The sequence below is a fragment of the Glandiceps talaboti genome, chromosome 7 (genome assembly GCF_964340395.1).
Source record: "Glandiceps talaboti chromosome 7, keGlaTala1.1, whole genome shotgun sequence".
In the NCBI taxonomy this organism is placed as follows: domain Eukaryota; kingdom Metazoa; phylum Hemichordata; class Enteropneusta; family Spengelidae; genus Glandiceps; species Glandiceps talaboti.
Genome location: NC_135555.1, coordinates 17,398,087 through 17,542,265, shown reverse-complemented (window position 1 = coordinate 17,542,265; position 144,179 = coordinate 17,398,087). Strand labels below are relative to the sequence as shown.

General features: G+C 35.8%; 8 protein-coding genes and 1 long non-coding RNA gene across 10 annotated transcripts in view; 6 read left to right on the top strand and 3 right to left on the bottom strand.

Moving 5' to 3' along the window:
- The window catches only part of LOC144437550 (aquaporin-4-like), a 22,400-nt gene extending 19,581 nt beyond the window's left edge, over nucleotides 1-2,819 (top strand). The window contains exon 3 of the mRNA XM_078126507.1: nucleotides 1-2,819. This exon is cut by the window's left edge and continues 191 nt beyond it. Coding sequence (XP_077982633.1) covers nucleotides 1-13 — 13 coding nt within the window. The 3' untranslated portion in view covers nucleotides 14-2,819.
- Nucleotides 2,820-14,607: 11,788 nt separating this feature from the next.
- Nucleotides 14,608-27,324, bottom strand: LOC144438297 (copine-8-like). Of its 2 annotated transcripts, none has more exons than XM_078127351.1 (17): nucleotides 26,948-27,324; nucleotides 25,646-25,686; nucleotides 25,399-25,445; nucleotides 24,773-24,876; nucleotides 24,182-24,221; nucleotides 22,739-22,809; nucleotides 21,916-21,976; nucleotides 20,892-20,995; nucleotides 20,136-20,282; nucleotides 19,819-19,894; nucleotides 19,212-19,377; nucleotides 17,797-17,978; nucleotides 16,737-16,864; nucleotides 16,226-16,328; nucleotides 15,750-15,807; nucleotides 15,336-15,412; nucleotides 14,608-15,135 (listed from the first exon to the last, which is right to left on the bottom strand). In XM_078127351.1, exons 1-17 carry the CDS (start codon nucleotides 27,022-27,024, stop codon nucleotides 14,959-14,961), a joined length of 1,659 nt encoding a protein of 552 aa, XP_077983477.1. In that variant the 5' UTR covers nucleotides 27,025-27,324; the 3' UTR covers nucleotides 14,608-14,958. The 2 variants fall into 2 exon arrangements, with proteins under 2 accessions (XP_077983477.1, XP_077983479.1); XM_078127353.1 differs by having other exon boundaries at nucleotides 21,916-21,970.
- A 4,893-nt stretch (nucleotides 27,325-32,217) lies between these two features.
- On the bottom strand, nucleotides 32,218-54,925 carry LOC144438239 (copine-8-like). Its single transcript, XM_078127285.1, has 17 exons — nucleotides 54,819-54,925; nucleotides 52,461-52,501; nucleotides 49,872-49,918; nucleotides 49,350-49,453; nucleotides 46,438-46,477; nucleotides 43,979-44,055; nucleotides 42,334-42,394; nucleotides 41,414-41,517; nucleotides 40,690-40,836; nucleotides 40,175-40,250; nucleotides 38,668-38,830; nucleotides 37,636-37,817; nucleotides 36,701-36,828; nucleotides 34,841-34,943; nucleotides 34,338-34,395; nucleotides 33,880-33,953; nucleotides 32,218-32,641 (listed from the first exon to the last, which is right to left on the bottom strand). Exons 1-17 carry the CDS (start codon nucleotides 54,893-54,895, stop codon nucleotides 32,441-32,443), a joined length of 1,683 nt encoding a protein of 560 aa, XP_077983411.1. The 5' UTR covers nucleotides 54,896-54,925; the 3' UTR covers nucleotides 32,218-32,440.
- Nucleotides 54,926-69,965: 15,040 nt separating this feature from the next.
- LOC144437144 (uncharacterized) lies at nucleotides 69,966-71,684 on the top strand. The gene is made up of 4 exons (XR_013480996.1): nucleotides 69,966-70,045; nucleotides 70,405-70,515; nucleotides 70,905-71,015; nucleotides 71,577-71,684. It is a non-coding gene; the product is annotated as an uncharacterized LOC144437144 (long non-coding RNA).
- A 10,176-nt stretch (nucleotides 71,685-81,860) lies between these two features.
- Nucleotides 81,861-91,473, top strand: LOC144438028 (transmembrane protease serine 9-like). Its single transcript, XM_078127060.1, has 13 exons — nucleotides 81,861-81,907; nucleotides 82,080-82,178; nucleotides 82,612-82,908; nucleotides 83,290-83,439; nucleotides 84,349-84,461; nucleotides 84,728-84,874; nucleotides 85,253-85,391; nucleotides 85,699-85,806; nucleotides 86,050-86,361; nucleotides 88,415-88,540; nucleotides 89,102-89,220; nucleotides 90,267-90,413; nucleotides 91,060-91,473. The coding sequence occupies exons 2-13, from the start codon at nucleotides 82,091-82,093 to the stop codon at nucleotides 91,183-91,185; spliced, it is 1,872 nt and encodes a 623-aa protein (XP_077983186.1). The 5' UTR covers nucleotides 81,861-81,907; nucleotides 82,080-82,090; the 3' UTR covers nucleotides 91,186-91,473.
- Nucleotides 91,474-93,501: 2,028 nt separating this feature from the next.
- LOC144437531 (putative D-lactate dehydrogenase, mitochondrial) lies at nucleotides 93,502-128,101 on the bottom strand. The gene is made up of 12 exons (XM_078126475.1): nucleotides 127,957-128,101; nucleotides 125,773-125,891; nucleotides 124,427-124,568; nucleotides 123,455-123,596; nucleotides 101,407-101,566; nucleotides 100,840-100,945; nucleotides 99,496-99,589; nucleotides 98,396-98,524; nucleotides 97,967-98,094; nucleotides 97,269-97,359; nucleotides 95,710-95,821; nucleotides 93,502-95,232 (listed from the first exon to the last, which is right to left on the bottom strand). Exons 1-12 carry the CDS (start codon nucleotides 128,071-128,073, stop codon nucleotides 95,064-95,066), a joined length of 1,509 nt encoding a protein of 502 aa, XP_077982601.1. The 5' UTR covers nucleotides 128,074-128,101; the 3' UTR covers nucleotides 93,502-95,063.
- On the top strand, nucleotides 106,364-110,092 carry LOC144437301 (ryncolin-2-like). Its single transcript, XM_078126224.1, has 4 exons — nucleotides 106,364-106,418; nucleotides 107,523-107,662; nucleotides 108,170-108,434; nucleotides 109,839-110,092. Exons 1-4 carry the CDS (start codon nucleotides 106,364-106,366, stop codon nucleotides 110,090-110,092), a joined length of 714 nt encoding a protein of 237 aa, XP_077982350.1.
- Nucleotides 112,556-119,091, top strand: LOC144437300 (microfibril-associated glycoprotein 4-like). Its single transcript, XM_078126223.1, has 4 exons — nucleotides 112,556-112,862; nucleotides 113,474-113,607; nucleotides 116,578-116,842; nucleotides 118,838-119,091. Exons 1-4 carry the CDS (start codon nucleotides 112,556-112,558, stop codon nucleotides 119,089-119,091), a joined length of 960 nt encoding a protein of 319 aa, XP_077982349.1.
- Nucleotides 128,102-128,210: 109 nt separating the features above from the next.
- LOC144437729 (large ribosomal subunit protein eL14-like) lies at nucleotides 128,211-134,433 on the top strand. Its single transcript, XM_078126739.1, has 5 exons — nucleotides 128,211-128,232; nucleotides 130,085-130,186; nucleotides 132,507-132,701; nucleotides 133,399-133,452; nucleotides 134,287-134,433. The coding sequence occupies exons 1-5, from the start codon at nucleotides 128,230-128,232 to the stop codon at nucleotides 134,344-134,346; spliced, it is 414 nt and encodes a 137-aa protein (XP_077982865.1). The 5' UTR covers nucleotides 128,211-128,229; the 3' UTR covers nucleotides 134,347-134,433.
- The last annotated feature ends 9,746 nt before the right edge of the window (nucleotides 134,434-144,179 follow it).

Sequence of the window (144,179 nt, the reverse complement as noted above, 5' to 3'; positions counted from 1 at the left end):
AAACGGGAAATAGTGTGTAGACGATCTTCGTTGCTGATGTCATTGTAGAGATAGCCATCTCTACCAATCAAAATAGTCAATGTATACGTTGCATGGAGCTGTAACCACTTGTATCAGAAAAATCCACGTGCCGTGTAAATCGATTCAGAGATCTTCTTGAAACGGAGAGCCAGATTTCACTGCATCATATGAATATGTAAAAAGTAACAATGTGTATTGTTGTTATTGAAAGTTTGAATGTCGTAAATGTTAGGAAACATTACTTCCCGAATTTTCGACTTACACAAATGTTAAACCATACAGAAAGCATCTGCATGAGAACACACACTATAAAAAACTATATACGTTTATTACACGCACGATACAGATAACATTATACAGCAGACGAAAGTAACATGTGCAGGAACGAAAGTCAGTACGTATACAATTGTGTTTGTCTCTTGTGGCCTACTAATCCATATACATTGTAACAGAATCGTTGCACGTGTCCCTCTCTTGCAGAGAGTAATTTACTAAATAAGGACTACTTGAAAGACAGTACTCGTCCCTGTCATTATTTTGACAGACAAAACAAAAGTATGCATCCTGTCATTATTGTACACTTCGAATAGACAATACCATGCAGACACATGCAACAATTGTATGACAATGTATATGAATCGCCCTCTGCAAGATGAAGACACATGCAACAATTGTATTACAGTGTATATGAATTCCCCTTTGCAAGGAATAGACACAAGCAACAATTGCATACTTTCCGACTTGTTCTTGCACAGCTTACATTCTTCTGCTGTAGATGTGTCATGAAATTCAATTTATAATCACTTTGAATTTTTAATTTGATTCATTTTCAACACTTTTATATCGTAATGTACTACATTATAAAAAATCAAAACATATAGATTCGACATGATACACAGAAAAACATTTATATTCTTACATTTATACGAATAAATAATCACCAATTTCCGGATATCCGGTTATTTTCTATTTTTTTCCTTAAATATAAATTAACTTTCGAATAGTTTAAACAATCACACGGATAAAATTGTGCCTATAAGCCTTAATCCACTTAACCCACAATTATATTTGATAGAAATGCGGATAACTTTTTTTTCTGAATTGTTAACTTTAACTTTAACTTTTTTTTCGATAAATATATATGGAGCATATTTTGATTCCATTCGAAGACTAACACAATATAAAATGTGCCAAAAAAACTAAGCAGTGAAATAAGAATTTCAAATTAAAAGATTTCAAACAAGAAAGGGTTTGCTCATAAAGAGCCTATTTAAAATAAGATTAAAATTCTTCATATCTTGAAGCCCAAGTTTTCAACGAATTCGTGAGAATGATATCAATGGATTGTTAGGCCAAGCAACAATAAAATATGTAAATGATGCCAATTATTTCATTGTGTCTAGTGTTTTGCCGAGTGTACGCTTATTTATGTAGTTCAGGAAAATGGTGTGAAAATCAGAAATGTTGATGATTAGCGCACAAAATATAGTTGTCATTAGCTCAAAACCTTGAAATATTACAAGAAAAATTAAATTCAGTCCATACCTATTTTGAAAGAATGTAATCAGAAGTACGCAATTTATTTTGCTTGGTCTTACAGAGAGCAGAGCACCCTTCGTTATTTCTTCACTTTTGTCTTTACTTTTATTTGTTTTACATTGTTGGAGGGGTTACTGACCTATCACGTGTTCTTTATACGTCGACTGGCTTCTTGGATGTAGATTGTACTTATATAAACCTAATTATAATATGAAATATCCATCGAATAATATTTTTTTTCCGTCGAAATTTTGAAAGTTAGATCATGTCTCACGATAAGTGTCTTCCAGGGACAATCATTTGCATGTCTCACTCTCACCATATCATATGGTATATCATATCACGTGACACAATCTATTGATCCTCGTGATTTAGAGGTAGGGTTCTTACGTCAGTTATGTAGAATGCACTTTTTACATCTAAACATGTTACAACGGGAGCAAGTTATTCCTAAATAATCCTCGTCTGGCTCGATGAGAACATTACTAACATTGTTACAGGGTACTTTTTGGCTCAATAAAAATGTTGCCAATATTGCTACATCTTGTCTTCTGGCTTGACAATTTAAATACAATTGTTACATTGTAATCCATTGACACGTCTGGAAAAGTATACATAGTTACAATGTATAACATTTGGCGACGATCTGCCAAAATAACATTAGCACATGCAACAATCTATTTTAGCTCTGCCATGCAAACAGTATAAAAGTATATTTAACATTCTGATTTTAACCATGCCAGATGAAATGGAGCTGACCTTAATCAGCCTTTTGTTGTTCAAAGCCAGACGATAATATGTTACAATGTCAGTATGATTTTTGCCAAGTCAGATATAAGATGTAGCCGTGTTATTTTTTAGTAAGAGATGTGTTGAGCCAGACGACGTTTTTGCTCCAAGTCACTTGTTTTCATTATATTTAAATATTGTCAAAATGTCATTAAACTTTAAGAATTTTTTTCAGCGATTTTGAACTTGAAACGCACTATAAAGAGACATTGACCATGCCGAAGTAACTTGTGATAGTAATTGAATTTTGTTAGGGCGTAGTCTAGGAGCCTCTATGTTTTTTTTGTAACCAGAAGACGTATGTTAAGGATGGGTACTGCACATTGCACACACAAAAAAAATGTGATTTGTTAATATTTGTCTAATTTTGTCGTTAAATTATTAGGTAGAGGTAGTTTCAAGTTATACTTATTGTTGTCGTAAGCTTAACTTTGCTGGAATCTGTAGTTTAAATATCAATAAACATGAATATGAAGTTTAACTTAATGTGTCATGTATTGGGTTTCATGCTATGAGTTGATGAGTGGAACGTTTGCTGTTTTTTAGTTTAAGGTAGAATCAGGAACATATTTCCCTGAAAATCAAAGCTCTTCAATTCTCTCCAAACTTTGCAGTAACAAGCTTGTCCTTTTCAAATAATAAGGAAATTGGGAGGAGGGTGGGGGTCATCGCCTTGTTTTAAAGGATATCAGCAATCCTTTATTTTTGGCAAGTTAACACAGTATATACGGCGGCCATAATGGATTTTAAAATGGCCATATTTTAATATCGTTTTTGACCTCTATTTCAATTTGTTTGACCGCAGGGTTTTTCAATTGATTTTATCTAAAAATATGTTGAAGTTTACTTGACCAAAGTAAAAGCGCAAATTTAAATATTTTTAAATTTATTTCTAAGGTTCGTTCTACGTTAAAGTGACAGTCTGTGCATATTTTCGGCTTATTATGTGTCGGTGCACAAAATGCAAATACGCAACACAAAATTAATATATCCAGCTGATAATCCATGCCCATGCAAATAAGAGAATTTGGAACCGAAAGTTGGAATTATATAGAGCTACCAAACGATTTTTTATTTCAAAAATCATTTACTTTATGAATTAGAAAAAGGTTTTTCATGTATCAGTGTGAAACAAAAATAAACACAAATGCTTAAAGTTACAGATTTTGCTACGTTAAAACCTGTACTAGCTGCAACTGGGACATTTATTCATCAAATAACCAAATATCAATTCACTAAAAATTAGTTAATTTAGATGATTTCGTGAAATCATCAAAATATCAAAGTTGGAAGAAACTTCTGAGTAGTAACCATCGGTGGTTTATAATCTGATCGACAATTAATTATGCAAAGTTAGGCACATAATTATTGATCGACAGATCAGTTCTAGCCATTAATCTGTGTACTGAATTTAATTTCATTTGTGCCACCCGTCCTTAAGGTAATGACGACATCGATAGACGAATGTTCGGACGGACGGGTGGGTTGGCGGGCAGACAGACAGACAGACATACATACATACAGACAGACAAGGATGTCTGTGTTTTTATGAACCCCTCTTCCGCAAGGTGTAATAAAAGCAAGTGTTATTCATAATGCATCAGCTATGTAGTGGTAAACTTAAGTGTGTGCCATTGCCGGAAATTTGATCCTATCCTGATGGTGGGGATACAAACAGTAAAACTATTGTCAAACTTTTATCTCTCTACGCTAGAAACATTATTTTGTCAACGGATACTTTTATCAATATTACAAACTGGTATATATATTTCCATTTAATCGGATTCATCTGAAAACGCTTCCTCAAGTTACATTAAGACCCACTGCTGGCATTACATCGACCTACACATTGCTTAAATGCATAGACATTAATGTCATCGTTGAGGTGATAAATTAATTTGAATTTAGATCTGCGTTTGAACATTTTTTTTCTGTCTATAGAATTCTCCAGATTATGTTTGTACTATCATTAACGTGTTTATGGGAAACACTTGTATGTTGCCATACATCATCGCACGCAAGGTGAAACTAATATCAATGTGTTATTTTGCGGTACATATATAGCATGCCTTGTGTTCTCTCAGTGTACTAGAATAGAATTAGGTCGGGTGAGTGAGTGAGTCATGATGGGGCCTCGGAGTCCGTCGAGGATTTGTAGCATGTAAGGGTCTATGGTCGGACACTAATACAGTATCAGGCTTAGGAGATTTGATTATCTACGTCGTAATTCTTACCCTTTTTCACTGGACTGAAATTGAACGAATTTGTCCATGATTCCCTACACCCAATCACGATATATCTAATACACGATAAATGTATGTGTCTGTGTATATGTCTTTCTATATTATAGCATTTAAATATTGTGTATCTACACATAAGTTTAATTATCGATCTAGCCAATCACTAGACAGGAAATTACATTGTCATTTTTAGACCCTGGGCAAAAATCATCATTTTAATTCCCGATTCGTTACCTTTGAGAACAGGAATAACATTAATGGCAGCAAGATAACAACGTGTCCCTGGGGTCTGGGATGCTCCTCGGATGCTTACATAGCACAAACACATTAAATGTTTATGGATGTTCTCAATCATCCAGGTATGGAGTTAATAATGGCGTAATTATCCTACTGGATTTGCTGTGATAGCTAGTCAAGTAGGATAGCTTGGAATCATGCCAATGTTACATTTAATAGCTGTAACACATGTACATACTTGACATTATCGTATTGTTGTTATTAATCATAGGTTATCTAGCTACAACGTAGATGTATGACTATTTGCCATATTTCATGACAAAAAAATAATTTATAGGACATCATAGCAAAAATTGGTAATAAAATATATGCATGTCGTCTTTTGATAATTTAAAGACAGAAGGAAAGATTGAAGAAAAGCACAGATACTGAGATAGTAGTGAATGAAACAGGGTATAATATACTTTGAAATAGATACCTTTGATAAGGTTATACAGTTGCTACACATTACTACATGGGGAGGGGTGATCATGTCTGACACCACCGTCTTTAACCTTTATCCTCTTCACGTTTAACCTAGTGTACGAGGATGTACTTTCTAAATGACATGTCTTTAAACATAGACGTCTACGCTTTAAACAGCTCGTTTGACAGACAACACGAATTGCAAATCGCTATAGACACTAAGGCAGCAAGCAGACAATGAAAAGTCGATCTATCTATTAGGCGTGAATGTGTGTATATTTGTATGTGTAATAAGTGTGTTTGCACTAATATATATATATATATATATATATATATATATATATATATATATATTACGGTATATATATATATACAAACATATATATGTATATATATAACAGGTAGTTTATCTGTGTTGAAATATCACCTTTGATTGAGGTTTGTTGTTGTTGTTGTTGTTGTTGTTGTTGTTGTTGTTGTTGTTGTTGTTGTTTGGTCCAACACTGAATATTAACATAATATTCGCCACCCTTGCAGGAAGACTTACTTCTCTCGTGGTCGGTTTTAGTCCCTAGATTAGATTCCACGGAAAAGCTAGACTGAGACAATGCAACATTTTTGACGATGTTACTATGGAAATCCACCATTTAAGCTTATTAGTATTCAAAGAGTCTGATCCAGGGACGTGCAAGTGTAGTCAGTCAGTTTTCACCTTTTCCTATTTTTAGCCTTTTTTTGCAATGTATTGATAATTTTCATATTTTATGAAACTTACCAAGTTGCAACGTGTATTCTCCAAAATTACAATAATTTCAAGTCAAAAAATGAAGACAGTTTGAAGATAAAAATAGTGCGAAGCAATGATTGATAATTTTCATATTTTTTTTGCTAAAAATATGATGAAACTTATTAACGTGTATTCTCCGTAATTACAATAATTCCAAGTCAAAAAATGAAGAAAACAATTTGAAGAAAAATATAGTGCGAAAGCACTGATGCGATATGCTAGCTCTATAGTCTATAGCAAGTACAACGCCTTCGAATTTTCAAACACGTGTTGTGAATGCATGTCAAGGTTCACCACTTCAAGAAGACATTCCTCTGTTCACGCTTTTAGTGCATTTTTATAACATACAAATTATACCAGTCATTTCCTAATTGCAACGTCAAATACGCTATCTGTTTGAGTCGTTCATTTTGACATCCATCATCAATTTTATCGAAGGACATTGATAAGATGAAGTACCCCACTTCAAAGTGACCATGGTGGTCAATTTGTAAAAGTCACTATCGTTTTATATGGAGTCTGGTATTGAAGCTTTAAGTCAAGTGTAAACCATAAAAAAGATTGCGTTTTTCCTAAGTGAACAATTATATACCAATTTGGAACTCATAACGTTATCATTATCACCCTAAGGTTCCGATTAAGAGAATGATCACAGGGTTGAGGAGATGCACCATTTCGATACGATATCGTTATGAGAGAACTGTTTTGCTATAGTAAAGTAGAAGACGCCTTTTTAACTCCTGTGAATTCTGATTTGACATGTCGTGTGCTTATCCAGGCATATGTAATTCAAAGGTCAGTAAAGGATTTCAACTGTTTTGCTTGCTTAGGGAAACGTTTAGTTAAAACTGAAGGTAATATATATTCATTGTATTTATTCAGACAAATGACTTTCCATCGTTATTCATCAAATGTCTTTACCAATGACATCACATTTTATTAATAACTCCAAATTTAAACAATCATTGCAATGTCGGGATTATATAGTTGAACAGTTTAGCAATATTCACAGACATCCAAATATACAGTATTCTTTTCTACTCACAAAATACACCGTTTTGTGCGTTTTGTTATGATTAAAGTGGCCATATGGATGAGGATTGGGTATTTATTTTGGATTTTTAATTTATAAAACAATTTTATTATGGCTTCCTACTTGAAAAATCAATGTGAAACAACATATGCCAAGTCCTTGTTTGTTACTCAATAAATCGTAAAAGAGTAAAGAAACGTTCTCTCTCTCTCTCTCTCTCTCTCTCTCTCTCTCTCTCTCTCTCTCTCTCTCTCTCTCTCTCTCTCTCTCTCTCTCTCTCTCTCTCTCTCTCTCTCTCTCTCTCTCTCTCTCTCTCTCTCTCTCTCTCTCTCTCTCTCTCTCTCTCTCTCTCTCTCTCGAATCTCTCTCTCTCTCTCTCTCTCTCTCTCTCTCTCGAATCTCTCTCTCGAATCCAGGGCGTGGAATATATACCTTAGTACTATTCTATATCAGCCCAGGGCTATACTAGCCTGATTCGTCCCTCCAACAAAACAAAAACACGGACATGCATTACACGTTCTTGAATATTTAGGCCTACAACTTGAAAAAAAATATGACGGAATGAACTAAAATGTTAAAATCAATACGATGGGAATTGATAAAGTACACACATCAAGCCCTATGGTAAATGTCTATTTTACATTTGCATAGGTAATCGAACAAATAGCATTTAGTTATTTTGGCTCCAACATGAAACATGGACACTGTTATCTTTAACAAACATGCTCGTCCAGTCTTGGATGACTCAGTGTTGTATTTATATACTAGAGTATACTGCCATCAAGGAAGTCACGAAAACAAAAGCAAAACTACAACAAAGGGGGAAAGAGTATTTAAACACATACCATTAAGGGTAACAAAATATGAAATACACTTCCATTGGGAATATTTGAATAACTTCTTAAATGACTCAGATATGGTGATTTTTTACTAGTATCTCCTAATATTCACTATACTCGAAGATTACGAGTGACATGACGTATCTCCATATTTGCATTTTATACAAACTGTAAGTGACTCACTCGGGTGGAAGGTCAAGCAGATGTGACTGTCATTGTAAAACTGCATATTTTACTACACGTACATCTTATGGGGGAGATCAATAGTTCAATGTAGGATAAAAAAAACTAAATTCTTACACTGACTTAGGCTGGAGATGTCCCACCCCATCCCCCTTCCCACTAAATTGGCCTAATTGAAAATTGCTTGAAACCGCACAATCAATTTCAAAATCAGTATGTAGTGCTTTGAATATAAAGTCAGTATGTATTTAGTAAAGAATAGTTCATTTGTTGACACTTTACTTTATTTTAGTGCCATGCGTTTACTATGGCAAAAAATCTTCCATTTCCCAATTTGACATACTTTAAAGACATATTTGTATTTACGGGTACAAAACACCCATTAAAAGTAAAATCGAGTAAAAGTATTTATTTATATCCTACATTGAATTGTCGATCTCGCCTCTTACAGAACACGTTTCCTGTATATCTATAAATAATATAACGCATTGGACCTGGGGTTAAATGACCTTTTTCATATATTACTAAGCAGATGTTTCCTATTGGTCCAAAGGTGTAGGTGGAATTAATTGCTGACGTTCCAACTACCTCTTTACCCAACTCTGGCTCGTGCAGCGAGTATACAATTTAGTTATAACATATTGCAAAGCTTAGTTTCAACAGAAACCTGTTATTTAAGCGCCTTCTACGGTTTTCAACGCACAATAAAAACCATTGTCATAATTTATTTTTAAGCTAATGTTATACTGCGGATAACGATCAGCCGATGTTACGTTACCATGGCTACACTGGCGACATCTAGAACTACATCCCCGTTCAGTTCAGTACGTGGAAATCTACAAATCAGAAACCCTCTACCCCTACACAAAGAAATCTCGCCGAAATGCATCTATCTAGGCAACAATCGTAAGCACTGTCATAGTCACTTTTAGTAATAATGTATTTGCGTTGACACGATTTCAATGAGCCATGACTTAAAGTTGATATTTGTCATCTATCCCTACTTACTATGCAACATACTTTGTAGAGCAATTATGGTTATGGTTGAAGTGATGACGTAATCAAACTCATGGTTATGTTTTAAATATTTATGTAAGATACCTACTCCGATGTTGATCATAGATATCGGCGGTAACAAAATACACAAATATGTAAAAGGTTTGAATATCTTTGAATTTTTTGGAAGAATTTAAAAATTGCAATGTTCCTTGCGTCCCTCTCAACGCAACAATGAAATAATCATCCAAAACAAATATGACCGTCAATATTAATTGCGTCAAGGAAATGCAAATTATCACAATAACAAATAGGCCATAACACATCAATTTGAAGACAATGAAATATTAATGAACAGGTCAATCAATCAATATCTTAATCATAATTGACATTGGGTCTATCTATCTAAATAATCTGTCCATTTAATGAAGAGTCGGTTAGTTTGTATGTATGTATGTATGTATGTATGTATGTATGTATGTATGTATGTACGGTATGTACGGTATGTATGTATGTATGTATGTATGTATGTAATTATTATGTATGTATGTATGTATGTATGTATGTATGTATGTATGTATGTATGTATGCATGCATGCATGTGTGTGTGTGTGTGTGTGTGTGTGTGTGTGTGTGCATACATGGATTGTACATGCATGGAATGCAAAAGTAACGAGTACAACAATCCTTATCGATAACTACAATCCTTGACGTTTCGAATTAATATTCTTTTACCGAAGGCTTAGGCAAGATATGTATATGTACATGCATGTATGTAGGTAGGTACGCAGGTAGGTGGGTGGGTACAGGTCGGTTGATTGGTATGCAGGTAGGTAATTGGTACAGGTAGGTTGATTGGTAGGTAGGTTTGTATAGAAGAGAGCAAAAATGACAAGTGTAAAAGTCCCTAACATTAAGTAAAATCACCAAACTTCCATCAATTAAAATTCTTTAACAATTTAGGTGAAGGCAACACAATGATGGCCACACATCCCAACGAAAAGATGTTACTCCTCAATATTTTCCTTCGTTAGTGGTCTGAGGCTCTGCCAAGGAAAATACGAGTGACGTAAGGGGCCTTTTGTCACTACGGGTTCCTGGACAACCCTTAGGTCACGAGTATTTTCTGGCTGAATGAAGAAAAATATTGAAGAATAACATAATTATACCAGCGCCAGTAATATCATAGCCCCTACACGAAAGGGTCTATGGTAATATCAAAGAAAAATCGTGGAGGGTAATGGTAATTTTAACGTTTTGACTCATATTTCGAAAACAGCAGAACCGGTGACGTAGTACACACATTGTCATGACATAGACGTGCATTCAACGGGCGTTACTTAGAACGACCAGAGTATATATTCCATATTTTTGGTTCAACTGAATTGGCTCGTTCATGGTATAATGAACTTTATACACAGACTATTGACTAATAATATTTGTGAATGGTAGTTTTAGATAACCTGAATTAAAAACATGGTAGTTTTTACAACTCTATGTATCTGTACTGTACTGTATACGCGTTCAATGAAGTCAGAAATGAGAAATTGCTTCACAGTACGGAACATCGTGGCATATATTTGTTCAAATTATGTGTAATATAATACCCATGTCTTTTGGGCGTTCTTTTCACTGTAATCTTTTAATGCAACATGTTTAACCATGTCCTCATTAGATTTCGAGGGCACAAAAATGGTTAATGTTGTTTTGAGCTAAAAGGTGCTTGAATGGGATAAGACCAAATGGTATTACCACGAGGTTTAGTAACTCAAAACTGAAGTTTTAAATGAAAAAAGAGATAATCACTGCAATTACGTATTCATACAATTTAGGAACGTTGAACAGGAAAATCGACTGGTGATATCAGCTTTCACTCACTCAGTACAGAGTGAAGTGTTTCTGTACAATGCCGTCGACGGTCATATGACTGAGGCGTGAAACACAGTAAGTTGCTCAGTAGTGTGATCTAAATATAGGAATGTACACTCAAGTTATCGGTTAATTGTTCTCAAGTATGTACTTACGTCAGTTATTACGTCTAGCCATGTCACTTTACTTTCACCTGTGTTAATGAAAAGCATGGAGAATTGATCTGTTTTGAGTTATGAAAATCACATTTTAACCGAGTCGTCTGCACGTGTAAACTATTTTCAGACCTTGGATGTTATTTCATTTTGGGTGTATATCCTGTATGGATAGATAAAGGCCATCCGTATTTTATTCTATGTTTCCCATCGTAACACCTTAAAAATAATGGGTCGGTCGGTCGAAGTTTTTGAAAAAGGGTAAAAAGTAAGTGCATGTGTATATGTTGGTGATACTTCCATTTCATAATCATCCTTAAGTCTGAATGACTTAGAAATTACAATTAAAGTAAAAAAAGAAACTTTACAACAATTTATTTCATGAAATTTCCCAAATTGTCAGCAATGAACAATTCATTACTGAGGCACTCATGGCATGGGGTCGCCATCGTACAACCCGTGAGGTTGTGAGTTTTTCTTAATCCTGTCGTAGATGGCGTCCATTTTATCATGATGATCGGGCCCTAAGAAACATATATTTAAATTAAGTACGGTTGCCCGAGCTAACGAAGCTAAATATTCACAATGAAACATTGTCAAAAGTGTACTTAACACAATCTTGACTTTAATTGGAAGATTAAAATAATATAACTTGTTTCAAATATATACGGTAACTTTGCTGTCGAGGAAAAAATAATTAAAAAGTGTTTTGACTTCACAGAGGCAACATTAAAAGTCACTCTGGCAATATTTGGATATTGCAAGGGTATATCAACCTTATCCAAAGACGGTGACAACTTAGGGCAATACGGTAGCTGACGTGATATGCTGTAAGAAATGAGGACAATACTCCTCCCCTGATCATGAATATGAGATCGAACACCGAGACTGATATTAGGATTTATACCAGTCGTAACTATTGGCATTTTTTTCAAAATGAAAGACTGTTTGGAGTATATCGTTAAGAACAGCTGCAGTCGGTCACAATAAGTGAACAGGCAAACAACTTAAGGGGAATTGAAACATTGTCATTGGTTTAAAGCTTACTTTATAAGTACCAGTGTGCATCATTCAGTTAAATAGAAAGTAAAGAAACGATTTTATATTTTCACCAATGATGGCGCAGATCACGCAACAACCACAACCGATTAAACAATGGAAGTATAACCCATTTAAACTAAGATCTCAATTCTGGCTTTGAAATATGCCAAAATAAAAAGCTGTATAATTTAGAATTGTAATAGTTATAGAAGCACTGACTTCCTTGGAATAAATTGTTGCAGTGGAAGAATTCAAATGCACCTTCATACATTTGTAGTTGGGTCTAGTGGTGCATGAGGATAGGTGTAGTCTTCAGAGACTTGTTGCATATACATATGCAAATCTATTTTATGCACCGGTATTTCTATTTGATAAGTATTCAGGTGGTAATAATATATATATTTGAATAGTGTCAATTTAAAGTCAAATGCTTGAAAGTATGTTTTGTTATTATGAGTTTAAAAAAAATAACAATCAAAACAAACAATATTGGTTTTGTAATATATGTGAACTTAGTATTTATTGACAAGTTTTACAGTTAGTTTAAAGATTTCAAGAACAAAATACGACCAACACCTTTTACATTAGCAATATTATATTACTAAAAGTATAGATCGGTCAGTCGTGTTCTTCATTCCCAATAAAATGCAACGCTAATTCTGAATAATAGGGGTATCTATCTAATGAAAGTGTTAGAACTCTGCCAGACTCCTAAATACTGTATACACTTTGTTTAAGTATCCACAGAGGTGGTTACTAAAATTATTAGATACAAATCCACTTAAAGGTGAATAGGGTATTAGTGAAAGGACAATCCTGTTGATAGTGGCAGCATCGGTTTCAAGTGCTGAAATGAGTTAAAATAGAAAAAAATAATACCTAATAAGAAAGTGTACACTGTGTATATAACTGTCAAACCAAAGTTATATAAAGTATACCTGTAGTACTTCTTCAATCACATCAAAAAATATAAAAGTACAAATTTCACCAAATTGGTTTCTGCATACATGGGATCGTGGAAGAGTAGTTTTGACAAACCCCCTATAAAATCAATTTTTTCATAAACGCCAATCTCTCTTGAGTATTATAATCAAAATGTGTTTAAAAATGTTGTTTAAAAATGGTCTTTTTGGCATGCCATTGGCATTTTTAATCCGTCAAAATGAATGTTTGTGTACATAGCGTGTGAGGTAACGTCAATGTTTCATATTTGACACTGCGACAGTATTTCACCTTGAGCTGCCTTTGAAGGACCCCTGAACATTTGACATTCATGCTCCCCCCCCCCCCCCATCTCATCTCATCTCTGGCACCTAGATCTTTCTTACACAAACACATGGAAATTCTGTCTGTCTACCTCAGTGTATGTCTGTCTGTCTGTCTACTGTCTACTATCTCTCTCTCTCTCTCTCTCTCTCTCTCTCTCTCTCTCTCTCTCTCTCTCTCTCTCTCTCTCTCTGTCGTCTAGTGCCAATGTGTTACAGTATGACGGGATATGAGTGGGAACTATGGGTTTTGGCACAACATGCAGTTCATTGGATACTAGAAATTGCTTTCAATTGTAACTAACATTGTCACCATAATAATTCCTTGGCCATAATATAATAAAGTACAAATTATAAAAATATACACCCTGCATACCATATTATAGCATTATGTGCCAATATTTTGTTATTACCAGAAAATGCCACCTGAGGTTATTATTAATACTAATAAAATTTACACAAACTTATTTAACCACCAGTTCTTACTTTTAGCTAGAACCAACTAAAGATTACTACTTCTCGGTAAAATCAGACTGTCTGTGGTAAAATCCAAACAAGATGTGTATTATATAGATCCAAGGGTTGGTTATGAAAACATACATTTCCATTTTACTTAAAAGAAGACGGTTATGTAAAACATTCACTGACAGAGTTATAAAAACAACAACACAAAAGTCACTTAGAATTTTTATGGGAAGGATCTGGCTCTAGCACGGATGATATTGATAGTTGTTTGGTTGTTAACGTGCATGCCAAAGTTAACTTATACTCAAAGTAACCAGATTTGAGCAGGTATGTTTAATTATCACTAACGACTCTTCTAGTCTTGTTTTGATGTACATACAGCATACCAATTACCATATTACACTTACAGCATTAAATGCCAGAGTTTTACTAAATTACTAGAAAATGACACCTGCGATTATTAGTAATCATTGTTTAAATTGTTGGTCCTCGAACCATTAACAAAATACGAATAAAATTAGTCGTAAAAATACTTCTGCAATTTAATTACAACATGAGATGTGTAAACTATTCCCGCTAAAAGCGGCTTTATATAAACTAATTACACAAGATGGGGTCGGCAAGGTTTAGAATCATGGCGCAAAAATAGCTTTTTCAACTATGAATGAAAAATGTGATCTTACACATATGCTTACCAAGGTATAGAAAGAGTTCATCCAGCCCTATAGTGACTCACATCTCACGAACAGGTAAATGTATTCGACAAAATCAGAGCAAAACAGATTGAATTTGAAATGAAAATGACAATTTTCTTCTTCTGTCGTCTGCGCGCCTGGTCATACGTACATACACGCATGTGCAGCAGCACCAAACTTTATCTTCGAATCGCCCTCAGCTTCCGGTCGGAAGGAGAGAGCCCCCAGCGGTGGGTCTAGGTCCGAGACGTAATTTATGCACCTCTCAATAACATTATCAGAAGTCTGGATACATAATGTTTCGAGACTTCAACTTCTTCAGTGACGTGTAAGTGTATTTTATACAACAGTATTGTACGACATTGGTTTGACGGTGGGCAAGTTTAGAGGATTGATGTTATTTATGGTCATCCAAGACAAGAACTGTTCGGGGATCTCTTCCAGTACTTCTCTCGCCAGTCTCGGTTGACTCAGGATTGCATCGTTATCATCAAGGAAGTCACGAAAACAAACAAACTGTAGAAAAGGGAAATATCAAATATTGTGAGAAATTAGTTAAAGCAAGTTGTTTTCGTGTACAAGACGTAAGAGTGGCTTACTGCAAATTAATATGTTGGTTTCCACCACCCTACAAGCACAATTTGCTACAATATTTACAAACAACTCTATGAATGATTAATTTGGGAAAACGATGGAAATTATGTTGCCATAGTTACCTTGACAATATCTCGAATTGCGCGCGTTCCATCTGATGACGTCACTCGGACATCATTTCCGTCCAGTATGTCCATCGCTACGGGTAAAAATAGGAGAAGTCGTAAATTTGCATTATATGCCGAAACAAGAGATTGTACGAGCTGATATTATCAACCTTCATGTAGTATTGTCCTATTTACGTCATGTACACATGTTTTAAACAAATGTGGAATGCCGCCATCCTACTCTTGATACATGTATATGAATATAATACGGATACGGATGGGAAAGTGAATATAAATTTGAACTTTATTAAGTAAATACTAAAGTAACAACTTATTGATCAATTTCGAAAAATTATAAGTGTGTTTTCAAATTATACAATGAATTTGTTTTCCGGGATTGTTTCATATTTTATTTTAGAAAATACTTACATGAGAAATCTTCATTGCCTACTCCGAGAATGACTATAGACATTGGTAGTGTCGCAGCCTGTAGATCAATACATAATGCATATGAATATATGATATATATGTGTATCAACAGAAACACGAAGTCCATAAATGCCCCCTGGCCCGGTATTATATGTCTTTTGAAACTGGCCGGATTTTGGTAAGACGCTGCATAATACGCACAACTGGGTTTAGTAATTCAAAACTACGGATTATTAAGAGATAAGAACGTACAACCACTGCTCTTAGAAGTAAGTAGGAGACTTTGAATATTCTACGTGAAAATAAGTCGTGATATCAGCTTTCACATACTACAGCGCGTACGAGTAAAAGTGTTTTGTATATTTTACCGCTATATATGGCCAAGGGCTAAAACACAATAAGTTTATCTGTATCATATTTCTCTATTGCACAGTAAAAGTTATATGTTAATTGTTGTCAGCTGTATGTACACTTACATTGACTATTGCGTCTTTCGTTCTTGCCATGTCACTTATGCTTCCGTCTGTGATAATTAAAAGTATGAAGTAATGATGTCCTCCTCGGTGGTTCTCGGCAAACCTGTATCCCAAGAAATTAAATTGTCGTTAGCACGTTTTACGGAGTTTTGATATTGTGTGTATTTTCAGGATGAAATGATGTCAATGAAAAATAATTAATCATATACTTCGTGTCTTGCATTGATTACTTCTAATTCTCCATTGAACTTTAAGGTAAACTTGACTTCATTATTCATGTCATAAACATTGCCTACGCGCATGCGCAGTACACATGACATTAGCTTTCATAATATAACAATATACTAGTAACATGTTTACGTTTTTAGCCTGATCGTAGAGGGGGCGATCAGGCTAAAAACGTAAACATGTACCACGAAGGTCAATTCAAGCAAAATAACGAAGGTAAAATAGCAATGAATGATTAGCCGACATCTACATCGGATTTTAATCAGATTGATCCGGTACTTACTTTGCCACGTGGTCTACTACTGGACTAAAATTTGTGGGTCCATGAAGGTACACCCTTTGTAACGATTTTTTATATGCTGTAATTACACCATCTATGCCACGACAGTAGGGATTGTTAGAATGACCGTTCTGAAATTAAAACGTGAATATTATGTAAAACACGACGGGTTAAAATGACTATCGGTGGTGGTGGTGGTGGTGGTGGTGGTGGTGGTGGTGGTGGTGGTGGACGTGTTATGTCATGCATCATATGTAAGTTTCAACATTAGTATATTTTCCACCAGGTAAGTAAAGTGCCATAACACACACATTGAACTGTTTTCCCTCAGATTGCGATTGCGTAGATTTCAACGATCAGAGTTTAAGCTTTAAAATTTTGTACTAAATTGTAGCTGTCGTGGTTTCGGTGACTGGGCACTGAATGTATCAACTCGGAATACGAAATACTTTCGATCCCATCTCTCCTCCCTAATAAAAACAAAAAAAAACATCCGACGATAGACATTTGTGATAAACCTTCACTTTTGTAGTTAATTATGGTATATTAGACTGTAATGACGTCATCGGTCCCTGCCCTAATAGGGAAAGGGAGCGTAGACCGCGCCCGCAACGGCTGATCTGTCAGTCTATATCTAATGGTATATATGCCACCTCCTTAAAACTCAATAATAACTGAAAAGGTTATTTCAAAATGTTTTTTGTCTTTTATGTCCTTATTGTTTACACATTTTTGGTATTTGGTGATGAAGTTGGTCGTCTAACCCAACAAATTCATTTTTTCATTTTAATTTTTTTTTACATTTTATTATTTATTTATTTGTGTGTTTATTTATTTGATATTTTTGACAAACTGCCAACTGGTCCGGACTACACACTGGCGTCAAACCAATGCACACGGTATCGATCAATGCAATGGGTAATAGAAGTCGGATTTATCCCTGTAAATGTTCACTGTATTTTTTCAAATGGAAAGCAATGTAGTGAAAAAGTTGCAACTATTGGGATTTTAAAATAACGAACAAAATAGGAGTAATAGTAGTATACATATTTATGTTTCTTACCAGGAAGAAATCAAAGGAAATTTTTCCATCTGGAGGAACCCTGGCACCAAATCCCAAAGCTGGGAAATTCTTTGTGGAATCATAATCTTGTAATACTGAACCAACAGACTTTAGTGCCTTCTCGTAAATATTTGGTTTGTCACCATGGAGATAATGAAGTGATTCTGGGTCGTCTGGTTTACCTGTAACAATCAATACAAAATAACGTCGACGTCATCAATCAGGTGCGACGTCACGATCAAGGTAATACATGAGTAGTAATTCAGTTGTAACCAATTTATAAAGCTCATAGAACGAACTGTTACAGCGCATGAGCAGTAACTAACCATAACGTTATTCGTTTCAAGAACCTCACAAATTCTAAGTAAGAGTTAAATTACTATATCTCCAGTTCATGTTTGATTATTTTCAACATCGTCATAGTAGCCCCATACTCATCAAATATTCCATTGAACCCAGAAGGCTTTAATTGCATGGTCGTCGCCTTAGGGTTCCACGTTCTCGCACAAATAGATTTAAGCACAGTTTTGTACCAAGGTCAATCCATCTATTGAATCAGTAGCAGCCTGACGTGTGTTTATGTATATGTATGTATAGGTAAAGTAAGTTGAAATAGTCTCTGTGTGTTCTTCCCTTTCCCCCTGCCAATGTACATCGAATTTCATGTAAATTTAGCATGACAATAAAGTATATATAATAATAATAATAATAATAATCGATTTCATTGTTGCCATGGCAAATCACACATGTTGTAAGATTGTGAACGTAATGAGTAAACCTTGTAAAAAAAATGATCTCCCATTATCAAAAAGACCCCAGTTTCAGCTGAGACAACTAAGAACATGGTTTTCTGAAATTTAAGTTGTCATGGGTAAGCGGCGATCGCAAAATGTCACATAAGCTCATCAATAAACGAATGTTCGTTCCACGGTTTAGGGGAGAAGGGGGTCTGGCGGCAATGCGATTGTTGAATTTTATTTCGCGCACTTCTAACCAAGTGTCGAAAACTGTCAATGTTAACAACTTCCATATTTACTACTGGGATGTTGATAAGTTGATTCAAAATTACTTTTAACGTGATATACAGTGGTGGTATTCCAATAGTATTTTAATGTGTTTACCTTGATCATGTTTTTACGTTGCATTGATTGTGGTGGTGGTGTGACCACTACAATTTTCACCATGGTTTACATCATATATAAACTGTAGATGTTGTACTTGTGAAAGTTCGTTTAGAGGAAGGGGGTTGTCCTAAACGAACGAGGTTCATTTATTAAGCTTGTGTGGCATTGTGCGATCGTCTCTAACATGCCTTGATTTTTTTCCGAAGCATATAAAATTATAAAAACAGTTATCGAATGTCCTTCCAGTACTCGAACAATAGAAACAATTTAATGACACCATTTTCATCTTACCATTAGATGCCGTGAAGTCTATAGCTACTGTAAAGTGTATCTGTGTTCCTCCTCTGATGTAGTCTAAGAAAGAATATCTAGGTAAGACACTGCACTCAGTCAGAATGACAATGCCAGAATGTTTGTAGTTTTTGGGTTTCTTTTCCTTGATCTTTGGATGTATAACCTGTAATAATGATTAATAGTTGACAATGAGCACATATTCGCTGAGTATGAAATCAAATTTCTTCGAGATTTGTGGCAAAGACTGCCTGTTAAATACTGTCAGTTCAACTTTATCAAATGTACATTGTAGTGATTCAGAGAGAGAGAGAGAGAGAGAGAGAGAGAGAGAGAGAGAGAGAGAGAGAGAGAGAGAGAGAGAGAGAGAGAGAGAGAGAGAGAGAGAGAGAGAGAGAGAGAGAGAGAGAGAGGGGGGAGGGAGGGAGGGAAGGAGGCGGACGACCGACAGACAGATAGAGGGGAGGGGAGGGAAGGGGAACAGAGAGACAAAGACCGACAGATAGGTACATTCAGGAACATACATATAGAGACACAGACAAAGCGAGAGATACATTATTCCCATTACTGTATATGTCACGGGTGTGTGTACAATGGTTATTCTTACCTCGTATTCGTTGGCAGTGTTTACTCCCCTTGTTAGTTGCCTCATGTTCGTCGTAAATTCACCGATTAAGTCATGACTGTTAAGATATAATATATTCAGAAACACGAATGATACAAAATGTAGTATATGTGTTTACTGTAATGGAGTAGCTCATTTCATTATGACTGTCACTCAAAAAATAATTATGCTTCCTTAAACTTCATTCAACAAAGTTCAAAAACACATCCTATCAATTTGAAGCAAATTCAACACGACAGACACCTCAAAAATGAATTCCCAGAACAAAAGAAATCTTGAAAATACTTATATAAACTTACCTCCCACTTCTGTTCCAATCCCAGCATTCAATTTTGATCAACCTATCGTAGTCGTTCCCACATAACGTCATAACTGGAATATGGAATTCTTTCCAGGTTGGGTTCAAAGTTCGTTTAATTTTTTCAGTTTTGTGAACGATTGTAACACTGATGGAAAAAAAACACGAACAATAAATAAATGGTTATATCAGGCATTTTACAACAAAGAAAAGCAGTACATATTTTATTTCGTTTTACTGTGAAATGTTACCACAGATATGTTAATGTTTTGTTTACTATTTCTCAAAGATTATTGAAGTTATTAAAACTGTTATAGCGTGTTACAGGTTACCGTTCACTGGCTCTGATTGATACAACCATGCAGGAACCAGCAAGAAACTGTACATGCTGCACTTTAAGATAGCAAGATTGAATGAACACAGTTTCTTGCAACATTTTGTCTAAATGAAATTAACTAACTTAATACCATGCATACATCAAATGCAGACATCAAAATATTGGCGCCCGCATCTCTGCGTCTAGTTTCAGTACTTTTAAATGGTGTATTTCATTCAGACTAAAAGTAGCAAGAAATTGCGGTCTTGTTATCAAAATTAATGTAAAATGTACAGTTTCTTAATGATTTCTGCGTGGTTGCATCACACAGAGCCAGTGAACACTAACCTGTAACGGGTTGTACTGTAATATTGTAATGCTATAACTAATTAAATAGTTGCTTGATTTAATTTATTCGATTGTATTTATTCATTAACAAACCTTCCGTTATCGTTCTTCCTGTAGAACGCTAAGAAGGGGTCAGATTTGCCAAACCAGTCCTTTTTGTCCAAACCCTGGGCTTTGAATTGTAACCTGACGACGTCCTGAAAATTAAACAAAATAAATGCAAATTGTGGGAAAAAAACTCCGAGGCCTATCTATATCCAGGGGCTGTATACCCTATGCGTGAATGGTGAGCACGTGAGCAATGAACGCCTCTTTTCCAAACGAGTAAAATGTGAATAATGGTGAATTGCGTTTCTGGTGAATGATTACATTTTAGGGACGTGAGTCATGGACGGTTATAAACAAAATGCGTGAATGGCGAATGATGTAATTGAACGTTAATATAATTTATGATTTTAAACGCGATATTACATCGAGTCTATAATAGTCGTGACATGTATATAAAGCTTATAGTTCCCTTCCTATGTTTCTAATTAACAGTTGCAGCTATGTACTTGGAACTTTCTTTAGTGGTGCCGACAAGAGAGCCTACTTACGAAAAAAAAACCAATTCCGGCATACGTGGCTCGCATCAACCATTGATTCATCGGTTAATAGATGTGTGCGCTAATATGAAGGAAGGCTAGCAAAAGGAATCACCATACAACTTAAATCTAAAGTGGCACAAGCTATTTATAAGCAATTATACTCAAGTCAAAGTACTTGCAAAAAAGTCTCGATAAAACTATTACAGTATAAACGTTGGTTCAAACCTTCTATCACGTTACAATTCAATCTCTTATATTATTAGAACCGTTAAATGCATACTAGGGATTACCAAGGTTTTTATACGTATAATAAATTACGTCATCAGAGTGTTTATTAGTTATATCTTGAATACCAAGTTTGAGTTCTGTCAATTACGAGTGATGGATACGTATGCTTCAGTAAATACAATATTGCGTTTACATTTTGAATGTGCAGTAACAACACACACCCAAAAAGTACAAACTCCGCTTGCAGCCCTTTAATGATAATTTTAGTCAGACAGTGTTTGACACGTGTATTTCGTACTCACCCGTGACTCGCCAATTTCCTCCGCTGATAATATCATTGTACCGCATTCTTTCCCTCTGTAGCTTGATAAAATAGTAAATTAACAAATATCCAGAATCACATTGAACATAAAGCATCAAGTTAGCATTATTTTATCAAGAATAAACAAATAAACAATCTATGTGTGCAATTATTGAAAAGAAATAATGTGCACATACTAGAATGCAGTGCAGTGATTAGAAAAAACACACAAAACTAATGATACTATATTTATGCAACAAAACACTACTACTATTCACGATTGTTGAATATGTATGTATGTATGTATGTATGTATGTATGTATGCATGCATGTATGTATGTATGTATGTATGTATGTATGTATGTAATAATGTATGTGTACGTATATGTATGTATGTATGTATGTATGTGTTTGTACGTATGTATGTATGTTTGTATGTATGTATGTATGTATGTATGTATGTATGTATGTATGTATGTATGTATGTATGTATGTATGTATGTATGTTTGTATGTATGTTTGTATGTATGTATGTATGTATGTATGTATGTATGTATGTATGTATGTATGTATGTGTATGTGTGTGAGTGCGTATGTATGTATGTATGTATGTATGTATGTATGTATGTATGTATGTATGTATGTATGTATGTATGTATGTATTCATTTATTTATTTATTTACAGAAATGAAAACTGGAAGGTCTCAGCTAGCAAAACTCAACACATAAAGAATGTATTTATAGTGGTTAACTGTTATCCATGAGCACATATATAGAGAGGGCAGGCTTCACTCGATGTATTACATGTATATGATGAGACTTACTTGATCGGTAACTCTAACCTTCTACTACTACATATTTCACCAAGGCTACATTGTACGTCACCAAGAAAGTCCTGAAAGAATCGAAATAACACATCAAACAGTCAGTCTTGCATTAAGACCGTACCGTGACCTCGGGTCTGTGCTTCGAAGGTTGCCGAACAAAAGCCAAAGGACGAGAGTACTCGAGGCGCACAGCCCATGGTCTTGATAAAGTTAATGTTAAAGTTAGGAATACCATTTACCCAGAATAATTCAACTTATACTGTTACTCTTATTTCTGTTTGTTTGAATTTTTCATGAAAATGGCATCACCACATCAACATTAACATTCCAACATGATACATCAACTTGAACATGCACATTCAAATGAAGCTGGATTCTGTTCCTGCTCTTAGCTACACTAAAATAAACGTGCGCAGCTATTGTGATTTCTTCTGGTCTGATTCCACTGGTATATCATTGCAACATATTGGAAAAAAAAACACATTTCGTTTCCGATCAAATACAGCGAATTGTACAGCCTAGGTCCAAAGAAATGTGTTTGATAAACACTCCAGTCTATCTCTGAAAATCAAGTTCGAATTCAATCTCAGGTTCTCACATTACTCCCGCATTTTATGCCTAATAAAAACAATTATTTGGTTCCGGTTACCGTTAACCCAACCTCACCTAGTTTTTCACGCCGACCCTAAATATTTTTTTCTTACTTGAGAAAATGAGAAAAAAAATAATAAAATCGCGAAAATACGGAAAGTAACCAACTTAAAATGACATTATAAAACTGTTCTTCCAATCTGTAATGGCTATACATCTGATGAGAAGAAAACAATAACACAGAGACCATATGGAAACAACGGAAAACATAACTACCTGAACTAGACACTCACACATGAAAAGAAAATTAAAAAATGAAAATAAAAAATCTACCTACCCTATCTATTTTTTAAATGAGCGTAATCGGAACCGCACAACTTTTTTGAAGACAAGGGGATTTAAATGGTATATAACATAACAAAAATTGGCCCAACTTTTTTATATAGGTCTTCCAGACTACTTTTTTCACACCTGATTTTTAATCCCACTAGAGTGAATAGTAGACAGATATTATACTGTCTTAGACCAGTCTCGGTTACCCTGACTCTCATCGCTGGGGGCTCTTGTACGTGACCACTCAAACGATTGGGGCAGGTCTCGTAGGCAGAGCCAAAGTGGCGAGAGTCTGGGTAACCAAGACTAGTCTCAGGCCCCAGCATTTGGATCTATTGTTTTGTGTGACCAAAATAAATACACGTTGTATAAAAACGTTCAGTGGTATTGCTTTAATTTTTGTCGATAAGTATAAAGGGTTTTGACAACAGAGAGATCAAGCTGCATTCATCCGATCAGGACTTTTACATTTGATGGGGACATGTAAAGTTGATATGTAGCTGTATGCTCACTTACGTGTTTGGAAAGATCGTCCGTGTTTGAGTCAACATCGTACCTAAAATTGAATGACAACATCAATTAGGAATTAAAGACTTGGAATCCATAGAAACGGTGGTAATGGCAAGTGTGACAGGATACCTTTACACTTTGATATGGATGCTAAAGTATAAACGATTGTGGCAAGCAGGGAAAACGCTTTATTAGTTGGATGTTAAGAGTGTAACAACAAACGTCCCCAACAAGTTCTCTAATTTATAAGTTTCACTCCACGATTAGAAACTGCTTTACTCCAGCTCCTCGTTACGCTTTCAGAGATGCTAGGCATGCAAATAGGTAAATAATGCGCGAATTTATTAAATTTTATTGGTATTTGTCAAAATTGATGCTACAACCACGGGGTCAAATTCTACGACTCTCGTTGTAATTGTACACAGAAGTCCGTTTAGTCAGCGATTTGCTGTTACACGCCAATTACGGCAAAGGACACGTCTTTTCCTAACGTCCTATCCATGAGTTTGCAAGCCACCTTGGTATTTAGTAAGTTTATATCACAGACAGGTAAGCTTTGCTACTTGTCTGTGTTTATATTTAATGATATTTACTTACAATTCAAATTTGAGTTCTTGTCTCTCCTCAAAGAAGTAGTCGAGAGAAAACTTTTCAACAAAGTCTGGATTGAGATTGTCCCAAATTATCTCAGTTCTTCCATACTGTGATAGAAAGGATAGATTCATCCGGTTAGGTGAAAATTAAAGGTGGTGATGATGTGTATTTGTGTAACTGTACGACGGAAGATTTTAAATAAAGATTTCCGTCTGTCTGTCTGTCTGTCTGTCTGTCTGTCTGTCTGTCTGTCTCAGTCTCTCTATGTCTGTTTGTTTTTCTCTGTCTCTGTGTCTGTCTATCTATCTGCATGCATGTATGTATGTATGTATGTATGTATGTATGTATGTATGTATGTATGTATGTATGTATGTATGTATGTATTTATGTATGTCTCTCTCTCTCTCCCTCTCCCTCCCTCCCTCCCTCCCTCTCTCCCTCTCTCTCTCTCTCTCTCTCTCTCTCTCTCTCTCTCTCTCTCTCTCTCTCTCTCTCTCTCTCTCTCTCTCTCTCTCTCTCTCTCTCTCTCTCTCTCTCTCTCTCTCTCTCTCTCTCTCTCTCTCTCTCTCTCTCGTCTATGATATCGGATACGGTGTTACATGTAGATGCTATAAACCCGAATATCTTACCTCAACAAATTTATCAGAGCCAACTTTTTGGACATACATAACACAAACTGTAAAGGAAACGCAGTAAGATAATATTAAAACGCTGACCAAAAACTTACTAGACCTACAAGATGATGTTATCACAAATAATCTTTACATAATGATATATTGAGATATCTCAACGCAGACTCCATTGGTGTTATTATCTGTACAATAAATCTTACATTAGTTATGTCAAATCGATGTATTGGTACCACATTTCACTTACTTGGGTCCGATTTAGAAAAAGTGTCCATGTCCAAAATATTTCTATAAAAAAAATACAAAAACAAGAAAATGATATATAAAATAAATCAATAAGATGTATGAGATAAAAGAAATACAAATTTCTGATTTAAATAATACGTAATAAAGCAAAGACGAATGGGAAATTATTTTAATTATCACAAAACGTAGACAAATTTGCAGTACCGGTATATACTAAGAAGAAACCGTTATACCACCGTACTTTTGATAAAAGTGTTGATATTGTGATTAGCTACTAGTATTGCTCATGTTTGTGAAGTCATGTGAGAATTACATTTTTTAAACAAATACTCGGATGCGTCATCTAATGCGGATCCAACACGTACACGGAAATAAGGGTTTCAAAACCAGAACAGTCAGAAAGGCGTGGCTTCGTTATAACCTTTTACAACCGTGACGCTTCCGTCTTATATTAGCCCAGAGCTTCGCCATCTGATTCAACATACAATGGCTTGATCGATGTTCTGGCGAATGACATTTTCAATCCAGGGTTATGATAACTAAGTCTCTGAGCCGGCTAGCTTTATACAAGAGTTATGTTACTTGTCTCCGGTCACAGTTTAAGAACTGATCGGACAGCCTGTATTTCTCGATTAGGTTAATACATGTACTTGTACAAAGAATTCAAGTAGATACTGGAAGCAGGACGCCACCCCACCCCTCTATACGCGTCGGTCTCAGAAACAAACCACTCTCAAACCACTATAGAAACAGTGGAAAATAGTAGCGGTCTAAGAATTACTGCAGACATGGACTTGTAAGGGGATCTTGAGCCATGGTCCACACTCCGTGCATCACTGCATTCGAAAGTGACCCTAGATGTACATGTCAACGCATTACTACAATACCAGAAAGTGAAAAATCATTCAGATCGCCAAGCATCTTTGAAAATATGCCAGCTGCAGTGTTTACGTTTACCGTTCAAAAGCAAACATTCCTGTCCTCGACACAGGTGCATACACACGGCGTTACGAGTTGCTGACCTCCACTGCAGGAAGGACCTGCATGAACAGACAAACTAATATAATACTAGTAGTATGGCGAATATCTTCCAAGTCTACCAAGCTCATATACTGTAGTGTGTTGCGCATTTCAGGAGAGCATAAAAATACAACGCTTGTCGTTCGTAATGCACTTGTACATGTATGTCGGATTCAACAAGCGCCAAGCCACTATTCACTCGCTGTTACAGACCGTGACATGATAATGGCGCTTTCACTTTGCAGTGACTAATTGAATTCAAGTTGTTAAATGTGATCCATACCTTGCCGAGACACTGACTTCAACCTGTGTGACAGGTATAGCCTGTCCTGGTAGCAGAAAGTCTGGTTTATCCGCCATGATTGCTAACAACAACAAATCCAAGTGTACATAAGTTCCTTGAAGGCGTCAAGTACCAGTCTGTCACGCATGTACGTTCGTACCCTGCCCTGCAAGTGGGAGTTTGCTCGTAACTCTGTAGTTGTTTTTTTCGAGCGGTTCAACTACTGACACCGGTACTCGCCCAGTTCTAGCTTTCCCAACCAGATCAACAGGTGGTTCTATGTGTCTTGGAAATGAGGTGTGAGTGCACTTCTAGCTACGCTGTAACGAATAATCCACACTGTTGGGACAACATAGATAGTGCGTTATCATCAAAGAATACCATGAACCCAGAGGTCAAGACATACCGATTGTTTTGTTGATAGGTGCATCATGGGAGAAATAGACATTCATTCATATTCAAATCCTACTGGGTTAAAGCTCAATATGCAAAGATGCCGGTTATGATTTAGTAAACAATATTTGTACTGACCATAAGGTGACATTGATGGATGATAAAAATAACACTGCCATATATATAATACGAATATAAATATATTTAGTCACCAGGACAGTAAAAGTAATTGATTTCATTCATTCACGGACCAAGTTGTTATAGGCTGGATAAAATAGTGCATTGTGTTTCCGATACCCATTCAAGTAAAATATCGTGAACATGAAAGGAAAACGATTGAATTAAATAACAGCCACATAAATACAAAATACACACACACACACACACACACACACACACACACACACACACACACACATACATATATATATATATATATATACATATATATATATATATATTGAAGAGAACAGTGCTCGATGCAATATTAGTTGCAGAGCATTAAGAACATCCTTATTCTTTGGATTTGGTATATGATATAATTATATAAGTAACTGATAAGCGACGTGTCTTCAATGACAAACTTATATATATATATATATATATATATATATAGGCTTTGAAAATTTGAACCAAATTATATGCTATAGACCCTACAGAACTGTTTCGTGAGGTGCGTAGTCCTCACTCATCAGGGGTAGAATGGAATATAGTATCTGCGTATCCTTACCGTTAAATATATATATACACATACACACACACGTACACACACATATACATGCATACATACACATACACATACACATACACATACACATTACACATACACATACACATACACATACACATACACATACACATACACATACACATACATACAAAGAGTAGCCGATTCTTTTCTCGGACCTGTAATTTAGACTAGATAGGAAAATATAATTTTATACCTATATAGTTGTCCTCTGTCTACCGTAATAGTACTTCTGATCAGTTCAGTGAACAATCGCACATGATGCTTTCAGCTCTTTTTTCTTTATATGAACCACTTTCTCTGCGGAGAGTTCCGTGTAGTGATGAAATTCCGTGTAATGGAAAATTCCGTGATATGAAATTAACACGAGGTGGAATTTTCCGAATGATGCAGTTGCTCGTACACTGTCCTGGAGAAGCCTATATAGCAGGAAACGTGGAATTAATAATCGTATAAATATTATGTTCTTGACTTTAAAGCTTGTGACACCTTTGTATATCACTTTCAGTAAACATTTCTCAAACCAAATTGTTTCATTTATTCATATAAACTATGGAATGTTTTTTTCTGAAGCTGTGGATTTTTATATTTTTCAAGAATATAACATATGATGCACTTTCTGATATTCCAGCCGGAAATGTACTTCCGAATCGTTGTAAGACCAGAGAGTTAAGTCTATGGTTCTATTAACAAAAACACATGTTATGGCAAATGTAACTGCTGTCATGTTGCTCTATACGACGATAGCATTCCGACTCACTAGACAGCAGAGAGGCCAGTCAGCCTTTTGCTAACAGTTGAAAGCTGGTCTTGACAGCAGAAAGTCAGTCAAGCTCACGGTTTGATAACGATTTTAAGGTGTTTTAATTTGATTTACAATAAACGTGAAAACTAATAATGATTTAAATTTGCTGAAATATCTTTTATAGGCCCAAAATAATAGAAAAATGTTGGATGTTTAACACATTGTTCTCGAAAAATAGGCGACAGGTGGTGTGGAGGGTGAACGACCGGAAAACATGTGTACACCATTCAAGTTGGTGTTCCCCCGAGTTCCGTGTACATAGTGAACTTCCGTGTAATGGAAAATTCCATTGTTGACTTCTGTGCACAGAATTTTATCAGAATCTCCCCTTCAATACCGTACATACAGCATATACATGTACATACATACATACATACATACATACATACATACATACATACATACATACACACACACATTCATACATACATACATACACACACACACACACACAAATACATACATACATGCATGCATACATACATACATACATACATACATACATGTGATGTAACATATGAAATGACTCTCAAAAACCTATAATGTATTAAAATACCTTTATTTTTGGTGTATTGTTCCTCCTTAATATTCCTTATCACCCGACTTCATAAAGTTAGTTTATTGTTTTACGATGATAGACCATGGGTAGAATTTACTTAGGGGATAGAAACCTGGATCAGAATGGGACTGCATGGAGGTATGCTTAGTAGCAGTTGCATTAGTCTAGTTCCTATACAACATTACAATTGCTACGATCATCTCCACTCACGTATAGGGAAAGTCATTATTCGAGCACAGAAATCTGTGCTACTTCCACTGGGCAAAGGGTAAATGGCACATGTCAGTAGTAATCGATCACAAACTGACAGACAACTGTTCATTAACTGAACTCTGCCTCTCCAGTCTGAAACTGAAATCACATGGCACAGAGGTAACATCATCACATTTATATGAGTGCAGTTGGGGGTAGCACAGATTTGTGTGCTACATTAACGACTATCGCTATACGTGAGTGGAGATGATCATAGTAATAGCAACACAGCGTATAGGAACTAGACTACAGTTGTACATGTATGTGAAGTGTATATAAAATGATCACCAAAACACAGTTCCACTTTTATATAAGTCAGTAAAAAAAAAGTTTATTTACATAATATTAAAAATATCTTAACAAAGTATAAACCTGAGCCAAACCACAACACTTTTTCCAAAATAACAAATGGGTATAAAAATTAGAATTGGGCTATGAAATATATATATGACAATGGCTTAGGGATTAAATATTTCATGTGAGTATCCCTTACCACAGACATACCTAACCACTAACCCATATTTGAATATATGCATACATGCAGACAGAGATAGACAGACAGACAGACAGACAGACAGACAGAGAAACAAACACAGACATGCATACACACACACATATACACATATACATGGATGCATGTACGCATGCCCCCTACTCACACGCACGCACACACACATGTACGTGCGCACGCACGTACACACACACACACACACACACACACACACACACACACACAAAAGTCCGAGTATTTGCAAAATTAATGGTTGGTATGTCATATTTTTCGAATAGCTTTTTCCACAGATGCTTACTTCAAATTAGCTCCTTTTGATTTTATCAGCTTAAATTTCATTTTCATTTCTGGATGAAATGGATGAGATTTTTTTTTAAAGTTTTAAAACACTGATTACATACAGCCTTCAAAATATTAATAATACATCTATTAAATTATGGTAACTTAGGCTTCATGTTAACCATCTCAACATGAAAAATACAAATCACAAATATCATTAAAGTTTATAAACCACATATTTGAGTGAAAATACTTGCATGAAATCTCAATTAAACTATTCTAGTATAATGTTAATGTCAATGCACGTCTTCTATCACATTACAATTGCCTTCTGGTTTTGTCAGAACAGTTGATTGCCTAGTATAGATTCCTCTACATTTTTTTGATACGTATAAAAAATTATGTCACCGGATCAGTTATAAGTTATATCTTAATACCAGGTTTGAGTTCAGTCAATTGCAAGTGATAGTTACATATGCTTCTGTAAATAGAATAATACTATGAGTGACTTTTAAATATGCAGTATAGAATCTCGCCCCAAAAATGTATAAACTCAGCTTGTGCTCCTTTAATTAATTCATCATGTTTACATAATTCTAGTAATTTATCTACATATCAAGTTTATTAAAATGTTTTACATTTGATATTTCAACTACTACGAGCACATGCTTTTTGGCACACAATATTTCACTAGGGTTGATAACATACCAACTGATTTTACTAATGAGGAATTTGAGGACATTAATGGACTCAATTAACAAATGCCTGTAGTCTCAATTAAGAAGCAGAACTATATATGTCATACACTGGCATTTTTTTTCAACTGGCAGAGTTTTTTTATGAACATCTTATTAAAGTTTCATAGTCATTGTATAAAGTAAAAAACATTGCTTCTGGTTAGTCGTTACTGTTGATAAGTTATGGTTATGTTGTTGATGCACATACAAGTAAATACTTTTCTGTGGTTGGTGCCAAAAAAGACCTGAGACCTTGCGAAATACTCCACTGCCCTTAGAGTTGCATTAAATTTCTACAATAACAATTCAACTTATTTCATTACTTTTTAGTTTCTCAAAGTTTGATCACGAGAGTGACTCCATTTTCACATCGATTTATGTAATGTGGATCAAAACACACTGATTTGCAATAATTGAATGTAAGCCTAAAGTAATGCAATCACAGCAAGAAATATAAACAAGTGAATAGAAAATCACGAGAAGGGAAGTTTCTATTTTTAAAATATTCATTTGATAATTGATAACTTAAAGTTGATTTCACCATATTTCTGTATGTAAATTTTAACACCAAATTGGAAGTATTAGAAAGACAAGTGGTGTAAATTGAAGGAGAATGTGTTGAATACAAATGTAAAAAGGTTCCTGATTGGTTACATACAGAATAAATACTGGACAGTGGGGACATTTCAACCAATGGTAGACAGCCTCTCTTCTCTAATATTGGAATGTTTGTCCAAATCTAGTATAAAAAGCCCTATCTTAGGCTTTAGATGTGATGTATAATGAAAGAGTTGGTTACAGATTCACCACACAGAAGAATGGTTGATATCTAATGCTATAACATCTATTAGAATTGATATTAAGCTATTGTACAAATTGTGAAATTTTACAGCAAAATAAGGTCGCCATTCTCTAAAATTTGATAATGCCCCCCCCCCCCCCATACAAAAAAAACCCCCAAAAAAACCCCCAAAAAACAACAGATTTGTACATATATTCATTCTATTGTGGTATGTTACTTTTGTGCCAAGTTTGAATGTCCATGTAACTGCCTTGTGTCTGTCTGAGATATAGCCGGACAAGTATTTATAATATTATTGCAGCTAGAATGGATAATGACACACAGAGAGAGTTTAAGTTATTGCAGCTAGAATTGATAGGGAACTAATTGGGCAGTCAGAGCCACAGGGAGAGTTCGAGTCATTGCAGCTAGAACCGATAAGGAGCTGCAGGGGCAGTCGGAGTTGATGCAACCTCAACATTACCATACGTCGGTGGTTTGGGTTTGATATTTCTCTTCTTCATCCAATCAACTATCTGATCTGGGATTTCAGCCAGTACTTCTTTGGCAAGGCGGGCTTGACTTTTTACTATGTTGCTCTCACCTTCAAAATCTCGAAATGGAACAAACTGCAATAAAAGCAGGTGACTGGTTATCACTTTTTTTGAATTGTAAAACACTTTGTTGAATTATGGAAATATATTGTTTATGGTTCCAAGAATCATATTAAAGTAAAATAAACAGTGTAGTTACTTTGGAACAGTCAATTAGAAATTAATTTGGCATTCTAATCCACCTTCATGATTCAATGTCTTTGACACTGGTGTGACAATAAATCTCTAATTAAAGGTAGCTGGTATCTATATTATCCTACCCATCTCATAAAGAGAATTAACACTGAATAATTAAATCATTGCATAATCAAGGTCCATAGTAGACAAGTTAAAATGGTGCCCTCATTTCTAATTCAACTGTTCCAAAGAAACTATATGTTACTGTTTATTTGTCACAATTGTTTGATTGAGATGATTTGTCAAGACTATGACAGAATCCTAGTGAGCAAATTCGCTCAGGGATTTGCTTCCAAGTTTTATTTTGACTCTGTGAGTAGTAATGTCATTACTGAGTTAATTTTAGTTTTGATGGTATGGAAAGTAATATGGTATTATTTCAGTGCTTTGAAAACAAGTAATAACAGATGTTTTGAGCTAAGGGTCATCCTTAGTTTTGATGGGACTATTGGATCAATCTGTCAAACGTTTACAGAAATCAGCTCATAGTACAGGACTGTATCAGGACTAAATAACTGTATGATACTGTCAGTGCAATATCTAATTGTAAGGTGACATGAATATACTATGTGTTATCAGTGTAGTGTACAATACCTGCGTAGTGTACAATACCTGAACTATGTGTTATCAGTGAGGTGTACAATACCTGAACTATGTGTTATCAGTGAGGTGTACAATACCTGAACTATGTGTTATCAGTGTAGTGTACAATACCTGTGTAGTGTACAATACCTGAACTATGTGTTATCAGTGTAGTGTACAATACCTGAACTATGTGTTATCAGTGTAGTGTACAATACCTGTGTAGTGTACAATACCTGAACTATGTGTTATCAGTGTAGTGTACAATACCTGAACTATGTGTTATCAGTGTAGTGTACAATACCTGCGCAGTGTACAATACCTGAACTATGTGTTATCAATGTAGTGTACAATACCAGAACTATGTGTTATCAGTGTAGTGTACAATACCTGCGTAGTGTACAATACCTGAACTATGTGTTATCAGTGTAGTGTACAATACCTGCGCAGTGTACAATACCTGAACTATGTGTTATCAGTGTAGTGTACAATACCTGAACTATGTCTCTTTCAGCCAATCGTCCATTAGACGACAATCTTACTTCATCCCCATCTAACTCTTCCATGGCTACAAGTAAAACAAAATTCTGGTCAAAATGCATGACAAATATTAAAACCACAAATGGGCACTGGATGGTCTCAACTCAAAGAATTTCCAAAAGTTCTGACTACATTTCGTCCTGGCAACAGAGCATCATAAGGTCAGTAAGTGTGAGAGAGAACAACAGTAATTAATGTAAAGGAAATCTTGGGTGCGAAATGCTCAGTACAAAAGAAAGACATGGAAAGAGGCAGAAGAGTAGATGATGATAACAGATAAGTCCTCTGAATGTATAAATAAAGCAGTACAAAATTTGTTTTCGGGTCCACATTTATAGGTGTTTGTCAGCTGTGTGGACTACCTGAGTTTTGTCAAAGTTAAATAAATAAAAATAAAAAGTATAATTCTCACCTGAGAAGTCTTCTTTTCCTACTCCAATAATAATTATTGACATTGGCAGTGTTGCAGCCTGTCAAATATAGAAACCATGCAAAAATCTGTGAGGAAAATGCTGGATTGAAATGCTGCAGCAGTTCTTTCTATAGTCAGAAATTCTCAAATTCTTCAATTGTGTTTATAATGTGTTTCATTTGTACTTTTTTGAACATATATGTTGCTGTACTTGTTGAAGTATACATGTATCTGTGGCTGTACTTAATGAAACATACACATATATGTTGCTGTACCTGTTGAAGCATACATGTATATATTGCTGTACTTAATGAAGCAATTGTGTATGTGTTGCTGTACATGTTGAAGCAATACATGCATATGATGCTGTACTTGTTGAAGTATACATGTACATATTGCTGTAGTTTTCATTGCTTTTGTAGCATTCAGCACCTATCAACTTTTACGATGTATGGCACTTTACAAGTGTTATTATTATATGATATATACCATAAATTACTTACAGAAACTATTGCTTCTTTAGTCTGACCCATATCACAAATGACTCCATCAGTAACAATTAAAAGAACACAATATTCAGTACCATCTTGTTTGGCAGCTGCAAACCTATCATGTCAAGGATGTATAAAAATTACATTACATTTCACCTCAAAATGACTTTGAACTCAAGATTGTTATTTTTTTATGTGTTCAGCATGTATGATTGAAGGTTTTATGTAAAAGCTAACACAGATTCAATGATACACACTAGTACAATAGCAATACACATGTCGATTGCCATATTAGAAGAATTAGTTGCATAAAGTTGGGACATGGGAGAACAGAGATTGTTTTGTGAACAAATGCCACCCTGTGTGCTGAGTAGTAGCACAGGTTATATGTACATGTTGGTTGTATGACAGAGTTGAAATAGAAAGAGTTGTACCACTATAGTTCAGTGCCAGGGATAATGATACAGCACTTTGAAGTAGATGATGTAACTATATTAGTTTGACATCAACATTTAGTTTGATTGCTGTGAATAATGTGTTTTGCATGTGTTATTGAAGACTGTATGTAAAAGGCGACAAGTGTTGAATGACCCCATGGTACAATAGAATGAATGTAAGTTGCTATATTAGAAGCATCGCCAATCAACTATCACCTGTATAGCTGAATAAATAGAACATGGTAGGATAGAGGTTGTTATGTGACAAGATGTAATGATCCCGTGCACTTTACTGTAGCAGTATAAGGCTTGGATTTATCCCCCCCCCCCCCCCCTTCCAAAAAAAAGAGTTGAGAAAGTACATGTATAAAGGGTTGTACAATAACAGGTCTGTACCAGGGATAATAACACAGCACTTTGAACCTTATTTTAATGTTGTGGGTGTATTATATGCAAGTGGAAATTATTACAAACAGTAACATTACAATTATTTTAACTTTGAAATGTTCACCTTTGTTATAGTACACTTGGTTTGTCATGGACATTGATGATTGTTACAACTAAACAACAACCAAATGTGTTATGAATGTTTGGGTTGGTTACAAACATACTTTCATATGATGGTAGGATGTGGTGGGGAACAGAATACGATACTCTATTTAATTTCTCTTACCTTGCCACATGGTTAACTACAGGTGTGTTAATTTCTCTTACCTTGCCACATGTTAACTACAGGTGTGTTAATTTCTCTTACAGCCACATGTTAACTACAGGTGTGTTAATTTCTCTTACAGCCACATGATTAACTACAGGTGTGTTAATTTCTCTTACCTTGCCAAATGGTTAACTACAGGTGTGTTAATTTCTCTTACCTTGCCACATGTTAACTACAGGTGTGTTAATTTCTCTTACAGCCACATGATTAACTACAGGTGTGTTAATTTCTCTTACCTTGCCACATGGTTAACTACAGGTGTGTTAATTTCTCTTACCTTGCCACATGTTAACTACAGGTGTGTTAATTTCTCTTACAGCCACATGATTAACTACAGGTGTGTTAATTTCTCTTACCTTGCCAAATGGTTAACTACAGGTGTGTTAATTTCTCTTACCTTGCCACATGTTAACTACAGGTGTGTTAATTTCTCTTACAGCCACATGATTAACTACAGGTGTGTTAATTTCTCTTACCTTGCCAAATGGTTAACTACAGGTGTGTTAATTTCTCTTACAGCCACATGTTTAACTACAGGTGTGTTAATTTCTCTTACCTTGCCAAATGGTTAACTACAGGTGTGTTAATTTCTCTTACCTTGCCACATGATTAACTACAGGTACGTTAATTTCTCTTACCTTGCCAAATGGTTAACTACAGGTGTGTTAATTTCTGTTACCTTGCCACATGGTTAACTACAGGTACGTAAATTTCTATTACCTTGCCACATGGTTAACTACAGGTGCAAACAACGTAGGTCCATATAACTGTACAGTGTGTAAAGACCTCTTATAGGCCTCCATAATACCATTGATTCCAGTACAATATGGATTGCTAGGATGACCATTCTGGATTTTTGAGGAAGAAAAGAAGGTTACATGTATCAAGAAAGAACACTATTCTCCTGTACAAGTCGCAAGTCTTTTGATTTTAACCCAAGCCACTCATGGACATCCAAATTTCCTGCATATAGTAAGTATGCTTTACTTAGACATTGAACAAGACTTGATAGTATACTTGTAGCTGTCTTTGACTTTCTGGGTTATCCAAATAATTCAACAATTTGTACCAGTTTGTATTTGTATATAAGTTTGTTTTGTCACTCTTGTTGTTTTACTGAAATAAACTAAGCTAAAACTTTTTCATCTTTTCCATGTGACTTATTTTTGTTCTTGCAATACTTGCATAAAGCATATGTAGTCACTTACATGATCAATCGTACTGTTTACACATGGACATCAAGCCAGTGCACATAGAATTAATGACTAGTAGACAGGTAATTCAGCGAACGAGAACATCTATGTTTACACATGGATATCAAGCCAGTGCATATAAAATCAACAACGACTAGTAGACAGGTAATTCAGCTAATGAGAACATCTATGTTTACACATGGATATCAAGCCAGTGCACACAGTACCAACAATGACGAGTAGACAGGTAATTCAGCTAATTTTAATGATTGAACCAATAAAGGTATGCTACATTAAATCAATGGCAAAAAGTAGCAAAAGCGTGTACAACTCCTGGTGTTTTAAATTCAATGTATCCTTAGCTATCAGTTTACTTTTTCAGAATGATCACTACCATTTTGGCAAGGATCTAACCATGGCTGTATATACTTTACACAAACTCTTTTTTCATATTAAACATACCATGAAGAATTCATGTGAGACTTGACCACGTGGTGGAACTCTGGCACCAAACCCTAATGCTGGGAATAATTTATCTGTATCATAATCCTGGATAATTTCTCCAACAGCTCGGAGTGCTCTTTCATAATGGTTGGGCTGGTAAGGATTCATGTAATGTAGGGATGTGGGTTGTGTTGGGTTGCCTGGGTAGAAAGAGACACAATTTTTGTTATAGCACACTTGAAATGCGTGGAAGATGGTTATGTTGGGTTGCCTGGGTAAAAATAGACTAGCATACTAATGTTGTGCATGTGAAATGTACAGAGCTAGGTTGTGCTGGGTTGCCTGGGTAGAAGAAAACACAATTACTCTTTCACTATATTTGAAATGCATCGAGGGCCGTCTGTGCTAGGCATAGCCTAGGTAAAAAGAAATAAAGTAACTGCTGCAGTAAATTTGGGTTGTGTTAGGTTTCATGGGTAACCATAGACAAAATACATGTTTTAGTACTTTCAATGTGTACAGCCTTCCCAGTTTCATAGCTTCTGTTTGTTGTATGCACAACATAGCTTGGTTTACACAGTGACTGTAGAAGCCAGGATGTCTTCATTGACAGTTATAATCAAAGGAGTATATAAGCAGTGTCGGTACAATAGGCATTCCAGACTGCAAACAGGAAATTGAGAATACAGCGGCCTTACTCAAATTGGGGTATCACCATCTCATAGTATACCGATTCTTAAGAGCTTTGTCCCTTGGTATTCTGTAGACATGTAAGTCAGGGATGTTTTTCATATTGTTCAGACATCGAGGAAAGCAGCTGTGCTCTATAATTAACCGAGTAACCTATACCCCCAAGGTGCACACAGACAAGAAGCAGAGCACCACTATGGCAAATTTTGGAAAGGCCTATTTATCTACACTCTGAATGTACATAAATGTTACTCATACATGTACACTAAAATATGTATGAAGTCTTTGCTGTGCAAGAGATGGCTAGATTCGACCTTGACCTTTAAAGTCACCATCAACATCAAACCTAGTAATACCTACCATTTGATGCTGTGAAGTCTATTGCCACTGTAAAATTGAGTTGGAGACCACCTTGGATAAAATCTAGGAAAGAAAACTGTGGTTCTATCTTTGAATACAACAAATGAATCATGCCAGAGTGATGATATTTTTTCTTTTTGGCTTTCTTCTTTGGATGAATACACTGGAAGAAAAAAATAATTCCAAACTTAGTGTTGTCATCCAAAACACATACTCTATACTATCTGTAGTCACCCTCACCTTAGTTTATGATGTCATCCTGAATTAAGGGATAATATTGTAATAAAACTAACTTGGGGTTGAATTGAAATATGCAATGATGTAAGTTTATTTCAAGAAACTGTAGTGATACGAATTCATATAAAAATTAATGATATGTGGGTGACATCACATTAGTTAATTGTTATGACGTCACCCTGTTGTCTTTGTTCAGTGCAGTGTTGGTATTTTATGTTACAAGTGTTTATTTTGTGGTATATTCTTTGGTATATTCTTTGTGTTGTTAGCGAAGGTGTTTAATACAGAGTAAGGCGATGATATTGTAATAAAACTAAGTTGAACTGGAATACATGTATGTAATGACATAAGTTTATTTCAAGAAAGTGATGTTTATAGTATATTGAGATTTCTTGATTCAAAATTCTTTGCGTCTTGTTTGTTTACCCTTTTATAATAGTCACACACTTTCCTAAATAACATTGGTGTTGTAGCTACTTTGTCATATTCACACTTTTACTTTTACATGTAAGTTTAAACACAGCTAATATATGTTGACCAGGTTTTGCATTGAAGTTTACTTCATCAGGGACTTTAAAAACATTAGAAACAGTCAAACCGAAGACAAATTTTCACAGAACAGGTATGACATAAACTATGTAATGAATCAAGAATAATGGAGCAATTGAATGAATGCACCTGAGACAATGTCAAACCGTATAAAGTGTCTGATCATCAGTTTTGCTGTTACTAATGTTTGTAAAATCCTCAATGAAGCATACATAATTTTGTTACTTTTGTATTTGTTTTTGTTACAGATGTGTTATCTTTCTTGTGTCTACAGAGTAGACACTGTAAGGAATGGCTGTGTGTTATCTTTATTGTGTCTACAGAGCAGACACTGTAAGGGATGTGTGTGTGTTATCTTTATTGTGTCTACAGAGCAGACACTGTATGGGATGTTTGTGTGTTATCTTTATTGTGTCTACAGAGTAGACACTGTGTAAGGGATGTTTGTGAGTTATCTTTATTGTGTCTACAGAGCAGACACTGTGTAAGTGATGTGTGTGTGTGTGTTATCTTTATTGTGTCTACAGAGTAGACACTGTGTAAGGGATGTTTGTGAGTTATCTTTATTGTGTCTACAGAGTAGACACTGTGTAAGGGATGTTTGCGTGTTATCTTTATTGTGTCTATCTCAACATGAAACCTTGTGACCAGTCTCACTGATCTTGATACATTGTTTAATAGCATTTGCAAGCTTAGAAGATGAAATCATCTGTACACCCACCTCATAATGATTCCCTGCTCCTGGTCCATTTGCTAGCTGCCTAAGGCTTGTTGTGAACTCTCCAATCAAATCATGACTGAATGAAAAGTAAACACAGGAAAACACGAGCCATTAATAAATATTTATTTGTTTACATAGACAACATAAGACTACAATATCAAATGTCTCCTATTTCAATAATAAGCATAGAAGTCCTGATTACATATTTCACTCTTGTAAAAGTTTATGAATATTAATATGTGTAATTCTGCAAACCATGAATTGAACACCTCGGACATATTAATTAAACCCCAATGTTTGAATCCAATGTTCTCACATAAGTGAAACCATATCAGTGGAGCTATTTTCATGCTCGTGATTTTCATACCAAATATAGCTGTTGTTATGACATAGCCATCCTTCATTGAAAATAATAACCCCTAATGCAACCAGATGTTTATGTACTTTGAAGTGACAAGAATTGACAGAAATAAAACTTAGCCACCATCTCTGTCCCAATCACAACCATCACTTACCCACCATCTCTGTCCCAGTCATAGCATTCTATTTTGATAGTCCTGTCATAGTCACCATTACACAAAGCTCTGACCATCACATTAAATGGCTTCCATGTTGGATTCAGAGTGTTCTTGATTACTTCTGTCTTGTGACAGATTGTAAATCTGAAATTTATCAAAATGGAAATTATAAGTTATCATTCACCATCGACATTCAAATTCCATTTCAACATTTTTCACTCAATCAGTGGAGAAAAATAGACAATTGGTGTGTGATATAGTTTATCACTCTGTAAGACATGGCATTAATTATTCTTATAGTTCTCAACTTAAGGAGCTGTCCTTTAGTCTAGGCTTCCTTTGACAATAGGCAACCAAACATCACATTGCATCAAAGGTGCACATCAAGGACGTCTGCACAACAGAGATACTGTTACCCTCAGCTTTTGTTTGGCAACCATCCAAGCTCAAATCCAAGGTCTTGTTACAAGACTACCCTGTCTAAGCAATTCGCAGTAATTAGTCACCAACTTTCGAACTCTTCTAAACTTGCAGTCAAAGACAAATAATGGCTGACATAAGGCATTTTGTCAGCAAGTACAAAATGTACGTTATTCACTAAGCTTATTTACCATGAGTGACCAAAAAAATTTAGGCTACAAAACTCTTCAATTCTAGTCTGTGCCACTTTAAAGGTTCATCACAAAATCTAATGTCTGCTTCAACAACATGGTTTACTTACGAGCCATCTTCATTACATCTATAAAACACCAAAAACGGGTCTGATTTACCAAAGAAATCTTTCTTATCCAACTTCTCTCCTTTGAACTGTAGAGTTGCTAAATCCTGAAACAAGAGAAAAATGATACATCAAAATACATCAACCCAAGTAATACTCTATAATAATTCTATTGACAATAAAGAGATAACCAATTATTATAATATGACAATTATAGTAATTATCTGCAGTAGCTGTACAAAATTTGTAGTTCCTCATCTAAGCATTCAAAATGAACACAGTATCAAAATAACAAAAGGATAATTTTATAATCCCAAGATGCCTAAACATCTGGACATTTGTTAAATATCAAAATGAACTTGGTCTTCTATATAATATTTTACATTATCTCTGAAACCGGGGTAAATATGGTGTTTCCATTCACAGTTGATGCACATAATGATATCCAGGATTTGTCTAATTTATGTTATAAGTAGAATTCTATTACATTTTTCTGGGTCCAAAATGTCACTTCTAACACTTTTAGTTGCTAAACTCGTTAATATTGTGAAGAAGATAAAACCATCACACCTGTTTTTCCCCACTTGTAGTTTTTTTGTGTACAGACAAATACCTCCCTGGTACATGTAGAAAGAGGTCTTGAGAAAAGTAATCTTGTTTTTCCCACCCCACCCCCACCCCCCATCCCAACTAGAAAGGGGTCTTAAGAAAATTAATCCTGTTTTCCTCAACTTGTTGTTGTCTGTTGTCTATCCCTCTGGTAGAGAGAAAAGGATTGAATATTTCATTTCCTTTCATTTAACTTTATGTTTTCTGTCAAAGCTAGTGACTGGGTAAAACTAAAAAAGTTCAGTCAACTACAAATTATCTGGTTTTGGATTGGTCAAATATTTTATATAATACACTACACAAGTATTACTTACTCGACAATCAGACAGTTCTTCAGCTTTCAAAATCAGTGTTCCACAATTTTTAGCTGGACCTCTGTAAATTGGGAAAAAAAAGTTAAATGACAAACACTTTCATTAAGTTTTACAACTAGATAAGCAGAAAATATTATGATTAAAGACCAAAGTACATTGTACAAATGTATATGCATCTTACAGTTTTCAGCAAGAAGGATTTAAATAAATTAATGTTTGCCCACAGACCCTATAAGAAATAGTTAGGGTTTATGATTTGCCTGGTTAACTACACCTTCCTTTTTGTGTGTTGATACTGCACAATTATTGTTTATATTTGAAGGTGATAAGCACTTCAGTATCATGAATATTTCATTTCTGCGATTACATGTGCATGTCAGCTGACTCAGATGGAGCAATATGTGTTCATGGAAAGGACTGACAGTGAACAATGAATTAGGAAAAAGGGTTCAACTTGGTTTTTCTCAGCAACTTCATATACATGTGATGTAAATAATGCAGTACTGTGATGTGAAATCATTAAAATGCCTCCCAAGAATCCAAAGTTTACAAAAATTCCTTTGTTTTTGTTGAATGAGATTCCCCTTTATCTCTTTAATAATATGTAATTTCAAACATCTCATTTCCCTTCCAACTCACTGACATGTTAACAATGAATATTTGCAACAATGTTGCATATCAAGCAAATAGTATGTGTCTCTGAATGGCAATTTTGACACTGTCAATCATCAAACCAACCAATGGTTGACCTCTGAGTCAGTTAGAAATCAATAACACAGATGTTCGTGGACAAGTTTGGCTCTGTTTCACAACACAAACTTATCAATGAAGATCTCTCTTATCAAACTCTACTCAGTAGAAGAAATTAAATTTACAACTTTTGCATAATTTTCTAATTACTTGCCTGCAGCTTGTAAAGAGATTTAAGATGAAAATGACTCTAGCTAAGTCAGCATTATCTTTTAGTGTTATACATTATTTTGTGCACAAACTTATAATTAATATCTAATTAAAAGTAATTATCTTCATAGGAGATACAAGTATTTGGTTTAAATCGAAAATGGTGCATCAATATTTTGACGAAAAAAGATAACTTGGGGTAAAATAACTTTTTCAGAAGAAGTGTATGAAATGAACTAGGCAAAAATTATGTGAAGAAATCTGAAAAGAAGAGAGAAACAAAGTAATGAAGACGTGTAGGAAGTGTTCATGAAGGGAGGCGTGGAAACTACTGAGTGTAGAGTTGGGAGGAGTGGAAATTACTGAGTGTAGACTGAACATTAATAAAGATGTGTACTGTAGTTCATGAAGGGAGGAGTGGAAATTACTGACAGTGGTGTGATTCGTAAGGAAAAGAGTAAAGAAAAGAGATATAACTATGAAGAAAGGTATGTACATATATGAAGCACAGTGGTGACAATATACAGCAAGCATATACGGGTATGTGTACTACATATAAACATTTTTTTATGACAAGTTTACCTCTTTTTTGTTAATTTTTTTTCTAATTTACCACCACTACCAATAATTTCACCAAGGCTCACTAAAACTTCTCCTGCGAAATCCTAAAGATGATGGAGAAACAAATGACTGTATCAAATTCTAGAGGATCTTGATGGATTAAGAACTTAAACACTAAATTTACCTGAGATGAAAAGTCTGCCTTCCCCCACTTGAACCCACTACTTCACCCAGAGTACAAGTTGCTGCACCCAGGAAGTCCTGTGCAGCCAATAAACAATAAAGAAATGAGACTGAGGAAGATTCTATTCTTGTAGTAGGTTAGTTGTAGGATTAGGGGACATTGACACCTAATGTTGTATTTTTAGACAAATTTGGAGGTTGGTGGTCTGATAAACCAATATACCTGTTGTCGGTTCCATGATGCATTGCGCGTATCTCCATACAATGCCATGCATTGTGTACACACAGAGGGGTTTGTACACGATACTCAAGGGGATGGTTGTCACCTGACTGTACCCTGGGTTCACCCATTAAATTCTAATGGCGCCTAGTCTTTATTCTATAAAATCACTTATACATGTAAATTGTAATTAAAGAGGTCAACAGGTCTTTCAATCATTTCATGATAAAAATGTTATTTCAAACATAATAAAGAGAAAACGAGACTAAATGTAACAACATAAGTGACATCCTCTCGTGCAATGCATCTCGCAATCGGAAAATCGACTATGGAACTAAATAAATAAAAAACTCAATCAGTCTAAGTCAAGTAACCGTCACCATTTTTATGTTAAAATCAATAATGCTGTAAATGCTCCGATTCTGTGGAAAGTAAGATCCTTGGGCTTGCAGTGTTTGAGACTACCAAGACTACAAGTTAAAATCAAACCCTGAGTTGGGGTAAATCATTTAAGGAAACACAAGGGAGATAATTCATCAGCACCTTGTTACCATCGATACGAATTATCATTTGACACTCGCATATCTGAATTGTTATTTCTACCAACAAGGTTTGACAAGGGTGATGTTTTCATCCGTGCCTGTCTGTCTGTTTGTTTGTCTGTATGTTATCAGGATACCTACAAAACACATGGAGGCTGGCAATTACAACCCCCAGTCATTGCTGAAGGAAATTTTGATCACTTTGTCAATATTTTGTCTAGTGCTATATTTACAGTTATTTTTGAAATGACCAACATTTGGCCTGTCACATTCTGTATATGTATTTAAATTTTGATGAAACTTTCTGAAGAGACTGCCCATAACACAAGGACCAATTGATTAGATTTCGGAGGAGATAATTGTAGACGCTTGAACCACAGTTTGAACACACAAATTCACTCTTCTATATTTTGAATTGCAGCATTTTGAACATACATGTATTGTATTTTCCTAAAGGTTACTAGTTGTGTACATAAATAACAAATTTTAAATAAACAAATATAAATATAAAGGTAGAAACACCTCAAATCAAACACTCCATTTTCTGACTATGCAAATAATTTCCAACTACATGTATACCAGATAAAATAGTGTAGAACAGTGAGAATCTGTGTTGGGTTAGGGAGTCTAACCCTACATGTATGCGTATCCCTAACCCTAACTCCCTAACTTATATATAAATGTGTGTCTAGGGTACAAACTGTCCACTGTTCTACATCTTTGCTAACTACATACATCTTTTGGCATAGTATGAAATAATGCACAGCATATATATTGTAGCCATTTTTTTCTTCATTTTTTTCATTATGACATTATATAATATATACTACATGCAAGGTTCAAAACATCAACCATGTATCTAATAATAGTGCTGCACACAATTTATGCATGTTAATTGTAAATACGCATACATTGTATACAGAAAACCAATGACAATTCACTAAAATTACATAATACTTATTAGCATAACACTAATAATAGATCTTTGTTTATGCATAAATGTATGCTGGTACAAAAAAAAACACTACAATTATCTGACCTCACCGAGCTACAAAGTACAAATCATGATGGTACATGGTACCTCAATAGCATTTGAGGCAGGCTGTTCATCCCTATAAAGTCATCTGCACAGAATCTTCGCAAGTCCTAAGAAGCACTGACTTGAGTACAGAGTCAGATTTATATGGTCATTATGACTAAGTTCTCAGTCAGAGATCCACATGCAATCAAACATGGCTTGAGATGCACTTCACATGTGCTTTGTACCATGTATTATTAGAGTGGATTATTGTATGCAAATGTATGAATCAAACATGTAGGGTATTACTAGTATTTGGTTTTGTTAATTTCTTCACTATTTTTACATTTTTGCCAATAAAATAATATTTCACTTCCAATTCATGTGAGTATGTGATTCAAATTGATGTTTCCATGCCACTACATGGGGTATATGATAAAACCTTTATGGCCCGGATATGGGCTTTATGGACCTCCGTAGTACAGCTTATGGGTACTCCTAAAGTCAAGCCTTCTACAGTACAACCTCGATCTGCAAACCCATACCTGGGCCGTAAAGATTAATAATTATATTACATGAAAATATAAGATACATATTTTCTAAATTCAACTTATGATAATGAATTTCTAAGGGAATTTTGTAAAAAATCAAGAAAAAGTTCTTTCAATTATATTACTCACATGTTTTTTCAGATCTCGGCTCTTGGAGTCTACATCATATCTGTGAAAGCAGCAAAAGATAATGTGTTATAATACACATAGGAATCATTATCAGGTGTCCCCTCACTTTTATACTAGTAGCTGACCCAAGAATAAGATTTTTTTAAAGCAAAAAAGGGGTCATGCTATTAGGATGCTCACATTTAATTCTATGTTCTTCATTGTAACACCAACAAAGTGATGGGTCAGTCAGTCTCAAAAATGTTTGAAAAAGTAAAAAAAATAAACAAGCGACCTATCGGTCAGAATAGCTCCGCTGTTTTTTTTTTTAATTTAATTTTTTATTTTGGTGACATGTAGAAGTGGTTCAGGTCTTCAGCTCTTCACTATGCAGTTTTGTTTTAGCGATGCAATAAAGTGGTTAGTGGTTTCATATGATGTCTCACTATAAAACATATTTTACACAGAAGTTGGTAATGTATTGTACTTTTATACCATAGTCACCATTTTATGACAAAAATCTACTGTTATGAAAAATTGCACAAAATCTCAGAAAAAAATGACTGGGAAATGCACACAAGAAAAAGAAAAAAAGAGGATTTTGAGGTTGGCTATAAATAATTCCAGTGTCTTACAGCTGTAACCCTGGAAAATTTTAATGATGAATGAAATAAACTAGGGATCTAAAATAATTTTGAGGCAATTTGAATTTCAATTTTCTAACAAATTTACAAAGTCAACAACATTCAACTTGTACTAGTTGTGGTAGATATATATAGGAAAGAAATGTATTAATCGCCATCTTAGTTTCCGTACGGCGACAATCTCAAGTACCCGGAAGAGAGTCATTCTCAGCCATACGTTACAGTGGTAACACTCGTTCATGTTCGGTTACCTTTCACAAAGAAAACACAACGAAATGGTTGAAATGATCTTTTTTTTTATTTCTTTTCATCACAACAACAAAATCTGCGTGATCAAAAGTGTTGTAAACTAAACCAGAAAGAATTATCGGACTGGCTAAACTTCCCGATGAACTGGAGTAAGGTCCTACTACTTCCAAGTAAGCCTCGATAGTACTATAGTACGTGAGAAAATCGTCTCAAACTAGCGATACAACTTTCAAAATATAACTTGACATGTCTTCATTTGTTAGAGTTATACAATTCAAGACGGGTTTTCACTCGAAAACAACAATTCTGTGAATAATGACACTCTGAACGCAGCGATTTCTCGGACGATGTTACCACTGTAACGTATGGCTGACAACGACTTGCTTCCGGGTTAGTCCCTCGTGCATACGGGTGGATTGTCGGCGATTAATACATACATCGTCTGATATTTTAATTCATAGTGTTTCTTGTGACCGGCGCCTGTCAGCAGACTCTGCCATTTTTTTCATCATTCCATTGTATTTAAACCTTGTACTTGACATTTCGCAATATTTATAATCCTCAACAAAATACCTCAACATGCCTCACTTCGCTCGTACTCAAAGCAGCCCCGCGCGGTATGATCACTGACACTGATGACATGATGAGAGAGAACCTTTTCGGATTTAGATGTAAAACGGGGAAAGATACGCAAAACATAATGCAAAGTCTGAAGCCAAATTAAAGTTGTAATTATTTTAATTATTTTTACTTGCCAAATATTTGCATTTTGGAAAGGCAAGACACGTTCATGTCGTTTAACTTTACATGTGAACTGTCGGCCATAACTTCAACCGCATGCCTGGCATGCCCTTCCTTACGCAAGTTGTCTGAATTCTGGTTCACTGTCATTCCAAATTGCACGACAATATAGAATTAACCACAAGTTACATGTTATCTGAAAACATCACACTTTTATAGTGGGTCTGAAGTGTGATTTTAGTGAGTACCAAGAACGTCCTGTGATACTCAAGATACTTGCTGTGGAAAATCGCTCGGTCAAATGAGATCACCTACAGCACTGACCTACAGCTTCTGGTCGAATCAGGATAGAGTATGCAAATGAGGATGTTGCGGACTGGCTGATTATGTAGAAGGGTGCAGAATTGGATTTGAAGTTTACAACCCTGTTTCAAACAAACGCTTGTCATTTGGGCGCCCAATGCGTAGAATTATGACTATAGCACATATTACATTGCTTGTTTGACGTCAATAGTGTCTTTTGAAAAGTGGCAGTTTACTTAAAGTCTCGTCGACTGATTTCCAATATGGCGTCGGTCATTATACTCATTAACATATTCATTTTTTTTTCAAATTACAAAAAAAAAATCATAAAAAATAAAAATGAGGATGTGCTGACTTGAAATTAACAAATCTGAGTAAGCTACCCCCTGCGCATCAACACGCCAGATATCAAAGCAATCTAATAAGAGGTTTTCAAGGAGTTGATGAAAATGACATTTTATGAAAAAAAATCATAAAAAATTGAAAATGGCACAGATCAACTTGGCATGAACAAATCTGAATAGCCTCCCCCCAGGGAACATGCACACCAAATATCGAAGAATTCCGAGTGTCACTTCCGGAGTAGATAGTAAAAATATAAAAGTTTGACGGACACCTATGATTCACTCTACTCTCTATACCTCAATACCCACCTATACCTAAAGCTACGCTTTCAGCTTTCGCTGACAGCGGAGCTAAAAAGTCAGCGTATGTATACGTTACTGATACCTTTAATTTGAATCTAAATAATCCTTCCCATGTTTTGTTGGGGTTTTTTAGGGGTGGGGGATGGGGGGGAGATAAAACTTACCTGAGTTCCTCAGTCATTTTACGGGGTTCGCCACAAAAATTATATAATATGTAACAATGTACGGGAGAACTATGCCAGTATTACCAAAATTATCCCTGTTTGTTATCTGGGTTCCCACACCTTAGAAAAAACACTGCCTACCCCTGTAATGTGATGCACTGTTTATAAACTTTGTATGTACTTACAGTTCAAATTTCAGCTCCTGTCTTTCTTCAAAGAAATAGTCTATTGTAAACTTCTTAACAAAATCAGGATTCAATGTGTTCCAAATGGTTTCTGTTCGTCCATACTGCAAATCAAAATACAAACACAATACTTTTGTTACATCAACAATCTAGTGCTCCTTCAAATGCAAGTGTCTTCTTCCCAATTTCAAAATGATACAGTAGTACTATATTCGACCACTGGTTCTCCTACCCTACCATCAACATCCACAAAACACACACACACACACACACACACACACACACACACATACACACACACAAACACACACACACATACATATATACAGTACACACACACAGTACACACACACACACACACACACACATTGGGGTGTGGGTAATTTAATCATTCACCATTGCTAGCATCACATATGATTGATGAGAGAGCAAAACAAAATCACAGATTATGATGTAAAAACAGATTAGACATATCAGAATATTGCATCTACAAATCTACATGTAATTTATAAACAAACATACCTCCTTGAATTCTTTGGTTCCCAGTGACTGCGTATACATCACACACACTGTGAAAAAAATACATAACATACAAAATATTCTATTATACCATATCCATGTTGTGGCTAATCACATTCACTAATTCAGTTACTACATGTACCATAAAGGGTAATGCCACACTTGAAAATAAAGGTGTTTTCATAAACTTTGGGTTCTGGAGAGTCATTTCATGATTTCATATAACATAAATTTCACACAATTGCCTAGAAACACAAAATTGAAATGCTTTTTCACCGCCATTGTTCTAATAGAGGTCAACTGTTGCCTCATGGGATGCAGAATACATGTATATGTATTAGATGAACAATGCATATTCATGAATATTGATCTGAAGGTAATAAGCAGTTAAGAGTCATGAATATTCATTGTATATCTAATGCATATGTATGTCTGCTGAGTCCCATGATGCAACAGTGGAGCACTGCTAGAATAATAAAGGTAAAACAGAGTTCCATTTTGGTATTTCTTGCGAAATCACATGAAATTTATGTGATGTGAAAACATGCAATGACTCTCCAGAACCTCAAAGGTTATAAAACTACCTTTATTTCCTGAAGTGGTGTTTCCCCTTTAATCTACCATTCACATACAAAAGGTTTGAAACCTTTTGTACTACATACATGTAGCTAATTTCACTACAGTTCCCCTTTTTGATCACCTGTATTCTAAATTTTTTAAAGAATATTAACTACTGTACATGTGTGTGACAATGTAGGACTGTAGATTTTACTAATTGGTACCATGTAACCCCCAACCCCCCAACCTGTTTTAACAGGATACTACATGTACAGTACATAAACCCCCCTGCCCACAACTCCTCATTACCAAGGTACTACATTACCAGTAATTTGTAAATTTGATACATTTTACAAGATACCTCTCCCCATTCCATCCCTAATGTAATAAAATAATATAATAACAATTCTAAACATATCTAAACATTCTAAACAAGGACTTGAAGGTAACTACATGTTTAGCAACCTTGCTGTACATAGATTTCACGAAGGTTGCTGCACCTTTTTATTACCTAGATTTTAGAACCTTGATAAAAATAGATAGAAGATCTAAAAAAATTGTGTGGTTCCAATTACGTTCAATTTTAGAATAGATGGGGTAGGTTGATCTTTTTTTTCTTTTTTTTTTCATGTCTGAGTGTCTAGTTTAGGTTCAGACAGTATAAATGTTTCCCATTGTTTTCCATATGGTCTCTGTGTTATTGGTTTCTTCCCATCAAATGTACATCCATTAAAGATTGGAAGAACAGTTTTATATTGTCTTTTTAAGTTGATGTCAGTTTCCCCATTCACTGTTTCTCGTGAGACTTCAAAATTTATGTGATTTAATTATTTTTTTCTCGAATACACATGTGCACAAAAAAAGTTTAGGGTCGGCAATAAAAAACTAGGTATGGTTGGGTAACCGGAACCAAACAATTTTTTTTAGGTTTTATACAAATGCACAAACAAAACCTACTGCATTCTGTACACTATCCTTGTCACAGTACACTTATCTCAAATGACTTGCTGACTGTGAAAATCTAGTTCTGTATGTAGGGCAGAGTACTGTAACCTTTCAGATGTCATTCATTTAGGTCACTGACTGAATAGGTTTACTTGTCACAAAGCAGTGACCCAAATTTTACTGGATCACATTTTACTGCAGTGGTATATTTTTTGATATTTTGTTTGGTCCAGTTGTCATCATGACAATTGGACGTGGTGAAACATTAAAACATATGATGTAGTTTAGTGACTTGCACAACATTAAAACACAAAGAATTGAGAAAAAGGGAGAAGTGAATGTACTAAAAAATAGGTACAAAAACAATCTTTGACTAATTTTGCATCTTAGTGGACTTTTTCAAGAAGTTAATTTAAATGTCAATATCATTTAGGCATTCACACAACAGCATGTGAAGATAAAATGGTGTGAAAAAGCACTTTTTAGTTAGTTGGATCAAAGTTGATGTAATTCTCAGTACCTGGAATCGCATTTTACCTGATGCTAGACGGTCAAAATAAAACAAGGTTGACATATTGATATTATTATATGTGACATATTTTAAAATATATACATTTTTGTACAAAAAAGTATTAAATTTTGTATATTTTTTATCTTGACACTGTGACCTTTGGCTCAACAGTCTGAGTTTAAATAAAGTCTAATAATAATAATAATAATAATTAATCATAATTCTCACACATGCCTACAGTGATGTTACACTGAAGTCATGTTGTTGACCAAGTTATCAAATGATTAGCGTACTCAAATGAAAAGAAAACACATACCAGGGGATTTAATAGGGGAAAAACAAATGTTGTTGCATTACAAAATCACTGTGCATCAGTGGCTTAGACGGCACACTGAAAATTATCAATATTCTCACGATGCACTCACATTGTACAACTTCTGTTTCACAAAAATAGAAATCAATCAATATAACATAAAATCTACTCATATGCAAATTACCCACTATATTATGCAAAATCTTGGGAGGGGGGGGGGGTGTACTACCATACTTTACAATGTCTATTAAAGCTGTGCACTTACGTGGATCAGACTTCGAGAAAGTGTCCATATCCAGGAGATTTCTAAAACATAAAGAAGCATAATTAATATGCAAGAATGTTCATGGAGTCTTCATGTAAGTGTTAGCCAAGGAAGTTGTCAGTAATAACTGACATTTGCAGGTGACAAATGGTCCACTGCAGGTGAATTTTTGTAAATACCTGCATTCACTAGGTGACATTGTAAATTTACTGGTATTTGAAAGGTGAAATTTCAACTTTAGCTGTATTTCACAGACAAATGTCGAAGCCCACTTGTATATTGACTACTAGTATTTTCATGATAATGAGGAATCTTTTTATTTGCATTTATATAAACATTGTCATTGAACAACATTGATCATTATTTTTATTCAACAGATAAACATGGCATTTGTGACAATGAATATTGATAGGAATAAAAATTTGATATATAGTATTTTACTTTGCTCCTACGTTTTTACTTTTAGGAGCATTGTGTGCCCAAAATTTCGCATTCGGGAACAAATTGATCCTAAAAAATCGTGCTCAGAGTTAACTTCCGAGGATGTACATACATTTGTACACACTACATGTATATCTATGGATGTTTTCCATATGAAGTCAAGATAAAACGTTAATTATTCATAATATGTCAACTAGTGAACTATCAATTAATTAGTAATGTACATGTACATTTGTACTTAGATATGTATCCAAATATATGTCTTCATTCAGCCATGGAAAATACAAATAACCTAAGGAGCCTTGTCACAAAGAGTCGCCAGATGGGTACTGACAAAACCCTTAGGTCATGAGTATTTTCTGAGTAAATGGAGCTCAGAAAAATATTGAGAATAATATAATTATACATCTGCAAGCATAATCAATAAAATCAGCAAAAAAATTGACAATCATGGGGCAAGTTGATATTTGTCTAAAAACAGAATCTGTTCGAAACTGTGACAGTGAGTGTATTACAGTAGCTAGGGGTCGAGCAAGTTCTACCACTGTACCAGTGATATCCTTTGAATCTGGAATGAATAATTGCAAGAGAATGTGATGCGTTTCAAAGGAGGAAAATACTAGTACATTGTAGTTGCTACCCTTAGGTAACAGATGTCGACTTACATTTGTACATCTTTAAGTGGCTTCATAGCCAACCAATAACTTATGGTTCCTGTTTGATATTCAATGTACTCGCTGCAATAATTGTAGTGTTTGATGTGATTTTGAGGGCTTTTTCGTCTGTTTTTGTGCCTTTTTTCGTTCCGACGTTTAACCCGAATCAAACGCTACAATTCCTCTAATGCAAATGCAAATAGACGAGACCACATTGAAAACGTGAGCGAGGGGTCAGCGTACTACCTGTTTCAATCTGCTGCATGCCTTGCTACATTTGCCGATTTTGACGGAATTGGGGTACCTCTGAACACTTCTTTGGTCTTGAAGGCTCCGTAATTAATGTTGGCGTTAGGAAATGTCCGATATTTTGCCAGGTAAGGCATAATTTAGCAGAAAAGTCCGTCCAACTTTGCGATTCAGATCTGAATTGCTTCCGTCTATTTGCAGTTGTGTTAGAGGAATTGTAGCATTTTATTTGGGTTAAACGTCGGAATGAAAAAAGGCACAAAAAAAGACAAAAAGCCCTCAAAACCACATCAAACGCTACAATTATTGCAGCTATCAATCATCTTGATTGACAATTTTATGTGATATGAGTTTGGAGAAATGCCAGTAACGATTCAATTTGTTATTTGTAGGACCATGAATGTATTACAACAGGGCACTAGAGCCCAACCCAACCCCCACCACCATGTGCACCACCACCACACCCCCCTCCAGCTCCATCCACCTAGGGGGGAGGGTGTAACCCTTAGCCTTAAAAGTTACAGAAGGTCGATTACGAAGATTCGATATGCATGGAATCAACAATGTAAGGTATCATATTAGTATATAAATAATGCCTAATCAATAGAATGATAAATTACGGCTAGTTCGATGACCATCCTTTGCGGCTGGGATTTTGCAGGGCCAGGGGTGGGGGCGGGCCGGGGTGGGCTTTCTGAAGTTCACTGACGATGTCCTTCACATCCCACAGTTGTAACGCAATGTTTTCAGTCAACAGAGTCTGTCATCGGATCGGACCGCACTACAGTCCATTACAGACGACGTACGAGGAAGGTCTCGTCAAAATCACTATACAATGTAATTATGCCGCCTGTGTCAAGTTGTAAACAGACCAAGGCGAGAACCTGTAACGCTGTGTACATTGTAATGGATGTACACCTGTGCCTTGGGCGGAGTCGAGACACAACTGGAAGAAATTATGTGCACGATTAACAATGTGTTAGCACGTTTAGTGTGATGCCACGCAACTCACCTTGCCGAAACTGTAATTTCAACCCTGGTTGCTGGCACTACTTGACCAGGATCGAACATGAAGTTTGGGGTTGCCATTTCTGACTGATGCCGTCGTCGCTGGAAATGTTCTGAGCTGCAGTATTACAAGTAAACTTCCTGTTTATATTACCGCAGTGCATACTGGGAAATTTCGCAATATTCTTTCGGAAAAATCCACTGCCATGTGTCAATGCTCCAGTTTATCACGGGACACATGACTCACATTTTCCGATCTAGTGAGAAGGAACTCGTCCACTACTGTCTAACCTGTACAAAAATCATGTCGTGACCGCACCGTCTGTTCACTCATTTGAACAGCGCCTGGACAAGTTCTGGTCTACCCAGGAAATCAAGTATGACTACAAAGAGAAAATTACTACAAATTACAATTGGAATACCAGGACTTCAACAACCAGATCTGGACATAGAGGCCTAGAGGCCTGCGCCCAGTATACAACCTAAGTAAACCTAAGTAAGAAATAATAAAGGTTTACTGTGTATGCTTTATTCATGAAGCAAAACATATAAATAATATAAAGATGTAAAAGAAAAAAAAATTGAGTGTTTAATAGCATCACTGGCAGACCACCAATCGTATACGTTTCAGGTACAGCTGACAAGTTTCTTACTTGTCTGTGCTTCAAGGTAGCATTGTGATATCGTATGTACAGAAAAAAATGTGTCGTCCGTCCCCCCCCCCCCCCATGATGTTTAGAAAATATCACTGATACGTTTTTATTGTGTTTTGTAGTTTAATTTTCGCTTGAAATGAAGCTTATGTTTAAATACTAATTAGCTGCAATAACTGTATCGTTTGTTGTTGTTGTTGTTGTTGTTGTTGTTGTTGTTGTTGTTGTTGTTGTTGTTTTCTATTTAAAGATTTACTTATGAACCGACAGGTTGTCACAATTACATGTACAAGTTCGTAAAATACACCCATTTACCTAAAACCAAATGGGTCGGACAGACACGTGACAATTGAAAAACTCTGCCAAATGATGTAAACCTAAGAAGTATAAGACGTTTGTAAAAATAAAGTCGTCAAACAGATCAACACAATTTCTGAAAATTACTCGTGAAATTAAAAAAATGAATTTTAAGAAATTTGTTCGAGCAAAGGTGGTAGAAAGAGTTAACTGCGATGAAGATTACTCCAGAAAAGACGCTAAATTGAAATGTGCCAGCTTAAGGCACAAAATGTAACGTGAATGCATAATTTTGAAGAGGACCTAACTGTTACAACAGGTCTAGGATCTATGAATTTTCGTCTGCTGAGTGTCACTGCCGGAATTCTTGACAAGTACTCGAGTACTCCAATAGAGAAAGAAAGTTTTTGAGTGTTTCATTCTTGTCTGTGATCTGTTATATATTGTTCCTGGATTTACACTCAAAAACTTGGTTAAAATGATAAGATAAATCATAGGATGCAAATTCAGGTTAAAGTGCAAATCCTGGAATACCGATCAATCTGATTAAAATCTGATGTTAGATAGGCTGGTTTTCCTGTATTTACCTTTATTCCATCGTTATTGCGTCTTTTACGTGAGTTTTTTTTCCTGGGCGAACGCCTTTCTAACATCTAGAAAGGCGTTCGCCCAGGAAAAAAAATTAGGTAAAAGACGCAATAACGATGAAATAAAGGTAAATACAGGAAAACCAGCCTATCTAACATCAGATTTTAATCAGATTGGAATACCGATATACTACTAAACTCAAAAACTAAAACTAATATGATAAGATTCCATTGGCATCGAATATATACATAAACACAAAGACAATACTAAAACGGTATAGCCTAATCTTGAGGTTTTCACATGCAGGTGTTTTTACGAGTGAAAATCTTAAGTTTAAACGCCACCGCTTTGGGTCACGTCTATCGTATGATGGGAAAGTTGATTCAACGTGTATATCAGTCTACGCATGCTAGGTGCTTCTACGCGACAAGTGAGCACAATCACATTTTTCTTTTCCATAACTTTGTCAAGTAATTCGCAAGGTGCAAAGCACCATCTCTGATAGATGAGATGATTGTTCCAAGTATAGCCGGGATGCAAGAACATCTGCAGATCTGAGAGATTCAGTGAAAGCTATCATCGGACGGGTTTCCCGTGGTTTAGCCCCAAAAGAAGAACTTTAAGAAATATATTTAGAGCGAGGACGCCGACGCCACCGGACTAGCAATTCCTCCTCACTAAAGTAAAAATAAAATAAGATATAAAGAATAAAAAGTAAAGTAGGTTAGAACATAACTATTCGTAGCGTCACTTTTAGGATGATTTTAATAATCTCTCTCAAGGTTTTGCCCCTTTAGGTTCGTTTGAAAGAATCTTCATTTATTAAACACATACTTTGATAATGTTGGTTTTTATATAGCTCTTTCCCACAATTATTACCCCTACATGGATGTAAAGCGGTACAACGGCCGTTACTTCCTCAACTCCCTTGGGAGCATACTATTCACTGCAGCCTGTATAAGCGCATAGGATTAAAGCATTCACATAGCAAGCTGGTCCTCTATCATACCAGGTCCCCAGTTACATGTCATGCACCTGGATTGACTGAGGCACAATCGTGATTAAAAAAATTTCCCAAGCCACTCAGAAACAAACGGCAACCTGCAGATTCCAAGCCGGCCACTCTAACCATTTGCCCATTATGATTTCCCTGATGAGCTGGAGCAAAGATAACCAGCGTTTCTTTTTGCCAAGCCACAGTATTGATGACGTAACCCCCCCCCCTCTCTGGGGTGGTGGTACTCAATGTAAATGATGTGAATTATATGGAATATATGGACATGTCGCCCTTCGCTGTATGAAGCAGGTTTACCGTTTAGATTTCAACTTAGGAAGATTGGGTTTACACGGGGTCATATAGCCCTGGTCGAAACTGATACCTTCAGTATTACAAATTTACAATTGGTCTAAAATGGCGCCTGTCAGTAGACCTAGACTGGGCCTATTTAGTAACCAAACTATTTGCACTATAATATTTATTATATTAAAATTTGGTTTATGGTTACATGTAATATTTCAAAACATACAGGGTGCAAAACGTTGACCCAAACTAGCTAACGCTACATATGCACTTACCAGATTGTTGTATATCATTGTTTTTAATGTCTTCTTTATTTGCATATTTTGGCCAGGAAACAACACAATTATGCAGAAAGGAAGCCTTATATAAGCCTTATATATATATATGCGTGAAAGGATCGCAATATGCGTGAAACTCCGAGTTACACCCAAGAAAGAGTTCCAGTACTACAAAACTATTACGCTCTGCCACTGCGGTATAGAGCACTTTCTTAGCAGATTGATACTCACCGAGTTATATATATATATATATATATATATATATATATATATATATATATATATATATATATATATATATATATATATTTTAGAGCATGCGCAAATAGTCCTTCAATGCGTGAATGAATTCCAAGAATTTGGTGTGACTTGTCATAATGGCTGATTCATTAATTATCAACTTCAGGATCATAGCACCATCCGTGACCACATGTATACTCAGTTTCAATGATCAAACGACACAATACGAGACATAAAAGCGTGGGTTTGATATTTTGATTCACCGGAGAAAAATCAAGGTGAATGGTGTTCAAACTTGAAGATGCAAGGCGATTTAAGGATTCTTCTGATCAGAACTGTCGTCACGGTGGCATTGTTGTTCTCTAAAGAAACAGGTGGTCGTTATTTCGGTAAGTACGCTTTGTATATTCGAATTACAATTCTGACTACATGACGTTGCAATGTTGATAAGTTATCGAAACTATGATGAAAAACATATATTTCGTTTGTCATTTTGGAATACATGTACTTCTATACTTGTTAATGACACTGTCCTCACGAGCAATATGCATGTGGCGTAAGGAGAAGCAATGCCTTGCCCCTTGATAAGAACTTAGCGTGGATCATGGAAGTTCTTATACACACACGGTATATACATATAATACACTTACAATACACATAGATAACATGACAGAAATTTCGAATAGCTACGAAGAACTAGCACTAAGTCACAGATTTAAAGACCCTTCCTTCGAAACTAATTCAGAAACAGACCAGATATGATTACTGACATAGTACAAGTAATTCATGGACCTTACGTTTTAGCCTTAAAATATATCAGCAGAGATTGTTTAAAGTGTCCCTCAGTTATACGATGATATATAGCCGATTTATGACACACCAACTGGACGAATCGTTTGATGGCTACGACGCAATGTGTGAATGAAAACAACCCATGACTGAGATCAAAGTTTGCACCCAGATCAAAGTTTGCAGAGCAAATGGACCATTATACCATGGACATGACTGAATGTTAGTATGATGATCTATGATAGAAATGTCGAATACAAATTGTTTGCATAAAAGTCACACGCTATATGTGTGTAAACATGTCACTTTTGACAATGCCTTTTTAAAAAAGCAGGCAATATACGTACACAGTGTCATACACACATACACACGCACTCACAGACAACATGAGTGTGATTACACACACACACGTACATGCGTACACACAGATAATATATATATATATATATATATATATATATATATATATATATATATATATATATATATATATATATATATATATATATATATATATATATATTGTATGGTGATTGATTTCTCTGCTGAGGAGATCTGGTTATGGTTAGGTTACGGATCATCCCCATCCGAGATTGATTCAATGTGTCTTCTACATGTTCCGTGATGATATACGGGTGACTACTTGAACTGTTCCCGGCGGATGAACACTTACTCCGTTAGGCTTGGTCTGTGCCTTTCACATATTTAGTTGTATTTATATGTCCCATATGCATCACGACAGGTCCCTCCACGTGTTCTGAAGTCGAATTCCAATGCAGAAATGGTCGATGTATTATTCAGGAACTGAGATGTGACGATGTTTTAATTGTTTGTTTGTTTGTTTGTTTGTTTGTTTGTTTGTTTGTTTGTTTGTTTTTGTTGGTTTTCATTTTTTATGGGGGGAGGTTATTCCATTTTACATCGTACTTGGTCAAGTCGACATTTATATAGTACACAGTGACCCATTTATTCATCTTTACTAGTGATAACGAAATTTGCAAGTAATTACTAATAGTTATATGTATAGCACATCTTACATTTCCAGTACGTAAACGTTGTCTACTAGATAAAATCTTTATCATAGACAAGAGAGAGACACAGAGACAGAGACAGAGACAGACAGAGAGACAGACAGCCACTACGTTCAAATCATAACAGTTTTTACCCAGCTGCAGATTGAGGATTTAATTACAACTTTTAGTTGATATTAGTAGACGACACCTTGTGTATTTCTTTCCTTCCAGTGTGAAAATATGTGTGCCTGATTCCATGTACTTGTAACTTAGTGGAACAGCTAAACGTTCTGAAAAATGTGAGTTTACAAGGGTTGGGCTCAATGATTAGTTGCTAACCAACTAATCACTATCCTGGTATTCCATAATAACTTAACGTTATACAATATCTGTATATATTTATATTTCTGAGAACAAGTTAATATTATATCAAAATATAATACACTTAATAATATGTATATATGAACACTCACAAACAGACATTCATGGACAGCACAGAACGCCGTAACAGTCACAATCTGACATTTACCATTGCAACGTTTCTATGCAAAGATTAAGGTTTCCCAGTATGTGCAACAATTAGATATAGTAGTCACTCAGTCTATACAAAGCCCATCCCTTTGTTGTCATCGTTCTTTTCTTTGATCCAAAGTACATTAACCTGACGTTTTAATCATCAGGTCTTCCATCCTATATTCTTTTTGAAGGTGTCAAGCGTTGTCCTATCAATGAATTTAAATGTGAAAATGGCATATGTATTCATTTAGACTGGAGATGTGACGGTATTGATAACTGCAGAGATGGATCAGATGAAAGGGATTGTGGTACGATCAATTCTTTCTTATTTTGATATCATCGTAGTTAAGATTTATAAAAAAAAACAAAAAAAAAAACCTTCTTTCATATGTGTAACACAAGCAGGAATGCATGCATAATCTAATGTTAAATTTGATGAGGTCGAGATTTTGAAAAAAAAAATAAATGACTGCCTAAAGTATTGATCTCAAATTTGTAAACCCGATGACCAAATTCAGCACTGTCTCAACTACTATTTCTTGCGAGATTTCGCAAGTTTCGCGATTTTGATATTTTTTTCTCGAATGAGTAAAAAAAAGTTTTGGGTCGGCAGTGAAAAACTAGGTGGGGTCAGGTAACCGAAACCAAAGTATTTGTTTAGGCCTTAACAACATATTGGCTCAGTCAAACCACAGAGTCTGACTGAGATAGTGGTCTGAAATAATGGTAAAGACATTGTAGCACCACGAATGTTAACGAACAAGAGACAGCTTGTGTAACCGTGCCCTCAGTCGTCCTGTTCTGACTTTGATTTATAATAAGTTTAATGACATACAAAGGAACATATGTATAATATATAAGGTTTATTTCCTCAGTCAAATGTATTTTATTCCCTTCAGGTATTGGGGGTTGTAAAAACGACGAGTATTCATGCGGAGATGGTCGATGTATCAGTTTATTTCGGCGATGTGATGGGAAAGTCGACTGTGCAAAGGGTTTAGACGAGAACAATTGCGGTAAGTTTATTTAATAATAGTTATGATCATTACCTGTAGGCTACTGGTATTATCATTTTAAGTTTTGATCTCACCGCATGCCATCACCCGTACGTGGAAAAGATACATGTACTTACGTTCATGTATTGTTTGGGTAATTAATTAAGTTTTTATCTAATCTGCACGCCTAAACTACCTAGATAGCTATAAAACCTGTGTTTTCAGCATACATGTAATTAGACAACGTCATTGAATATGACGGGGTGCCATCGCATTACTCACTCCAAAATAAATGTATCCTAGTAAACTAACGAACTAAAGCAAGGTTTGAAAACTAGCTAGTTTTTATCAAATAGATGTTAATATATAGATGTCATTAATATACAAGCCTGACCCCACATGTATGGAGGGATGGGGAGGGGTTACTACACAATACTGAAATACGTGTACTTAAAAGTCGCCATTTTAACATGCGGCATTCAATGTCTGTTGCCTCTAACTAGTTTCTCACACCTGAATGCACATTGTCGCATGTGCACGTGATAGAAGGGAGACAATGAACTATAGATATCATTCACCAATAAAATCGTCTGTCAGCCAAGGAAAATACAAGTGGCCTAAGGTGTTTTGTCACTACTAGGCGAAGACGAGTAGTTACAGACCCCTTCCCCGGCAATAAAAATTATCGCACACAATTAATTTTAGACTGAATGAAAAAAAAATGTTATGAAACATTGAGAAAAATACTGGCAATTTGAATATCATTTATTCAGCATTTTGAGCATAACAGAACCGATGATGTAGACGTGTGTTGCCGAGGGTAATGCCTGCATTTGTTTATCTGAGTAATCATATGTTATGAACTTAGTCCTAAACACTTGAAATAAACCAATAAGCGTATGGATTATCTGAAAATCTGAGGTGTCTGGATACAAATACCCATTCAGAACTATCGATATTGGTGAATATATCCTCGTTACAATTCTTAACACAGAGGTCGTATCCAAGCTAGCATCGGTAGATATATAGGGCACGACGAACACGTAGAGGAAATACCTACTTAATGTCTGTGGTATATATATAATTGCATAAACGTTTCAGATTAAGCGGGTATCTTAATTAGCTATAATGATGAGTTAACCGATCAAATAAACGTTTTTGGCTGACTTTATCTATAGTCATATAGAACGATGAATTAAAAAAATATGAGGTAGCAATACACTGGACTGAAAAAGCCGCAGCAGCTGTGTTTTTTTTTCGACATGTGTTTTTTGTACATTATGTGTGCAGTTGTAAGGTCAATTCTACTAGAGCAGTTGTTGTACGTGCTAAAAGTATGTTATCATTCAGAGGTAATCTGAGGTTATCGTCTCCTGGTCCCGGTATAGGTCATGTTCTGTGAACCAAAATAATTGTGGTGGGTGTAACCATAGTATATTGGAGGATCTATATGGTGTAACCCCCAACGACGAGAGTCTGGGGGGAACCGAGACTTACGGTGACCCATAAGTGACAAAACACAAATTCTAATTTTAAAAAACTTGATATTTATACATTTGGAAATGATAAACTCTGTATAGGTATGACCAAAGGGTTGATCATCAACAGAACATGGAGAGAATAGACGCAAAATGACAAGAAAAGAGACATGTTATTCTGCAATATATCATATTTTCCGTTTTACTTCAGGTTGTAATCAACCATTCATGTAAATTTATATCATTTTGAAAGGTTCCCGTGATTGTCATAGCTATGAATTCACCTGTGATAACGGAAGATGTGTTCATAACAAGTGGAGATGTGATCGAGGTGACGACTGTGGAGATGGCTCAGACGAAAACCAATGTGGTAATAAGCACTACATATTTTTTTTGATGTTTCTTTTATATGATGTAATGTAGAAGTTGAACAAATAGCAGATGCATTGGTGGTGGGGATGGTGGGGATGGTGGTGGTGGTGGTGGTGGTGGTAGTGGTGGTGGGGATGGTGGTTTTGGGGATGGTGGTGGTGGTGGTAGTGGGGATGGTGGTGGTGGTGGTAGTGGGGATGGTGGTGGTGGTGGTGGTGGTGGTGGGGATGGTGGTGGTGGTGGTGGGGATGGTGGTGGTGATGGTTGTGGTGAGGATGGTGGTGATGGTTGTGGTGAGGATGGTGGTGGTGGTGGTGGTGGGGATGGTGGTGGGGATGGTGGTGGTGGTTTTGGGGATGGTGGTGGTGGTGGTGGGGATGGTGGGGATGGTGGTGGTGGTGGGGGTGGTGGTGGTGGTGGTGGGGATGGTGGTTTTGGTGGTGGGGATGGTGGTGGTGGGGAGGGTGGTGGTGGTGGTGGTGGTGGTGGTGGGGATGGTGGTGGTGGTGGTGGTGGTGGGGATAGTGGTGGTGGTGGTGGTGGTGGGGATGGTGGTGGTGGTGGTGGTGGTGGTGGGGATGGTGGTGGTGGTGGTGGTGGTGGGGATGATGGTGGTGGTGGGGATGGTGGTGGTGGTGGTGGTGGTGGTGGGGATGGTGGTGGTTGTAGTGGTAATAATAGTAAAAGCATCACATCAATAATATAAGCAGTTGGTAAATCAACAGCAACAGTAACTAGTAGCAGAGGTTGTCTTCATAGCGGTGTACACTCGTTAAAAACAGTTAACGTAAAAGCAACAACGAATAAGACTGTTGAACCAAAATGAATTTTGAAAAATTATGAACAACTATATTCACATTTTATTCAAAGTGTAAGTGGTTATGTCTTATTTATAATTCAAATTTACCGTTTTTATTTGAAATTCATCATTTATTGCCGTGTTCATAATGTTGGCGCCAGTTTCTCCATGTGGCACTACTCTATTTGAATGCGGGGATGGTAGCTGTATCCCGTCGGAATGGAGATGCGACGCAGTTAGGGACTGCAGAGATGGGTCAGATGAGCGGAATTGTGGTAAGAAAAATTACGCTCTTTACTTAAATGTCTGAGTGGAAATGTCTTAAAACAAATTCTTACAATGAAAATATCTACTCACAGAAACAACATGGTTTTTGGAACCTGTGCTGCAGAGACTTCGTCGATATTAAATTTGGGATTCGATTCCAAAAATTGTTTTAAGTTGACTATGTGAATATAAATGTTCAACTAACTATGCATCCAGAGTCCATGGACATTCCTTTTCACATACAAATTGTTATTCTGTAATTAACTGTTAATGGTATTACATACAAAAGTGACAAGATAGCAATTGACAAGCAAGGACAATCATCATTTTCATGTTTTATTAGCCCCAACACTAATGCCCAATTTCAAAATAAGGTAGGTTTAAGTAGGATTTATACATTTATTTGTTATTTTATCTTCGAGGATCTGTTCACATGTTCTGTTCATATTTCCAGAGGTCAACAGAGACTTCTCATCGATGTAATAACACTTTTCTGTACTAAATACGCAGAAGACATGATGTGCTATGCTGTATTCGACCATGTTGTTTTGATCACACGAGGGCAATATCGTCTTCAAATCTCACTATTTCTCGCGCGACTTTGCAAATTGTTTTGATTTTGCGATAATTTTTTTTTCAAATTACCTTAAAAACATGTTTACGGTGGCACTAAAAAACTAGGTTGGGTTGGGTTACCGGTACCAAACAATTCTTGGGCGGGGGGGGGGGGGGGCTTGGTAGATAATACATTTTAAATCGATTTCAAGTTTCAATGCTCATAAAACTATACTTATTTGATAAAGATAGAAATCTTTTGAAATTCAATTAGTTTGAAACATGTTTTGAAGACATATCTCATAAGCCCAGCAACACAGTCTTCTGGTAGCCTTTGTGTCAAATCCCCCCCCCTCACACACGCACACACGCACGCACACATACACACACACACACACACACACACATCGCATCACATCACATCACAAGGTTGTGGTGTTAGTATTTTTTTAATCATTTTAATCATTGACACATTGAAGACTATGTACGTTATATATTATATTGTTGTGTGTCCACCTTTCTTTATCTATCAGTGGGTCCTTGTTCAAGTGGTCATCTATATGAGTGTTTGGATGATGGTACATGTATTCCCTACAAATGGCGATGTGATGGGAAAACAGATTGCTCTGATGCATCCGATGAAAGACAATGTGGTAAGTTTACATGTAACTAGCGATCACAAATTCAACTTATACATACATACATACATACATACATACATACATACATACATACACACACACACACACACACACACACACACACACACACACACACACACACACACACACACACACATACATACATGATTTTACAGACTTCCACTCTTGTTTGGAACTACAAACCACTCCAAAGCGAAATTTTATTTAACTGTATTTAGTTAAAAAGAATTCAGTGTCTCACTTTAAAAAAAAAACCTGCTCTGTACAATTTGGGAAATCATTCATTATAAGATATTCCTATGCGTTACTATTGGAATACATGACCTGTATATTAACTTAACAACTTACTCAGAGCCACCGTGTTCACAAGATTTGTTTGAATGCGACGAGGGATCATGTGTTCCAATGGTTATGAAATGTAGTGGATTTGGGGAGTGTCCTGATTGGTCAGATGAGAAACTCTGTGGTAAGTTTTGAATTGAAATTTATTTCCCACAAATGACATAGAAATTTAAATACTAGTAACAAGCAAACGTTAACATAAAACAATGATTTAAGGTTGTGGCCGAGAGACTGGGAAGCAGTGTTGAGAAAACTAATCGAGCCTAGCTACTCGATTTCAAAAGTGTCAATTGCATGCAATGTACTGTCGTGACTAGTTGTTTGATTAGAATTAAGACAAACAGACCGAACTATCGACCGACCGACCGACCGACCGACAGACAGACAGACAGACAGACAGACAGACAGACAGACATATACTCTGGTCTTTCTACGTCACGACATCGCGAGTTTTTGTCACGACAACACGTGTCTACGTCACGGGTTCTGCTGTGTTCGAAATGAGGCAAAACGTACAAAATTAACACTACTTTCCCTTCGATCTTACTGACGCTTGTATAATTACAGCATTCTCAAATATTTTACTCGTGACCTAAGGGTTACCACTATCGACTCGTAGTGACAAAGAACCCTTAGGTCACTAATTAATTAAACACAGTTTATGTGATGTATTACATGTGTATACGTTGAAAATTCTATAATTCTTGCTTTTTACGAACATTCATGTGGAATCATGACATCGAAACTATACCTTTCATTATTTACAGAAAACCAATGCAGTAGCAATCCGTGTAACAACGAGGGTACATGCATCGATCACTATGGCGGATACAACTGTAGTTGTCCAGCTGAATGGTTTGGAGACACATGTGAGAAAGGTACTTCAATTCTTGTTGTAACATCATCCTGAGCAACGTAGTACATGTACTTGAGGATGAATCGTAACTGTTAGGAAATGTAATAGCGCCCTCTCTTGACAAGAATTCAAACACTATTTTTGACCGATATAACTTGAATAATAATTGGCATATTACTTAATTACTAATGTTATATTCTAATAAAAATTGCGCTCATGGCCATGGCTATGACTGTACTGTACTATACTGAATTTGTGAGAGAGGGCGCGCGTTATCCCTTATCGTAAATGATAGAATGGAACGTAAGTGTTGTTTTAATCGATCGCGGTATATGGGTTTGTGTTATAATGGCGATGTACCAATTATTTGCAGCTAATTACTGCTCAACCCAGCCTTGTCATCATGGAGGTATGTGTGTCAATGGTAAAGATGGATACACGTGTTCATGCACACCTCAATGGATCGGTAGAAACTGTGATCGACGTAAGTAAACATAGGATTGCATTTCAAATTGTGTACTATTTGTTTTCCACTTCAGATAGCACTCTTATAGTTATGTGTATAGATGTATAGATAGATGTACCACAATCTGATTAAAATCTGGTGTGGTGAAAGCGGCTAGATGCCTATGCGATCATCCAGAACAAAACAAATGACACAAAATGATGGAAATACAGGTAAATGAAGGCATCTAGCCGATTTCACCACATCAGATTTTAATCAGATTGGACATCACTCGGTCTCATTGCCAAGGCAATTCCAGTAAATGTAATTTGGAAAAAGTAAACTCATCATAATTTTTGATATCTTAAATTTCACTTTTATTCTGGGAATCTGATCTTTGATTTTCTTTTAGTGACATAACTTTGTTTTCCTGTAGAGAACTTTTGTTATTCATCACCGTGTCAGAATGCTGGTACATGCAAAAACTCCATCAAAGGTTTCCGTTGCAAATGCCCACAAGGATGGAAAGCAAAATACTGCAATAAAGGTAAGTATGACAGAACCCCATGCCCGTACTTTCACGAGCGTAGCGAAAACACTGCAAGCACATACCCTGATGAGTACCCACACTGGAACTCACGTGGCAAGATGTTCTGTTATTGTTACATTTGTTTATCTGTAAATGGCAAATTTTTGTAAAAAATCTTAAATATCATACAGCGCGTTTTCGTGTCTAGCGAACGTACGAATGCGTCCTCATTTACATATTTGCATGCAGATATGCAGTATAGTGTTGTACCCAAACTAGACGTAAAAAGACGTGTGCAAATGAGGGCATCAGCCAAAGAATAGACGGAAAGCAAGACACTGTAGAAGTTTATTAATCTTTCGCTAAACTGTATCAAAAATATAACCACGTGTTGACTTGTATGAACGCGGTCAACGTCACATAGTAGCCCAGCGATGCAACTATTAGCCGAGTAAATATAAACATGAATGAAGTAGAGAAACGTCGATTTGCTGTTGTCACAGGGGAAGAAATTAAAAAGAAAGTGGATTTAGAATTCCAGAAAACACGAAAAATAATACAAGTACAGGAGTATTATTTTAACAGTGTAGGTCAACAACCTTCCAAAACAAGGTCAGACTACAGATATGAGTTACAAAGTAACATTTTTACTTTCTTATCGGGTCGCCGGAAATTTAGATTACCGGTGTCGGTCAACCCAGGGGTTATGTAGCTAGTCAACGAGTTCGGGAGGGTTATTGGCACATAACCCTCCCGAACTCGTTGACTATCTATTACGTCTATGATGAAAAGGTGTATGAGAAACGCTACGCGGATTGTCTCCTGGGTATAAAATAGATACCGTCCTCGGACTGCGGACGGTACCTATTACATTGCACTGCAGTGAAAATACCACTAGTATGCGCGCGCACCAGTGACAAGTAATCTCTGGTACATATGTAATAATATCGATTTTCCATTTGTTATCTTTTGTTGATAGTCAAATAGAATTTTTGTTAAGGTATTTATTTTATGACTTACACTTTTGCAATTGCAAGAAGTCATTTATTTATGCAAATTATCCATTGATATCCATACTTTGTTTATTACTTTTCCAGTTCTTGCCATACCCATAAAATGTGTAGCAAGTTCCATTATATTGATGCAGTAGTTTTTTTTAGATAGTGTTACCACAGGCCTGGCAAACACACAGTTGAACACTTGCACATACATACATACATACATACATACATACATACATACATACAAAATTATAATTCCCTTAACTCAATAACACAATTTTGATACAAGGAAGCAATGTCAAAATGCTACGAACATTTTCTTCCATTTTTGTGAGAGATATTAGGAAAGTTTTTCAGATAACAGTCTTCCATAATATTCTTGTTACAGTCGACCATTGCTACTCCAATCCTTGTAAGAACGGAGCAAAATGTAAAAGTAACCGTAAAGGATTCCGTTGTAAATGTCGTCCAGGCTGGAGAACTAAGGATTGCTCACAAGGTTTGTAAATAGTGAACATGTGATTGTTGTGTGGTTATGGAAGAACTTTCACTACAGTATAGTAAATACATGGCACTATAAAATAAAATAAAGTGGTCCTCACTACATACTAGCTTTATATTCATAGTACCACATACTACTACATACATACTTTGAAACTGATTGCGCTGTCTGAAACAATTTTCATTTTTGGCCAATTTAGTTAGGGGGGGGGGGCAACTAAAAGAATTTAGTTTTTTTTTATCCTACATTGAATTATTGATCTAGCCCCTTATACATTGGGACAACAATAGTAGTGATTTAGAGATAGAATTTAAATGTATAAATAATTATACAGATTTTAAGTGGACGTCGTTCTAATGTGACGCATGTACAGCCCATTGTGATACACCCCCTAATAAATGTGAGTAGACATGTTCATTTTTGACTCATCATTCCCAAGAGTCCACAAACATATTGATTTCTCGCGTTACTTGCCCATTATTTATCCCCATTTATATACTATCATATTAATAGATATAATGTTCCCTGAAAATGTACTTACTAAGTACGTTAGTAAATGTGTAACTGCTATATAATACATCTTATTTCAAATTATCTACCGAAATCTTTACAAATTAACATGTTTTGGTTATACCTCTCATAGTTGACTTTTGTTTTGTGAAACCATGTAAAAATGGAGGTAAATGCGGTCGTACTGATGACGGTTACCGATGTAAGTGTCGGCGTGGTTTTAAAGGCAAGAACTGTATCATAGGTGAGGAATTGAATGTTAAACTACTACACTTTATGACATAATATTAATGATTATTCATTGAGTAAACACATTTTGAAGTACTTCATAAACTATTGGGGTCTTGAATCAAAATGACATGAAAACGTAAGTTGCAAATTATTAAGCAAAAATATCATGATATTAGATTAGTCTATCTCAGAAATGGAGAATTCAGCAGAGGAGTTTGATTTTGTGTATGTCTGTCTCCTTCTGTCAATCAGTCTGTCCTCTGTCTTTGTCTTTCTGACTGCTCTCTCTCTCTCTCTCTCTCTCTCTCTCTCTCTCTCTCTCTCTCTCTCTCTCTCTCTCTCTCTCTCTCTCTCTCTCTCTCTGTTGTACAGTCGATTCTTGTTACCCCAACCCGTGTAAACATAAAGGAAAATGTACCAGTACACATGACGGTTATCAATGCAAATGTGCAGGGCGTTGGACAGGTCAAGACTGCTCTACAGGTATTACAGTACTTTTTCAAACCACCAATGTCGACATGTCGACGTAAATAATGCTACGATTCCACATACTTTTCGCTGTTGTGAAAATTCTAATAGACACCACGCCTAAGAGTACGTATATCGTGATCTGCAAAACTGACTTGGGTTTCCAGGTGTATTGCGACTTATATTTATAAAAACCTGGTTATATTAACAGAACACGTGATTCTTAACTTTGTCTGTGATATGATTATAAACATTTACTAGATGCAAAAAAGACAACCTTTTGTTCATCCAGTAACAACGACCAACATATCACTTCTATCATAAATAAAAGTGTCAAAATGTTTTGCCTATCTCTGCATCACATTCAAAATAACCTCATTATTCTTTGGTTGGTTGTTTTTTAGTTGACTTTTGTCTATATGACCCATGTGCTAATGGAGGATCCTGTTACAATAACCAAACCAATTATTCATGTGACTGTCCCTCACAGTGGACGGGAAAAGATTGTTCTACAGGTATGTGGTGCATCAATGGCTTTTTATCAATCATATACGGAGATGGATAATGCAATTGGTTGTACCCGGCTAATACTTGCATAATCATGTGTTTTAAAGGATTTTGACGAAATACATGCATACGATTTAATCTAAATTGCATATTAATCATTACTTTTAGCGTTTACATCTTGTTGCTTAGAAATAATGGAATCAAATTTCTCACAAGGTCACGAAATTAAATTGCATGCACATGTTCTCTACATTGAATGGCATTTGTGCCAGGTTTGGTCGAGGTTAAGTTGTGGGTATCTGAGATATAGACTCACGCACGTATGTACGAACACACACACACACACGAACTGAATGACAGACGGACGGACACAGGTCATTCATATATCCCCCCCCCCCCTTGCTGTGTCCGTTGGGTGATAATAGAACCCATTCTTGGGATATAGGAAACGCTATCAATAATTGTGGTCGAGGTATTTCTAATACACATTAAATAATTATGTTCGTAAATCTATGAAACAAATATTGAAATACTTTTATCTTTCAATACTTCTATTTCACGACATACAGTTGATTTCTGTTCATCTGCTCCATGTCATAATGGAGGAGTTTGTCGTAATGCTGATACCAACTATGACTGCAGGTGTATGCCAGGATGGAGGGGAAAGAATTGTCTGAAAAGTAAGTTTGCGTAGAAAGTTATGATTGTAGATTTACTATCTTGGATGACAAAATATATTCGTTGAGTCTATAAAATGAATGAACGAGCAAGTTGACCAATATAAGTGTGGAGGTTTTTAATTAGCCACAGGAAAATAATAGTATTATTTCAGAGTGTTTCCAAAGTCAACCAAAGCAAAAAGCTAGTTGTATTGGATACCGTAATTTTATCTTCAACTGATAGTGTTCAAGCTGAAAGCTAGGTACAATATAGGTTTTAACGTGGTACCTTCTTATTTTTCAGTTGATCATTGCCATTCAAAACCCTGTCTGAACGAAGGAATATGTACAAATACTGATGAAGGCTTTCAATGTAACTGCCATTCAGGCTGGACATCTAAAAATTGCTCACAAGGTAATATACTATAAAATAAACCCAATTATGATGTTCAGGAATTTCGTTTAAATATTGTTCTATAAGTTATATATTGTAGTATGTGTATCCTTCAATTTTACTAAAGTATAAAAGGCTACACACACTTTATTTGTTATTTTGTTTACAATGAAAATAAAAATAACTTGCCCACAACAGAAATATGTTGACACAAGCGCACACCATATATATATATATATATATATATATATATATATATATATATATATAATACAGTGAAAGACAAAAGACAATACATTTTCTAACAGGTGTCTTGTTCAATATGTGAAATAAACAGTGCCTTAAATCTTTGCACAGCAAGCAAGCATACTGTTGTAAACGATATCACTTTTCATTCATGCGGATTCTGAAATATCAAAGTTTCAGGACCAAAGTCTGTTTTTAATATGTATTGCTAGCTCTTCGATTACATTGGACATATAATCATCTGGTGAGATTCTTTTCACCATTAAAGAATTGTGTTAGAGATCCAACATGATCAGTTACCATACCATTGTGTGTGTTTTCAGTCGACTACTGTTATGCAATGCCCTGTCACAATGGAGGAGTGTGTACTAACACGGAATCGGGTTTTGAATGTGACTGCTCGTCAGGTTGGACAAGTCCTGACTGTTCAAAAGGTAAGTGTACCAATGCCAGTCTTAAATATTATTCATATGTATCTCTCAAATATATCCTGCTACGTGTCACTACTCATAGCCAAAGTAAACGTGAAATGCTGACTTATCCTACAGCAAGGACATTCAACCCGAAAAATACCACTGCATACATCTTTTTAAAAATTTAATCGTGTTCTGTAAAAATTATATTTGCAATTTGCAATGTGGATTGTCTTGATATATAGAGACCAACTTTCAATTTGAAAATACTGTATCGTCATAATCATTTTCCAGTTGATTTCTGTTCATCTGCTCCATGTCATAATGGAGGAGTTTGTCGTAATGCTGATACCAACTATGACTGCAGGTGTGTGCCAGGATGGAGGGGAAAGAATTGTTTGAAAAGTAAGTTTGCGTAGAAAGTTATGATTGTAGTGATACACTGGGATGACGAAGTCTATTTGTTGTGTCGATAGAGTAAATGAACGAGCAAGTTGACAGAAAAGTAGGGATGTTTTATTTTAGCCACAGGAAAATGATAGTATTATTTCAGAGTGTTTCCAAAGTCAACCAAAGCAAAAAGCTCGTAGTATTGGATACCGTAATTTTATCTTCAACTTATAATGTTCAAGCTGAAAGCTAGGTACCATATAGTTTGTAACGTGGTATTTTTTTTCAGTTGATCATTGCCATTCAAAACCCTGTCTGAACGGAGGAATATGTACAAATACTGATGAAGGCTTTCAATGTAACTGCCATTCAGGCTGGACATCTAAAAATTGCTCACAAGGTAATACACTTTAAAATTAACCCAATTATGACGTTCAGGCATTTCGTTTAAATATGGAGTAAATGAACGAGCAAGTTGACAGATAGTATTATGATAGTATTATTTCAGAGTGTTTCCAACGTCAACCAAAGCAAAAAGCTCGTAGTATTGGATACCGTAATTTTATCTTCAACTTATAATGTTCAAGCTGAAAGCTAGGTCCCATATAGTTTGTAACGTGGTTTTTTTTTTCAGTTGATCATTGCCATTCAAAACCCTGTCTGAAGGGAGGAATATGTACAAATACTGATGAAGGCTTTCAATGTAACTGCCATTCAGGATGGACATCTAAAAATTGCTCACAAGGTAGTTAAATTTAATAATGGAACCTGGAGACTAGAAAAAAACTAAAAGTCATCGTTTATGGAGCCAACCAACAGAAGAGATCGTCCAAAAACTGCATGACTCTTCTCTGTGACCCTCTCAACGCTACTACAGTATAACTTAAATATCACAGGGGACTCAGGCAATTACAATGAAACGTAACTTAACTTTGCAAAGATAGTTGATGGAAAATATCCCCATAGTGCACGAATGTCCACTTCTCAGTGAATATGCCTAAAACGTTTAATAGGTTTTTTTTCGTTTAGTTGAAATTTCAGGTTATGAAAAAGTTACCTAAATCAGAAAGGTTGGTCTTGATAATAATAAGAATTAACCTATTGATGTCTATCAGGATCCCTAGCTTTCAATTTTTGCGAGAAAACAATGTAACGAACATACCAGGAGGAATATTTGTCTTTATCCGTTGAATGTCAACCTTGTATACTTTATTTCTTCCAGTCGATTACTGCTCTGAAAAACCGTGTCAGAATGGAGGAATCTGCACAAACGATCATACAAATTACATTTGTACGTGTCTACCTGGTTGGACGACAAACGACTGCTCACACGGTAACATGGTTCTATCACTACTTTATATTGATTAGGTGTCTGACATGAAACTATGGTATTAGATAAAAGCTATTTTGACTAGACGTTAAGCAGTAATTCTTGTTTTTTCGAAAAGCAAACTATTTGTTTTGGACTGTCAGACATGTGTCATGTGTTGTTATTGTTTTTTTTTTCAGTCGACCATTGTTTTTCAAAACCCTGCCAGAATATGGGAATGTGTTCCAATACTGATGATGGTTTTGATTGTAAATGTTTGTCAGGGTGGACATCTTCAGACTGCTCCAAAGGTATTTATTTCATTTTTGGCCATACTGTAGTAACATTAATATCACAAGACATCAACCTTATGTTTTCCTACTAGGGTATTGGCAGTTTTGCAAGTAATTGGTGTTTGCTTGACCCAGATGTGTTCCTTTAGCTCTAGGTAACACATTACTATAAAACACTATCTTCATTACCTTCATTTCACCAATCAGGATAACACATGCACGTTAACCGCTGTTGATTCCAGGAAATTCGTATATCATGTGCATTAGCTTGCATGATGTTGAATCCGTTTCCAAGTAACGGGCGTGTTTCGCAAACATTACGAATGACGCTGGAAGCTTGATGACAGTGTCTATAGAACATTGTATGAAAGAAATAGTTATATTTACAATTAATGTGTAACAGCGTTCATTTGTGAATGCGGTTGAAAAATCTCTTTTTTTGTGCACGTTCTGATTGACTGAATCTTCAATTGGAGATACATTTGTCTGGTGAGCTTCTCTTCACGATATCATCAGCAAATGCTATTAGAGAGAAACACGTCTAGAAATTCAAACCGTAACATCGTTACTTTGTTTCAGTCGATTATTGTTATTCAACACCATGTTACAATGAAGGATTGTGCACTAACACTCATACGGGATTTGAATGTAACTGCCCACCAGGATGGACATTTCCGGACTGTTCAAAAGGTAAGTGTAGATCTACGATTTGCTCGTATGTATTTCTGTATTCATATATTTATCCGATAATTATCCTCCTACCTAAATACATAATCATTCACACTAATAGACACATCACGGATATAGTGCAAGCATGAACTATTCCAGATAGGAATAGGGATTACAGGTAGTAGACTAGCAATTAATCGAGTCCAACTCCTCTAAGCACACGCTTTTCACAAGTTATATAGTATGTGTGGTAAACAGTATGGAAAAGTGCTATATAAAGGTTAACAATAAGAATAACATATATATGCATTAAATTTCAATATTTCAGTCGATCATTGTTATTCAAAGCCATGCAAGAACAATGGGCTTTGTCAAAATACTGATACGGGATTCCTATGTGAATGTGTGCAAGGCTGGACAGGAACAGATTGTTCACAAGGTATGCTGCTATGATGGAAAATGAAATTATCATCTACAGTTTCCATTCATATGAAAAATAATAGATAAGTTCACTTTACTTTACTTTTCATACAAATTACACGTTTAACAGATCTTGATGTTGATTTATTGAAAAACGACCATGTCTGAGAAACCATACTTTGATAAGCATAAACAGAAGATGTACAATTAATTAGTTTAATTATAGTCATTGTGTAGTAAGAAAATATATTTTATTTACAAAGTTTTCGATAATTATCGACTGGAACAAGCAATTTTATGTCCTGATTTACCTTCGTAGAATGCGAACCCTGTCAAACTCATTTGTCATTTGGATATTGTGCAAAAGGCTACTTGTGATGGACAATTTATGAAAATTAACTATGCAGGATAATAAGAAATGGTAATCAATAGCAATTTACAATAAGTTATATCATTCTGCATCTACATATAGACAGATAGGCCTCAGCTACTATCGATCTCTTTGACGCTATCATAACATAGGTTTGACTATATTTGAATATTTACCTTTACTCTCATTGGCACAATAAAAATCACTTCCTGTTATAGTTGACTTCTGTTCATCGAAACCATGTTATAACGATGGAATATGTACCAATGGGCCAACAAATTACAACTGTGTATGTCTACCCGGCTGGACAGGAGAAATTTGCTCACATGGTAAATATGTTTATGTACGTTAACCATTAATCAAATACCAATGACAGAAACAGATGAAGCATTATAAGAAGATAACCGAATGAAATTTTTTATTCTAATTCACACTTCAACATATTTAAAATATATACTGTAACTGTAAGGCATTTTATGCCCTGTAGTTGACCATTGTTACTCGAATCCTTGTAAAAACGACGGACTGTGTGAAAACAGTGACAAAGGCTACCAATGTGAATGTCGGGAAGGCTGGATTGGTGAAAACTGTTCAAAAGGTAACCATTCAAACATCCGTGTAATAATCTGCCACCGTAAACATTATACAACCGACATTGGAGTATATACGTTGCTTTACAGCTATGTATATATGTTATCAGTACGTAACAACTTTTGAATATATCTGGCGTTTCGGGCTTTAAACTTCATATTTCATAGATGATATGCACGGGTGTGTAAGAATGGATTAATTTAGCACCCTTTTAGCTATCAGAAAATCACAACTTTACATAGGTGATTGGCATTGAAAGTGCTTGGGGCTGCTTTGCCTTTCAACTGTTTCAAGGAGTTCACTTTGGCATCTTTTGTTACAGTTGACTATTGTTTTCTAACACCCTGCCTACATGGTGGACTCTGTACAAACACGATTTCCTCATTTAAATGTCAATGTTTGCCTGGTTGGACGTCTTCAGACTGTTCTCAAGGTAAGCGTTAGATTGATCATAATGTTATTATACCACACCAAGTTATGTAAAGCTCAGATTGACAATTACATATCATTGAGTATGTCCGTTTATAGGTGGGGTGTTACTGTACAACTGTACTCGCATCGACATCCGTACTTGTGGTCTCGATATTGATTTGCGTATGACTGTTGAACAAACCAGAAATATGTTTTCTTTTTTGATGCACACTTTATATAAGCTCTAAACATTCTCTTGTCGGAGACTCTAACAATGACTCAAGTAAGCGAATTAGATTATTAGTATTCAAGTAGAATCATAATGTAGGATTTCCTTCAGTCAATATTTCTTCTCTTCGAAAATAACATTGATAAATTATCATTTCGATATGTTTTCCAGTTGATCATTGCTATCTAAGACCCTGTCAGAATGATGGGTTTTGTGAAAATGTTTATAATGGCTACATGTGTATATGCATACAAGGATGGACTGGCACGGACTGTTTGCAAGGTATACAACGTAACTTTATTTCGGATGAACTAATGTTGGGCTTTGGACTGCTGACCAAACAAACAAGAACTTCGTGTTATGTTTTTAAAGACACTTCAAATTCAAAGGAAGGTTCTATGACTTAATGATAGGCTTGTTATAATTATGCAATGTTTTACACCACGTGGTTTACACGAATACGAAATTTCGAGGGATAAAATTGCAAATTCTCTGGTCTGTCTTCTTAATGTGTAAACGAGATTAAATATAGGTTTTTTTGCAGGTACAACGAAAATAAGTACACCCATTCAAATAGCTCTTGCTGTTTTGTGTGTTTCTTTGGTTAACCAATGATAGACTACGTTACAAACTTTTAATTTGTGTTTATTGTTTTCAGTTGATTTTTGTCATTCTACACCATGTCAAAATGGGGGAACATGTACGAATACTGAGACAAACTTCGCCTGCAAGTGTCTGCCAGGCTGGAGAGGTACAGACTGTTTGCAAGGTAATTCCCCGGGAAAGTAAATCGTTATATGTTTTTGATATTGTAAAGTCAAAAATAGACTACCAACTCTTTACGAACCATTTCTTTATACCATAATCGACTTTCGGAAATATATATATGAAGTAATTGTATAATATGTTTTCATTCAGTTGACCATTGTGTGGCAGAACCCTGCAAGAATGGTGGATTATGTTCAAACACAGATGTTACTTTTGATTGTAAATGTATATCGGGTTGGACTGAAGATGATTGTTCGCAAGGTATTTGTGTGTTCTTTTAAATGTTTTGTTTTAATTATAAAATCGTTTTATATATTATATGTGTATGTGCGTTTGATTTCTCTGTTTTAAAGACAAATAACAAATGTTCTGCTAAATCGATCATGTATATACTTAATTTATTCTGATGTTCGCTTGTCATTCCTGGTGCTTTCAAGTTCACAAACATCGTCCTCGTCCTCGGCATCGTCATTATATCATCATCATCATCAACATCATCATCATCATCAACAACAACAACAACAACAACAACAACAACAACATTAACAACAACATCGTCTCCAGCACCACACTACTACCATCGATATCACCACCACCACCACCACCACCATCAGCAACAACAAAAAATTCCCCTTACATGCCTAGCAAAGATACCAGCCGTACCTCATACATTTTAGATAAACTTTATTTTCAAATCGACGAAAGAATTAAAGTAGTGTCAAGTTTAATCATTTTATTCTGTTTCAGTTGATTACTGTTATTCCAGTCCTTGCCAGAATGGAGGCTTGTGTACAAACACCGCAACACGTTTCAGTTGTTATTGTCTGCCAGGCTGGAGGCACGACGATTGCTCCAAAGGTTTGAGAGGTCTTTCCAAATTTATGTCATAATGACATGTAGAACATAAATGAGCGTTAAAACTTACATGTGAGATGGTGTACACTCTGTCAACTTGTGAGTTTATAGTGACATAAATTGTAATGAGTCGAGAGACACTAAGTTCATTTTGTAACACTTTTTACCTAGAATGAGGATTTAATTACAGCTGTGGCGTATCACAACGTTTTGGTATTGATCACTAAAACTTCCCAACTTCTTTCATCAACAGTTGATCATTGTATATCAAATCCTTGTCAGAATGGAGGTACATGTACATCCACGGAGTTGTCATACGAATGTGCATGTACTGAAAATTGGACCGGTAAAGATTGCTCGCAAGGTAAAGTCTCTAAATTATATTAATGTAAGCTTATTGTGTTTCCTATTTTTCGGCCCACCTTGATAGTCAGTATTAATAAATATATTATACCAGTATACTGATGATGCAAATCTAATAATCTGACTGGTCTAGACACCAAAATAAATTGGTATCAGTGGCATGCCTCCAAAGAAAACTTCCGGAGTCCCAAAATCGGCCAATGTTAAGCAAACTGGCAGCTCTGCATAGGCCTAGATGCATTGTTCATGACCCCATAAAGAGCAGCCACAGCAAGCAGATCGTGTACTAGTACCTATTGGTAAATCTGCTACAAAACGAGTCTAGCTTTACCATTCACAAATAAACTTGCCACTGTACAAAAGAAAAAAACCTACCAATCTCATTAAAATCCGATGTAGATGTCGGTTTATCGTTCATTTATTATTTTATCTCGGTATTTTTGGTTGAATTGACTTTCGTAATACATGTTTACGTTTTCATCTTAGAGGAGTCGGCCACCAAGACGAAAACGTAAACATATATATCATGAAGGTCAATTGAATCAAAAATACTGAAGTAAAATAATAATGAACTATTAGCCGACATGTACATCGGATTTTAATCAGATTGCAAAACTACATACATTCTCTGCACTGTGACAAACGAAGTTCAGTGGTGTTGTTATGGCGTCGTACTCGACTTCACCTCTCACTGTCGACAAGAGGAATGGCAATGATAACAAAGTCAACACATATTCAGCTTCTGGGGCTGATCTATACCTTCAGTTTGTTTCCACTCCACAGCATAGTTTATATTCCCATTTTAAGAACTTATGGTTGAACATTCCAATACACCGGTACCGCAACAATCCCACCTCCTGTGCATTATACCCCTTGCTTTAGACCAGTTGATTCTGACACAGTCACTGACACACGTGCGTATATGTTGTCAACTGGTCAAAACCTTGGGGTCTACTATTACCTGGGTGGTTTATTGCTTAAATAACCGTCCATGACTTTTATTTTATAGTTGCATTTTGTTTATACCAACCCTGCCAAAATAGAGGGACTTGCATAGAAAGCAAGAGTGGATTCAAGTGTTTATGTCGAGAAGGGACAATAGGGAGAGACTGCTCATCGTTTGGTAAGATTTTCTGTATTGATTTATAATGTTATTCTTCATTGAATGCAAAAGAAAATAACAATGTAATAAAATGTTCGTATGGGTCTGGTCAGGCCTTTGATAATACATACAACCAAAGAATTAAATTTATGAATATTTCTGGAAATATACATGTGAATGATTTTCTAAAATCTCAAAGGTACATTTTAAGGCTGCCATGAATCATTGCTATATTTTAAATTTCTCATTGCTATAAAATAGAGATAGAGTTTTAATTGCAGAGTACATTGTTGAGGCTTAATTGGACATAGTTATCAGACAAAAACCCTGGACTAGAATGTAGTTATTAACCAAAACTACCTTTACATACCTACAGACTATCCATGGGTGTATGGCAGACTTGGAGGCTATGGAAGTGGTTTCGTTACAGACCCACCGGAAAACATAGGTACCTTTCTTCATCCGTTTATGTGTTTGATATATTGTATATCAATCTAGTAAACATGAGTGAGATTTTACGTGTGTGTGTGTGTGTGTGTGTGTGTGTGTGTGAAAATGCCCACAAATGTTGATTGGGGAATGTCAGACGGTGTTGTGGATATTAAAGTGTACATTTTGTACATTTAGCGATAGAAGTGATATCACGATCATCAGCATATTGTACACGTAGATGAATAAGTTACCTGAGGCCTTTGACAGATGGAGAGACGAGACACATATAGTTCGTATATGACAAAGTATTAATTGCAATTCACCCCCCCCCCCGCCGCCACCACCACCACTTCATAACCATATTAAGTGTATGAACATGAACATTGAAAAGAAATGGGGATATAATTCCCCCTTTTCGAACTTCATTAGTTCGAAAAGGGGGACTCTTATTCCCATTTCTTTTCAAGACATGGAAAGAGAATTTGACCATCGAGTACGTACATAACCTTTGAAAGTAGCCGAACAGTATAGGTCGGCACTGATCTTTCAATCAATTTCTTTAAGAGAGTCCAGTGCCATGATCTTTCTTAAAACCAAATTGATAGTCAGATGTATATAAGTTATGTTCACATCATTCTATAAAGTAAAACGTATTCAAGAACCTTTGAAAACATGCTAGTTAGAGCAATGGGTAATTGTTCTTGTTCGAGAGATCCGAAGTTTTATCTTTTAACTATATATATATATATATATATATATATATATATATATATATATATATATATATATATATATATATATATATATATATATATATATATATATATATACACACACACACACACTGGTTATATGAATATTTACAATTGACATTTCAGATCACTGCTCCCCAAATCCATGTAAAAACGGTGGCACATGTTCAAATAGAGAAGATGGTTTCAAATGTTCATGCGAGATTGGTTTTGCATACGATGATTGTTCATTGGGTATGTAATGTGTAAATATTTAGTATCAGATAAACGAAATGTCATCCTGCTAAAACTCCAAAACTGAAAGCAAAGTCATAGAACATAATGAATAAGAAAGGAAGCATTGCCCAAAATACTGCGACCACTTTAAGACCTAATTTCATATGTGTATCCTTGTCATTGTATGTAGTTGATCACTGTATGAGTAACCAATGCGGAGATGGAGAATGTGTCGTACACCATACTGGATACCTATGTCGCTGTTTACCACAGCGGAATTGTGGAGAAGGTAAGATACGTTCCCTTAAATCATTGTACAGCTCCCAGTATGAATTTAGAGATGGATGGGTGGATGGATAGATGGAACATTGCTATATTATACATTCGATGTAATCTTCACATCTGATTTCAAATACTATCGGACTAAAAAAGAAATGCAAGATGTTCGTTTTTAAACTGAGTTGATAGGTGTTAAACTTGGGCAAGCACTATGTAATGCATGTACCTGGCTGAGATCTTGGTCATGGGTTTCAAGGTCGGATATCAAACTCAAGTTGGTTTCTTAAAATCGCAGAAACTGTATTAGTAATGAAGTGTAGAGTAAATGTTTGTGTTCGAGCCCTTGTATTTGGATCACTATTCATCTCCTCTTTTATTCCATACATTGTTACAAACAATGTGCTATTAATGGTACTTTTTCTTTTTCTTTTTTTAAATTTTAGAATATGTCGTTATCACAAAAGCTCCTAAAAACTTGTTAACATTAGTTGGATTGGAATTTGAGTTGAACTGTCACGGAAATAAGCCATCTGCTGTTGAATGGTACAAGGATGGAAACCATGTGTTTTCTACAGATGCATACAAAGAAAATAGACTCTTTATCAGTGGAAGATACGAACTATTAGTGATCAATGCAAAGGAGGTAGATGGAGGAACATATACTTGTGTGTTAAAACATGGTATATACGCCACTGAAGAAGACGCAAGGGTAAACGTTATCCAAGAAAACATTCCGACCAGTAAGTTCTTAAGTGTTTCAAATCTAATGTTACAGTATGGATGACTGTATGTATGTATGTATGTATGTATGTATGTATGTATGTATGTATGTATGTATGTGTGTGTGTGTGTGTGTGTATGTATGTATGTATGTATGTATGTATGTATGTATGTATACTATGTATGTATGTATGTATGTATGTGTGTATGTATGTATGTATGTATGTATGTATGTATGTATGTATATGTATGTATGTATGTATGTATGTATGTAAGTATGTATGTATGTATGTATGTATGTATGTATGTATATTACAAATGTAATTACATGTTCGTGTCGTATAATTGCAAGAACAACATGTATAACTTGCTGTAACTCACGTATGTTTATATCTTCTAAGCAACGTGTGGAATAAAGACCATTGGTTCAAGAGTCTACGGTGGAAGAGAATCAACTGAGGGAAATTGGCCGTGGATGGCAATGTTGTTAGAAAATGATAATTTAATCTGTGGAGGAGTACTTCTCAATCAAAGATGGGTGCTTACTGCTCGTTTGTGCGTGGAAAAGTATGTTTACGTAAGGAATAACCTTCGAATACTTCTAGGAAAACATCACATGGACGGGGAGAATTTTTCTGAGAAATCGTATACAGCGGATTATATCATCAAATACAAAGGCGTGGAGAGGAACGCGTCTGACTCAGATGTTGCACTCCTTCGATTAAATAGTAGGGTTGTCTACACTGATTACATACGTCCGGGTAGGTAACAAAGACATGGATATATAATTTGAGATAAACTTTCCAGAGTACTGTGTTTGTATCTTCTGCATCAGTGACTTAGCCTACCGAGTTTGCTACAGGTCAAACTCTTCATGAGATGTGAAGAAATCAATGGCAAGATTTTCGACAAATGATCACCAACGCTTAATTAGAATAATGTCATGCTACAATTTATGCGTCAACATCAATGACGGTATTGTTTGTGTTGTTGCTTTTTTTATACCGAAAGTAAATTGGCACCACATGCAGTGTTGTAGCCAGAGGGGTTTTTTGGGTCATTTGACACAAATGTTTTGGACCTGACCCACAATCTTGGAAGTGATGGGTCATAATTGACCCACACTAAAATTGTTTGCAAACATGTTTAGCAACATGACCACGCCTCCAGCAACAGCCAAATGATCACATACTAGTATATTTCATAGATAACAACAGGGTTGATACTAGCAACTGCATAGATCATTCAGCAAATATCTAGCATGGATCAACATGTGGGTAAATATTTTCAAAAAGTGTATAGCTGTGCTACAACGCCATTGTCTTGTTTTTTTAAATAATGTCCCAAAAGTATTTATGATGACCCAAAAAAAGAAAGTCTCGGGACACTATGTCCCACTCTTTCCAAAGGCTGGCTGCAACACTGCACATAATGACATTCTTAGTTTTTGTCTTTTACAGTTTGCTTACCTTCAGTGAAAGTAGCGTCCAGAATGTTACAAGCACCGAAATTAGGTTGGATTACTGGTTGGGGGAAAGTTGAAGGCTTGCAAAACCCTTCTTTGTTGCACGAGGTAAGGCATCTAGGTATACCTGAATTTGTCTGATGTTTTGAATACCACACCTGGTCCAATAGATTATCCTGCTTATAAAGATAGATCGTTTAGGTGTGTTCCTACCTCCATGGATACATATAGTTGAAGTGAAACCGTAGCTTAGGCTAGGGTGTTAGTAACATAGTTTAGGGGTGTTAAAACATCAATTTAAAGTTGGATTATGTGATGTGGGTTAAATAGCCTCTGTTCTACCAATGAAGCATTTTCTTCCTTTTATGTATAAGGCTAAACTTCAGATATATGACGAAAGGACATGCCAACGGCATCATAGGAAGATTCTAACGAGTGAAATGTTCTGTGCTGGTTCTCCTCTTGGTGAAGCTGGGAAAGAAGCTTGTAATGGCGACAGCGGTGGACCATTCGTACAAGAGGTTTCACTTTATATTTTACATTTTCAAAGTAGCGAATATTATTTTATCCTGACTCTACTAAACATCGTGCTGTAATTAATTCGGGGAAATAGTATTATACCAACAGCACTTTGGCATTGATAGAAGCAACATGAATGTATTTAATTGTCTCTAATATATTTACTCATTGTCTTGAATATAACCTCTCTCTCACAGTCTCACCCATGTTGTATAATTGTATGTGTCTTTTGTTGTTTGTCTCTTGCTCGATAACGTGCCTGTCTGTCTGTCTGTCTGTCCACCCATCCATCCATCCTTGTGTGTGTGTGTGTGTGTGTGTGTGAGTGTGTTGTACAGCAAAACCTCCAAAAAGGACAACCTATTTCTGTTGACTTTCAGAGTGACGGACAGTGGTATCTACTAGGCCTAATAAGTTGGCGAAATGATTGTGGTAGCTTACATAAACCTGGAATATATACAGTGATTCATAAATTCTATGATTGGATTGACCAGCATACACATATCAAGGATGAAGCTGGTAAGATAATTTCACGAAGCATTACCTGTCGACAATTATGTTTTGCTCACTCATTGCAATTTGGAATGAAAATACACATTTATTCCATTTGGTGGTGAGATTTGATTAATCCCATTGACATATTGAGCAGATGTGTTCTCCTCTTTCTTCAACATTGTATAATTGCCTCTACCCCTTATTTCTTCCTTAATTAACCAAATTATACACCGGACTGTAAATCCAGTCTGTGAATAAAATAAACACAGCTTACAAAACTTTCCTTGAATAAATCACTGTATACTGCACTGCCACTGTTTCTTTTATTCAGATTATTGTTTTTCTAATCCGTGCAAGAATGGAGGAACGTGTATTAGGGTACCTCATGGGTTTCATTGCCTCTGTGCGGAAGGATGGGACTCGAGTGATTGTTCCAAAGGTAAAGTACTTATAGTTGAACTGGTATCTCCAAAAAAAATGACCCACTGAAACAATACTGCCATAACTAGAATGGGGGTACTACATAGCGACACCGGTATTGCGTCGTGTCATTTAAAAACTGTAGGGTGAATACACATAATTTGAAGGTTCAGACACTGATTTCATGAAATAATGAATCAATAGATGATGCAATGTGATGACATCGTGACTGGCAGTATATGGTTTACCTCATTATCTCTAGAGAAAATCAAGATAAATGATGGACCCAAAAACTCCACAACTGCAGCTGGCTCGACCATCTATTTGGTTTGTGATGCAGATCGACCGTCTGGCCATCAATGGTTCAAGGATGGCAGAATTATTGAGGAAACTAATGCGTACCGTACAGGACGGTGGTTGCCTGCAAGTGGTCATCAAAATTTGATATTTGTGTTGTCATTTGCCGAAGAATCAGACAGTGGACAATATACCTGTAGAGTAATAGATCGTGATAGTTCAAGCTATGCTGAATCAAGTGCTTGGGTTCACGTGAATCCAAATAATGCCACTACAGGTAGAAAGCTTTGCTTTTGAATATGTATGTACACTCATTGTCATAAATGCTTAGCATTCGGGTGTTTGGGAGACACACAATCCTTGTTAACATTCGCGACATACACAATCCTGGTCATAAGAGCTTAGCATTTGCCGTTTTGTGCAACAATTTACTCTAGAACAGGACACACCAAAAGATGCATCAGGTAGAGGTGACGAAACTAACAGTCCATGCGAAACCACACGAACTTACATCTGTATCGACTGTGGTTGACGCAACCCTTGATGTCTTCTATTTTAGAGTAAATTGTTGCAGAAAACACCCAAATGCTAAGCTCTTATGACCATTGAGAATTGAGGCGTTCAAAACACACTGAATCCTGGTCATAAGAGCTTAGCATTTGGGGATTTTCTGCAACAATTTACTCTAAAACAGAACGCATCAAAGGGCCGTCAACATAGATTGACAGTCTTCACGATGGGTGTTTTTGGTGACCAACACCCCTGTATAATTCTGACTCTGTGACGCCCCGGCAGTGTCATGGCAGCACCCATGCTTGTTAGCGAAATTTCATATGTACCCTTTTTCCAGAAATATCTCAATGATATCCCCCTTTTTTAGTGAATCTGGGAGAAAATCACTGCAAAAAACCCCTTCTTTCCAAAATCCAGTAGATTTTACCTTCAAGGACATCTAACATACACTGCACCACAGACAACCTTCTTACTTGTCTGTGACTGCACACACAGTCCTAGCTGGATTATAGGACCTTTCTCCCCAGGCCTCCATCGAGGAAGTTTCTTCTGAGAGAGAGAGAGAGAGAGAGAGAGAGAGAGAGAGAGAGAGAGAGAGAGAGAGAGAGAGAGAGAGAGAGAGAGAGAGAGAGAGAGAGAGAGAGAGAGAGAGAGAGAGAGTAGAAGAGGGGCATCCTACCCACATTTTCGGAGGGTAACCTGAAAAAGTACCCCCTTTTTACAATTCCACGGACCTAGATGACCGACGAGATGCGAAACATCCATTGGACCACGACCAAGAAAACAGGTGGTATATTGTGATATTGCGATTCTGAAGAGTCACTATCACTGTCGTCCTGCTTGCTGATGGTGCAGTGCATGCGTTTTGCTTACTCTTTATGCAAGCAGGACTTCTGTCACGGCAGAGTACCATCTAATTTGGATGAAGAATCTTTGAAGTTTGAGCGTATCATACACCACTTTTTAAAATTTGATGTAGACACTGGACGTATGTACTGTACGAAAAGACACATCAAGAGAGGGGTTCAAAGGGAGACACGAGAAACAGACCGACACTTGAATCAGAAGATCGATTTGTCGTCTTCAGCCACGGTACCAAAAAACACTGTCGCGTCTAGACGTCTACTGACTGCTCGAGCGCTCTCTTCCTCGTTGAAAGCGACATCTTCTGATGTTCATAAATGCTTAGCATTTGAGAGTTTGTAATATGTCAACAATTTACTCTGTTCAACAGACCAGAAATTTGTGTGTCTTAGACACCACACGAAATTGTAACAGTGTGTAAAGTAGGATGCTACGAAGAAGTCACCTAGTTCCGACTAACGCATCTTTGGATGTGTTCTGTTTTAGAGTAAATTGTAGCATAAAACGTCAAATGCTAATCTCTTATGACCATGATTCAGTGTGGCTCAAACAAGGATTCTTTGTGTCTCAAACACCCAAATTCTAAGCTTTTATGCCAAAGTGTATGTATGTATGTATGTATGTATGTATGTATGTATGTATGTATGTATGTTTATGTATGTATGTATGTATGTATGTATGTATGTGTGTGTGTGTGTGTGTATGTATGTATGTATGTATGTATGTATGTGTGTGTGTATGTGTATGTATGTATGTATGTATGTATGTATGTATGTATGTATGATGTATGTATCTCTGACTCTCTTTGTGTAGTAATCCTACTTGCAACAATTAATCATGTACCTATGTTAAAAACACAAATGTGTGTTGCCAACTGATTATATACAGCATATGTCGTAACAAAGTTTCGGGGTTTATACGCACTCTTCATCATCTCACCTGTTTGTTCACAGACATATGTGCCATCCCCCATCCTCGACGAAGAATATATGGTGGTCAAAGTTCAACGAAAGGGAAATGGCCCTGGATGGCACTCATAAGGCCTCAAGCACAAACACACAGTAAAACATTTTGTGGAGGTGCCTTACTGAATGAGTTTTGGGTTGTAACAGCAGCACATTGCCTAACAATCTCGAAAGCTACGGCTGACTCTATCAAAATCTACCTTGGAAAACACCATTTCAGTCAAATAGACCAGGGGCAAAAAGAGTTTAACGTCGAAAAAATTGTGATTAACCCCAAATACAATGCATTGGAGTACAATGCAGATATTGCACTGCTAAAACTTCAAAATGGTACAAACTATACAAACTTCATTTCTCCAAGTAAGTTTAGTTTTTCTTATAAACGAGTCAAATACAAATACAGTATAATTCTGCCAAACTAATGAAAGTCTGTCAAACACAATTATCATGCATACATACATACATACATACATACATACATACATACATACATACATACATACATACACACACACATATACACATACACACATACATACATACATACATACATACATACATACATACATACATACATACATACACACACACATCATAGGTGGTTTAATACATCGAAGAAGTGCACACTCTTTTGTCAATGGCGTGACAATCTTACTGTATTTTTTGTTTCAATAGTTCCGATTCCATCAACTGATAATGGAAGTGACTTGGAGACACTTCAACCAGGAAGCTGTAGCTGGGTGATTGGTTGGGGGGAAACTAGTACTGAAACATTCTCAGAGACGCTGCAAGAGGTAACTACTGTGCGAGACTACAAATAATATTTTACAACAGCAATTTGATAATTAAAATCACCTGAAAAGAAAACGCAAATGACAGTGTTCACTTGCAAGAGATCAAACCCTTTTGCACAGGACAAATAGTTTTTCAAATTACTTTATGATGTAATTTCTTGTCAGAAAATTGACACTCGCATGTCGCCATACACAATTTATTATTACTGAAATCATCCAGTTAAGTTTGACATTATTGAATTACAATCCTGACTTTTAATCATAATAATTCAGTCATGATGAGTATGTGAGCTGCATACATACTAAGTATGGTTGAAATATTTTGTTACATGTGTTTAGCCATCAATGAATTCTCAAGACACCATATACTTTTTGGAAGATCTTGAGGGTTGGTTGGTTCTTGTTTAACAATAGTGACAGTAAGCCACAGCCTGCACAGGTGATTCAAAATACTCAAATTTACTATTGCTATTTTGGTAGACGACACGTTCGTGAAACATATTCTGGTTTTAAAACTTTAAATGCTGTGATGTCATCGAGAATGATTTAACATTCAGGGTACAACGAGCGTGGTCACCAGGTGACTATAGAAACTCAACAACATTATGAACAAATGCATCGATGATGGTTGTAATAGACATCAGTAAACAGAAAACTACTCTCTACATGTCTTATAACCGAACCTTTTTATCCACACTACCTGACTATCGTCTGTGTCTGTGTGTAATACAAAATGTATTTCATTTGACGTTTTCAGATATGTCCTCATATTTTTTAAATGGGCAAAATAAATGTAAACGGCTAGACTTGATATACATAAATAGTTGTAATTTCGGCTTTGTATTTATTAATCGCCAACGTATTCAACAGATGAATGGCATCTCCAAAAATTGAAAAAACCATTACATAATTTTCAATAACATAACATCAGCTTTATACTCAAACTCTTGTGCATTTACATTATTTTGCTTCATATCAAAAGAGTATATCTGTGTTTACTCCATTCATTCTCATAATAATGCTACTACAACTTAATCATCCTCCAGGTAAGCCTACAGCTTTTCGACGATACCGAATGTGCAAAACGCCACAGTCACAGTATTACAAAGAATATGCTATGTGCCTTTCCTCCAAACGGACAGAAGGGAAAGGATGCATGTAAAGGTGATAGTGGTGGACCATTGATGGCAATTGTAAGTATAATATGATGAACGTCAACTTTTTTCTAGTGCAGGCTTGCACATGCATGCACGCACGCACGCACGCACACACACATACACACATACATACATGTACAAATGTACATATATGCATACATACATACACATACATACATTGTACATACATACATACATACATACATACATACATACATACATACATACAAACATACATATATAACATACATACATACATACATACATACATACATACATACATACATACATACATACAAACATACATATATAACATACATACATACATACATACATACATACATACATACATACATACATACATACATACATACAAACATACATATATAACATACATACATACATACATACATACATACATACATACATACATACATACATACATCCATCCATCCATCCATCCATCCATCCATCCATCCATACATACATACATACATACATACATACATACATACATACATACATACATACATATTGTTTTACTTGAAAGAATTGTTTGATTACATATTTGCATTGCACAGTTACTGTTACCAATATATTCGAATAATGTTTTGGTATTTTAACAATATCACAAAACATTTGAAAACACCAGCATTTATAGTCTTTGTTTCTACAAACTAAGGTTGAAGACCAATGGACGTTGATTGGCTTAGTGAGCTGGGGAATCGGCTGTGCAGATCCAAATCTACCTGGAGTATATACCAATGTGTTAAGATTTAAAGAATGGATCGAACGAACTATAAGCTGAAACGATGAGAAAGCTCTGCGATAGTTGTGAAAATGGTATCATCATTTCAATAGCTTTTAACTGTTAGAAATGCCACTGTCGTATTGTGGGTGTGATCGCGTAATGTACAGCTGTAAGCTCTTATAAGAAATAGCGATAGTCTTCTATGCTCCAATTATATGGAAAGGGAAGAAAGGCAAAATTCTTCCCAAAAACCTATGGAAAAAGTCTGTGAATACGTACGTCACGCTATAGAGTCGTGATCATAATAAACAAGGTACTATCATAGCGTGAACAAAATTGACAAGTTTTTCATCTAAATTGCTCGGCTTTTCAACTTATATTGCATTAGTTTATATTATATTTTAGGCTTTCAATAAAGAATTTGGATTCTTTATATCTTTGATGTTTGTACATCTTTTCATTGGGTGGGAAAACATTTTGAACAACAACAACATATTGCTTGGCAGCAATGAAAACCTAGTATTGGCAATATAAAACTGGTGTTAGAGAATTAATTTCAGTGCAGAACTTCCGAATATTTAAAGTGTCAACATCAAAACGGGCACTGCTAGTTTGACAACTTAGTGCCTGAGATGCAATACATATGACTGTGTACATGATTATTTCTCTTAGTCTTAAAGTAATTATTTCTTGATTTTCTGGTGTTCGTCATCTATTTGGTAATTCTACCAATCCTACAAATCCTCCCATTTACCCTGTACATACCGTTGTAGTTTTTAACACCACATTGGTGATGGAGTTTATCATGTTGTGCTAGATGTTTATAATATGTTGGTGTATAATTAATTGCTCAAAATAAGAGATGACGATTGCCATGTCAACATAAAGTCAGAAAATTATCACTTATACAAGTCAGCATAATGATTGGAAATGTTTTAGAAGATTAAATAAAATGTGTATGTCTTCATATGACAGACTTGAGGCAATAGCTATTATACCATGAACGAGCCAAGTTGAACAAGAAATGTGGAATATATACTCTGGTCGTCCTATAAAGTAACGACAATGTATGTCTAAAGGTGGGTGTATTTTATGCAGTCAAAACAAGTCTCCATAGAGTACACTCCCTCCCTTCTCCTAAATACTTTCTCTGCGACCAATTCCTAAAATGAATGTGTGACCTGGAAGGTTACGGTCACATATATAAGATACTAGCAGAAAGGTTATATCAGTTCAAATATTATAGGGTATAATTGTACCGGTAGTTGTCCTTGGCTATTTGACTACTGACCAAATGGTCGAATTGTCGAATGATTCATGTGTAAGTGTCTCGTTCTGTATCATCTTTGCACAGGATCTGAAAGACATCTTTATACTGAAAATGTATATATTATAACCATATCGATGCGAAATTGCTATTTTTCTTCAAATTTCTTTTATTTTTGTCATTTAAATTGGTCTACTTCCTGGAGTGGCACGCCCCTTCAATTTTTAACAAGTCTTTTCATCGAGATTGCTTCGATAGCATTGTGATTTGAATCCCAAGATTCATGCACCTCCCCTTTGTTATGTCAGAACCATCTTCAAACACCATGTCTGATGGGTCTTTTTCTCTTTATGTTTTGTACAGTGACTTTGATGTAATCAGGAATAACGCCGATTACAGGTATATCATGTCACAATTGGTATCAACTAAAATTATATAAACCCAAAACTACAGTTATAACAAAAGACTAATAAGCGATGCTAATTTGAATTGCAAATACCAAATTTCACTAATGTGTCATGTGAATGAGGTACTAATTTACATAAAGTATCATCCGCGAGTAGTGTCATAGGATAGCTAGCAACGAATCAGAAAAGAGATGATGAGTGTTTAGCTAGTAGTTAGAGACCAAATTAGGTGTGCTTGGTGCCGGGAGTTCCTAGGATGGTTGGAGATGAAGCTTGGTCGAGATAAGATAATCCCTGAAACACCAGGATTGATGTCTAGATCTTAGAGCTGGTAGTCCTGAATATTGGACTCAGTGCTTGAATAGTCCACGACAAAGCCAAGTAGATGTAGTAACAAAGTCCTCAACTTTCAATTCTAATCTTATCTTCACTTATTAGCTTTTATTAATTTTAGGTATAATCTATGATTCAAAATGTCCAGCTTTGCAGTATTCAATAAATAAATAAATTCTAGAAAAGTCTTGGGACTACCGTGTTAATGACATCACTAGCAGGCACTACTTGTAAAAATATCAACAAATTTCCGCACAAATTAAGAGAGAATAATATTTCTTTATTGACATTTTTAAAAGATATAGAGCAAATTGTATCAAAATATTTGGATAACAATCATTTTCATTTATATTACAAAAATCTCTATTCTATTCTATATCTAGTCATGGCCATTAATTAAATTGAATCATGTTTTAAAATGCGATGTTTCCCATAATGCACCAATCAAGATGGCGAGTTTATAAGTTTAGTTGCAGTCTCATACCATTAACATGAGACCATACACCTAACTGTCATTATTACAGTGCATAAAATTAATTTAGATTTTACAATTTTGTTCATGTTAGCATGTAAGTTGTAACGACTTCATAATTTAATATACAGCCTCATAACACAGATTCTTCTCCGAGTAGAGAAATCTGACAATGCCTAAATTATATCACTATCTCCTCTGCTGAACAGCAGAAAAATAACTATGATTATAATAAAGGCAAATTGAATACTTGAATAAATCAAACAGTCAGAACACTGCTTATACCCTGAAACCATAGTAATTATATCTACAAACGATTTTCACATTTCTGAAAATGGTCAAAAAATATTGTTCATCTGTTAAGGGGCATGATCAGTAGTTCAATGTAGGATTAAAAAAACTACATTCTTTTAGTCATACCTCAAAAAACCCCACCCCCACCCCATCCAGCACAATCACTTTCAAATCAATTTATAGAGTAGTATGTAGTGTTATGCATACAAAGCCAGTATGTTGTGAGGGAAAAAAAATAGTTCTTTTATTGACACTTTACTTTATTTTAGTGCCGTGCATTTACTATTGTGAAAATTCTTTCATTTTCTCAATTTGACATTTTTTTAAAAAAATATTCGTATTTAGGGTACAAAAACAGATCCATTAGAAGTAAAATCGTTTGAGAACTAAAATCGGATGAGAACTAAAATGGCTCAAAAACATCCAAAGTAAAATAAAGTCTTTTATCCTACATTGAACTATTGATCTCGCCCCTTACATGTACATGAAGTTGTCCAAGTCACTGATGTACATCTTATGGTGGTATCCTATATAGGCATCAATGTATACTTGCATATATTTACATATATTTGCATACATTTGAATTTCGTAAGCAGAATTCAGAACATTTTCTACTTTCCATCACTTCACCTACATTCATCAAACCTCTTATTGTTTGTCCATATTTGAGTATGGATTGAAATATTTCACCAAAATGTATCTTTACTTACACAATTTTTTTAAATCGCCACCATAATGCTGAATTATTTAATGTTTCAATATTTTTATATCCAAGACAACTAGGATCATATAATTTTTCTAGCGTGTGTGATCATTGGACGCTAATTAAATCAGCATACATCTCGTCTGGATGCCAATGTGGTTTCTAACTAAACCACAACTGGTCAAAGTCCCTCATTCAGCACAAAAAGTTGTTCATCCAATCAGTGAACCCAACTGCCATAGTGATGTAAACAGTGTATAAGTATCATCCTGAGCTGGCAAATATACCATATTTGGACATTACAGAACTGCCCCAATAAACACTAACTATATAAGGGACTGTGTTATTGGTCAGAATTTTGAGATTGAATTAACAAAGACATGATGTTAATGACTTGAGGGTGTCTGTGGATGAATTCTAAATTGCACTACATAGGAGAAAAGACAGGCAGTATACATCCTACAGGAAAACTTTCCCTGGATTCAACAAGCCCTGCGGATCCAAAGTAGATTTCAGCAATTTCATAGTGTCTACTCCAGCCTTGCCTATCTCTTCAACCAAGAGTTGCTTCTTGCCGAGTCCAATACCGTGCTCACCAGTACAGGTCCCACCAACAGCTATTGAGCGTCTGTGAAATAAACATAAAATATGAACAAGTCTTCATCCAAGACATATACCAATAAAACTATCATCAAACCATTGGAGGAATCAACTAGAGCACAACAGGACAATTTTATTGTGTACAGACACATCCATAGAACTCTTTGCAATTATACCTTTCACTAAATAATCCAAGAATTATGATAAAACAATGATGAAACTTAGTATGTATATACATTAGCATTTTATAATAAAAGCAATAAAATATTCATAATCTGTGAATTAATCATAAACTGAGCAATTTGTTGTCCCAAACTACTACCGGAGTACTTGATGTTATGTAAATAAGTCACTGAGAAAAATCTTACTTCTACACTATCATAGACTATGACCTCTGACCTCAGACTCTAACCTATCAACCAAGACCTAGGGAAACAAACTATACGATCTGACCCCTTGACATAAAAATAAAACCTGTGAGCTACAAATGGTATGTGGCTTTTACCTTGCCATTCTTTCAGCAAGCCGTTTAGCTTCTTTAATTTCATCTTCATTATCCACATCAATATTCATGAATACATGAAAGTTGCCATCCCCAACATGGCCGACAATAGGACCTGCACAACAAAGAGTAAACAGAATGTCACAATTATTTGTTTACACTGACACTGATCTTAAAAATATTGATATCTTATACAATGCACAAGTAAGTGATTGAGAACCAAAAATATGGAATATATACTCTGGTAGTTCTACACCACAGCAACATGTGACGAAAATGCGTGTCTACATCACTGGTTCTGCTGTGTTTGAAATATGAGCCAAAACGTTCAAAATTGCCATTTAATACTTTCCCCATATTTTCTTGGATATTACTGGCGCTGGTATATAATTATGTTATTCTCCAATATTGTTCTTCATTCAGCCGGAAAATGCTTGTGACCTAACTAAGGGTTGTCACTACAAGTCACTAGCCCCATTGGGTCACTTGGATTTTTCTTGGCTGAACGAAGAAAAAGATTGGGGAATAAGATCTAATTATTCTTTCATTGTTTTTGTTTTATCATTTTATGATCCAAATTAGCTCTGATTAACATCATCCAATGAAATATTTTATGCCATAGTAGCCACGTATAGTACTTCTCCCTGACCTCATCTTCAAAAGATTTGCATGTGACCCTTGGATTTTATCTTGATTTTAACGATGTACTAGCTACAACTCGCATGTTTTTTTAAACTGTTTTGTTATAGACATAATGACTTACTTATAATATCATTCACCCTGAATAGTATTGAATCACCTGTGGGTAAACGTATTTGTGTAGCAGTATATAATAGTATCATGGTATAATATACAATCACAGTGATTCTGCACACCCAACAATCAGTGCCCTCTATTAATCAAATTTCAACTTATTACTAAAACTACTTATAGATAAAATAGGCCTCTAACTGACATGTAACAATTTTCAGAGAACATATTGTTGGTTGTCTGATCAAAATAATAGCCCCAGTGTAGTGCAGGGTTAACTTTGAATGGGCTAAAGTTTTCTTATACAAAGAAACAACACAAAGTGTAAAGCTTTTTTAGGTGCATACTGGAGTCATGATGGGTGAATTGTTAGAGTGGTTTGCTTGGAATCTGCAGGTTGCAGGTTCGAGCCCATCACTGCCATTTGTTTCTGAATGGCTAAAGTCCTTGGGCAAGATTTGAACCACAATTGTGCCTCAGTCAACCCAGCTGTATAATTTGTGACCTGGTAGGATAGAGGTTGCAATGTGAATGCTTCAATCCTATGTGCTGATAGAGGCAGCAATTGATTGTATGCTCCCCAGGGAGCTGAGGAAATAAAGTGCCACTGTGCCCCTATAGGTCTGTGCCAGGGGTAATAATTTGTAACACGCTTTGAGCACAAAGTGTGAAAGCGCTACATTGTACATAAAAACCAACGTCATTATTATTATTATATAAAAGAGGCACAGTCTTGGATGCTACATATCAGTGTGTTTTTCTACTACAAATCTATGTGTAATTTCTAACACAGATGAGAGAAAATTTAATACCAATGACAGTGGATTCCATCAGATCTTTTTTGGTTTCTACGATGATTTCAGGCAGTCTTGATATTGGCACACAAACATCAGTAGACATCCCCTATGATATTAAATTATTGAAAAGAATTAAAATTTTACTTCAAATCAGCTATGATATGAATCATGTACAACTACAGCATAAATATAACAAATCAATGAAACTAGAGACGTAAGTTTTGCTAAATGCAATGTATGGTACCGTAAGTATGAGACATTTACTGAAAAATACATACTTTGCTTAAAGCCAATCAAAAGGGAACATAAGTTAGGCTTGTTGATCCTAAGCAGCATTTCTCATGCTTACATAGCCCAGAAAAAATCATTTACACCAACCCTGCCACACACAACCTAGATGCTATCATTAAGTTACAGAAATAATTGCAAATCTGGCATACGCAAGACCAAATGTAGATTGGGGTGAGGCATTATGGGTAAGTAAACAATGATAGGAGTTCCAAAATTGGAATCAACTGTTGTTCTGTTGTTCTGAATATTTGTTCTCCTTTTAAGCTAAACTCTAAAGTCAAAGATTTGATTATTTCCAGTTACAAAGTGAAGACTAATGCAGATGAATACAAGCACTAAATCATCTTGTGCAATTTAAGTAATATAAAACTGAACTTATTGTGACAAATCGTCTGCCATTTTTCCTTGGTAGAATGTCTCACCTTTCCACCAGGCCTTATTGCCAGGGTTGCATACCATGCATTGTGTCTGGCTGTCCATAATTTGTTCCTTTCATCAGCTTCTTTAGCCCACACAAAATTAGACCCACCATTGGCTTGAGCTACTTCACCTATAAGATGCAACAGAATAAATCACAATTGACACAAGTATGCAAATGAGTGTGGTACATGAGTTCATCATTATGCAAATAACCATGTGACATCACTCATACATAAATAGGTGACATCACTGTATGCAAATGAGCACGGGATATCATGAATATGCAAATGTGTCATTTCAGATGAACATATATTTTCTACTTCACTTTTCCTCACCTTACCCATGAAGGTTATAATGGCCTCAGACAACATCACAAGCACTTGTGCATACTTCGAATATAAAGTTACATTTAACTGAATCATAATCCTTACCTACAAACTCTGCCTGGTCATCTAGCATTTTCTCACTGCCATGGAACTCCAAGAACAAGGTCGGTGTTTCTCTGTAATTTGTCTTACTGTAGTTATTGCAGGCTCTGATCATCACCTCATCAAGGAATTCTACCATACAAAAAGTAAATTTTATCCGGGTACAATTAAACAAAACAAATATGATTTACAAATCAATTCTTTCATAGACAATATTAGCACCCTAATGTCAAAAAATAATGCTAGTATCTTTGTATTTCCTACAGACACTGATCAGCACTCGTCATTAGTAATACAACTCTGGTAATGGAAGCTTTGGTTTTCTAAGATAGATGGACTAAAACTATTGTTGTTCAATGTGGTACATTTCAATTATACAAGTGGGTGAGAGCAGTTCCTCTGGTGTGTGAATATAATCACCCTGTGAAGAAGATATCACAAACATTTGAAGTCTCCAAATGGTATACACTGCAAGTATATGAAACTGACTTCGAGACAGCTGCCCTACTGAGACTATAATTAAAGCAATGTCCATTCAATATAAAATACCATACCACTGTTGTGTAGATAGATTTTGACAATAGTCTTAAGTTTTTATCTATCCTAGTAGACAGAAGCCTTGATTACCAGAGTAATAACATAAAAACAAAGATTGAAATGATTGATACAAACTTCCAGGGACCTACGACTACCACATATCTGTAAGGCCACATATTCTAGATGGTCAATTATCTGTTGGCAAAGACTGAAGTTGAAAATTGGAGGTAAGAATTTCGAATTTTACATTTAAAACAAAACTTTATTTTCATACATAAATTCTCTTCTTTCACTTTTGATTGTGCAACAGACATGTTTCGAACAAATCATTTATCCTTCATTGTCTAACTGGACCTGCACCTGCAGCAAATTTGGATCATTTAGTCAGATCCAGTTAGACACCAAAGAAGGACAAGTGATTTGTTTGAAACATGTCTGTTTTTCAATCAAATATGGAAGAAGAGAACTTGTGTATGAATCATAACGCATACTGTTCAATGATGAACATACATAGTATTAAAAGTTTACTTTGATCAAAAAAGATTTAAAAATAACTTTTATCTTACCGATTCTGGCCATAGGTATCCCACACTGCATGACTTGTGTGACAGTGTCTACGGCTTCGTGTACAGATTCAAATGCACATACTGCCGACACTGTCTGTAATAGACAAAATAGAATACAATATTGGTCAAACAACATCACTGGCACACTATTTTAAAACACAAGAACATGTATAAAATGAAAGACAGTAGGACTGGGTTATAATTCCTATTCATTTTTCATCAACTGTCGTGAATAACTTTAAAGTAAAAACCACAAAACTCTATTTTGATGTTTATCGTAAGTTTTACTTCTATAGTTACCTACTACAAAGTACCTAGCATGCACAAGTAAAAGAAATTTATCAAAAATGTTATCATACAAACTGAAAATGATCTTTCCTTTTTGATGAAGCTCATTTCACCATAATTCATAAAACTAAGCTAATTTAGATACAAATATAGAGGAAGGAAATTTTTTGGTCCTGGTTACCAGACCCCACCTAGTTTTTCACTTCTGGTACCTATTGGGTATACGTATATGTGCCGACCTTTGGGGTAGGATTTTTCCCCCTTTGGTCTAAAATGGGTACTGTCTTTTGAGAGTCTAAAATGGGGTCCATTTTTCACAATTTTTTATTTTGTTTTCGCCTAAAATGGGGTCCTGGAAGGAGTTAAAATAATTTCTCAACTAGTTTGGGAATTTTCCACTGCTAATTCACTGGTTGACATTTTCATACGGTGACTATGAGATAGCATGTACACCGGGCCCCCTGAAATGACTGGTCTTAGATATCGCCCCATAATGCATTGTTACGTTTAACTGTGCATTCGCAAAATTGCATCCATCGTTCAATGATGTGTTCAAAGTTGGTCTAAAATAGGGTCTTCTAAAAAGTTGAAAGGTCTAAAATGGGGTATTGGTTTTGACTAAAATGGGTTCTGGTGTTGATAGCATTGGCCACACACCCCTACCAGACCTGGCCAGTGGTACCCCCCCTTGCCAAAAATTAATTCTAGTTACCCCCTTCCTCCTTGAGAATTATAACTTAAGTTATACCATGCACGAGCCATTTAGAACAAAAATTATGGAATATATAGTCTGGTCTTTCTACAACATGACAACGTGTGTCTATGTCATGACAACACAGGTCTAAGTCACTGGTACTGCTGTGTTCAGAATATGAGTCAAAACATTCAAAATTGTTATCACTTTCCACGATTTTTCTTTGATATTACTGGTGCTGGTATAAATATGTTATTCTCAAGTATTGTTCTTCTTTCAGCTGGAAATTACTTGTGACAAACCCCTAAGGTCACTCGTATTTTCATTGGCTTGGAGAATGATATATAATTGTTTCTACTTACAGCTTCAGGTATTCCATACAGTCTGATGGTTGCCTTGGTGATGATACCAAGAGTTCCTTCTGAACCAACAAACAAGTTGGTTAAATTATAGCCAGCTGATGTTTTCCTATTCAGGAGATAATGATAGAGTTTAAGAAATATACGGAAATTAGGGGGGGGGGGCTTTGAAGGGAGAATGGGTGTGGCCACAATGAAAATCAGTGCAAGAAAAGGATGAGGCCTCAGAGAATTCTGATGGTCTGAAAGGGGAGGGACTTGAAATATTTTGCTTTTGATTTTTGACTCTTTGAAGCAAGTACAACTCAGGAGCAGTCATTTACCCTGCCTTGATGCACTGATGTACATGCCATTTTGTTTCATTAGGAGACAGCTGATAACCAAGAAAAGGTGTGTTAATTTGTGCCTGGTCAAATATATCTCTCTGTGATATCTACATTTATCTATAGGATTAAAATGAGTACAACAGCCTGATAATGTTTACTGAGACTGACAGTAAAATATATTACCCTGAAGTACCATATAATTCAAAGATTATCTTTAACCTTTGACCTTTGCTTCTTATCTTACCTTGATCTTTTACCTTTGCCCCCTGTGTGAATAATAGTTCCATCGGCTAACACAACTTCTAAATTCATGACATTTTCTCTCATTGTTCCATACCGTACAGCATTGGTGCCGGAAGCACTGGTTGCACACATCCCACAGACACTGGCATCAGCTCCTGGGTCTACAGAAATAGAGACACAGGAATATTATCACGTTCATAAATTTATATTTTTTTCAAAGAAACACAAACACCGAGTTCAATGATCTGCATGATTAGTCTTAAGGTATAACTGATGATTGCTTTATTTGTATTATTTCGCCTGTAATTTCTAGACAGTACATTCCTAAAATATGTTCTGAAGAAGGAAGAACAGAACTCATCCACCTAGAAAGCAGCTTTAAACACACTTTCATGGTTAAACTTGGGTGATCACAGTAAGTAAGTAATACTTGTATGAAGTATAGAAATGGCAGACCCAATGATGTGTGTGTGAGTGCAAGTAAGGCATACTCTGGGCATTTGCAGTGTTCTCCGTGGTTATATTTTCATGAGCATAGGAAGTGAAGTGCAGCAGAAAACACTGCAAGCAAATACCCCTGAGTACCCATACTGGCATGCGCTCACACGCCATGGGAGTTATTGTTCTCCTACATGTATTTTCAATACTGTATGATCACACAATTGCATATACATGCGTGTACAAAGAACATTTAGTGCACTCATGTGTATATCATTTGTAGTATACAGTACGCATACAGACATGCACTTTACAATGACATGTACACTTTACAAATACAATGACATGTACACATTACAAATACAATGACATGCACACATTACAAATATAATGACATGTAAACTTTAAAAATACAACACACATAAATATATTTATGAGATAAATGGGAAAGTATAGATGTCTACTAGCTAATGATTGATATCAATAAACATTCTGAGGACTTCAGGCCTTTCACAGTTGCTACTCATTCAATGATTTTTTTAATATTTGCTAACATTACATTGTATGTTTTATTTGCAAAACTTACTGGCACCACTGTGAGTTAGTTCATTACAACCTGTACCGATATTATATCACATAAGAGTTCTAGTTAAGAATTTGGTGATAATTTTCTTTCAATTTCAAGCTGAATGCAATAACTGAAATAATTCCATCCTAGCTGCCTTGGTTGATATCCATCTATTGTCAAAAAAGTCACTTTCACCACCTTTGCATTGTGTGACTTCTCCAAAAAGTTGGACACAAAAAAATTCAAATTAGTCAATAAATTGACCTGCTACACATACATGTATGTACACTCAGGTAGAAACAACAGACAGACTGGATCAATATACAGCAGGGGTCGAAATAATGGCCTTTTACTTGCCCCAGGCAAGTGATTTGAAGGCTTGGGCAAGTTGTTTTGAAAAGTACTTGCCCCAAGGGGCAAGGAGAATTTGATTATTGATCAGGGGATGTGTTTTTGCCTGTGTTCATGCTGTACTTATCAGACACTACACATGTCTGATAGGACTTTGGATACATTGTATAACCAAGGTGCCAACAAGTCTGGAAAATTATAACATTGTAGCAATATTGAGAAGACGTCTTTCTTGACTGATACTTTTCAAAACAATCTGGACCAGCTGTCCTTGACATACTTTGTTTACTCTATCAAGAAAACATACCTGGAATGACCAGTGACTCATTGAATATTGTTCATCGATAGTAAATTACAGCATGATTTTTCAGGTTTTGGGTGTTTGAATCAACTGCAAATTTTACAAGTCATTTTATTTGAAAATACTACTAGGAAAATATAAACAAATCATACTGGGAGAAAAATAGTTAGTGTGGATGAGGATGGAAAGAAAATATATTGACATGGTCGAAAAGGAAATACTTCTAAAGATTTTACATCAGTGTTGAAATAAATGTTAATAACATAATAAACGAAAACTGAAGACTCATCTTTTTAAGATGGCGTATGCCTAGTTTTAATTTTGTTTCATTAGTTGCTACTTTTATCTATGAACTTTGAACTTGTGGGACTTTGAACGTTTTTAACTTTTATCCCTTTTCAGCATGTATTCCTTTCACCTTTTTAGTTTTGTTCAGCGCCTCTGAGCAAACCCTATTTGTTATACTGGCGCTCTATAAATGTTATTATTATTATTATTTTTATATTGATAGCTTATGAAAGTGCTGAAAAAATTATTTTAACAACTACTTTTTACAAGTGAACAAAATATTGTATGCTATGCTATAGTATGAATATTAATTAGGCCATGAAAATTGATATTATCTAGGACTCCTGTTTATTGTCTGGAGAACTTTTCAGTACCCACAGAAACTTTCCAAGTGACATTTTTTGATAATAAACAAAAGAAAGCCCAATCAATCACAACAGTGCATTTGTAAGCCACACAAAAATACCCCACTATTTGGAATGGGCAAGCACTTTTTGATTTGGGCCAAGTACTTTTTGTTTTCTACTTGCCCAGTGGACAAGCGAAATTTTTTCATTATTTCGACCCCTGTACAGGCACTGGTAATATAAGGGCACCTTTGTTGTGTGCTTGCCCAACGTTCCATACTGTGGGTCAATTGTAGGGTCAGTGATTGTCTATTATGTAAAGGTTACCCATTGTGTACCAAATAGAGCAGGGGAATACACATAAAAATAAAGACGACATCACTTACATAGTACTTGTTAATATCAGTTGGATACAAGAAATCTGTACCTGGAAGAACCCCTACTACTATATTTATATATTTGAATTTCTAGAGTGCAGTTCTACACTATCATCCAGGATTAAAATAAATTGGACTTGCTATTAACAGTAATATTACCATGGCTACAAAATCAAAATGGCCAGAAGTGTGTCAATTTTTAAGATATAGACAAGTCAAGTATAGCTATACTCTGGAGTGATCACTACAGGGTGACAAGTAAATATATACCGGTACCACACAATCAGTTGAATTAATAAGCTGATCACAAGTAATAAATTGCATGAGAAACTAGCTATCCTAAATCACAATTCATCATATATGGTATAATTATAGTTAAATTAAGATACCTTGTACACACATTACTTTGTACTTGATCTCAATCTGTTTGTTTGACACTTAGAAGAGTTAACTTCTTGCTATGATCCCAGGTGGTATAGTATTTAGGGTGCCACAAGTTGCAGTTTGGGGACCTGCATTTCCCCCAGATTACATATGATCCCAGGGGGAAAGGACTATTCCCCATATTTGACTAAACATATTGTGTATATGTGTCACCCTTTGGGGTGCATGGCTTCTGGCCCTTTGGTTGAAAATGAGGTCTGTCTTTTTCAAGCTCAAAATTCTGAAATGGGTTCTCATCTACATTCTTCTCAATTTTGCTTAGTCTAAAATGTGGTACATTGTCCTTTACCAAATCATAAATGTGCCATTAATTTAAATAGCCTCAATAATATTATCTCCTGGGGGAAAATATACAAGATTGAAAACTACATTTTGCGATGCACCAAATTTTCTAAGTATGGAACTCAGTGCTACAAAATGTATTTTGGTCTAAAATCTGATCATCTAAAATTCTGTAATGGTCTACTTTATTCTAAGAAACACAAACACCTTGAATGATAATCTTAGTATATCAGTCTAAATCATTGATTTATTTATCATATTATTTGGCCAAGAGGTTCTAGACAATATATTTATAATATAAAAGAAAGTTACTATAAATATGCCATGATGTTTTTCAGGCAAAATGTCAGTTCGATGGGTCAGCGACTGACTATATGTATTGTCTGATGTTAATGCTGCTGAGGGTAAGAGGGTCACTTCACTCATTGTGCCCAAAATAGAATCAAGTAACCAACAACAAAGACATGAATACAGTCTAGTTCAACTTCCTCTTACAACGAAGAACAGAACTCATTTGATTTAGAAATCAGCTCTAAATGCACTTTCATGGTTAAACTTGGATGACCACAGTAAGTAACTAACACTTGTATGAGGTATAGAAATGATATGTGTGTGTGTGTGAATGCAAGTAAGGCATAGACATACTTGGAATATTTGCAAGAGTATTTGCAGTTTTCTCTGACTGTGGCTATATACTTTCATGAGCATAGGAAGTGAAAGGCAGCAGCAAACACATGCAAGCAAATACCCCTCGAGTACTCATACTGGCATGCGCTCACACTCCATGGGGGTTATGTATTAATATCACACTGTGTGATCACACAGTTGCATACACATGTATATGTACAAAGAACAATCGTGTGCATATCCTTTGCATACAGGTATGAAGTAATATTTTCAGTCTTGCACTGCAGTGAAAATATCACCACGTATTAAAACCTCTGCAAGTAATTTCTGATACAGTTTGATTATGTTTTTGGAGTCTGACTCAATTATAATCTTGTAGAATTGCAGGAAGTGCACATTTTGGCAACTTTTGTATAATAATACTACATATACCATGCTAACCAATTTGTTGTATATTTAAATCTTTCGCCTTCAGCAATTTACATTGTCTTAGGATATTTTTGCAACTTGTCAAGCTACTAGAACTATTGTCACATCAGAAAGAGATTGCCTATTATATTTAAATTTGTTATAAATTTGAAAATAAAAAGTGACACGTGTAGAAATTGAACCCCTGAATACTAGTCAGCTTGACAAAAGCTTTAATATTCTTCATACATGAGGATTACACTTCTCTGGTTAAACAAAATAATTTATTTTACTTCTTTCAATATTTGTCAGGTAATTCAAATTACAAGCTGTACATTATGGCAGTCCTTAGTTCTGCTCTGCTGGTTTTATATTTGACTGTCTGTACTGGTCAGCTAACAATTATTGATAAGTATACATGCAGACAACGTCAACCATGTACATGTGATAGCATAGAAGAAATCAAACAACACCAAACATCTATAAACGATAAGATACAAGGACTGGACACTTCCATCATCTCAATTATGGACACTTTACAGAGCATACAGACCAAATTAGAAGATCTGACTAATACACCAAGTAAGTTTCTACACTGATGACCATTCACTGTGAGGTGAAAAGGGATTAACATTGTACATTTTTATCAGTTTTGATACAGAAATGGTAGTAATTTAGCCTAATTATGATAAACAAGTGATATAGTAATTCAAAAAGAACTAAAACAAGTTGTTAACCATACTACAGCTTATTTGATGAAATAAGAATAGAAATCTTTACATAAATATTGATAGATTACTAGTATTGGTTTCAAAGTTAGTAGTCTTCAAGTTGAATTTACTTGCGGAAGTGTAAAGTACTTGAAAATTTCATGATTTGTCACAGTTGGATACTGATAAGTAGTCTATGCATTTGCCTGAATGAATAGACAACTTTATACAAGGAGTTTTCTGCTTTTTGTTGTTCCTTGACCACGCCTTGTTTTCTTTTCAGAGGTACATGCTCATCAATGTTGTGTTTGAATGAGTCCTTGTAAATACCTGCAAATTATAACTATGAAAGAATGCACATGTTTAAAGAAGAATTACTTAAACTATCATAGCAGCCATATCATTCAAAAATACATGGGACTAGTATTTCCAGACAAGGCAACTACAAGTACATGTATGTAACACCCTGGTGTTTACTGCTGATATTATCTCTAAGTTTAAGTGTAACTTCAACAATGTCTGTCACTGTTATAGCAAATATAGAGACAAAGTTGAAAGTCAATTTTAGTAATCTAACAATATCTACGGAAACATTGTTGTTCATAATTGTTTTGTCAAAATAACAGGAAAATACCAATGCTCTACTTTGGTGAAAGTCCTTGTAATACTGTGATAAAATCAGTACTATACATAGCAGTGTCTTTCCTGTTACATTAAAGTTTTCATAGAGTCCTACTTGAATAAATTGAAGATGATTTTGATTACCTATTACACAACAAAGAAAATCACACACATATTTTTTTTTAACTTTAAAAAAAATAGCTAGATTTTAAAACATCTTTCTGCAACATCAAAAGCAACGCCTATACTAGAGATACTTCCTTTACACATATACATGCATGTATATATACATCAATACATGCCAATTCACTAATTTTGACTATGTACTGGTATAATTATTTATTTGGTATTCTAGTATCTACAGCAAGAGATTGCTATGATCTGCTACAACAAGGTATTACTGTGAGTGGTGTTTATACAGTAGCTCCAGAAAGCAGAGTAAGCTCATCAATGGATGTTTATTGTGATATGGAAACAGATTCAGGAGGTTGGACGGTAAGCTGTATATATGTTAATAGTCAAAATAACAATGATTTAACTGGACGTGTAATAATATTTTTTCCCCAGATAAACTTTCACCCTCCTCTCTATCTAGTATTATTGAAGGCTATCAATTGAGTACATATGTTTACTAAAGTTAAGAAAATATGTCTTTCAAGTACATTAATTTTAACAATTCAGCTTCTTCATAAGCAATCTTTTGTAGACAACATACATATAGTACACCCCCTCCCCACTGATTGGTTGTATGGCAAAAGTTCTTCAACAAATCTGACTTGACCATGAAGGTGAGGTGAAGGTAAAGGTCAAAAGTCAATGTCTGAATAATAAGTATACCTCTAACATTGTGGATGTACATAATTATATATACTTATTGACTATCTTAGTATCAAACAAGTTATTGAAAACTTACTGAAAAATTTACTATTTAATCTTGAAGTTGGAGGTCAAGGCTAAAGCTTCAGTTTTCAGCTGGTTCATTTTATCACCACGTACAGGTAGGTGTTTCAGAGACGACAAGATGGAAGTGTTGATTTTTATCTCTACTGGGATGACTACAAGACTGGCTTTGGTAACTTGGATGGAGAATTCTGGTTGGGTAATGACAACATTTATAGACTAACTAATCAAGGTCGTCAGTATGAATTCAGATTGGAGCTGGAAGATTTTGAAAATGAGACAAGATATGCAGTGTATGATAGATTTTCTATCAGTGATGAGGCTGCTAATTACACATTGGAAGTAGGAGCTTATAGTGGAGATGCAGGTAAGATTATTAATATACAGAACTCTGTGGAAAATTACCTTTCAACATTTCCTTGACAGGATAAAATTTTAACTGTCTACAATACAGCAAAAGATTAAGAAATCTGTGCAGGATTAACAGTCAAATAGGATGTAATGTTGCATGTGACTGTCTCCCGTAGATGTTGATTTGATAAAAAGGGAGTAATTATGAAAGACACATCACATCCCTGTCACAATTTTGACAGACAAAGCAACACAATGCATCATAAACTGCACATTGGTCTTGACTTTTGCAAGAGTGTTGACTGAACAGACTATTACTGAATCAACCTACATGTATATCTATTAAAATCAAGAGCAATTATCCAACATATACATAGCATGAAGTTTATGATCATGACGTGGGGTATGGTTTGGTTTGGTTTTACTGTCAAAATGGTGACAGGGATGTGGATGTATATAAAACTGGTTGTTTTTTATACAATGTGAATTTTCTTTATGAATTGAGATAAAATTATCTTAATGAAGTGTATACATAAATACACATACACACATACATACATACATACATACATACATACATACATACATACATACATGGAGTCATGATGGGTGAATTGTTAGAGTGGTTTGGTTGGAATCTGCAGGTTGCAGGTTTGAGCCCCATCACTGCCGTTTGTTTCTGAATGGTCCTTGTGCCTCAGTCAATCCAGCTGTATAACTGGGGACCTGGTAGGATGTAGGTTGCAATGTGAAGGCTTTAATCCTATATACTTAAATGGCTGCAATAGATTGTATGCTCCCCGGGGAGTTGAGGAAGACTAAAGGGCCGTTGTGCCATTCTGATCCGAGCCAGGGGTAATAATTGTAAAGCGCTTTGAGCATGGAGTGGAAAAGAAACCAACATTATTATTATTATGATTATTATTATTATTATTATTATTATACATGCATACATACATATACACACACACACATACATACATACATACATACATACACACACACACATACATACATACATACATACATACATACATACATAAACACGCACATACATACATACATACATACATACATACATACATACATACATACATACATACATACATACATACATAGTGTACATACATACATACATACATACATACACTTCATTAAGATAATTTTATCTCAATTCATAAAGAAAATTCACATTGTATGAAAACCAACCAGTTTTAAAAGATTAATATACTGATATTGCATAATTATGACATTTTAGAAGGTCAAATTTAATTTCTTCAGAGGATGCAGTTCAGTTCTAAAGACGGACATATAACAGCTAATTGTTTGATTTATAAGTTTGCAGATATCAAAGCATGGTGATATCTGGATTGTATCAAATGATAAATATAAATATTGTACAATATATCTATCATTACAGAAGATTCATTAACTCCCCACCAGAGTTTGCAGTTCGGTACGAGAGATAGGGACAATGACAAACATGAAGGTGGTAATTGTGCTGCTATATACACAGGAGCATGGTGGTATGGACGTTGTCATGGTGCAAACCTTAATGGTCAATATCTAGGTGGACAGACTGATCAGTATGCAACTGGTGTAGTGTGGCAACGTTGGAAGGGTTATTACTATTCTCTGAAGTATACAGAGATGAAAATACGACCATTGATATAGACTACAAGTTGAACAAGATCTAAGATCTAAATGTACCTGTATGGTATATGGCTCATTTGGTGATTTTCACTACAATGATAAATTTAATTAGTGATTGAAAACATAACCCATAAACTGAAATTAGTAATTCAAAACAGTAAATATAACTATAAACTGAATGTAGTTACTGAAAACAGTACTAGCTACCCATATTTCATCAATTTTTTTCACTATAACCATAAACTGAAATTAGTAATTAAAACACAAAATATCAATTGAACAGTAAAAGGCTGATATCATGGCCATTTTGACACCTTGTACAGGATAGCAAATTGTGATTGGCTGCAACCAAATCTGGTTGGACTGTACAGAATATTGGGCAGTTTAGTACACTCATGCTTTAGAAGCCTGCTAAGGCTGATCAACACGACTTACGTATGTTAGTCGAGTAACTGAAAGATGAATTTTCCATTTATTTGTAATAACATGCAAAATGAGATATTTTGATATTTTGATATGGGTGTGATAATCATTAGTGTAAAAGTAAAAGTAAATGAGACTTAATATTATATAATCATATGACATCAGTTATGTGTTGATGTCAATAAATGTACAATCACATTTGTAAGTAAATGACTGCAAACCTAGGTATTTTCACATCAACAAAGTTTTGCATTGTTTTCAGACTTCAGCTAGTTCTCAAACACTAATTTTCACTATTGGTAATTACCTGACTAACACATTTTATTCAAGTACAAGAAGGCATTTTAGTCACTACTTAATTATAGAGTTTTGTTATCCAGTGAAATAAGTGAAAATAAGTCTCCAGCGAAAATTTCCAGATTCACATTACATTTGTATAATATTACGGTATTGCCAAGGACAGCTGGTCTACATTCAAGACAAGTTTTTATATAATAGTAAATTGGTGTAATTGTTTTAAAATTTCACAATCAATTTATTTGTATTCCATTTTAATATCTTTTAAACTATATTTTGTTTTTATATTTTCTAGCCTGTAAATAATGTACATCTAACTAAGTATGTAAATATATACTTAAATATTCTACCCATCTTTAAAATAACATTCATGTTCATTAAATATACATAATTATATAGGATTGATTGAGGTTATTATTATGACTACATATTCACAAAGTGAGGATTAACAATGACATGCACACATTACAAATACTAACAATGCTCACTAAATACACAAACTAGTTTATGAGATGTATGGGAAAGTACAGATGTCCAAGCTAATGGTTGATATCAATAAACATTCTGAGACATCAGTCCTTTCACAGTTGCTGTCATTCAATGAACTTTTAATCACTGACATTATGCTTTATTTGCAAAACTTACTGGCACCACAGTTAGTTCATAACAACATGTATTATATCATGTATATGTAAAGAGTTCTAGCTCTAGTTTAAATGCAATAAATGAAATAATTCCATCCTAGCTGCTTTGGTTGATATCCATTCATTGTCGAAAAAAGTCACTTTCACCACCTTTGCATTGTGGGACTTCTCCAAAAAGTGTGACACAAAAATATTCAAATTAGTCAAGAATTGACCTACTATACATAATGTATACTAGGGTAGAGATTTCTGGGTATGCAAACAATTGAAATGCTCATTATGCTTATGTGAGATGGGTTTTAGAAATTTAGTACCTGTTCCTTGGTAAACAAGCCTAATTAATCCTCACACATACCCATGCTTCATAAGTAAAAACAATAAACCGACAAACTCGATCAATTTACAAGCACTGGTAATGTAAGAACACCTCTGTTGTGTGCTTGTCCAATGTTCTATATTGCAGGTCAATTATTGGGTCACTGATTGTCTATTTATGCAAAGGTTACCCATTGTGTACCAAATAGAGCTGGGGAAAACACATAAAAATAAAGACGACATCACTTACACGGTACTTGTTACTATCAGTTGGATACAAGAAAGCTGTACCTGGAAGAACCCTACTACTGTATTGGAATTTCTAGAGTGTAGTTCTACACTATCATCCAGGATTAAAATTGGACTAGCTAACAGTAAGTTTAACATTGCTATCATGACTACAAAATCAAAATGGCCAATCGTTTGTCAATTACTTAAGATACGGACAAGTTATTAGTATTTAAGGTACTCTGGAGTGATCATCGAACTTTCCTACACAAACACAAAACCCTCCGGAGTTAGAAAAGTTTTCACACCACTGTACATGTAGCTATTTCAACTTACCCAAAATTTACTCCTTTGCATTATAAGTTTTTTCACACACAATTTCACTGTAGTATAAGACATTTCATCCATGAAATTATTCTAGTTAATGTGAGTTAGCAGACCTAACAAAGATACAAATAATGCAAGGATTCTGGATGTCACTCTTAGCTATTCAAGTAATGAAATAATTTGTCTCGCTTCTCTGACATTTATCAGGTGATTTTGACAACAAGCTATGCTACATGTACATACATGTATTATGGCATTCTCTGGATTCGCCCTGCTGGTTTTGTTTTTCACTGTGTGTAATAGTCAGCCAACTGCAGTCGACAAGTATACATGCAGACAACATCAGTCAAATACATATGATAACATAGAAGAAATCAAACAACAGCAAACATCTACAAATGATAAGATAGAAGCACTAGAAACTACCATGATGGACATCGTACAACACCAAACATCTACAAATGAGGAAATACAAGAACTGCACACCTCTATCAGCTCAATGATGGACATTTTACAGAACATACAGACCAAATTAGAAGATCTGACTAATACACCAAGTAAGTTAGTTACACTGATGAGTATTTGCTGTGAGGTATATAACTTGGATTAACATATTATACATGTTTTTATTAATCGGTTTTTGATACAGATACACCAGTAATTCAGTAAGCTAATATGATATACAAGTGATAGAGTACTAGAATCAGAAAGACTTTTATTTCACTTCCAAAAGTACTAAAACATGTGTTGTTAACCACACTAACCGGAAAAGACCAATGTTCTACTTTGGTGAAAGTCCTTGTATGCCGTGACAAAATCAGCATTATACAATGCATAGGTGCCTTTCCTCGCACACCAAAGATACCTTTCCTCTCACATCAAAGATGCCTTTCCTCTCACATTAAAGTCTTTATTGAGTTCTATTTGAATAATTGAATATGATTTTAATATCTATTACACAAGAAAGGAACTTAATTAGTACATATTTTTAACTTTATAAAACTATTATTTTCAAATTTAATTGTGGCCTATGTGAAGTAGCTAGACTTAAAAACATTTACAGGTTTCTACAACATTATTAAAAGCAACACCCATCTAGACTTACTCCCTTTGCATGTTTGGAACTTGAATCATACTTGTCATGTGACATAGGAATATGTTATTCTAGCACCTACAGCAAGAGATTGCTATGATCTGCTACAACAAGGAATTACACAGAGTGGTGTTTATACAGTAACCCCTGATAACAGTGCATCTATTGAAGTTTATTGTGACATGGACACAGATTCAGGAGGTTGGACGGTAAGCTGTATATATTTCCAAATTAAGAGAGAATGACAATTGCTGACTGAACATGTGTATACATACAGGTATACTTTTCTCATGACAAACTTTCACCTTCCTCTGAGTCTCTATCAAGTGTGTATGGAGGCTTTATAAAAGTTAAGAAAATGTGTCTTTCAAATGACATCAATTTTAACAATTCAATTCCCTCATCAACACACTTTCATGGAAGACATAACCCCCCCCCCCACACACACACACACACACGCACCTGGTTTGCTGTATGGCAAAGTTATTCTACAAAATTTGTAAATCTAAATTGACCTTGAAGATGAAAGTAAAGGTCAAAATTCAATGTCTGAATAGTAAGTGTACCTTGTGGATGTATACACTTAAATGGAGACTCTTGGTATAAAACAAGTTATTGAACAGTTACTGAATAATTTACTTTTTAACCATGAAGATGAAGGTCAAGGTCAAAGCGCTTAGTGTCCAGCGGAAAGCTTAACTCTTTAAGTACAGGTGCAGACACTAGAATGGTGTCTCTACCATACAAAACTTCACACATAATTGAGCATTTGACCTTGAAGATGGTGGTCAAGGTCAAAGTCAAAGTTTAATGCCTTGTTAGAAATTAAAGCTTAACATTAATAATGTGAGATGACACCGCAATGGTGTCCATATGTATCAACCTTTTGGAGATACAAATGTACAAGTATTGGGGAAAATGTGTCTATCACAAATATGCTGCAATTTTGACATACAGGTGACCGTCATGACATGCATATGTCCCAGATCATGAACTACCTTTGTGCATTACCTTTGACATGTGACTGTGCTTGACAGACAGACACACAAACAGACACATGGACAGAACCAAATGTTATAGCTCCATTTCTGCCATTTGTTCATCCTGTCTCATACACAAATGTTAAAGAAACCAAGTATGGGGATACGAGCTCCTACATGTAGTTTGCTATGCACCAACAAAACACCATCAAATATTCTATTAATTCAGCAATATCATATTTCGTTGTGTCAGTGCAGTAAGGTTGTATCTGCTGCAATACAATTTTACATGTACACATCACTGTGGAGTCAAATGGAACGAAGTCGCACAACAACGCGTTCTAATGTCGACAACTACACTTCCGGTCGGCTATGCTAATACACAGGAATGTTTGTTTCCCATTTTCAGTCGTAGACATCTCTTGTAATTTTGCTCTGGAAAGTTACTGTACATATTTAAATTTCCCACCTCCATAATTATATGAGCTTAAAACTTGCGTTTATCTTATTTGTTACAAATTAAACTGTTTGGAAGAAACATTCACGTGTATTGACATAGGCGACCAGAAGTGTAGGTGTCGACAAATGCAAGCGCGGTCACGAGACTGCGTTCCATTTGACTCCTCAGCGATACATAGAATTTTATTGCAGATAGCGAGAATTGTACAGCAGATACGACCTTACTGCACTGACATCACGATTTGTTTTGACACACATGTATCTTTACTTCATATAGAAAATATCTGGACTAGATTTTAAAAAATACCACCAATGGCATTATAGCACAACTGTACAGTTTTTAAAAATACTTATCCACATGCTGATCTATGCTAGGTATAGGTGTTCGTTTCCTGAATGATTATCCGGTAGCCTATCCAGCCATGTTGTTATCTTTGCAATATACGCGATCATTTGGCTGTTGCTATGGGCATGGTCATGTTGCAATGCTAGACATATTTGCATATATTGTATTTTCATTGACTTGTCTATGAATCCGTGATGTTATCTTCGCAAAATACATCATCACATGACTGTTGCTATGGGCGTAGTCTTGTTGCTAGGTATATTTGCACACATTATTTTCAATGTTTATTCATTTGTCCATCAATCCCTGATATCTTTGCAATATATGCAATCATTTGGCTGTTGCTATGGGCATGGTTGCTAGGGATATTTGCATACATTTTTTGAATATTTACTTGCCTATGTATGGTCAATATTGCTACGTCCAATCATGTCACTATATTTTGAACAAAATCTGCAGAATAACACTTCTTGAAACATCTCACCAAATTTCATTTTTTGACCAAAATTCACATTTGTACACTTAATTTGCATGTCGCTGATGAGATCATTATACTCTTAATATTTCTTCATCTATATACACCCCTAAATGCATCCCCATTAAATTTCAGTGCAATCTGATCAGTAGTTTTGCAATTAAAGATTTTTGACCAAAAAGACACATGATTTGCATATTAGTGATTGAATCATCGTATCACAAACAAATCTTAATCTACACACCCCTAAGGATATTCCCACCAAATTTCCAAACGATCTGGTTCCAAGAACCTTTATGGTAGACTGATTATAGTCATCATGCACTTATTGGCACCAATCTATGTATACATACTGTAAGCTTACATGATATGATATTGTCAGATTGAAACTAGTGAATTACAAATATTAGTGAATGATGGATGAGAATAATAATTGGTGAACGTGAATTGAAATCTGGAGATACTAGTAAATGGTGAATTAAAGCTTTTACTTCCTGGCAAATCATAAGTGAGCTAGAAGGAATATGCCCCCACAGACCCCAACCCCATCCCACCCCACCCAATCCTTATATTGGCAACATTCAAACTATTTGAGTTATTGACAAACCTGGTATAACAGCCTCTGACCTATTTAATTAATTGTTGCATGCGAGTGAGGAAACAATATGATGAATGACGATTGGCAATAGTGGATCATACATGTACATGAGCAGGGAAGAGTCAACTGCTTTGGCTCTGTTAAAGAGCATTGACAAAGCTGGCATAGAAACGTTAAACGTGACATACACATAGAATCACTCCTTTGACATTGAATACAGCACAGACCTTGGTAAGGACTGAATTACTCCAGATCTTCTCTATTGTAAATTACTTCTTAATTGTTCACAATACAATGCTGGTTTATTTTACAATCCCATAGGTGTTTCAGAGACGACAAGATGGAAGTGTTGATTTTTATCTCTACTGGGATGACTACAAGACTGGCTTTGGTAACTTGGATGGAGAATTCTGGTTGGGTAATGACAACATTTATAGACTAACTAATCAAGGTCGTCAGTATGAACTCAGAGTGGATCTGGAAGATTTTGAAAATGAGACAAGATATGCAGTGTATGATGGATTTTCTATCAGTGATGAGACTGATAATTACAGACTGAATATTGGATCTTACAGTGGAGATGCAGGTAGGATCATCAATATACAGAAAATTTGCTTTCATCATTTCCTGGATAAGATAAAATTTCAACTGTCTGCAATACAGGAATGAAAAGAAATATATATATATATACCGCAGTGGCAGAGCGCAATAGTTTTGGTGGTTCTGGAAGTCTTTCTTGGTTATAACTCGGAGTTCCATGCATAGTGCAATCATCAGATAACTGGATTCTACTCTCTGGGTGTGCTGTATATATAGGGTGCTGACAATAGAAATATCATCACTATTGTCTATGTGTTGGTGGGTTGGTGCTGTGTGTGTGAAGGTGTTGGTTGTTATTCTGTGAGGTATTGGGTGTGGACAAGTAGGTGTTGGCGGGTTGTTACATGTCGGGCTTTGATGTTCCGTTAGTTAACAGGTTTAGTTTAGGTGATAGATGCTCTATTGAAGTTGGACAAATAAAACTTATTCTCGTGTCGGCATTTGGATATCAACTCAGTTCTTTTGTTTAGTGTGGAGTTTTTGTCTGCTTTGATAATGGTTAGTTTTTCGGTGAAACACAGGTTGCATCGTTGTGTTTTATTGGTGTATGCTTGGGCTGTCTTGCTGATGGACCAGGATACGGAAAAGGGCTCATTGTTTCTTTTCAGTTTCCAAATGTGTTTTGATAGTTCTGTGCTGTTTTCGTGTTTTTCATGTTTGAATGACTGTTTGAGGTTGGCATATCTCTGTTTGAAGTTGTTCTCTGTTAGACCGATATGTTTTCCAGAAAACATCATATACCAAGCCACCGTCCATGGAAATAAACAAACAAAAGTATATATCGGTCTAACAGAGAACAACTTCAAACAGAGATAAGCATTATATGCTTCATTAGCATGGCTCTAATTGACCCTGGATAAGAATGGCATACTCATTTTTGACCAATGCCATCTCCATCCATCATGGCGTATCCTACTGTTGATCACCTACACAACACTAAGTCTTCCATGTCAAATACTAATAGTTTCCCTTGCTGGAGGAAATAAATAAGATATCCAAAGCCCAAGAATTGTTCAATGTTCACTCAAAACAATCACATTAGGTCGGGCTCAGCATAGGCCTACCATTGTTCTTCTTAACCACATAGACACAGCACAGTAGATCATGTACATAATTATGTAAATCCACACAGAAATTAATCCCGCTTCAGGCCTTTCACAAATGAACTTGCAACTGTAGAAAATTAACAAAACTATACACTGTACAGTATTAAATAATTCACTGTTTATATATAAGTTTAGTGACATAAATGTATGTTGCACTTGACTTCTTACCAGGAAATCATATCCACAATGGAAGAAATTCAACAGATATTCAAGTTCTCAGGTATACCATTCCCAAGGAGTGGTTTATTACTTAATTATAATGTTGAATAATAATATTTTGATGCCAAGGAGATATTGCAGTTGTTGATACAACACACTAAGAGTTATTAATTGATAGTTAGCATTACCATGATTATGAATAATAAACAATTAGCAACACAAATATTTTTAGTAGCAGTAGTACTAGTATTTATTTCTTGTAAAAAATGTGCTATACATGCATCTCAGCGCATTATACAGACTGACATGTAACAATTGCAAAAGTGAATAAATGAGGAAAGAAAATAACAACACACGCACATACATACATACATACATACATACATACATACATACAGACATACAGACATACACACATACACACACACACACACACACACACACACACACACACAGGAAAAAACATCAGCACTAAGTATAAAAATATCAAAATAATTCACATTGTATAAAATCTGACCAGTTTTATAATAATATACTGATATTGCATATGTCATTTTAGGAGATCAAATTTAATTTCTTCAGGGGATGCAGTTCAGTTCCAAAAACAGGGACATAGAACTACTAATTTTGCAATTATAAGTTTGCAGGAGCATGGTGATATCTGGATTGTATTAAATGATAATTATAAACATTGTACAATATATCTATCATTACAGGAGATTCATTAACTCCTCACCAGGGTTTGCAGTTCAGTACTAGCGATAGGGACCATGACCAATATGAAATCGGTAATTGTGCTGCTGCATACACAGGAGCATGGTGGTATGGACGTTGTCACTATTCAAACCTTAATGGTCAATATCTAGGTGGACAGACTCCTCAATATGGAACTGGTGTGGTGTGGCTTCATTGGAAGGGAGTTTACTATTCTCTGAAGCATACAGAGATGAAAATAAGACCATTGATATAGACTACAAGTTGAATATTGATCTAAGATCTAAATGTATCAACACCTGTATGGTATATGTCTCATTTGTTGATTTTTCACTATAACCATAAATTAACATTTAGTAATTGAAAACAATACCTATATAAATTTAAATTCTCATTGAAAGGCTGACATCACATGCATCATGGTCATTTTGACACCTTGTACAGTAAGACAAAATTTGATTGGCTGCAACCAAATCTCGTTGGACTTTGCAGAATATTGGGTAGGTTTAGTACAGTTCTGGTTTAGAAGCCTGGTAAGGTTGAACAACATGACATATGTTAGTCTAGTCCAGAGTAACCAAGAGAAAAATTTTCCATTTATTTTTAATAACATGAAAAATAGCTCCAATGGCATTGTAGCACAACTGTATTTAGCTGTTGCTATGGGTGTGGTCCTGTTGCTAGGCATGTTTGCATACATTTGTTGAATCTCTAGTCACTTACATACCCATCCCTGTTATCTTTGTAATATGCATCATCATTTCAATGTTGCTAAGGGCATGATCATGGTTTCTAGGGTAATTGGGTGAAATGTTTTCAGCAATAACTGCAGATTAATAACTCAAGAAAAATCCCACCAAGTTTCAGCCCATTCACCATGCAGTTTCAATACATGTTTTTGACCAAAATTGAGATTTTTAGACCTAATTTACATATCACTGATGGGATCATCATGTTATGAATACAGCTTCATCTACACATCCCCAGATGCATCCCCATTAAATTTCAGCCCAATCTGCTCAGTAGTTTTGGAACTACATTTTTGACAAAAAGACACATTTTTAGACCTAATTTACATATCACTGATGGGATCATCATGTCATGAACAGTTCTTAATCTAAACATCCCTAAGAACAATCCCACTAAATTTCAGCTGAATCTGCTAAATAGTTTTGGAATTATAGATTTTTGACCAAAAAGACACATTTTAGCCCTAATTTGCATAGCACTGGTGGGATCATCATGTAATGAACAATTCTAAATATAAACCACCTGAAGAACATTCCAACCAAATTTCAGCCTATTAAATCTTTTTGGGAACGAAAGATTTTTTGACCAAAAAGACACATTTTTATACCTAATTTGCATATCACTGATGGGATCATCATGTCACGAGCAATTCTAAATATAAACACCTCTAAGAACATTCAAAACAAATTTCAGATCAATCTGCTGAGTAGTTTTGGAGTTTAAGTTATTTTATTTTACCAAAAATCAGATTTGTGACAAATCACACACCGGTGGTAAGCTTATAAGATCATTTTGATTTAAATAATTTCCAAACTAGACACCCAAGGTAACATACCCACCAACCATCATGGCAATCTATCCAATGGTTTTTGACTTTAAGTTGTTTACACACACACACACACACACACACACATGCACAAACACACACATACATACACAGACAGACAGACAGACAGACACTTTGCCATGCCTGTATAGTGAGACAGACAGACAGACAGACAGACAGACAGACAGAGACTTTGTCATGCCTATAGCACTACTGAACCTTATCAGTTCAGTTGTGCTAAAAATGAGATATTTTGATGTGGGTGTGATAATTGTATCAGTTTAAAGTACATGTAAATTTGACTTTATTATACAGTATTCTAATGACATAAGTTATTTGTTGATATAAATGAATGAATAATCATGTTTGTTATATACATCTACATGTAGATATTTTCACCACAGGAAATTTTGGGGGTTTTGCAGTCTTCAACTATATCTCAAAGACTAATTTCCACTAATTACCAGATTGGTGCATTGTGTTCATATACAAGAAAGCATTTCAGTCACTATTTACTCTCTGTTTTTGTTGTCTAGCAAAATAAACAAAAATAAAGCTTTAGCGAAAATTTTCACGTTCACAGTATATATTGAAAATTACCGCTGGTCTACTTTCAAGACATGTTATTGTTGTTTTTGTTTTGTTTTGGGGTTTGTTTGTTTGTTTGTTTGTTTGTTGTTGTTGTTGTTGTTGTTGTTGTTTTGGTTGTTTGTTGTTATTTTTGGGGGGTGTCAATTGATGTACATGTTTTAAAATTTCACCATCAATATATTTGTAATCCATTTTAACATTTTATAATGATATTTAGCATTTATCTTTTCTAGCTTGTAAATAATTACCATTTCATATTTTTGATGAGTTCATTTAGTAATTAAGTCAATATATCAATCAATCAATCAATGAATTGAACATTATAAGCAAAGATAAAGAAGAGGAAAATGTAAAATAGTCTGCAAAAATAACATATAATTGGATATTTCATTTATTTTGTTATTATTGCATAAGCAAACAATATTTTTTGATGGGATTTTGACCAGAAATTGAGAGAGACAGCTGGTGGATTCCTACAATAATTAACTTTTGTTATTTCTGTAATTATTTTTTTCCACAAAGCAATGTCAAATACTCAAGTTTATCATGTGTTAGTGTGTATACATTTACCAAATTGTCTTCATTAAGTTTCCATTTTCCATATCATAAAGTAGATATTGTACAATTCCATCCAAATACTCAAGATTATTGAAAGTGTGTGTATACAATGTACCAGAGATTTCAGTTTTGTTTTCCATATATTGTGTAAATCATAATTTTGACTGTAGTGAAATAGCTTCATTACTTCAATCTATTTCATATTCATATTGTATTTTTATATGTATTTTTATATCTTGGAATAAACATCAATATAACTAACCTTACCAAGTAAGGACTTTAGCCACTCAGAAACAAACAGCAGGCAGCGACAGCAATCGAATCTGCAACCTGTAGATTCCAATAGTAACTAATAGGACTATAGAAATGACCCCTAGTCTGGATGCCAACATAGTTTCTCTAACTAAACCATGTCTGGTCAAAGTTCCTCAATCAGCACAAAAAATTGTTCATCCAATCAGTGAACCCCAACTGTTATAGTGACATAAACAGTGTATAAGTAGTCTCCTGAGCTGACAAATATACCATAGTTGGACATTACATAACTGCCCCCAATACACACTAACTTGATTAACAAGACATGATGTTAATGGCTGTATGGGTGGCTGTGGATGAATTTTCAATTGCATCTCATGCATCTCAGGACTTCTAGAGTAACAACTTTGACTATACTGTGAGTGGAGGTGTAAATGGTAATGATACAGTATAAGAACTAGACCAAAATGACCCATGTCCATTTGTACATCTGTCTGTGGTCAGCCATATCTCTTACAGAGGCCCAGGTCTTTGTCTTCAGATTCTTATAGCAAAGCTATTACATAAGCTACATTTCCTATTGTCATGGTTACAACTTCCTAGGGATTCCAAAGTTGATTGTTGGATGCTTACTGGACCATTTAGTCAGCTGTGCTCAATTTAACGTTTCTTTGTAAGTTACAACTTAAATAATGACACGTAAGCTCTGAGTTGTATATCCTACTAGTACTAGTACTATTAATACCACCATGCCTGTCTTTGTGTTATAAACACCACAGTGGTATTAGTAGTGATGCCTTGACAATGTCATTATACCACAGCATCATAAACTCTATTATTCACTATATACACTGGCATTTAACTTTTATCAGGTCACAGTGGGTGATGTTCTTACAACTGGCCATCTGGAGTCTGCACCTTATTAATGCTTTAGGGAGTCTGGTGACCCACGTTTATCAACAAAGTTTGGGAAAGTTTGTCACAGATTAAAGTGTTTTCCCTTTCCTGAATTCAAATTCATTCACCCATCCGGTGTATCTGTTACAAACTCACACAAATATCAAGTGTACTTTAAACTTTTATCAACAACTTCATACTTTCAACTTCATCAAAAAATTCAAACTTACCGTTATCAAACAAGTTAAAATCTTGTTAATACACAGAACCACACACCCAAAGCTGTGGACTTGTATTGCCAGCCATCCTACCTTTCATGAGTTTGTCCTGCACTGTTGGGGACACACTGGGTCCTGCCATTGTCAGTGATATGCTTTGAACAGTGATAGGCTCTTTTACTGTACACATGTATATGCTTTAAGATAGCGGTCTGATATTGACTGCGAGGTAAAAAAATGGTCTGAAGACTGGAGACTAATTGTCTGTGCAGAATGTCTTGCTGGCACTATTGGACTGCCTTTACACACAAGCTGGTTTAATAGCTGACAAGTGTTATCACTGAGGCACACTGTAAACCACTGGTGGTTTTATGTTTGCAAGCCAACATTAGTTGTCAGGGGCAACATGGTATTATGTGTACTACACATACTGTACATAGAGTTCTGAAACTCCTGATGTCTACAGCTCTGTGTCTGTGTATTGTTACAAGGGATCCTAACACAATGAGAGAGTGTCAACTTACCTATAGGGAACCAGAGACCAGTATCTCTTAGGTAATTATTGAGGAACTTTCTGGTGATACCAGGCTCTACTGTCACATCAAAATCTTCGGCATTCAGTTCCACTACCTTGTCCATCTTGGTAAGGTCAATACAAACACTCCCCTACAAATGTATAAAACACATCAAGGGAACAATGGCTTCATTTATGCATAGGCATCATATTGCCATACCGGGTACTTACCAGCTTAACCTGGATAAAACATGGGGGGGGGGGGGGGGGGGGGGGCATTGTCATACCCATTGGGGTAGGTTTTTGTCAACACACTGAAATATGTATAGGAGTGACACATTTTTCAAGGCCTTGTCATTGGAAGTGCTACTTTTTATAAGTACCACAGTGTCATTTAAAAGTATTCAAAGTGTCTTCATACATGCCTGATTCTTCTTCAAAATGGAGATGACAATGTCATGTTATTTGTTCTTCAGGAGGTCTTTCTTGGAGTAAGGATATTAATTGTAAACAAAAGTTGTCAAAAAATTTTCTGGAGGATATGATTCATAATACATGTACTATGCACAAGCCAAGTTATTGTCTTTGAACAGAAAATATGGATTATATACCCTGCTCATTCTATGTCACTACGACAACCCATGTTTAAGTCACTAGTTTTGTGGTGCTAAAAATATGCGTCAAAATATTCCAAATTGCCATTACTTTTCCCATTTTTAAAAAAATCAATTATGCTTGAGGAGATATAATTATATTAGTCCCCAATTTTTTTCTTCATTCAGCTGAAAAAAATACTCGTGACCTAAAGGTTGCTACTACTCATCTCACGACTAGTAGTGACAAGGCCCCTTAGGTCACTCATAGTTTCCTTGGCAGAGCGAATAAAAATATTGGGAATAATATCGTAATTATCCTCTGCAGGGGTGGGGGTGGGGAGGAGTATGAAAATAAGTGTATTAAGTATTATACAAATTATACATACCTTTACACCTGTAGCAGCGCCCTCTAGTCCTGTACCTGATCCAAATGGAACCATTGGTATACTGTGCTGACTACAGAGCTTAGCAACTTGACTCACTTCTTCTGTATTTCCTGGCCATACTACAACATCCGGGGGTATGCACCTATTATAGAGATACATCTCATGTTTAGTTATTACAGGGGGTGTGCAACTGTGAAAACTTGATGATAGATTATCATAGCCTCTGACCTTTCCTATTAAATGCGGTGTTTGGAAATTAAAAATATGTGTACATTGTTTGGATGTCAAGAGACAAGCCATGAATACTTTATTAGCCTACATTGTCATAAATTAGTATAAAAATGTCAACAAGATAATATTGTGATAGTAGACATCCTACACTTTGCTCAACTCCTATTATTCAATATGCTCTCATATATTTTTCCTCATCTCGTCAAAGATTGAATGTACTGCTAGAATGTAATCGACTAACTCATATTCAGGTGGTGTTGCCATAGTGTGTTTGTAAAAACAAAAGTTTATACAGTTGGCCTCTAGGAGCGCTGTTCATAAGCATGTTTTTGACCAATGAGAAAAGAAATGACAGCTATGATTGGTGAGATTTATTACTGAGGCCTAACAAAAAAAAATTATGTGGTTCCGATTACATTCAATTTTGGATCAGGTGGGGTAGGTAGATCTTTTATTTTATTTTTTTTAAATATATATACATATTTCAAAATATGAGAGTGTCTAGTTCAGGTAGTTATATTTTCTGTTGATTTCCATATAGTCTCTGTGTTATTATTGGTTTCTTATCATCAGATTTACAGCCATTACAGATTGGAAGAACAGTTTTATATTGTCTTTTTAAGTTGATGTCAGTTTCCTCATCCATTATTTCTTGCAAGACTTCACAATTTTCGCGATTTTATAATTTTTTTCTTGAATACGTAAAAAAAAGTTTATGGTTGGCATGAAAAACTAGATGGGGGGGTCGGGTAACTGGAACCACACAATTTTTTTAGGGCCTAAAAGAATTATCCATTCCCAGTGTGTTTCAAGACAAAAATTGGTTTGCATTATCCACCAGTTAAAACATTCTACTCTTTCAGATGACATATTGACACATTTTTAGGAACTCAAGAAGTAGTTTTAGCCATTTTTTGCTGACTGCTTCATCATGCATGTGTAAGCTGTCATGTGATTTTAGACCTCCTGTCTCTGCATGTGAGGTGCCCTCTTGTGGGCACATCTGACTGTAAGGAGGGTGACTGGCATATCGTCCTTTGTACATCTACTTCCCTCCTCACAGATTAATCATAATTCTAGAACTTAGTATTTTATAAGTCACTACTTTGCCATACTTGTGCCAGGATTCATCTTTGCCATGGTGTTCTCTGACTGGGAGGGCAGTTGACACATTATCACTACCAACCAGGGTCTTGAAAGCAGCAATCACATCTTTAGATATACTGAGTGGAGTCTGAAATGAAAAGAGAATCATATTCTGAGTATATTCTGAAAGGTAATCAAGACAATAAGAATAAAATAACAATTTTGTCGTTCCTATGAGGCCTAAAAAAAATTTTTGGTTCTAGTTACCTAACCCCCACCTAGTTTTTCATCGCTGACCCTAAACTTTTTATATTATATATATATTTGAGAAACAAAAATAAAATCATGAAAATTTTTAAGTCTCACAAGAAATAGTGGATATATAAAACTGTTCTTCCAATCTGCAATGGCTGTACATCAAACCAATAACACAGAGACCATATGGAAAACAATGGAAAACACAACTACCTGAACTAAACTCTCTCACATAAAAAAACAAAATCTACCTCCCCCACCTATTCTAAAATTGAGCGTAATCAGAACCACAAAGTTTTTTTTAAAGCCTTTCCAGTCCATATCTATCTACCTGTTCTTATACTTTTAGTAAATATTCTAGGTACTTTTTGAACAGTTTTGCTAAATGAAGGATTAAAACAGAAAAATTCCAATTGATTTCTATAAACTGACTGACAACAATAATGATTGTCATGTTTAGACCTTTATCTTCACATTACTAAATACAAAATGTGTACATTATTAATGAAAATTTCTACTCACAGTCAAACAATTTCTTGGGAGCAAATTCAAAATGTCTTGTCAGCATTGTCAGGGGTACGGTGTACTACAATGGGCTATTGTCACATGTCTCAGAAGTCTGAAGAGACATGTGAAATGAGCTTGAGACAAAGTTGATCTTGATGCACACCCCCTGATAATGCTAAGGAGATATCAGAGAAGCATTTTGTCGATAGAAATTTTCATTTGTAACTATGAACCCAGAGTTTGGTGAACAATCATTCTTATATTAAATACTTAAATATTTGTTTGTTGACAGCCCAGGAAAATATGGGAAAAGCATGACCTCCTTTCTGTAACAAGCCCTACCCAACTGAAGAGGATGGGGACGAATTTGATTTCAAATCATGGTCATAGCCTGGACCAAATTGTCTATACACATGTACCTCCATGCAGTAACTCTACAAACCAACAAGACTGCTACAAAGACACAGAGGTGTCATTCAAATTTCATTTCAAATATATATCTGCATGAAAATTCTGAAAACAGGAAACAAAATGTTCTATATCAATTTATCATATTTCTGGCCTTATATATTTGAGTGAGAATAGTAGAAAGCATGGTGAATTGAATCTGTTATCATGAGACAGGACCTATAAATCTAAAAGAAAAAAATGTACTCTGTTATATACTTTATATACATAGCACTTTTTTCTCATTTCTTTCTTGCTTAGGTCCTGATTTAAGAGCCTGTGATAGACAGGTACAAAGGTTGACAGCAGGATCAGAAACCTGTCACATTGTCACCACCCTTGCCAAGATCGTCATTCTGTTTTGGACTGTTAAACCGTTAAAACAGAATTTTAAACATGGGGAGGGGGCGGGGGTTAGGTAAGTTAAAACTTTAAACATTATCTACAAGGTGAAAGTGTTATTAAATTGAATCCTCCCATCCTGTGACAAAACTCTTGAGCTATCACAGACTAGCTGTAATCGTTAATTTGTTTTTTGAGCCTTTTATCGTTATGAGGTTTGCACTAAAACCTAAAACAATTATTGCAGATATCACCACACACTTAAATCAACACAAGAATTTGGATGAAATTGTTGTGCAGTTGGCTATCAACAGCAGCAAATACGGCTGACCACTCGCAGTAACGTTATATCTGTTCAATTCAAGGTGATTGTTACGTTATAGCCTTCGAATTTATTCTCAAATTGAATGAAAACAAAAGATGTCATTGCATATCTCAAACCATGCCTAGAGTAGTGTCTGCTGTCGAAGGTGAAATGCTTACAAACAAGTAGCCCTACTTGTAATGCTGCAAATCAACATATTGTAATGCACGCGAGTCTAGTATTCACGGTTGTCACTCAAAGTGACTCTGAGTGGACCCATGCACAGCGCACAACCGGGCTAACAACATTGCAAACAAGACACGTTTTGCGATCACTGGATCAGTTCATTCCATATTACCTCGCTTTCTTCAGGATGGGCTTCAGAAGAGAGGGCTCTCTGGAATAAAAACAAGCTGTTTCTGCTCTTCCTACCACCACTTATACAAAGAGATCGAAAAAGATGTCGGGATAGCATGTTGTTTTCAGTCACATCCCCATCAGCTGATTCTTCAAAACAAGAAACCTACACGTATGACCTTTGACCCCACTTACGTTCATGACTGCTGGCGTTGGTGGCGTACCTCAGTTCGTGTCACGTGGTTAGAGTTCTCTTTCCCCCTTGCCGTCGAAAATGGTAGGTTGAGAAGTAAAACGTGGTTAGAAATCTTCGTGATAATTTAAACGGTTTTTGTCGTTAATTTCGAAAAATTTTACTTCCCGACTGTACTTGAATATTCAACACACCAATTGAAGTTTCCTATTTAGTACTGTGCGCTAGGATTTCACCACAATTGCTCTAAAAATGTGTCGGAGTTCTTCAGATGGGTAACGTTATTATAATCAAAATGGCGGCGCCCGTCCAACACAAGCGTTTTACATACATGCTTGAAACATACGTCAAACAGTTACTCGGGAAGGCAAATAAGTCAACGGAAACGGAGAAAGCAGAAGACACTGTACACATAAATTTGTAATCGAACACACAGAACCGAATTTCTCGGTGAGGAGGTCGCCAAAATAGTGAAAAGGGAAACCCTGCACTATTTAGCTATGCTATGTGAAAAGCAGTGAAGTTGTGAGCCCCGTGCGTGGCTGACTGTGTGACTGTTTGTCTTTCCGTTCGAGATGATTTCGAAAACAGAATTCTTAAATAAAAAGTATATTATTGTCAAAGTGTTATATTTTCACTGGCGTGAAGTCTAGAAGTGTGAGTCGATCCTATGTACTTGACTAAAAATGCAGAATTCATGATAATTTTGTTTTCGTTTGGCTAAAGTATCAGATACGAGCATGGTATGAATTTAAACAAATACGTGTTTTTGATTTAGAGTACAGAATCAATTGTAATTGGTTGGTATGATGCCATGTTCAGTCAGAGATCTGAATCCTTGATTTTCTAGAAATGGCAATGTTGTTCAAATTCAAGTTCAACATTAATTTACTCCTGAACAAACATGTTAAATTGTCAGTAAATTAGTTTTAAGGGGCTGGTCATTTTTAGCTGGCTGAGGGGTCTTTTTTGAAAACACAACTTGAAGTAGGGGAGTCATACTGTAAAGCTGGAGATTTTTGCTAAAAGATTTACTTTCGCTAATTTCACTGGAAAACAAAAACACAAAATAAATAGTGACTAAAGTGCCTTCTTGTATAGAAACACAATGTATCAGTCTGGTAATTAGTGAAAATGTGGTCTTTGAGAACTAGCTGAAGACTGCAAAATCACAAAATATTGTAGTAGTGAAAACATCTAGGTTTACGGTATTTTGTTTATAACAAACACTATGTACTATATACAGTATTGGACTGGTCAGTTCAGCCTTGTATATTTGAACAAGAACTCGAAATCTGGGAAGTTCAATTAACATACCTAACGTTTCAACAGTCTTCAGATCTCTGACATAGAATGGAGTCATACCCACCATGAATGTATTAGTGATATATCCATGACTGTACCAACCACATACATGTATATCTTCATACTCTAGTCATATTTGCTTCAGGCTAGGGGTTGGTCAAATCAATTTAAATATTTCCATTGCAAGATGGGAACACCCAATACCAGGCCTGATTTGACAATGTCAACTAAACTATTCTGCACAGCTTGTTAACTTGAGAATGAGTTCTTGTCTGAAAAAAAAACAACTTCAAGTCAACTATTTTCAAGTGATGTTAATGTGTTCAGTGTGCAACAAAAAGACAATTTCCTCATTTGGTACCATTTTGTCATTTGTGGGAGGTTAAACCACATGAAAACTTTGACAACATCCCAAAGTTTTAGTACTCTATACTGGGTAAAAACCACTTTACTTATAACATTATCACAACTGGAATGTTATCTTTGGACAGGACACACTTCAGTATTCATTTTGTTAGGGCTAGGTCAGTGTTGTATATATCGACAAGTACTGTTAGATTCAAGATTAGTGATTATTTATGTTTATTGACAAACTAATCACTTTTATTCCCAACTATGCCCTTTTTCCCAGGTGTTTACTCAGTTTGTAGAGATTGGCCGTGTGGCCTTCATTGCTCATGGAAAAGATGCCGGCAAGCTTTGTGTCATCATTGATATAGTCGACCAGAATAGGGTAAGTGGTCATGCAGATCTCCTGGTAACTGCTGTGACTGGAATGTGATGCTTGTAATACTAATAGTGCCGAATTTGCTGAGACTGTATACTTTGTGAAAATGTGCAGAGGTGGTGCTCTGTGGAAAAACACTGAATTTTCCATGTCAATGATTTATAAGAGTGAGCGCAAGCAAATTGTTGAAAGCTAGAATGTTCTGTGTATATCAGGAGTTTCATAAAAGCCTGGCAGCCAGAGAGTTTGCCTCATCACTTCCTCCAGCTACTAGAATTTGTACATACACATCTTGTACAAATTGTATGTAGCTATGTAATGTGAGTATGAAATTAAGGGGAGAGAGGGAGAGAGAGAGAGAGAGAGAGAGAGAGAGAGAGAGAGAGAGAGAGAGAGAGAGAGAGAGAGAGAGAGAGAGAGAGAGAGAGAGAGAGAGAGAGAGAGAGAGAGAGAGAGAGAGAGAGAGAGAGTGTGTGTGTGAGTGAGTGAGTGAGTGAGTGAGTGAGTGAGTGAGTGAGTGAGTGAGTGTGCGAGCGAGCGAGCGAGCGAGTGAGTGTTGGTTCTTTACCTTTCATTTCATGGAGTGTCATGGATTTCTGATACCTGAAACAGAATTTTACTCCTGAGATTATCGTGCTCTCCCTCTCCTTCCTGCAACAATATGACTTGATGATTAAAGGCCAGGGATTCAATCCCAGGTACTTGCATTTATGTTATCAGTCAAACCATAATGATTATGCAGGGCTCGAAATTCGTTTTTTTTCTTGGTAGCGCAGGTGGGCTACCATCTTTTAAATTTGGTAGCCCAAGAGCAATGACTGGTAGCCCATATGATATGCATGCATTCCTAAATTAATGGTGTCTGTGTATATATGTAACTATATGATGTATTGAATTCGATGAGTGATTGAATAACTTAAAGAGTCACGTTAACAGTATAACACGTTATTTGTGTGTATTTCATGCCATATTTGACATTGGAGACGCAATTTTTTGCAAGTATGTGTCTCTGGGGACGTGTCATAAAGAGGGGCCGTATGAGGCTTACTGTTACAACGTACGGTTATCATTGCAATGAAGCAAACACATGTAGTCGCAGTTCGTACTTGTAACTATTATCTAAATCTCTTGGTGCAGTGAGACCTGTAAAATTTGAATATGATTCAACGTATGGAAAACGTATAAACAGTTTCATAAGCCCCATGGCCATTTCCTGATGTGGAGACTACGTCTTGGGTAGTTTAGAAACTATGTGCTGTTATCATTATCTATCCACGTGATTGGTTACTTATTAACAGACGGGTTAGACAGGATTTGTATTAATACATGACGGCCATTACGGAAAAGCCCCTTCCATTCATTGGCAAAGAGATAATCAAACAGAGTCTAAGCAGACGGTCCATGCTGAAAACTTCACACAAAATTCAAATCATCATGTCACCATTTTATTCTCACTAAAACTTCAACTTTCTTTTGAGCTTTGCTACTACTACTAGATCGAATGCATTACGTGAATTTACCATTCACCACTGCATGCTCTCAGGGGTTGCGTGAGCATGGTTTACACACGGAATGTTTTAGGCATCGTTCAATAATAAACGAATCTGTAGGTGTATACCAAGTTAACAGTTCTCATCAGCAGCATAAAATTTTATCAAACACCATTACAACTGTGTCTCTATCAAGTTGAAAGTTATAGCTGTCATTCATGTTATGGAATTTAGTTACTGCAGCAGTGTACCGAGAGTGTACTGTGCTCCGACTCCGAGAAGAACCGGAAGGGCCCGGGCCGGAGAGCAGATTTCCAGAGAGTGATTACCATGGGAAATTGAAAGTACAGACAGATAACATTAAATCGCAGAATATTGTTGCATATAAATGTTTTGTTGTGACATTTTGGAAGTACAAGCTGTGTATACGATGAACAGAAGAATGACGTGTACAGTGTACATGTGTTTCGTGTACATTTGATATACATGTAGTGTGGATGCAAATTTGGAAAAGACGCACAGATTTTGACGCTTGGCGAGAACACGTCCCACAGGACTGCGACCTCGGAGGCCCCCGGCAAGGGAAGGTGTCGGAGTCAGGGTGTCACAGTTTCATTCAAAACTTAGTAGCCCAATTGGGCTACCACTCACATAATTTGGTAGCCCAGAGACAAACATTGGTAGTCTGTGGACGCGGGACTACCGCGAATTTCGAGCCCTGTTATGTAGGATCATTGGTCAGTTCTAGACCAACTTTTTTCTATAGCGGAGCTCTACCAAGGAACTGTTTTGCACACCTAGATTTGAATCCTAATCCATATTTCTATTACTTTTAGGCACTTGTTGATGGCCCATGCACTGGTGTTTTAAGACAAGCCCTCAACTTCAAAAGGCTGCACCTTACTCCATTCAACATCAAAATCCCACACAGTGTGAAAACCAAAGTCGTCAGGAAAAAGTTCGAAGAAGCTGAAATCAAGAAGCAGTGGGAAGCCACCAATTGGGCCAAGAAAATTGAAATAAAAAAGAAGGTAAAAGGATACAGGGAACATTTGTTAGTGTGGGACAGTATAATATAGTTACTTTGGAATGGTAAATTGGAAATGAATGTAACGTTTTAATCCGACTACTACAGACTTTGATCACGTCACATACTGTCCTAGTGATTCTTGGAACTATGAACAATATATTCTCCATTTGTTAGTTTGTAGTATTCAATCATTGACCAGTCTTTTCTAGCAAAGAAGTTTACATTTGGTTTGTAGTACAAGGGAGTTGGAACATTTTGACCCCCAACTTTAAAAAATTGTTTTTTTGCCAAGGTTTAACATCTTTGAGATCATTTACACAATAGGAACTTCTTGTATGATTACAGTTTCGCCACATATGAAATAATGTTCAGGCTTAAATATAAAATATTGTCTGGTTCCTGTTACCTGACCTTACCTAGATTTTCACTGCTGAACTGAATCTTTTTTTATGTATTCAAGAAATAAAATCTTGAAGGTCTCACGAGAATAGAAATATAAAAAGACAATATGAAACTGTTATTCCAATCTGTAATGGTTGTACATCTGATGGGAAAAAACCAATAACACAGAGACCATATGGAAAACAACGGAAAACATAACTACCTGAACTAGACACTCACCTTGTATAAAAATAATATTCAGATTAACTTATTTTTCAAAATCTCTAAAAATGTATTTTTCCCTTTTCTACCACTAGAGGGCAGCACTGACAGATTTTGATCGCTTCAAGCTTATGAGAGCTAAACAAGCGGTAAGTATTTCATCAGAATCTACCCAAAAAGTTCTCACCTTGCTCTGGAGTCATATATGAGGTAGAAAATGTACACTCTGAGCTCAAAGCTATGTTTATTTAAGATCAGAATCAGTTTCTGTTTTATATTCTCTAAGTTGTCTTTTTCTATAATATTTCGTTGTACATCCTTGTCTTCTTAAAAATCTAAGATAAAACTGATAGGATCAGAATTAGTTTCTGTTTTTGTATTCTCAAAGCTCTCGTCTTCTGTATTCGTAGACATCTTCTCATTGCTAGATGTGTTGTGTAAATACTATCTGATGTATAACTTACTTGGTTAGAAATCTCAAGTAAATACATGAATTACTGTTTTAAGTAATTTGTGGATAACAGAGGGAGTCAAGTGGCATTGAATATTTTGTTGTAAAAGCTGGTAACCATGACAAATACCACTGTTTTTTGCTATGGTTTTAGAGGGAAATCTGGTAAAAAAAATTGCATATAAAACCTAGGTAGATTTCTGTACCTTGTACCATAATTATGTTTTGTACCCCAGTAACGAAGGTGGGTAATCTGGTATAACTTACATCGATGTCCATATCCTGTACCTTAATTTTGATGGAGAAATCCAGTAACAGCAGGAAGAAATCTTGACAAACATGTGCATATAAAACTTGCATTGATTTCCATACCCATGAGCCTTGTTCCATACTTTAATCGGTGAAACCAATTAAATTTCCAGTGAAACTGGTCAACTCCGTTCTGTCTTTTGGTTAAAAGCACAATATTGAACCAGTTTTGAGGCAATACTTATTTTAATGATCTTTGGATATTTTTTGATTGATTTAACAGAGAGGCAGAATCATCAGAACACAGTACAACAAACTGAAGAAGGAAGCCGCCAAGAAGTAAATCGAACATGCTTTTATTTGTACCGGTTGCTTCAACATGCTGTGTAATTATGTACTGGTAGAACATTAAAAAATACCACGTACCTAGTCTATTGTGTGTTTGCCAATTTATTGTGAAATGTTGAGATACGACTGGAATGGCTTTGGTACATATATTGTACTAGTGTATGTGAAGAGAGGGGTTGTGAAATTGGTTCAAGGATGTAGAGATCTTAACAAAAATGTGGATTGAGATTTGTATTCGTAACTTTGAACATAGACCCTCCATGGTACCATGTGGGGGGGGGGGGGGGGGGTTCTATGCTTTGAAATAGAGTAAAAGTAATGTGTGAACTTCTGAACTGTTTTCAGTAGTGATGTGAAGAGAAGGGTTATGGTCAGAGATTCAAAGATGTTTATAAAAATGTGGAATTGGGAGTAGACATTTTCATTTGTAAGGAAAATGAATTTGTGAAATTATCAAGCTTGAAAACCACACAAATTCCTATCCCAAAAGTTTCGAGTCAGGCAAGATAATATGTATGAAACGAGTGCAGAATGATGTGTTGTATGTATATTATAGCTAGTGAAGTAAGGATTTCATTTGGAATAAAATCTACAGGTAGAGATATCCTCTGCCGTGAATGAACCATTGCCATCAGGACAAGTATTCCTTCACATCCACACTACCTTTCAACTACAAGTGCATTGGTTGACATTACATACCAATATACTCTCAGCCCTACACATTGTTGACAGCAAGAGTGGAGCATCCAGAACGACTACTGTTTCAGTTGCCAAGTTTTCATCTCTAGTACAGAATAAAATCAATGGCTGTGTGCCATTCATTGTAGAATGTACTTAAAATATTAATACATAAAGGTTTCGCATTAATACCAGAATTTGGAAAGTAATGTTATGGCCTAGTTTATTGTACATGTTTGGTTCCGGTTACCCGACCCCATCTAGTTTTTCACTACCAACCGTAAGCTTTTTTTCACGTATTCGAGAAAAGATAAATGAAATTGCGAAGTCTCACAAGTAATAGTGGATGCGGAAACTGACATGTTAAAAAGACAATATAAAACTTCCAATCTGTAATGGCTGTACATCTGATGAGAAGAAACCAATAACAGGCTAATAGGGGAAACATAACTACCTGAACTAGACACTTGCACATAAAAAAATCTACCAATCCCACCTATGCTAAAATTGAGCGTAATTGGAACCACACAATTTTTTAGACCTTAGACTATTTAGTGTTGTTCACTAACATCCACTATATGCATTCCATCAAATTTTAACTTTGAATGCGATGAATGAATGCACATCAAGACATTTTTTTAAGTGTTTCTCTTAAGATATGATTTTATTGCATTCTGTAAAATTTATAGTCTAAAATATCAGTTACATGATTCTGAAAACTACAATATGCAAAGTCCAGTATCCAAGTCACTAAATTGCAGCAAATATAAATGTCAGTGCTATACAAATCTTCCAATACAGCTTGACAACATATTCCCTGTTGGCAAATATTGGAATTTTTATGAATACTGTTAGTATATATATATTATTATACCTATTTTTTGATATGACGTCAGTTCATTAAAAACTATGATTCATCTGTAAGAATCTAAAATATGCACATCTTGGCACAAATTGTGTTTTGGATGACAAGATACAAATGGTATACACATGGAACCTTGAATACCCCTGTAACAGTTATGTACCTAGGACAGGGTTGTACATATTGCTGTACATGTACCAGTTCAGTGGAGCCACAGAGGTTGTACCAGCTATATGTAAAGTCTCTCTGTACCAACTGTGTGAGCATACCGGTAATTGTAATGTAAGTATTTCCCACCACTATGTAACAGAGATATTTCCCAGTCATGTACCAGTTGTGTAAGCAATGCTGATTGGATGTGAATGAAAGATCTGCTACACAGTCGGTATGATCCCACCATAGCTGGTGCATGGATGTGCACAACTACATGTATGTATTTGGTGTGCTGTGCACAGCTATGGTACTGAGATATCCTGGCACAGAGATGGTATTCACATCCACGGAACAGGAATATTTTTCCCAGCCACCCAGCAAGGCTGTGTAAAAACATACCCTGTAACAGGGCTGTGAGGCATACAACTGGTACATAGCTGTCCTCCTCTTCCTAGCACTAGGATGTGGCCATACCCTAGAACTACATGTAGGATGTACAAGGTTCCCTGTGTATCTCACATAAGCCAAGTAGAAGACGTTTGAACAGAAAATTTGGGTTTTACACCCTGTTGTTATACCTCAAGACAATGTCAGTCACTTATGACATTGATTCTTCAGTGTAAAAAATAGTCAACATGCATAAATTTGTCATTATTACTACAATTACAACAAGTATGTATGTGTACACTGACTTAGTTTAGAGGCTATCTGGTGGCCTAGAATCTCTAGATCTCTCCACCCAGTCTAGCTCAATAAGAAATAATGAACCACAAGTTGTTCATGAAAATAAGTAAACCCGCTACTGTTAGCAAGATGTAAACAATGTATAAGTGGAGGCCTGATATGACAAATGTACCATACATGGACATTACGTAACTGCTCCAAAAAACACTAACTTATCAATGGGCAGAATACTGTGATTGATTAACAAAGACATGATGTTACTGACTGTGTGGGTGTGGCTTCATTTGAATTGGAAATTTCATCACATCATCTCATTAAGCAGAGCTAAGACACGAGAAGACAGATTTTAAGTCACGGATAGCCTCTAGAATAACACTGACTTGATGTCTGTCTGTAAACAGTTATCAACTGTTTTTGATGTTTGTCAACAACTTGTCTTGTGCTGGTATAATTTCATGTTTTGACAAGACTTGATTTTATATCTGACAGTATGCTTTCAGCAAAGTACGACACATGCATCTAAAAAACTTACATGATGTGTTGACAACATGATTTTAAAATTTGTTTGTGGAAAGGAACATGTCACAAACATTTGAGGAAAGCTGCTTGGTTGTCATTACTAAGAATAACTGGTAATGACACTTTCAAAATAAGTTTTAGTCACAGAACATTTTGTGTACACAGCAGGATAAGAACAGCAAATTGCTTATAGCAATGCAGTATGTTTTCGTTAACGCACAATTTAGATGTCATTCCCCAATATTTTTCTTTGTTCAGCCAAGGAAAATACGAGTGACCTAAGAGGCATTTGTCACAACCCAGAGGTCACAACTATTTTCTGGCTGAATGAAGAAAAATATTGGCGAGTATTAAAACATAATTATACCAGTGCAAGTGATATCAAACAAAAATCGGGGAAAGTAATAGCAATTTTGAAAGTTTTGATTCATATTTCGAACACAGCAGAACCAATGACGTAGACATCATGCATTGTCGTGACATAGGCATGACATAGAAGACCAGAATATATTTTGGCCTTATACATGGTATAATTCACAAATGACTTGCGACCCAAAACTCAAAATAACAAACTATGAACAAAAACTGAAAGTAAACTTGGAGACTATTTCAGTAGGTGTACAATAAGATTTCACAGTCAAACTCAAAATTTAATGTTTTTCCAAACAACCCAGATTTCCCCTTTCAATGGCAATCACTATGAATGCAGCGTTTTTTTTTCTTAAGGACAGTCCGTAAATAAAATTTACCCAAGTTCCAAAGTCGCTTGTATACCGGGTTCCCCATCAATATCACTATTTTTACTAAAGGTTGGGGAACCCCGGTAACAGAATCGGGGAGAGGGATCCGATGAAAGTTGCATAGTTTCCCATATAATCTACCATAATTTTATTTCAGAACCCTGGTAACATGACATGGGAACCCCAGTAGATTTTACCTGCTTACCGCCCTTAACAAAAACACTGAAAATGGTTCAGCAAAAAGGTAAACTATGTCAATTTTTACCCGATTTCCCCCTTTCTGGCACAGGGGTTATCCAACGTTAGCAGAAAACACTAACATGTACAGTATAAATTCACCTTATTATTTTTGTCCTCGAAACTAGTAACTATAAATATGCAACGATGTACATCTACATGTAAGTACTGCAAAATATGAGTAAGACTATGCTCAGACTAGTTGTCTGAGCTCTACGTAAAGAAATAACAAGACAAGCTTTGCAAAATTATGAGGATCCTTTCTACCATGACTTACAGTACAGAATCCCCATAAAAGCACACAATACATCATATGTATGAAGAAAAAAGGCAGTTAAAATTGTAAAAAAAAAAAAAAAAAATTCATGGTGTTTTTGTACAACAATGCTTTGCACAATTGCAGTATCTACACCAACACATCTCTTGTAGCCATTATATACGATGGAAACCAGTTGAAGTATCGTGTTATCTAGTATGTAAGGTACGCCATGCATGATGGGGCACCCTCACTCATCAGTCAACTCCAGATAGAGCAGACCAGTGAGGCCAGAGTGAAACAACGTATCTTTCATTCTACATGTTGTCTGGCTCAAAAACATAACTTATGTTAACTTACTACATTTGTTTTGCTCAATAAAAATCTTCCTACACACTGCTTCTTTGTATCCTCTGGCATGACAACAATCTTACCAATATTGCTACATTTTACCCTTAAGTTAGCAGATTGTCACCAATTCTATACATTGTAACAAAATATTCTTTTTTCAGGCATGTCAGCCGCTGAGTGTGACAATTATATGTCAATTATTGCCATGCCAGATGATAATAATAACAAGAAGCACTGCTAATTAATTAGATATTTGTCAAGCAAGATAAGACTTTGCAATGTCAGTATGATGTTTGTTGAGCCAGATGATAATATTTTGTAACATTTAGTGCAATATTTGTCGATGCAGATGAGAAGAGATTTTGCAACGTCAATACAACATTTGTCGAGCCAGACATTTTATTTCAACTCAACTGGGTTCCATTGTAGTATTTATTTGTAGCCGACATTCAATTGAAATTCTACTCCATTTTCAGTCTGGTTTATACTCAATTCAAGATCATCAACAGACCATTTCTTGTCTGGAGGAAGGACATTTGAAAAGTTGATTCTTGTGCTTGTGTTCATATAATCCCGGAAATACTCCATCCGTTGTCCGTCATCGAGCCCGTTGTCTACAATGACACCACCTTGTACTCTGCCTGTAGTCTTGTCCATCTGGTATCTAGCTTTGGTGCATACTTTTCCCTGCCCCTGTTTTTCAGGTTTGGAACTCCCATCAGTATCTCTGTCTGTGTTGTTTTCACACTGATTTAGGTAGTCCTTAGTAACACCTTCCTTCTTTATTGTCACCCCTGCTAGATTTATTGGACAATCAGGTTTCCCTGTTTGCTCCATCCTGTTGTCATGGAAACTAGATGTTGATCTACCAGTGCCCTCTTTCCTACTGGGTGGTAACACATGTGAACTGACATTTTCTGTCAAATCAACTGTCTTCTCTTGAGGTTCACTTTGTGACGATGTTTTTGTCATTCGATCTGATTGGTCAATAGGAACTAAAATTCCATCTTCATTTAAAGTCCATACTTGCATCGATGAGGACACTTCCATGGCTGGGTCATCACCATCAGAACTGGTTCTGATGCGTCCCTGAACTTGGGGGATTTCAGAAAATGGTGAAGAAGAAAGACTGCAAATGTTGGAAATTTTCAAACTATCGTTTAGGTGTTTAGATGATGATGCAAACACTGTGTCTTGGGAAATTATCTGGGGCATGCTTGCAAAATGTTTGTCAGGTCTCCCAGAAGGTGTCTCGGGCTGCAAAGCCCTCTTCATTCCCGTCGCCACATTAGGTGTAGGACTATCCAATAACATGCTAGTATACTTCTGCTGTGCCTTGACTATCGCATCAACTTCTACATTTTGGTCGTTCAGCAGAGAGTTATCTTCAAGTACTGCCGTGGCACTCTTTCGGATTGGTATGAAAGCAGTAGGACCATACATTGCACTATCTATGGTATAGCCCAATCTTTTCACCATGTTAGGAAGGAATTTCTGCAGAGTGGATTTCCCAATTGGCACACCTTTATGGGCAAAGGAGTCACTGGTCTCCGTCCAGTACAAGTAAAACTCGCCAGCTGGAGCATTACAAGCCGAAACACTTTCTAAGTACTTGGAGAATATTTTATAAACCGATCTTGGATTGTACGCATTGTCATACTGATAGATTCCTCCCTTCAACATTGAGCTGTCTTTCTCTTGAGTTTTTTCTTCATTTCTGCAGACTTGTTTAAAGTGGATGAAGTCCCCCTCTTCGTCTTTTCCCATCGTGTAGTACGACTGCATTGTGTACCTGTGCTCATTTTCTCCGAAGATGCCGAACACTTTGCAGTTGTAGAAATACACAGCGTTGGTCAAACCCTGACCTGTGTCCATAGCTAAGATCCCCTTCCGCCAAAGCTCTTCCTCAATCTCCGGGGTGATGATATGTTGTGCGTTCGCCCTTTCCTTCTTTAATGCGCGGATCTCTGTACTGGTTGGTCGCTGTTTTCCGGCTATATCTGCATGTGGATAACCACGCTCAGTGAGGTAGTATTGAACGCCTTGCAACAAACTGGGTAGCGTTGATACGTTGTACGGCTTACCGTCTTTTCGTCGTGCCTCCTTTCGGAACACCCTGACTAATTCAGCAAAACGTGCTTCGCTAACGCCGTTCATTTCGTCCAAGGAGGGGATTCGCCCCAATGCATCGTCATCGTCGCAATAGTCTACTCTCGCGTTCCGCTCAGCTGCCCACTGTTTCCATGCAGCTTGTGCAAATCTCCTCTGGATATTACGATTCGTGTCATAAATTGAACGCTCCGTCGCATAACTCATATCATCATCGAAAGCAGCGTTGTCGATGTCTTTGTCAACATTGGCACTTTCAGCGAATGAATTTACACACTTTGACAAAACATTTGGTGATGGCAACTCTATAAATTCTTCGTTACCTATTCCTTGTTTCTTTGACCATTTCCACGGGCGTTTTAGAGCTTGTCCAGATGCCATGTTCTTCAAAGTGTAAAATGTTTTTGTCACAACACGTTGAGCTGCAAAAGCGGAATTGACATGACCTCACGAGTTGACCTAGACCGTATCACAGTATTGTCATGGTATATGTTCCTACGCATTTACCAGTAGGCGAATAATGTAGATCATTTTCTTTTTTTCAAAACATTGTTTCAATATCAAAAACCACACCTTATTCCTAACTTGCATATACAGTATCCAGATGTTTGTTTTGTGACAATTTTTTGTTTGTATTTCACTTGATGTTCGAGGCCTGCAAAAAATGGCGGACTCAGCTAAACATTAAAATAATGTAATTCAACTGGTTGGAAACTGTTTGTATGAGGGCGCTCTACAAAAAAATACATTGCTTCCAGGCATAGCACCACTGTTGTCATGAAAGGTAAGATCATCGGATCAAGTTTTCGGAGTGACTATTAAAGTTGTTTTATCCGAGGAGAGAGCACTCCCAACAAAAAGCTATGTAGATATGTGCCACCCAAATTGGTCTTCATTTTGGTCGTTCTAGTCTGGAATGGGTGTGCTTTTGCAAAACGGTCGGTATAGATTCATCCATCCATCCATCCATTTCTTAAGTCTTTCATTCATTCATTCATTTATTCATTCATTCTTTCATGCAAACACCCATCCATCCACCCAACCATTCAATCATCCATCCATTCATTAATTCATTCATTCATGCATTCGAATACATGCAACTACACATTGGCTAAACAGTTTACTCAGTGAATTTGAATTTGAATTTAGTGGGTAAATGTGGTCCTCATAGGGATTTTCAAAACGCCATGGCAACAAAGGAATAGAAAATTGGATTAAAATAGATATGACAGAAAACTTACTTTGAAAGTACGAATTTGTGGTATTATATAGTTTATTGACTATTGCAGACGTGGCACAAGTCCATATCACAACGTACCATGGAGAGTGAAATTGTGTACGTACGTATCTCTCATTACACCGCAACGAAATATTCCTTGACAAGTCAGACGAAGGAAGGTATCATTGCTCCATGATGATCAGTGCCCGATTGGAAGTTGCATTATTTCATTCACCATGATGCATTTAAAATTGAAAAGTGACCATATGGATGTGAATCGAGGCATTTATTTTGGGTTTTCAGTCGATAAAACAACCCTTCGACTTCTAAAATGTACGTACGGGCGTTGAAATTCATGTACGTTCGTAAGTCTACTCGGATGAATCATCATTCACAGGCCTAGCGTGCCTGGCTTCCTTCTGATAAACAAGGGTCATGTAAGACGTGTTCGGTTATAGATGGAATCGATCAAATTATAACGTCTTCAAAGTGCCGTTGATATACTGGTACAAATTACAATGGAGAAGAAATTAACACAACTTCTCAAATGTATCTAGTGATTATTCAAACTTCATCAGGAGAAAATAACAAATTATATTTTGATACTTTTCATAGTTATAGTACCTGTATTTCGCGGGTTTTTGAGTGATACATTTATAAATTAAAGTGGCCATGCATATAGTGATGACAGGTAGGTACATATTTTAGATTTTGATAAAATAACTTACCTACCATGTTGTCCTAGTTGAAGAAAGAAATAAAGGTGAAACAAAATCGACCAAGTCCATGTTTATCGACTATCACTAAATTGTAAAATGCTAACAATAGTGTAAACAATGGAGAATATTTAATTGCTCTTGGTTCCAAGAATCAATAGGGCAGTAAAATATAGTTATAATATGTTTGTTTGTTTGTTTGTTTGTTTTGGGGGGGTTTTTGTGCGTGTTTTAAGCTTTTATCTTATTCTCCGTGTTCAGATTTTTATTAGTATTTTAATTGAATTTTTTGACCAGTGTTTTTTCTTTTGAGCAAACACTTTTTCTATTCTTATTTTAACTGATATGTAAACTCAAATAATTTGACCATTTTAGCATGTGGTCACAAAACTGTTTTAATAAACCATCTATTATTATTTTTATCATTATTATTATTTGGATCTAGAACCGGGGGTAATGTTAAATCATTTCATGATCAACGCACGTCCGTAGTATAAAGACCGAAGAGTTGCGTTCGTTCCCAATAATATTGAGCGTTCCAAAGTATTATTTTACGGTCATGGAGTGTAAAGAGTTTGTTACAATGACAAATAATTCACATGGTTGTTTTTTTAGATAGTTTGTAATTTATTGAGTTTCAACTTTAGCTAGATAGGGCTTGGTATATGTACGTTATTTTCTTCCGGGGTACGTAGTTATTACCGCCACGTGTCGGGCAATACTGTACTGGGTTCGCCATTACCAATTCCTACTCACCCTTCTCTTTTCGAAAATAAACTTGCTCTGTACTTCGTCGAGTAGTGTCTTTAGTACTTTTTCGTCTTAAAACCATATCTCAAAAGCGACTTTTAGTCCAGTCGGACGTGATCGCCGATGGTGGCGCACTCCGCTGACTTGAATCTTCCCGTGACTAAACTGTACAGTACTAAAAGGCCATGGCTCATTTTCAAAAACACACAGTTGTTGCAGTAGCTATGTAGCAGGCATGGACTATTGGTATTTGTTTTCAACAGACGCTCATGACTCGTGATAGGTTTCAGAATGTAATAAATTATCGATAGTATTGATGTATACATATAGATAATCTTTATTTATTATTTATTTATACTGGAAAGTTCTTTAAGTATATAAACATTTGTCTCCCAAGAAGTCCAGTGAGGGCCATCCCTCATGGGTTCACACTACACCAAATGTTACATATTCGCATACGAAAACGTTTGCATTTGTAGTAAATATCTAGTGGCATATCCTACTATTCAGACATATGCACACGTATGCTAAGAATTTGGAGTCGACGTATGTTC

What these genes read in the sequence shown, in the direction of transcription:
- LOC144437301 (XM_078126224.1), top strand. Translation starts at nt 106,364, where the DNA reads ATGGACACTTTACAGAGCATACAGACCAAATTAGAAGATCTGACTAAT. An exon ending in AGATCTGACTAATACACCAA is followed by an intron (nt 106,419 to 107,522) that starts GTAAGTTTCTAC and finishes TTGGTATTCTAG; the next exon opens with TATCTACAGCAAGAGATTGC. An exon ending in AGCTTATAGTGGAGATGCAG is followed by an intron (nt 108,435 to 109,838) that starts GTAAGATTATTA and finishes CTATCATTACAG; the next exon opens with AAGATTCATTAACTCCCCAC.
- LOC144438028 (XM_078127060.1), top strand. Translation starts at nt 82,091, where the DNA reads ATGAGTAACCAATGCGGAGATGGAGAATGTGTCGTACACCATACTGGA. An exon ending in ACCCTTCTTTGTTGCACGAG is followed by an intron (nt 84,462 to 84,727) that starts GTAAGGCATCTA and finishes TTTATGTATAAG; the next exon opens with GCTAAACTTCAGATATATGA. An exon ending in CTCGAGTGATTGTTCCAAAG is followed by an intron (nt 85,807 to 86,049) that starts GTAAAGTACTTA and finishes CATTATCTCTAG; the next exon opens with AGAAAATCAAGATAAATGAT.
- LOC144437729 (XM_078126739.1), top strand. An exon ending in AAATTGAAATAAAAAAGAAG is followed by an intron (nt 132,702 to 133,398) that starts GTAAAAGGATAC and finishes TTCTACCACTAG; the next exon opens with AGGGCAGCACTGACAGATTT. An exon ending in TTATGAGAGCTAAACAAGCG is followed by an intron (nt 133,453 to 134,286) that starts GTAAGTATTTCA and finishes TTGATTTAACAG; the next exon opens with AGAGGCAGAATCATCAGAAC.
- LOC144438239 (XM_078127285.1), bottom strand. Translation starts at nt 54,895, where the DNA reads ATGGCAACCCCAAACTTCATGTTCGATCCTGGTCAAGTAGTGCCAGCA. An exon ending in AGATGTAATGAAGATGGCTC is followed by an intron (nt 40,837 to 41,413) that starts GTAAGTAAACCA and finishes GATAAATTTCAG; the next exon opens with ATTTACAATCTGTCACAAGA. An exon ending in GTAGTTAACCATGTGGCAAG is followed by an intron (nt 34,944 to 36,700) that starts GTAATAGAAATT and finishes TTGACATGATAG; the next exon opens with GTTTGCAGCTGCCAAACAAG.
- LOC144437300 (XM_078126223.1), top strand. Translation starts at nt 112,556, where the DNA reads ATGGCATTCTCTGGATTCGCCCTGCTGGTTTTGTTTTTCACTGTGTGT. An exon ending in AGATCTGACTAATACACCAA is followed by an intron (nt 112,863 to 113,473) that starts GTAAGTTAGTTA and finishes ATGTTATTCTAG; the next exon opens with CACCTACAGCAAGAGATTGC. An exon ending in ATCTTACAGTGGAGATGCAG is followed by an intron (nt 116,843 to 118,837) that starts GTAGGATCATCA and finishes CTATCATTACAG; the next exon opens with GAGATTCATTAACTCCTCAC.
- LOC144437531 (XM_078126475.1), bottom strand. Translation starts at nt 128,073, where the DNA reads ATGCTATCCCGACATCTTTTTCGATCTCTTTGTATAAGTGGTGGTAGG. An exon ending in GGCAAAGGTAAAAGATCAAG is followed by an intron (nt 100,946 to 101,406) that starts GTAAGATAAGAA and finishes TCTCCTGAATAG; the next exon opens with GAAAACATCAGCTGGCTATA. An exon ending in TGTATGGAATACCTGAAGCT is followed by an intron (nt 99,590 to 100,839) that starts GTAAGTAGAAAC and finishes TGTCTATTACAG; the next exon opens with ACAGTGTCGGCAGTATGTGC.
- LOC144438297 (XM_078127351.1), bottom strand. Translation starts at nt 27,024, where the DNA reads ATGGCGGATAAACCAGACTTTCTGCTACCAGGACAGGCTATACCTGTC. An exon ending in AGGAAGAACGATAACGGAAG is followed by an intron (nt 20,283 to 20,891) that starts GTTTGTTAATGA and finishes TTTTTCCATCAG; the next exon opens with TGTTACAATCGTTCACAAAA. An exon ending in ACACTGCCAACGAATACGAG is followed by an intron (nt 19,378 to 19,818) that starts GTAAGAATAACC and finishes TCATTATTACAG; the next exon opens with GTTATACATCCAAAGATCAA.